The 144,179-nt window shown below is 37.5% G+C and overlaps 6 protein-coding genes and 1 pseudogene across 10 annotated transcripts in view; 2 read left to right on the top strand and 5 right to left on the bottom strand.

The window, feature by feature from the left end:
• The window catches only part of LOC136281873 (uncharacterized), a 16,074-nt gene extending 7,244 nt beyond the window's left edge, over positions 1–8,830 (bottom strand). The window contains exons 1-4 of the mRNA XM_066168912.1: positions 8,495–8,830; positions 5,216–5,470; positions 3,204–3,470; positions 2,127–2,420 (exon numbers count right to left, since the gene is read on the bottom strand). Of these exons, the coding sequence (XP_066025009.1) occupies positions 2,127–2,420; positions 3,204–3,470; positions 5,216–5,470; positions 8,495–8,687 (1,009 nt within the window). The 5' untranslated portion in view covers positions 8,688–8,830. The remainder of the gene's footprint in view (positions 1–2,126; positions 2,421–3,203; positions 3,471–5,215; positions 5,471–8,494) is intronic.
• Positions 8,831–20,026: 11,196 nt separating this feature from the next.
• LOC131787623 (uncharacterized) lies at positions 20,027–44,420 on the bottom strand. Its single transcript, XM_066168911.1, has 21 exons — positions 44,281–44,420; positions 41,293–41,631; positions 37,652–37,906; positions 32,514–32,780; positions 31,042–31,332; positions 29,411–29,722; positions 26,298–26,389; positions 26,048–26,103; positions 25,463–25,722; positions 25,086–25,196; positions 24,957–24,975; positions 24,793–24,823; positions 23,747–24,050; positions 23,463–23,573; positions 22,847–23,037; positions 22,029–22,151; positions 21,721–21,791; positions 21,512–21,552; positions 21,223–21,319; positions 21,038–21,137; positions 20,027–20,706 (listed from the first exon to the last, which is right to left on the bottom strand). Exons 1-21 carry the CDS (start codon positions 44,345–44,347, stop codon positions 20,641–20,643), a joined length of 3,204 nt encoding a protein of 1,067 aa, XP_066025008.1. The 5' UTR covers positions 44,348–44,420; the 3' UTR covers positions 20,027–20,640.
• Positions 44,421–56,919: 12,499 nt separating this feature from the next.
• Positions 56,920–78,632, bottom strand: LOC131779870 (uncharacterized). Its single transcript, XM_066168472.1, has 21 exons — positions 78,323–78,632; positions 74,114–74,455; positions 73,097–73,351; positions 70,372–70,638; positions 68,512–68,805; positions 66,747–67,058; positions 63,075–63,166; positions 62,823–62,878; positions 62,326–62,504; positions 61,868–61,978; positions 61,738–61,756; positions 61,574–61,604; positions 60,654–60,957; positions 60,370–60,480; positions 59,788–59,978; positions 58,994–59,116; positions 58,687–58,757; positions 58,474–58,514; positions 58,185–58,281; positions 58,001–58,100; positions 56,920–57,600 (listed from the first exon to the last, which is right to left on the bottom strand). Exons 1-21 carry the CDS (start codon positions 78,387–78,389, stop codon positions 57,535–57,537), a joined length of 3,129 nt encoding a protein of 1,042 aa, XP_066024569.1. The 5' UTR covers positions 78,390–78,632; the 3' UTR covers positions 56,920–57,534.
• Positions 78,633–85,288: 6,656 nt separating this feature from the next.
• LOC136281872 (uncharacterized) lies at positions 85,289–86,600 on the bottom strand (annotated as a pseudogene).
• A 1,614-nt stretch (positions 86,601–88,214) lies between these two features.
• On the bottom strand, positions 88,215–89,581 carry LOC136276936 (tyrosine-protein kinase receptor Tie-1-like). The gene is made up of 4 exons (XM_066168466.1): positions 89,535–89,581; positions 88,996–89,088; positions 88,793–88,892; positions 88,215–88,309 (listed from the first exon to the last, which is right to left on the bottom strand). The coding sequence occupies exons 1-4, from the start codon at positions 89,579–89,581 to the stop codon at positions 88,244–88,246; spliced, it is 306 nt and encodes a 101-aa protein (XP_066024563.1). The 3' UTR covers positions 88,215–88,243.
• A 4,044-nt stretch (positions 89,582–93,625) lies between these two features.
• LOC131779859 (fibroblast growth factor receptor 3-like) lies at positions 93,626–108,043 on the top strand. Of its 2 annotated transcripts, XM_059096443.2 has the most exons (20): positions 93,626–93,733; positions 93,915–94,277; positions 95,748–96,011; positions 96,389–96,652; positions 97,478–97,599; positions 98,269–98,333; positions 98,448–98,605; positions 99,040–99,066; positions 99,364–99,483; positions 99,763–99,784; positions 100,438–100,474; positions 100,616–100,934; positions 101,220–101,330; positions 101,433–101,623; positions 104,196–104,318; positions 104,495–104,565; positions 105,403–105,443; positions 105,677–105,773; positions 106,358–106,457; positions 107,423–108,043. In XM_059096443.2, exons 1-20 carry the CDS (start codon positions 93,652–93,654, stop codon positions 107,492–107,494), a joined length of 2,649 nt encoding a protein of 882 aa, XP_058952426.2. In that variant the 5' UTR covers positions 93,626–93,651; the 3' UTR covers positions 107,495–108,043. The 2 variants fall into 2 exon arrangements, 1 of the variants encoding a protein (XP_058952426.2); XR_010717892.1 differs by lacking the exons at positions 104,495–104,565; positions 107,423–108,043.
• An 8,905-nt stretch (positions 108,044–116,948) lies between these two features.
• On the top strand, positions 116,949–143,957 carry LOC131779866 (fibroblast growth factor receptor 2-like). 4 transcript variants are annotated; one of them, XM_066168429.1, is made up of 20 exons: positions 116,949–117,132; positions 117,318–117,659; positions 121,473–121,736; positions 127,412–127,530; positions 128,359–128,423; positions 128,698–128,834; positions 130,548–130,577; positions 131,479–131,508; positions 132,400–132,522; positions 133,763–133,784; positions 135,454–135,490; positions 135,636–135,939; positions 136,285–136,395; positions 136,492–136,682; positions 139,277–139,399; positions 139,577–139,647; positions 140,485–140,525; positions 140,744–140,840; positions 141,945–142,044; positions 143,302–143,957. In XM_066168429.1, exons 1-20 carry the CDS (start codon positions 116,991–116,993, stop codon positions 143,371–143,373), a joined length of 2,421 nt encoding a protein of 806 aa, XP_066024526.1. In that variant the 5' UTR covers positions 116,949–116,990; the 3' UTR covers positions 143,374–143,957. The 4 variants fall into 4 exon arrangements, 3 of the variants coding, with proteins under 3 accessions (XP_066024526.1, XP_066024525.1, XP_066024527.1); XM_066168428.1 differs by having other exon boundaries at positions 132,394–132,522; XM_066168430.1 differs by lacking the exon at positions 132,400–132,522.
• The last annotated feature ends 222 nt before the right edge of the window (positions 143,958–144,179 follow it).

Raw genomic sequence — 144,179 nt, 5'->3', positions numbered from 1 at the left:
ACAGAGAAGAAGTTGAAACAATTGCGAGACAAGAATGATGTTGTCTTCAAAAGATGGTACGCATATGCTGTGGAGATCAGTTCAGAGCTGGGAACAGAACCAAGTGCTCCTAGAACGGCGTCAAGACAACAACATAGGGCAAATGCACCCCATGACACAGCTGAGGAATATTACCGTCGCAATCTGTTCATTCCATTCCTTGACTATATCACACAAGAATGTCTTTAAGGTAATCTATACAAATTATCAACCTTTCGGCTGTTTACTTAACCATAAATATTTAGAGAAATAATGCATGATCGAGCAAACAGGTTCATTCATCACAGGAATTTTTTTTCAGATTTGGGTCCACTCAGAAGACTGTTGTGCAATTGCTTCGTCTTATGCCAAGCACCACTGTAGCGTGCACAAATGTAGACCTAGTTGAAGTCTCCGAGATGTAGATGTCAGATATCCCAAGCCCACAGACTCTCGACATTGAATATGATCGTTGGATGAGAAGATAGCAATCCGAGACGGACAAACCAGACGCGCTTCAACCTGCCTTACATGTTGAAGCACGTCTTGCGTCGTGCATCGTTGAAGCGCGAAGTAACTCAGTTTGTTTTTGTTCAAATTTCGCTTAGGTTAACAAATGACAGCTTTATTGATTACACTTTTTGTCGATCTACAGGCTTGTGATCCCAACATCTTTCCGAACATCCACATCTGTTGTTGCGAATAGCATGTACAATTCCAGTAACATCAGCTGATAACGAGCGCTCAAACAGCACTTTGAAACTAGTCAAGGGCTACCTTCGGACCACGATGACAACCGAGAGACTTTCTGGCCTGGCTCTAATGAGTATTCACTATGAAAAGCCTTTCGATTACGATGCTATAGAAATTTGCCGAACAACAACCTCGTAGAATGTGTGACGGTGTGTTAGGATATTAATATACCAAAGGTTCCAAACCTCGATATTTTATTACAATAAATAACGGATGAATGTTATGACAAAATTCATGGATATGGATCGGAGATTCGAAATCCATTGGTTCTAGGTGTCCATAACACTGTCTAGCGATAGAAAATCTTAACAATTATATCTGTTACGTCATCAAATTATAATGCGCAAGAAATTAGAATTTTTCGCAATACAGAATGTTACTCGTTGATCCCATTTTTGAGGAATCTTAAGCGTGACCTTTTAGAACACATTAAATAGCGAAGAAAAATATATTACTGTGATTTTAGTTTCATTTTCTAGGGGTCAGTTGATCTCGATTACTGTCAAGACCAAAACGTAGTCCTTGCTTCATAAAATAGCTGTCATAAGAGATGGTTAAGGTATTTTAAAAACCGTCCACCATCATCCCTCAAAACGCTGGAAATCGCATTTCAAAACTTCCCGGGGGAGCATGCCCCCTGCGCACCCCCCCAGATGGGTCCGCCTTCGGCGACCCATTTGTTCGAAGCCCCCTTTTCGAAATTCTGGATCCACTCCAATACTGCAAAATGGATAGTTGGTTGTTGGGTGTTCTGAATATATAAAGGGGTAAGTTTCTAAAGAAACTGTGGTGCTGCGTCGGTGGGAGAGTATAGCAGGTAATTTAGTGTTAACAACTGAGTTGAAAACGTCAATTAGCCACCGTAAAGGGTAAAAAAGCTGACGTTTCGAGCGTTAGCCCTTCGTCAGAGCGATTGATACCTGTTCTGAATATAGCCGGTAAGCGTTTAGGAAAACTGTATCCAACTAACGTAAAGATCACTATCTAACGTTTTTTGTTGTTATTAGTTTATATCAAAAGATTTTGAGACGTGAACATAAAAAAAACACCACAAGGCAAACAATTCTTGATAAAACAGGTAGCATTTACGAAACGTAACCGCATGGGTTGTCTCTTGTTCTCACCTACGTTTACCTGTGATTTAGTGATACGCTTCTTCATAAGTAGGTACCTCTCAAATAACTATTAGAGAGGGAGAGGAAAATGGCCAATATGGGGGGGACTTAAAATCAAAAATCTTATAATACGGCGAGCAGATAAGATGGTAAAACTGGGACCACTCACAACAAATCTAAGTTGGTAACGAAACGGTTGGTGCTAAGTGCTCAATCACGATATCACCTCTGATTCCTCACCTTCAAGCTTGGTCTTAATCGTCCTTACAGTAGGATCTCCCTCGAATACGAAATTTCTGGAAAACAGTTTCACTGTGTAGTTGGTATTTTTCTCCAAACCACGAAACGAATAAGATGTCGTCCCAGGATTGGTGATAGCATCCTTTTCTAACTCAGTTTCACCCTTTTGTAAGATCAGTTGGTATCCTGTAATCGGACTTCCTCCATCATCAGCTGGTGCAGTCCATCGTATTGTTATAAAAGTTGCTTGAATGACTGATTCTGACGATTTGATGGATGCTTTCCCTGGTTTCTCTATATAGTGCCATAAAAAAGGGATCATTTTGAGCAAAAGGAAAAAAAAAAAACCAAAGGAGAATTTTTTTTCAGTGATTACCCCACAGTAAGTTTTGTTACAATACTTAGGATGAATGCAAGTCCTTGTATTAATAAAGTTTAATGAATAACATGTAGCTACTGGATAAATTCAGCCAAGAGCTTAAGAAAACGAGGAAAAATTAAGTTTCCACGGTTGAGGAAGTTTCCTATGGTTACTCACATTGGAAGATGTCGCCAATCTTCCTGAATTTCAACGCTCTTTTTCAACGTCTTTAATGCTACCAGTAGGCAGGGTGTCGTCAATTTACTGTTAATCGTTTTTACAAATATGGGTGCATTATCCACTATTACGCTGTTATACCTCATTGGCGTAACGAACGTGAAATATATGTGAAGGTCTAATGCTGCTAAAGATGGGAAACGTCATTGGAACGCTCAGATAAGGCCGCAGGATGTATGTCGAAAACTAAGCGGCCAAATTGTTAGCCAATGAAAGAATGATAAGTCCCTTACTCGATGGTGTAACATAAGCTTACATTTTTCCACACAACTATAGGCCTTGCAAAATATCCGCATATATTATTTGTTAAACTATCAAATGTACAAAGTGAATAAGTCACTCTGTCGAGTGCTTTGTAAGAAAATTTGGGTTTTACTTCTAATACACCTGAAACAGTGATAATGAGCAAAGGCAAAAGAAAATGCTGACCTTATATATACTTTTCTTCTTATCAAAATACACTGATCTTTTTTACTTACTTATCGGATTTATCTTTATTAACTCCTCATCAGGTGGAGTAAGTCCATTGGCAGCAATGCACTTGTAATGACCAAAATCTTGATCACCCCTGAGTGGCACCTGTACTTTGTTTTCTCTGGCTGTGACTCTGTTTATTTCACTTCCTTCAGGTTTGTACCAAGAGAGTGTTGGTGTAGGAACACCATCAGAAAGACACTTCAAAGTCACTGTCTGGCCAATCCAAGACTTCTTAGATGACGTGGTGACATTCTGAATTGTGGGCGGGTCTAAGAATAAATACCAATGCAATAAGCAATTGAACGAATAATTGGTAATACCTCATATCAATTAGAACGTTGATGAGCTTTATCATTCCACTTCTGTATCATTCGTGATTAAAGCGAGATATGAAGTACTCCTCGACCAATCAGAGTGCATGCATGTATATAATCACCAAAGCAATTATACTAAAACATATATCAATAGCCAGGAGGGTTACAAGTTTCTCGTTTTAAGAGATAAGAAGTATTTAGGGTGGAATTAAAAGAGGAAAAAGAATGGATTGTTTTTATACCAGATGGTAACAAGTTCCAAAGTTCAGCATTTCTAAGAAATATGATTTCCTATAATGATCCTGATTATGTCCGTAGATTAAGTTATCATTATTAATGTCGAATTTACGATGACATGGCTCAAAGTAAGCAAGTACATGTATTCCCATGTATACAACATGTACATGTATACAACTATAGACATAGGACCATTTCTGGACTTAAAAATAGGAGTAGGTCCGATATTTCTCTACAATAATCAAGAGGCGGTAAGGGAAATCACCGTTTAAACTCAATTTCTCTTGTAAAGAGGCAGATATTGAATATGGCTTGTTAAAAAGGTTGTCACAGAATTTCGGCAAAAATAGATTTGTACTTGCACAAAGTGCAACCCTAATGCCAAAATGTGATCGGTGAGAGCAACAAACTCAAGTGCTGCAATCTTGTTGCGATTAAATTAGGCGAAATGACATTTCTAGACATTTACGTAATTTCGATTGTTTTTTTTTCTTTGCAGGAAATGTTTTATATATGTGGTATACTCCATGAAAGTATGTTCGGTGTAATTTTGATAAGTGACTTCAAATTCTAGAAATCAGTAAACCATTCATGCTTGGTTTTTATCTGCTCCTGACAACAAAGGTCGAGTGCCTGCGCATACGCAAACACCGAACCAATTAAGTATCTCAAAGAGCAGAGCGGCATAGTGATTGCAGGTTACACAGCCTCTCAAACCAGAAAGTCATGGGAATCAATTACCAGCAAAGCATTTGTGTTTCCTTTCCTTGTCTTTAGATGAAAAAAAAGAGTGAAGGTTGTAATCACTCCACAGTACAGTCCGTCACTTTCGTGTTATTTGGCAGTCGAGTATTCAGTATAAGGTGGCAAGGCTTAAGAATAATGAAATATAAAATGGATTCTTGCCCTCAAATAGTATATTTCATCGAACACCACACATACAAATATGCGCAAATCTTAGAATGCATTTCAAGTTTCAGCCCATTTTCACATCAGCTGATCTCAGCTATCAGTAAAAAAAGAAATATGTAATTTCTCAGTTGACCGTTAGAATTTTGACCAATTCTCAGATTTCCACTAAGCCCCGACCAGAGCCCTCACACAGAATCAGAATATGCCTTGTGCGCTAGTCAAACGGAGCGAATTTTGGGTCGTCACAATGACTCGCATATGGCTTTAAGTCATTTTCTGAGTTAAACACAGTCCAACTGAAGCAATGACTTGGTAAAAAAATGTCACGTCCTCCTAAGGAAAATAACGTGAGAAACAATTCCACCTAAATTAAATCGTCCCAACCAATACTCGAAACTGATGCATGAGCCGAAAAGGATTTGAGGTGGAATCCTGTTTCCTTACTCTCTTGAAAAGATTCGTCAGTTTTGTGTAACTGACCCCAATGACAGGAGTTGCACTTTAAATAAAGTAAATTCAGAGATAGAAAATTAAGGTTAAAATATACTTACAGTGAACTACAATTGCTGTGTCAACAATAGTGACTTCCACTGAGTTATTGGCACGACATGTGTATTGTCCTGCATCTGTTCTGTTTATATTATCAAACTTTAAAAACGAAGCTTTCTTCCCTGAACTTTCCAGTACTCCATTTCTAATCCATGCTACATCCGGCAGTGGTTTCCCAGAAGCTTCACAGGCTATGGTGACAGGGGATCCTTCAATGTAATATTTTCCTCCTAAAGAGAGGTTTATAAGTGGTGCCTCTGAAAGTTAAAAGAGATTATATCATTCCTCATATGGCGTAGCAAATCTTACTTGGACTGAGTCTTAGAATTTACCCAATTACAATAAGATAAACAAAAGTATCCAGCGATTGGTCCTCAAAAACCAACTAGTATAAGGAAGCTCAATCATCTTTCAATACAATTTTGCTCGTTCACATGCAAAATTATAAATTTAAAGCAGAACTCTAGCCACGTGTATTAAGAGCTAATTCAGTAAGTAACTTATTGGGCTAAGGATCCTGGCTTCTAAGCTACTCACACGTTTTTGGATAAATTTTTTGCTGTTGCACAAGCAAATAGAAGCAGAGCTAATCAAGCCACACCTCACTTGAAACTTGGCCTGACAAAAGATGAGACATCCTCAACCCAGAGAACTGAGATTTCAATGAAAGAGACACTATCAATTTTTCCGGATGAAAAGAATACACCAGTGGCATGCTGAATGATGCTTGCCCATTACTTAAAGTTAAGAGAAGAACTTACTCATCTCCTTGTATAGTTCTTTTATGAAACATTAAATAATTTGATTGTTCATCATGATTGCTCCGCAAAGGAAGTTTGCAGAAGGGAGAGTTTCCGACATTTCCTCCACATTTTGAAGAATTATACTCACAAATAAAACGTTCTTAAGCCCAAGTCAAGTGCAAAGAAAATGAATTAATTTCCTACATTAAAACTGGACTGTATGGAGACCACTGTTGTGCTAAAAGGTTTGAGTAAGAAATGCAAAAAGACCTTGCAAACCAGAGTAGCTGGGAGAGCATTTGTGAAAGGAAGAAAATCCATTTAATTTTTTTAATGACAGAGGTAAAAACTTTACGTTGAATAGTACTTGGTAACATATTATGTGCCAGTGTTAAAGGTTGAGGAAACTGTATGTAAAAAAATCCTTGACAATGGAGTGGTTTGCTCAAAAAGTTCCTAGATCTAAAGGTGGATAATACTACTTGTGTATCTTAAAATAGTTTCATCTCCCCACTTACCTATAATAGACTATATTAAACTTTGTTTAGATTTTAAGAGCCACCAATTTGATACAGATACATGTTAGTATACAGAAACTTAATGTACGATTACTTAACAGTACCAGAATTTTGGTGGGTCCAGATGTAGCTTGTCATCCAGTTAACAATATTACAAAATCTTGGAAGGAGTTATAGAAGAAACCAGGAACTATTATAGAATTCTATGTACTTTTGTTTCGATTTATATTGACCTTTATTCAAGACTTAGATATGCTACCTCTGAAACATCCCCAAAAATCTGTTGGGTACAAGAGCCATAAGAGAGTTACATAGTAGGACATGTTTCACCATGTGTAGGTGTATGCTAGCTTGATCTATCCCACAATCCAAAACAAACCACTTTCATGCAAAACAAGCTGATGGTAAATGAAACTATCATCAAAGGATAATTAACTGAACTGAATTATCATTCAGTTGGAAGACCGAAAATTCTCCTTTTTTCCATTTGTTTACAATAAATGATGCTGTATATGCCAGGGAGTAGATTTGACCCAATAAAACAAAGTTTCACCTCATTCAGAAATTTGGGTAAACATTAACTCCAATTGCTTTTAAAGATCAATAAGTCGCCTTTCAGACATGGATTGGCTTTGGGCTTACCTTAGCAAATGCGTAATTAAAATATTGTAATGTAAAAAGTCACATGGTTCCAACTGAGTGACAAGGAAAGAAAGAAGATTATGAAATGGCTGTTAAGCACAAACAATTTGTATTCATTATAGTTGTAACGGACCAAAAACAAGTAAATGAATGGGGTAAATAGTGAGTTTGGATTTTTCACAATAAGTGAATAAAATCTTTTAAGTGAACAATCAGGTAAATTGTGCATGAGTATTGAGATATCACAAATGTTTTCAACTATGAATCACAGTCAAATGACGAAGAAGTTTTACATACTAAATATCACACTCATTTTTATGTACTTAATGTTGTTAGCACATCCAATATAATGTATTAAAAAATGAATGGTAAAACACTTGGAAAGAAGATTAAAAAAGTCTATTCATTGAACACTAGGCTTCTGTTTATACATGAGAAGTTTGAAAAGTTTAGGTTACATAAGGTCGCAAAACGTTTCATACTCTAAATTGAAATTTAATACTTTTAGTCTCTTCTAGCTCTTTGTGGAATTCAGCCAGTTCCTCAGTGGAGCAACCAAAGTCAGCAATAAAATTGGAGCTGTTGAACTGACTGCCATGAATAACAGCATCTGCTAAGAACAGCATTCCTACCTGGCCAACCTAATCATCATTAAATTATCTTCTGTTTACATGCTTAGACTTCATTGGTTTATTGCTTTCATAACTTTGATAAAATTTTGCTCCATAATGCACAAATCTTCTAAGTCTTGACTTGTTCCTTAGTGTCAGATATTACTAGAGGAAATCAGCATTCTGTAGACTAGATTTACATCTGCAAACCTTAAAGATCATAATCCTCAGAAAGCAGCAAATGACACTGTGCCAACTTTCATTGCCTTTGGCAAGTCTCGTTAAAAGGCTTGAAAAACAATACCATTTTTTTCACACCAAATTAATTTCACATGCTGCTTATGATTGGTCATGCAAAATTTTTCTTAATTGATTTAGGAAAATTGTACCACCCCACCAAATGGGTCGTTTCTGGTCCTGACTGACCATTTCTAATTGAAAGCTTTGCTGAGAGAAAATCTCTGTACCCATTTTAATAATAGTTATCTATGCATAACAGAGCAACCCAGTAGTTGGTGCCAGAAGAATAAAGCAATAAGTCTTTGATAACTCTTTTCTCTTTTTAGGAGTGTGGTATCACATTCCAAGTAAAAGAAGCACCATTGTTCCCAAAGGCCGGGTTAGCCAGCCACTTTCAGCCCTGCATATAAGGGTTTGCACAAATTTAAGCTAGTTTACTTTCTCCAGATCTCAAGAAATATGAGAGACATGAGTTGAATGCATTTGATTTATGTTTGATGATTAATGTTTATGTCTGTATTACATACCTGCCACAATAAGCTGCACTACACTTCTAAAAGTCCTTAAGCCTCTCTCCAATTCACACTTAAATTTGGTATTGTCTGCAGGGTTAATGTTCTTGATAACAAGGGTAGCTCTTCCTTCAATTTTAACCCTTCCTTTGTAAGATTGAGGAATTGAAGAATGTTCTTGCACACCTTGACTGTCATTAACCAACATTGTGATAAATACATCATGTACCAGAACACTATAGAAAATGCTCTGAATGTTATTATGTGGATCAGTGTAGTCCCACACCAGGTTGGCATCACTACCATTGTTAAAGTAGCTTGGATTATGAGGTTCCTGGGTGAAATGCACATCCAAACCCCCTAAAACAGATAACCATAAACATAATATTCTCAGACCTTTAGTTACATGTACATGTGTAAGGATAATATTTAAGAAGAATGGCTTATAAAGATTTCACCATAGAGGTAAGGAGTAACAAAATATAACTGTAAATATACACTACATTCGTATTCACTTGTATCAATCTGCTCGAAATATACTCTCACTTCTTAAGAAGTAAGGTTCAATAACAGTAATGAACAACTATCTGTGCCTTTTGAAAATCACATTTGACAAGTTCCACTTTCTTTAATTTCCAAAATGTGTACAGTGGTGAATTTCAATTTCAAGGTGGAAAATGGAAAGTTGAAATGTCCACAAATATTACATTTTAAACCATCGAACAAGGGATTTATCATTCCACTCATTTAATTTTTCTTCTTTTAATTAGCTTCTAGTTTTTAAAAAGTTGTATGGTCTTATCTGAGCATCCTACTCAACATGTAAGATGTGTATAAGGGCAATTCCACTACCGCGGATGTTACATTCAGACTTAATTTGGCACAGACAAAGGATAAATAAGGAGTTGTCCAGTTTTCCATTAATGAATATGTTTGTGCCTTCTGACATATTAATTGGGCTGTACAATTTTTCCATCTCACTGATTTCTGTGAAAGAAATAGAGCCAAAAAAACACTGTTGCGGACATTACATAAAAATCAACCACATTATCAAGTGCATTAGCATTAAGTCAAAATTCCTGTGAAGTATCAGGGTTTCTTATATGAACTGTTCCAAATATCTACAGTTAAGTGGTTGTGTGAACCAAAAAGCTCTATTTCATTCAAACTGGCATTCACAGTTTTACCAGGCTACTTGAATTTCAGCATCGCGGACGTTACAACCAATGTTGCGGACGTTACATTGTGTGAATCATTGTTAAGTATAGAAGATAAATCAGCTATTCTGTATTGTTCTTGGTCACAACATGGTTTTTAAATGAAAAAGCAGTGTGAAAGAAACACTTGAAAGACCTTCTGAAAGGCAAAGGTGACCTGTTAAGACAAGATGCAGTTTTCTTTCCCTGCAATGATATTCAGAGTGAACATTGGTTCCTTGGAGTGATGTTTCCCCTGGAAATGTGCATTGTGGTGCTTGACAGCCTACCAGGGAAATTCATAAAGCCAACTGTGTTAAAACAAGTGGAAAAGATGGTGTCACTTCTTGTGAAAGTTGACCAGTCGATCGACATCGACCAGTGGTCTTTCTTTTCACAACAGGACACTACCTATGACTGTGGTATTTTCACTTGTCTGTATGCAAGATGTTTGGCCACCAGATGCCAAATGATCCCTAAAACTGAAGTTCCAACATACAGGCAACTGATGATCCAAGAATTGCACCAGAAAAGGCTATGCCCAATTCCATCACCAACTATTCAACCGAGGGAATACTATGCAGTTGATTACATCAAAAACTATTATTTTGGCAGAGTAATAGACAAAAATGACAGTTTCGTCCAATTCAAGTTCCTGCACAGAAGTGGTGGTGCTACTTATCATTGGCCGAGGCAAGACGATATGGACAGAGTCCACCTTTCAAATATTTTTGCTGGTCCTGATACTGTTCCTCACTTTATTAGTGGACCATTTGAAATTCCAGAGCAACCAGCTGTGGAAAAACTCTTCAGAGTCATTAGGAAACATACAAGGGTTTAAGAGCCGTGAGAAATGACTATGTTCATCAGATTTTGGTAGAACCCCTTCTATTCTTGAAATGTCAAAATAGCAACCTTCTTGAAAGCCGTTGTTTGTTTCAAAATGTTTGTTAGGTGAAACTAGAGCATATCTAGAAGAACCTATGGACTTATGGTGTATTATTTTGGCTTTTTAAAACCATTACAAGTGTTGTAACTTGTGTTCAAGAAGTGTAACGTCCGGAACAAAGTTTTGCTGCCATTATTTTGAAAATGTTGCAGTTTACTAGAGATTTCTTTTTACTAAAGTGCTTCTATTGGATATCTAGCTGTGTGACAAGAATGCCTTTAAAATCTTTCACATAGTTATCTCAGGACAGAAAAAGGAATGTTTAAATGTTGTGGACGTTACGTAACGTCCGTGACAGAACTTGCCTTTGTTATATCTACTTTTAAAAAAAAAGTTCAGGTGAAATTTATATCTCTTATGTATTTATTCCATTAGAGGATTTTTTCTGATACAAGTGTTTGCAGCCCTTCATATTTTTGAAATTTGATGCAGCAGGTTAAAATGTACCCTCTTGCCCATTGCCTTTCATAAAAAAAATAAACACTTCCTTTGGAGACCCCCCCTGAATACATGGTTGTCACAAGGGAGCTGGAATTTATTTTTCTGTCTGCTGTAACTTGTCAGCATCGTAACACAGAGTATAATTTCAAGTCTGTAACAATAGGGTTGTGTTACATCAGGTGACCTTACGCAAGCGACACGTGTGTGAAGTAAAGTCTCGTGTATTGTCGTTTATAGTCTTGCGGCTCGTTACATGGTGTCAGAAGTGAGATTCGTCGAACAAAATGCCAGATAAAACACTTGGAACGCCCAGCACAAGCGCTGCCGCGGAACGATCGATCTCTCAGCTCAAACCGCCCAGCAATTTGGATTTCGGAAATCCCAGTGAGCTCCCACATGCCTGGAAAAGATGGAAAGAAGAAATTACCCTGTACATGGACTTTGCAATGGATGGGAGAGAAGAAAAGACGAAGGTAAAACTCTTTCTTTATACTATCGGCAACCAGGGACGAGAGATATACGACACACTGCCATTCTCCCGCGGCCCAACCGAACGTTCGCTCAAGGATGTGATCGATGCCTTTGAAACACACTGCAACCCCAAGAAAAACGAAACAGTAGAGCGTTATAAGTTTTTCACTAGGGTGCAAGAAGAAGGAGAGCCGCTAGAAAAATTCATAGTTGACCTGAAGATCTTAGCCTCAACCTGTAATTTTACCACCCTGCGGGAGTCACTGGTCCGTGACCGAATTATCTGTGGAATTCGTGACTCAAAGCTTAGAGAGGATCTTTTGAAAGTTGCCGACTTGGATCTTGATTAGTGCGTCAATGCCTGTCGAGCCTCCGAATTATTGAAAGAAAGGAACAGAGCAACTGAGGCAACGTTCTGTCCTTAGATCTTAGCTCAGAGGACAAGCCACTTACCAAAGAATCGCTTATTGCAAAGTTTCCGGATGTCTTCAATGGTACAGGTAAGCTTCATGGCTCGTACCACCTGGAAATTGAAGCAGATGCTATCCCTGTTGTTCACCCTCCAAGAAAAGTTCCCATAGCCATTAAGCCTCAGCTCAAAGAGGAATTGGAACGATTGCACAAGCTCGGAATCCTAGCACCTGTCACAGAACCTACTCCCTGGGTTTCTAGCATGGTTGTAGTAAAGAAGCCTAATGGTACCTTGCGTATTTGCATAGATCCGAAGGACCTAAACAAAGTCCTGAAACGCAGTCATTACCCATTACCCACCATTGAAGATATCCTGCCAGACCTCAGCCGTGCCAAAGTCTTCAGCACATTTGATGTCAAGAACGGTTTCTGGCACATCGAACTCGATGAAGAGAGTTCGAAACTCACCACATTCAATACGCCCTTTGGAAGGTACCGTTGGCTACGGTTACCCTTTGGCCTCTCCTCTGCTCCAGAGGAATTCCAAAGACGTCAACACCAGGTGATCGAAGGTCTTCCTGGGGTGTTGTCGATACATGACGATATTCTGGTCTATGGTGAAGGCGATACCTACGCAGACGCGCACCAAGATCACGATAGAAAGCTGAAAAACCTCATGAAAAGGTGTCAGGAACGCAATGTGAAAATCAATAAAGAGAAGATGAAACTCCGGCGTAACGAAGTTCCTTACATTGGTCACGTTCTCACAGACAAAAGACTCAAACCTGACCCCGGCAAAATCCAGGCGATGTTGGAAATGCCCAAGCCAACGGATGTGGCCGGAGTGCAGAGACTAATTGGGTTTGTCAACTACCTCAGCAAATTCCTTCCCCGCCTCAGTGACGTATGCGAACCTCTCAGGAAATTAATGGCTAAGGATGTGGAGTGGCATTGGACGGACTATCAGGATCAAGCCTTCCAAAGGATCCGTCAGTTAGTCACCGAAGCACCAGTATTGAAATACTACGAGGCAATGGAAGACTCACTCAAAACGGCCAGCCCCTTGCATTTGCCAGTAGAGCCTTGTCAGACACCGAGACCAGATATGCCCAAATAGAGAAGGAGCTCTTGTCAGTGGTTTTTGGGTTAGAGAAATTCCATCAGTACACATATGGCCGAAAAGTTACGGTACAAACTGACCACAAACCGCTTAAAGAAGCCTCTCCACATGGCCCCAAAACGACTCCAGCGCCTGCTACTATGATTGCTAGTATATGATGTTATCCTCACTTATAGATGTGGCAGTCAAATGCAGCCAGCAGATACGCTTAGTAGAGCATACTTGCCGCTCACCAATGCGACACCGTTCGGGATGGAAGTTCAAAGTGTAAACATGGTCCAAGATTTGCCGCTCGCAGCAGCTAGATTCTGTTAATAAAGAAAGCATTGCACATATTTTTGTTACAATTTTGTTGCTTACCTGTATCCCTTTGTTTTGAAGTGTACTGTTAACCTTTTTTAAACATTTGAAAAATGCAAGTCAGCTATTTTCAAATTTAGCGCTCTTGCTATAATCACCCTGCACAGGGTGATTAAAGTGAGATATGATGCAATCCTTCATCAATCAGAGCATGCGCATCTCTATAATCAACTGAACAATTACACTAATGGTATTTCATCGTTTGAAGTCATCTCATAACACAAGTTAAAACAACAACAGCAGTGCAAACAACAATGCAATGATCAATCATGTCATGTGTACATGATTTTCCAGAAACCTCAGCTCATTAAGTTGGCATAAGAGATCAACCACAATTTTCTATTGTCTATAACCCTGGTCATGGAAAGGATGTCAACAATGTTCAAAACTGTTTTGAAATCACTCAGCTGCTCCTCCTTTAGCTTTGAATATCTTTAACCTCATTTCTGTGATCAATTAGGTTTTGTATAATAAGCTTAATTCTACATGCATTTTGATTGGTTCTTTCATGTACTTATGATCTATTGGAGGACAAACACATAGGTGACATCACCATTGACAATTTTTGCTTTGTCATTAATAAAACAAAATAGATTCCATGTTGCCACAGCTCTGCACAGTTATAAATCACAGAGGATGTTAAAACATGCTAAGAACATCAGTGACACACTTACCTGCACCTCACTTGTTCTAGGCATTCAGTGAGTAAAACATAGCACAATAGTGAACAGTGCTATCATCTCCCTCACTTTTTTACTCCTCTGCTACTGTCGCATCTATTTTGCTTCATTTTTATAACTGAATGCCTGGAACAAGCTTTTAGCCACATCTTATGAGCCACTTTTTTGTTCTTACCATATTCTGACATCACATGTGAGCTATTACTGAACAGATGCACAGCAACATGGAATCTATTTTTTAAATAGACAATGGAAAATTATGGTGGATTTCTTTAAGTGCTTTTGTGTAAATTGATTGCCAAGCTTACTGGTGGTTAGCCACCAGCTATTCACCTTGCCTAGAAATATCACACAACAACAAAATGGCTTCCCACTTTGCTGTGCTAGACTAAGAGAAAATAATTTCAATAAACAAAGCAGCTTTCACGAAAAATAAAAAATAGAGTTCCAAAAATGGTTACCGTTAAATATGGTTGGGAAATGTAGGAAATATAGATGATTCATATTTAATGAGTGCATGTGATTTATATTCACAAGATGTGAAGAATAAAATGATGAGCATGGAACAGGCAAGTTTTTGTCTATAAAAATTGTACATGTAAACTTTAAGTAAAGTAAATAATTGCGGGTTGTGTGTGTTTCATATGCAGAAAATGGAGCAACATTTACATTACTTCTGGGAACAAAGTAAAGACAAAAACAAGGAATATATTAGATGATTGAAAAGCATTTGTTACTACCATGGGAATTATAGTGCCAATTTGAAACATAAATTTCTTTCTCATTCACATAAGCTCAAATGAAATGGCAAAGGCGGACCATAATGCTTTCTTATCAGAGTCAGAATTTAGAAATTTAAGTCTTTTGTACCATTTTGGAGGTGATTCCACTTTAGTTCCTCAGATTGTGAATGTCAGGAATTGATCAAAGCAAAGGTTTGACAAAGATTGTGATCAGTTTGCATGAGGTGAAACCAGAGAGATTTTCACCAATTTTCATAAAATCCAGCTTTTTCTGACATTATCTTCATAAATTAATTTAACTTATTTACACCAAAAGCTGACTTCTTGTTTTTAACCTTGAAGTCAGGATTCTACAGTTGTACGCACCCAGTAAACATTTCATTCTCTTTGGCAAGCCCCCACACCACAAAGGCAAGAAAACCCATACTATTGTTTCTACTGGTCAAAAATTTCATCTATGACTTGTGATTGGTCAGATGCTCATTTCTCATTTGTGAGGAAAACCATCTGACCTTTCAGAATTTGTGCAGTTCATTACAAATCAATTTTTTTTTCAGATTTAGCTTGGAGTCAATCTCAGTATGTATATTATAAGCCCACATGTATACACGCACATTTCAAAAACATTGGTCCTTGTAAAACTTTACCTTTTTTTAAATATACAACAAAAGGAACTCTCATGGCTAATGGTGTGGGATACCATAACCATATCTGCATAAAGCTAAAAACTGGTCAAGTCAATAGACAATTCATACATGTAGGTAATTGAGCAAAGAAAAGCTCAATTATCCAACCAAGTGCATTATGTAGTTTCTTTACATGATTGCGGCCTGGAGAAAAAATCACACCCAACTTAGCTAGCAGCAATTAACTAATTATCCTGCAAAATTGTTAACAACTCTTCCCTATGATGAGTGATGGATGCCAAGGAAGAGAGTTTAGTTACAGATGGCAACTCTTTCCTGGGTTTCCATAGCCATCATGTTTGTATTGGAAAGCCAACTGACAGAGCAGTAACTTTTCTCATGGCTAAGAAGACGACTCACACTAATTAAGAATATAGTGCACTAATGCTAATATAATGTTGATGGATTCTGAAAGTATGGTATTGTTACACTTGAAGCATAAAATCCTTTGTTATTGATTTCTATCGCATCATAGTTATTCAGACTTCATTTATCACGTGATTGAAATCCCAACATCACATCTTAAATTTAAAATACATCAATACATTTGACAAACATCACGCTCAGAAATCAAGGGTCAGCGTTTTCGGTTTCTAAGCTTAACTTTGGAATAAAGACACTGTAACATCCTTTGTACGGGAGAATAAATTTCACAATTACCTGACCCGTGAAACTTTACCAGCAGAAGAAAGAGTAAGTAAATTTCATAATCATAGAAAGACACCATCTCATCAGATCTTCGCTGATGCTTCAATGAGGAAGGTTGCGCCTAAATCTTACAGAAGTTCCTTGACGGGATAGAAGAGAAGGCCCCTCTTCCTCTTTCCTTTTTATCAACAGTGGATTCTTTTCTAAGGGCCACTACATATAATCAAGGTCGGGTTTCGGTGATCTATCCCTGTGGGGCCGTATTCCTGGAGCCGGAAACGGAAATCAAACGGATCACAAGCGAAATAATTACGTAATTCAGACGCGCAAACTCAGTCAGTACATAGCAAGAAGTGCGGGAAAATCAAATCGAATCAATTTTTTAGGGGGTAATTTTCCCCAAGATTACCTCTATCTTGGTATCAGCTTCTTCGTGTATCTTCGAACCATGTCATCTCTAAGACTTTCAGTCTTGTGCCCGAAGTAAAATCAGCCGAGAAGCTACTGCACGAACACGAAGTGGAAACGGCAACTAGCTTTGTAATGTAGTACAGCTACGGTGTTGATAAAGGTAAGTCTGAAGTCAGAGGGGCGTCTTACATAAACTCTGCTTGCGAGAGGGAATGTTAAATGGAGGGATGCAGGGGTGTAGGGGTTATAGGGAGACCAAGAGGAAAGGGAGAATCCAAAAATTTGCTATTGTAGCATTTCATAAAAACTGCAAATGAAATCTACTCTTTATTTTGATTTTGAGAGACAGGTGTGTAATTCACTTTGTTATTGTTGTTGTTTTTTTTTTCCTTTTGCAAAAATTGGAAAAAATGGAATAGAATAAAAACATAAAAGCACTACTGAACTTCAATAGCTTCAATGTAGTGGCTAGCCTGAAAAAAGGAGGGTTATATGTGGTTTTCGATATCCTACTTCAGATCTGATCCAAAAGACAATCCCTACAGCACATGCCTCCTGCACAAACTTATTGACCGACTGACTGACCACCAGACCAAATTAATAAATGAATGACTGAATGAATAAATGTCTCTTCAATGCCCTTTTGATTTATCACAGAGGTATTTTTTTAAGATCCCCAGACTGCAATGTCCCAACCAAGGATCACATATGATGGAGTTCCTTTTATTATCACTGAAAAGCGTGTGTATGATTGTCATCAGGGCACTGACAGGCATGCAGCTGATAAAGCACGAAGAAAAAATGCTGAGGTGACAAACACAAGGTTTTTTTTGCAGCAGTTCTAAGAATAGCAGCAAATTATTATTTTTACAGTTCTGACTTTTTGAGAGGTCATGTACACGAATAAGATGGCGGGATTTTACTGGGGCAAATCCCTCTAAGCTGACATCGCTGCTGACATTTGTTTGTGTTCTATGCAAGCTGTACCTCTAGCCAGTAGTACTGGGGCAAATCCCTCTAAGCTGACATGGCCGCTGACATTTGTTTGTACTCTATGCAAGCTGTACCTCTAGCCAGTAGTACCAGCTAGAGGTACAAGACTAAATGAAAAAAAAGTAAATGTAGACCTATTCTTGAAAAAAAGTGATTCAAAAGAGTGTAAGACTAATTTGGAGAGCAGAAAAATAAATTGTGAAGCAAACCATAATAAAAATAGCAGGTAATTTAGTGTTAACAACTGGGTTGAAAACGTAAATTAGCCACCGTAAAGGGTAAAAAAGCTGACGTTTCGAGCGTTAGCCCTTCGTCAGAGCGATTAGAGGAATTGTGGGTTGTGTGTGGATTTATATGTAGAAAGTGGAGCTACGCCATTGGTGGGAATATGGTGACGAGAAAACAGGAATAAATTAGTTGAATGAAAAGCGCTCGTTGATTCCGTGGGGATTAAGGGTGCCGATTTGGAATATAAATTTTTGTTCTAGTGTTTTACGGCTTTCCGAACTGCCTAGATGTAAGGAAAGGCCGCAAACTGCCACATGCTGTTTAGAATGATAAGGAAGATTAAGGTGTCAAGCGACTGGCTTGGATGCGTCCTTGTCATTTCTTTCCACATCGCGAAGGTGTTCTCGGAATCGGTCACCCAGTCGTCTTCCTGTCTCGCCGATGTATAACTTATTGCAATAAGTGCAAGTTATGCAGTAAATAACATTGGCGGAGGTACACGTAAAGTGATCAATGATCTTAATGGATCTTTTGGGTCCCGATATTTTCTCTACGTTATGAATGAAAAGACAAGTTTTGCATCGTGAGCGAGCGCATTTAAAAGTTCCAGATTGGTCATTGGTTTGAAATGAACTCCTGACTAAAAAGTTGCCTACGTTTTTGTCACGTTTGAATGAAATAAGTGGGGGTTGCGAAAAGATAGTGCCAGTCTCTGAATCATTTTGGAGTAATTTAAAATTTTTAAGAATGATAGATTTAACTGCGTGGTTGTGAGGGTGAAATGTAAGAGTGAATGGAATGCGGTCAGTGTTCTCTTTCTCTGCCGTTTGTAGTGCTGCCTGTCGATCGATTTGTTGGGCACGGTGGTAGCCCGCTTGAACGACAGAAACAGGATAGCCGCGTTTATCGAAAAACTGGCACATTGCCTCTGATTTTTCGGAAAAATCGGAGTCGTCACTACATAAACGACGAAGTCTGAGAAACTGTGAAAAAGGTATGGAGTTCTTGACGTGTGATGGATGTGAGGTTTTAATACCACGGCCCAAAACCTCAACTCTACGGCCGCTACATTGACAGATTATGAAATTGTTATTAACTTATGTTCCTTTGAGTTTAGTGAAGAGTATGTACGCGACCTCTCAGTATCAATGAAATTAAGGGTTTGATCCTTTGAGTTTGGCGGGAGGTCCATTAATTCAGTGCGACATCGTTTAGTCGCATCGCTTTTTATGTTGCGATTTTAGAACTAGCTGTCGTTTCAGCGAAGAATGTAGTGGAAGGAAAAATCACCGTGTTTGACGAATGTATGGTATTGATAACCAACAGACTCGGACCTCTGGTCAGAGAAAGCATCTCGCGTTGGAGAAAAAATGAAAATTAAAGGAATATGTAGGAATATTGTATGTATAATGTCCAAGTAAACTTTCTGCACATTTGACAACGTAACACAAGTGAAACAGAGTCATTTAATAAAAGGCTACTACAGACTACAACTAAGCTCACCAATGACATAATCTTTGCATCAAGAATGGCAAATTTGACAAAGTTCGACATTTGCAGAAATGTTATAGGATGAAACTCATTTCCTTCTCAGCAAAAACCTTCAAAAAAATTATATACAAAAATTTCGGTGAATTCATTGAGCAAAGCAACGACCACCCCCCATTCATTTCATCCCCTCTCCTCTGTATGCTGAAGCATCATTTTGCCCCCAGAAACAAAATAACGTCAGGGAATATTTCCAAACAGACGCAAAACTCTCCTTCAGTTAAATGTTAATACTATTCCTCAGGTATCCTCTACTCCAGACTGAAAGAGCGTTGTTTTCATATTAGGTACTGTTTCTAGTGCAATTATTTATATCAGCTGAGGAAAGAAGGGTTTTGACCAAAATGTAACCTAGTTTATAATTATGTAAGATTGAGGGACTCTTAACTTAACCTCTACTGAGAGTGACCGGAGAACATGGTCTCTTGGATGTAAGTCTCCTGAAACACGTACAAGCGATTTTTTGCACTTCGGGAAGCTCTGTTACTTTGGTTTGGTTTTGTCCTTCCTTTAAAAGAGAGATCTAGAGGGATGGGTCTAGATATGTTAGATCAATGTCGTGGAGAGAAATATGTGAACTGGCGTACAGCATCATCATGCAGACAGAGTCAACCCAGAACTTTTCAACACTTTTATTATGTAAAAAAATTAAAGTTATTACATTAGCAACGTATTCAAGAAAAAAAAGACTTCAACACGTACCTACGACCAGTTTCGTTGAGTAATAGTATCTAGTACGCGAAAACTATCGGGCCAAACAACAAAATTTCTTGCAAAAGTAATCTGCCAAGTATAAGTTTGATTAGAATACCGTATAAAAGTATTTCGAGTTGGTATCGCGGGTAAAGGCGGTCTTGGGGAAAGCAATTTATACGCACGATTAGCTTTCCCGCAAACAAACGGGTTTTGCGGCAAATTTTTTTAGCAATTTATTATAATTGTACACAACTATGGCTTTTAGAGCGAGATCTCATCATCACCTCAGAATTGAGCCAGAAAATAAACGGAACTCAAACGCTTGTGTCGAGGCATACATGTAAGTACTGAATATGTTAAAGAGAAAATGAGAGTAACCTTTATCGGTAAACTTATAAAAGCGTTTCAGCGTTTAAGAATATGAAGTCAATTGAATTACAGCGTTACAGCCTAACTGCTAAACGCAACATGGCTATTTCTACCAAGTAAGCGGGTGAGGAAACGATGATGAATCCCTGAAACTTGTCTGGGCGAAGTGTTCAAAATGTTAGCCAGTCATACACCGTGGACGTGTATCTAACTACACTGTTAAATCCTCGACGTTTGCATACAACTGCTTGTCGTACATTCTCATGTCAATTAGCTTCTGCAGAGAAAAATAATATAATAATCAGCAACATTAAAAAAGGTTTTAAGTGGTTATCTTCACAAGTGGTCAGGTTTTCACACCAAAACAAATTCAAGGAGGAAGTATTTTATGGCGTCGTCGTCTGCAACTCTTTGTGCGTCTCATTGCAGTTTTGCAATCATCGTATGATCTTTTAAATAACCATAAAGTGTTAATTGTCATTGAGACATTCAATCGTCATTGAGACGCTATTTAAGCTCAATGCTGTTACGTTTAACCCTAATTAGCTGAACCTAAGCCAGTCGGTCTTACGTGAAAAAAAAACTTTCATATTGATAAAAATTCTGACCTTGTGTAGGGTTTCCATGTCCTTAAGCTGATTTTTCAATTCAGTGAAAGTTGGTCTTGCGTCTGGGTCATTCTTCCAGCATTTCATCATGATCTGATACCTGGTATTATTCAAATAATCTGTTAAAGATTTAAAGAATGTTTCCTTGTACGACGAGGGAGAACAAGTAAATAAAGAAAACTTACAACTTTTCATCGACGTGTTGTGGTTTAGGCATCCTGTATCCATCCTGGAGTAAGTTTGCAATTTTTCTTCCATCCATTCGTGGGTAAGGTGAACCGCCTGGAAGAACCACAAGACCATCGAAATATAAATGTGACAAAAAAACGACCTTCAATGAAACACCACCTTTGTCACTAGATGTAGTTTGAAGCTCATTACGTTTGTCTAACTGAACACGATACATTGTTTAATTAAACATGGTGTAAAGCAAAAAACATCTACAGAGCCTTATAAAATTCCATTCGATGTTACCTATGGTGAAAATCTCGTATAACAGAACTCCATAACTCCATCTGCAGAAAGACAAATCAAACGAATATAAATTTAGTGACTATAGAAATAAACAGTATATACGACAAATAAAATAAATGTATTCTTTGACAAAGCATAGAATTCAAGTCCTGATTAAAATTGATAAAATTTTTGATAAACTGCTACGGGTTATAATCAGGTATACTTACACATCACTTTTGGTGGTATATTTACCATACAATAAGGCCTCATAAGCTGTCCACTTCACGGGAAGACGGCCCTAAAGATTTTAAATATCACTTTGTGAAACTGCTCGAGAATTATAGGAAGCGAGTAGTCAGAAATAGTGATATTTAAAATTGTACTCGTAAACGCATGGCTGATAGTTTCATTGGGGTCCCAAGGAATTCATAATCGAAATCAGGAATATATCAGCTCAACTACAACAGTGATTGTCAAAGATCACTAAACTGAACGAAATGTAATACCGCCCTCACCTCCCCTTTTTCTTGATTACCTTTGTCTTTCGTTCATAAATATTTTCCTGCTGCACATCTCTGGCCATTCCGAAGTCTGTCACTTTACACATTTCCTTTTGTCCAACCAACACATTACGGGCCGCAAGGTCTCGGTGAATGATCTAAGAAAGAATTGATGTAACAGCAAAAATTAGCGATTGTAGAAGAAAAAGAACTGAAATGAAATGGTTCAGAGAGGAAAATAGAAATATCTAGCAACATAATATGGTGTGTGTATTTCTTTTTCTTCCAGATGGCAGAAAATTAAAACTACTACAATAACTGCTCCATATTCCAAAGAGAAGCAAACTACTTTATTTCTGCAATACGTAGTCATTTCAAAGAACGCTTACCTTAACATTTTAATCGAAATAGGATTCTGTAATGAAGCAGTTTAGCGACCAAAGACGATTTTTTTAAGTTGAAGTTTTAATTCCTTTTCTTCCTTGTCATTAAAATGGATATTTGTTGTACACTCAGTTTAGGCTGAATATCTTAAAAGATCCTATTCCTTCACGTCTCTGCCTTTGCTCACACGAGAAAAACCCAGATATTTTATTTCGATGGGGTACACTTGCAACGATGCACAAATATCTCCATTCTCGCATTGAAATAAAACTTATATGGTGACGTCAAAATCGAGAGGGTTCCTGGCCCTAAAGAAATAGCCTCGACAAGACGGTAAGAAAACGTCTGCATCTCCCAGGCGTGATCTTGTGAAGACATAATATTCCATGCCAGACAGAGCTTAACATGACGATAGACCTTACGAGAAGGTGTTAGAATTGTTTGTCTTTTGCGTTTTTAACTAACTTACAGATTTTGCGGACAAGTAACTCATTCCATCAGCAATTTGCCAAGCAAACTTCATCAGCTGCTGTGACGTCAGATTTGTTTGTGGTTTGATATCCGGGTCTTTGTAGTAAGTGTCTTTTAATCCACGGCTCTTTCTCAGGTAACCCAGCAGATCCCCAAAAGGCACATATTCAATCAAAACCAACAGCTGTTCTGAAGAAATTAAACAATTTAATTGATATGTTATTTTCTTTAAAAAAAAAGCAGTAATTGAAATAGATGAATAGCCCAGTCATGGTCAACTGTTTTGAAGAAATCGCATGAAAACAAGAAAAACTATGCGACGGTCCCATAAGAAAGTACAGACCAATTATTCCCTTACAAAAAGCGTTTCTGCTTCTACAACAGAATGACCTGTTCAGTGGCAAATATTCGGTCTTAGTCTATCAGTAAATCCAGGAACGTCTGTGTTGGCTAAAACAAGATAAAATTACCTTATGCGATGGTTGTTTGTTTTGCTCAATTGCGAAGCGGTCACCCTTCCACTGAGGCAAATTATCAATGACGAGAAAGCGTTACAAAGTAAATCATAAGAAAAATGTGTACAGCAAAATTAGACCCGCATAACCAAAGCATACCAGATTCTGTAACACATCCCAGAAGTTTAATGACGTAAGGATGTGGTTTCAGCTGCTTCATTGTGTCAAGTTCTTTCATCAGATCTCTCTTGTCCGATTCAGAAGCGTTTGCTGGAGCATTAAAAACAAGAAATAAAATTTGGTTAACGGGAATAATATGCGAAATTTCGGAATAACAACGTAACTTATGAAATGGCAAATAGCTAAATAATTACAGTAACCCGGTAACATTTCCTGAATGTCTGTAGGCCAAGAATCATTCAATTTACAGTACAAGAGCTCACTTTTAAGCATCTTAATAGCCACTGTGGTCGTTTCAGGACTCCCTCGAAGTCCTACTGCTGTTCCCTTGGCAACCTGACCAAAAGCACCTTTACCAATGATTTTTTCTATGGTCACGTTATGTCTAGGAACTTCCCAGCAGCGTGTTAATGGATGAAGAGGCACGTAATCAGCACCTGGAGGGGTACTTTGTGCTTTTCTATCATCTTTGTTGACTTCTATGAGATCCATGTATTCCGCATGAGGCTGGGTGAGTTTTCTTGAATCAGGTAGACTTGGTTCGATATCTTCTAATAATGTTTCATTCTATTAAACCAACACACTGTTAAGGTATTCATATCCAAATCTGTTATTAATCCCAGTAAAAAGTACCTCATGGTTATAAAAATCAGTTCACCCATTTTTATCAGACAAATGTTTATATTCTTCCATGATAAGAGATTATTGATAAGAGATTATAAATAGTTTATAACTTCTTGTCCATATTATTACTAACATTTTGTTCTCTGCTTTTGAAACTATCATGTCCAATAGAGTGATCGAGGCTCATAGCAAATTCGTCGAAGCTACAAACTGCAACGTGAAGATTGTCGATTGGTAGTCCAATATTTTGACAAATAAACGCACGAAACAACTCTTGCAGTACCAAGCTCCTAAACTCACCTTTAGAAAATAAGGCATCAAGAAAATACGACGGCAAAAATGTACGAAATCTATTATTTAGAAAGCAAATATCAACCGGGTGCAGACCAATTAGCGATCTGCGAAGTGAAACCAAGCGGTTGAACCAGGGACAATCGAAGGAAAATCCATGGAGTGGCTTGTTAAAGGACATGATCACAGGACAAAGACCTTATCGAGCCTAACTTCCTCTTTTATTTCATTGTATCTGCCACTGATGCAATATGCTTTTTTTACGTAGAACTACAAATTTTTTCCTTCTCATTTGCAGCAAGCGTTTATTTTCAAAATAGAAAGTAGAGGTAAAGTAAGATTACATAATTTCTGGTCACACTAACATGACCTCAATGTCTTAGCTGTAACTTACGTGGCAAACACGTCTCTCATCTTCATAAGTCCTACAATTGAGAAAGCATAGAAATAATCATAAAACGCTAAGAATTTCATCAGTTTTTATTGGAGTTTTGTGTTAAGATGAAACCATTTCGGGCACATTATATCGACACAATTCAACTAGCAGAAAATTCTTACCTCTGTTTCCCTACAGCGCCTGAAAAAGAACGAAAGGAAAAAATACAAATGATTTAAACGCGAGTAAAAATTTGCTTTTGCGTGAAAAAGAATCTTGCAGCCAAACATAGATTATGATTTTTTACCTACCTTTCTTATGTAGCCAGATTATGTAAATAATTAGAAGAAGGACTGTGAAGGCAAGAACCCCAATTATGGCCAACAAGACGTTGTTGGATGGGCAGTTACATTCCTCAGGACCTAAAATGATTCATTTTGCAAAGCTTGATGAAATAACATTCAAACAACATTTAAACTGATCCTGGTCGATACACTGCTCTCACTACATAGCTGAGGTTCATGACCGGAAAACGTTAACTCTAATTGGCTTGGTACGAAGTTAGAGTAAGGTGCTACTCTCTCTAAAATAATTTTTAAGAGTAAGACTTTGTTTAATTAAATAAAACAACAACGACAAAAACAAAAACTTGGAAGTGTATCAGTCACAGAATAAGTTGTTTAATTAAATAGATACGGAATACGATTATAAAGAGTCCATCTTCGGAAGAATACGTGTAAACATTGAACAATGTCTTTGTAAAATTTACCTTTTGTTGTGCTTTCCGAGCCATCTGTGGGTATTAAAACTTGTTTAATTGAGTCTGGATTGACTTTAAAACCTCTGAATTTGCCTTGCCTTGCAGCATCCGACAGGACAATCAAAACGTTGCTGACGACTACAGTTTGATTGAACCTCATCATAAAGTCAAGAACAACACTGCCACACCTAGATAAGGGGGGGGGGGGGGGAGAGAGAGAGAGAGAGAGAGAGCAAAGAGTATCATCGCACACGTTCGAACTTTGGCGATTTTTAAGTGTTAAAAATATATTGAGATTTAACCAATGTATTAAACCAAGGTAAATAGAGACAATATTAAAGACAATATACTTCAAACATAAATTAACTTGTATTATATAAGATTTGCTAGAGCAGAAAAAACACTTGTACAGCTAAAATACAACACATTGAAATAAAGCTCCTTTCCCCTACTAGAAGGCAAATTTGAGTTTGCATTTGTTGTTTCAGTGTAGAACAACAAAATGTACCTTACCTGGTGTTCACAGTGTTGGCGGATAAGCAGCCAAACCTGAAGGCAATTTGACAAGCCTAAAAGGACATATCAAGAAAAAACGTATATTCAAATGCTTGTCACATATTGAAGATCGTTCAGAATATCTTATTTTTTAACAGAAATATTAAGATTTCATTCAAGAACAGATTGATTAAGATTCACTTTTCATGATAAATCTCATGGCAGTATTCCTTAAACTCCAGTGTATGGATCAAGTAGATTATCTAACCATTTCTGGAAATTTCGCAGCAACTTCTGAGCGTCTGCTACAGTTCTCCTGTATTGTCGCTGTCAGGTAAACGTCTGTGCTTACTGTTTGAACTGGGGAAAAACAAAATACGACTTAAAATGAACGTTTGTTTGTTTGTTTGCACAAGAATTATCATTTGAACTCATGTATAGAAAACAGCCTTTACTTACAAAGAACACCAAATAAAATGTACGAATGGGAGGCCAATTTGAGAGATAATGTTTTTCTTGTGTTCTACGTCACGATGGTGTTCTCAGAATCGTTCCCCTAGTCGTCTTCCTTTTCGCCGAAGTATAACTCTTTGAAATAACCGCAAGTTATGAAATAGATGACATTGGTAGAGGCAGTCCCAACATTATTTATGAAAGGAAGAGTTTTGTGTCATGCAGGTTAAAGCCTCGGGTTGATCATTTATTTAGAAAGTGTTTCTGACCAAATAGTCGTCTACGTTTTATGCAAAAGTAATATACCAGTATTTGGATCATTTTGAAGTAATTTAAATTTGTTAGAAGGACAGGTCTTACTGCGTGATTGTGCCGCTAAAATGGAATACGATCATTCTCTTCTTTCTGCGCCGTTTGTAGAATGCCGACTTTCGATCCGTTGTTAAAGATTCCCTTGAATGACAAAGGTAGGATGGCCACGGTTTTTTGAAGAACTGGCATATTGCCTCTGATTTCTTGGAAAATCAGAACTGTCAATATATAGGCGATGAAGCCTAAGACACTGAGAATAAGGAATGGTATTCTTGTAGTTTCAACTTTCATTCACATCATTGACTATCAAGTTTGTGTTCAAACGGTTCATGATAGTCGATGATAGTTGACAAAATACCACCCAATGAGATCGCGTAATTGTACACAAGTATGATGCGAGCTGAGCTCAGAAATTTCAGTGGCATTTGAAATTTTAGTCAAGAAGTTAGAAGCTGAAGATACTGAAGCCTACCAGGAAATGATGAGAATTAATTCCAATACCTATTTTAGTCATTATGTTATATGCCATTTCGGTTTGAGCCCGCTTTGGCAAAACTGCTGACCTAACCACTAACATTCACTATCCTCCTCTCGTTCAAACAACAAAAACTATCATTAACTATCATGTCGAATTTAGATATGTCCAAACTACATGACATTTGATGAAATGTAATGATAGAGCATGATAGTTTGTGTTCAAACGCGCTTAATAGTTGAAACTATCGTCAACTATCCGGACCGTTTAAACGGGGCTTCAGTTTTTCTTTTGCGACCATGATGAAAGGCAATCATAGTGCGCACAAGTTCAGGATAAATAATGTTTTCTTTTTCAGATGTCGTGTATGATGTCAGCTTCGGTTAAAATGATATTTCATTGAGCGTTATTGCGAACTTTGGTTTGGGAAAACGAGTCAGAGTTGAAAGAAACGACCGTAAGCGACTTCCAGTTAAGAGATTACCTTTCGATTAATAGGGTATAAGTGAGAACAATGAGTCAGTGAAACAATACGCCAGAAACGTACGGGCTTCTCTTATATCTTCTCTTTATGTCGCCAGGTATGACTGTTCACTCCACAGTTTTCTCCATTGTGTCATCATTGTGTCATACTAAATTAAAAAGAATAGTCACTTTCAAACTGTTATTTTTTCAATTCTTCTCTTTTGATTATTCGTGTTTCATGATTGTCCTCATTAAACCAAATTTCAATGATCATGGCAACTCTAGCCACTGAATACGAAATTTGTCTTGTATCTGTTTCTTGTGCTGCTAAAGTTTGATTTAAACGAAGACAAGCTAGAACTAGAATATCTCATCTCAAACTTGACAACGGAAAGAGACCTAAGATTCGACTTTAAAGATGTTTTTAGAAGCCTAGAAAGGTTTCAGGTTGGTTAGAGGATGTGAAGCAGCGCAAGGAAAGAATTTGCAACCCGTGTTTTGAGCGGGATATCATACTGGTGAGGTTGCAGTTGAAAAGTAATTCTTGGTATTTTGCAATTTCTAATAAAATTGCAAAGCAACGATACTCAGAGCTAAAGCTTTTCCAAACGGAAGAAATTATCATGATTCAAGTTCGTGGAGAAAGGGTCTCGAGTGAAAATAGACTGGAAATAGGGAGAGAGAGAGAGAGAGAGAGAGCGACCAGAGAGAGAAAGAACTTTAAAGGTGTGGAGCGAGTCGAGAAAAACGCGAAATGGGGTTTGATAGGGTGAAGAATAGGCAGAACACAGCGAGGAGAAGACGATAGAGAACAAGAAAAGGGTAAAGTAAAATGACGAATATCTAGCGAAGACCAATGTGAGAAGGCAATACAAAGAGCTACAGAAAACAGACTGAAAAGAGGTCAACAACAAAGAGAAAGCGAACGAAGATCCCCGAAAACTAAGACCGAAGACCTAGGAAAATGAAGACCCCTTCATGACCTTTAGACATGAAGTTTGCGTCACGCTCTGTAGCTTCACCGAATAAAACCTGTGAAAAGATTGACAACCTCTCTGTTCGCAGCGTGAGAAAGCGTGATCATACATTATTCATCAAGCTAAAGCGAAATCGCCGACAATAGGCCACTTCTGAGTTCTCGCGGTTCAGTAATCTGGTGTCGAAATTACGGTGCGCAGAGGAGGCCAAGTGCGAAGTAATTTTCATCGGTAAAAGAATGAATTCCCGTGGTGGTGAAAATGACAAAATAGTTCTCTGAATTCAGTGTGAGAGAGTGAAATTTTTTTGTAGGAGAGATGCATCAACTAAGTGATGGCGGCAAAGGAAAGAAAAACGCAGTGAATTTAAATGTAAGAAGATAAAACGAAAGTGTTGCAGACTTCTCTTACCAGATTCAGATCAGCATGTGTCAGTAAACCACTTAAAATATCTGTGTGTGCCAGCCAATGATTAAAATCTCAGTTTATAGATATGCCATATATTTGCAGTTGGCATACAAATATCAACTGCGACGTAAGTAAAATTTTTCTCGTTGATTCAGGTTCTTGCAAGCGAAGAACTCACCCGTGAACTCACCCGTAAAAACCTCGATGTTGATGACATGGAGAGTGCTTGAAAACAAAGTAAAGAAAAGGATAAACCGTTGAAAGGGGAAAATAAGATTCATTTGAACATACTTTCTTCTGCCTTGACTTGCTGGATATTTTCATCCTCTTGTTTCAGGCTTTCACCAAGCTCATTAGTTGCAGTAATGGCAAACTGATACACCTCTCCTCTCTCCAATGTTATTTTCAATTCTCTCACAGAAACGTTTTTGATTTTCCTTATTACTGTCCAATGTCCCACTTTTCCATCAGTCACTACTCTTTGGTACACTGTATACATGATAATAACTTTTCCATTACTTTCTGGCTCCTTCCACTTTAAGGTAATTGTATCGTCTGTTGTTTCACCTGGCAGTTCGTCTACTTCCACCACATCCGGGGCTCCTAGATTGATGTCAACGACACGAACGGCGTGAAATTTCTAATAATTATACAACTTCTTGTTACAAACCTGGTCACAACCATTATCAGTGATTAAATAATCTGTAAATTGGTCGAGGATTTTTTGGAATATTTGAGACGAAAGTGTATGGCAAGCAAAATTAAGTTAAATATTGAGATGAATTCAAAATAATTTGAAAGGACAAAAAGTGATAATGAGAAGCCTAACATGATGATCGGTTATTGCCTAAAGCAAATACTGCATTTAGAAGGTGAATTTAACGATACACTGACTTCTACTAGCATTTAACTGCTGTTTACACGCGATCAAATGAAGGACCGATCCATATAAGACGTCGCAATTCATCATTCGTTTGTGTCACGTAGTTACAGAAAGGATCTCAGTTCGTGTGCAACTACTTTCTGCTTTTGAAAAGTTTGACATCGCGCATGACTTAGTACAGGCACTCTGCAATGACGCAGCGGAAAAATGAGTGCGCATGCTCCGCTTCTCGAGCCATTTGAGCGTCCAGGCCTACGATTCTTCTTCTGCAAACATAAGCTGGCGCGGGTTTTTCCGCCGAGACAACAAGCTTTTTTCTTCAGGAGGTTTGCCAACCGAGAAGGCTATGAGAAGAAGCGCTAAAGCGAAAACAGATGCAACGAACTTCATTGCCATGTTTCACATGTTCAACTTCAGTTACTAAGTTCACACCTGTTACCACAATAGTTTTTTTGTTGAGTGAGATATGTGCCGTATGTGATTCGAAAGAAATTCTCTTGAAAACGGCAACCTTAATTGTTTTGGTTTGGGCTTATCCCTGCGAAATGAAAATAAGCTATTTTTCATTTTAAAGGAAATATACGGAGGATTCTTTGAGGCCGTCCACACACTGTTTGACGAGATTTCCCCATAATATTTGCATGTTAAAAGCGATTTTCATGAAAGGCCTATTTCTTCAAACTTCAATTCTTAAGTCAAACGATGTGTGGAAATTGTCTCACTGCCTAAAGGGATAGTTGGTTATTGGGCCTTCTGAATATGGCCGGTACGAGTTTAGGAAAAATGTATCCAACTATCCTAAAGGTCACTATGCAGCGGCTGTTGTTGTTGCTGATTCATATTACAGATTTTGAAACATGAACATCAGAAATTAAATATAACTGGCCATTAAGGAGGGGACAAACGCTGAAAATCGAAAATCTTGTAATGCGGCAAGCAGATAACATTGTTAAAACTGGGTTACTCACAACAAATCTAAGTTGGCGAAAAAATGATTAGTGTAAAGTGCTCAGTCACGATATCACTTTTGATTCCTCACCTTCAAACTTAGTCTTAATGTTCCATACAGTAGGATCTCCCTCGAACACAACATTTCTGGAAAACAGTTTCACTGTGTAGTTGGTATCTTTCTCCAAACCACGAAACGAATAACTTGTCGTCCCAGGATCGGTGATATTAACCTTTTTTATCTCAGTTTCATCCTTTTGTAAGATCACTTGGAATCCTGTAATCTGACTTCCTCCATCATCAGCTGGTGCAGTCCATTGTATTATTATAGAAGTTGCTTGAATGACTGATTCTGATTTGATGGATGCTTTCCCTGGTTTTTCTACATAGTGCCATAGGAGAAGAGATTACTTTGAGTTTTGTCACAACACTAAGGATGAATGCAAGTCCACGTCTTCTCACAGCTAATTATTCAACTTTCATACACTGTTCGAATTCCGATTTTCTGATTAGATGATTTGTATCACGTGATACTGGATTGTAACGAAACTACCTCCTTGACATCGTCATCGTGCTGTAATGGCCATGGTGCAAATTCAACACACCGTTGTCATTACACCATGGCTTGGTTTACCTTGTATATAGTGGTTTCACTGCAGTGTTTCTTTGTACAGTGTATTCAGTATGAATAATAAAAATGTTAACGCACTTATGGCTCGTGAGTTATCAGGATTTACCTGTACTCGTTCACAAACAATGAACTCGGAATATTCAATACCGCAAGAGGCTTATTGAAATTTCTCGTACATTGTCAGTGAACTCGTGCAAGTAAATCCCCACAGTTCACTCGCTGAGTGCGTTAACCTGTAATTAATGAATATAAATGTAGCTACCGGATAAGTTCAGCTAAGAGCCTCATATAAAGAGGCACAATTGATAGTCCATGGTTGAGGAAGTTTCCTATGGATACTCACATGTGAAGATGTCATCCATCTTCCTGAAGTTCAAAGCTCTTTTGTAACGTGTTTAATGCAAAGAAAGGGCAAGGTGTCGACAATTTACTTTAAATTTTTTTTTTACAAATATGGGTGCATTTCCATCTAAAAGATCAGGCTAACTATATCCGGTATAATTCCAGTAATATTCTGTTATACCTCATTGGGGCAACGAAGGCGAAAAAATATGTGAAGGTCTAATGCTGCTAAAGAGGGAAAAAATGTGAATGGGAACGCCCAGATAAGGCCGTAGGATGTATGTCGAAAACTAAGCGGACAAATTGTTCGTAAATGAAAGAATAATAAATCCCTTACTCGATGGTTTAACATAAGCATATGTTTTTTCCACACGCCCATGGGCCTTGCAAAATATCCGCACGTATTAAAAGATAAACTATCGAATGAGATGTACGAAGTGAATGAGTTACTCTGTCCAATACTTTGTAAGAACATTTGGGTTTTACCTCTAATTCACCTGAAACAGTGATAATGAGCAAAAAGGCAAAAGAAAATGCTGACCTTATATAGAACTTCTTCTTATCAAAATACAGTGATCTCATTGACTTACTTATCTGAGTTATCTTTATTAATTTCTCATCAGATGGAATAAGTCCATTGGCAGCAATGCACTTGTAATGACCAAAATCTTGATCACCCCTGAGTGGCACTTGTACTTTGTTTTCTCTGGCTGTGACTCTGTTTATTTCACTTCCTTCAGGTTTGTACCAAGAGAGTGTTGGTGTAGGAACACCATCAGAAAGACACTTCAAAGTCACTGTCTTGCCAATCCAAGACTTCTTTGATGACGTGGTGACATTTCGAATTGTGGGCGGGTCTTAGAATAAATGTCAATGCAATAAGCAATTGAATAAATAATCGGTGATACTTCATATCAATCAGAACATTAATGATCTTTATCATTCCACTGCTGTGTCATTTTACCAAACAAAATAACGAAAATGGCAAAATATGCCACAGTATTACACTTTAGAACAAGCCAAAAATACGTAGCAACACATTGGCCGCCCTGAACGATCCGAACTTTCATTTTTTTGTTTAATTTTTTAAATTTGACTGCTAAAGTAGCGAACTTTTAAGCAAGAAAGAACACCTTATACGACCGATACGATACACAGATAAGGCCGTAGGATGTAATTCGCATACTAAAATTAAAACACTGATAACTGAAAATAATAGTGGAATAATAAATCAATTATTCGAGAGTTTAACACATAATACGAGCGGAAATTTTGCTAATTACTCATATTTTCTCTCGCCTCTGAGGGCTCGGAAAAATTACTTCGCAACCAAAATAAGGTGTATTTATTTTTTTCTTAGAGGGCACGCTGACGAATCCTGCAATCTGATGGTTTCTTAGCGCGGTCTGTATTTTCCTATCCCTGCCTAAGGGCATAGCAACACTTATCGCGAGATGCAGAGTCATCCGTACCCTCGTTGCCATTCTTCATAAATAAATTTCGTTTAGCTAGCTGGGCATTATTTTTTAAGCAAAGCCGTGGGTCACGAAATGGGTTGACTTGAGGCCTAAAAACCGTTTGTAGTTAATTTTAATTCTTCACAAAAAGTTAAACGTGAGGTATCTGTTTTAAATTGAATTAATCAATGGGACTTGTACTGATTCAATAGCGGAGCGCGGAGAACACGCAGCGTAGACTATACTTATTAAAAAAATAATAGTTGCAACAGTAACCCATCAAGTCGGAAAAATTTGATCGTACAACCAAAATGAGGGTTGTCTAGTACACCCAAACCGCCACCATTCGTTAAAGACAGTTGGCGAAATCTGATAAACCATCTCTCATTAGATGGAAACGCATACCGGAAGTCAATTTGTAAGACACTTAGAAAATATTCCGCAAGTAACTACTGAGGGTCGTTGAGAATGTTGTCGAATGAATGACTCGTCTCAGTTGATGTCGACTCAAGACACACTAGTTCAGTTGCGATTAATAGCCGTACTTACCACAATTATTGATCGTGATAGAAGATGTCTTGAGGCTATTAATCGGAAGACATGCCATTTGCGATAAATAATCGTAATTTAAGGACTTCAAGACAAGTAATCGTGAAATTTCACTCCAGAACTAAAAAAATCCGGAAATTTATAAACACCTGTTTACACTAGTTGCCAGATTAAGCAACATAGGCTTGAATACTATGGTAAAACAGCTCATAACTTACATTTCTAGGAAGAGCAACCTTTAGTCTCTGTTTTCATAGACATGCAAATTCGTCAAAACTCGGAAATCTTCAGTGCCCCCCTCTTTTGGAACAACTGACTGCAAGTCCACGTGGTCTTTGAGCAATAATGAACGACTTCATAAAAAGAGGTGTGCGTTAGCGAAGGGGAACATCCATCGGCCTCGAAGTGCAAATCAGAGGTCCTGCCTCTCCAGTACCAAAACAATGGGAAAAGTATATTTTCAATCCAAAAAACAAGGTGTGGCTCGAATTATTTAGTTCAGCATGTTTTATTTAACCGTTAAGTTCTAGTTTTGTTTCCGGCAAATTATATAGAGAATAATACATGGGCGCGCGTAGATATGGAAAGCTTCATATCTTTCTTTTGGATAGTGTCACGCCAAGTTTATTAGCATCTTTCCCACTCTAAAGAATTTAATTTTCTCCTTTCCCATTTGTCCCTTGCAGCGTGACATTAACAAAATGTAAGGGAGCCATTTTAAAATTTGGCGCTCCTGCTATAATTACCTCACCCAAGGTGATTACAGCGAGATATGACGCACTCCTCTACCAATGAGAGTGCGTGCATCTCTATAATCACCCAAGCAATTATACTAAAAACATATATATCAATAGCAGACAGGAGGGTCATAAGTTTCTCGTCTTGAAACATAAATGTTGTTTAGGCTGGTCTTAACAGAGGAAAAACAGTGGATTGTTTTTATACTAGATAGTAACAAGTTCCAAAGTTCAGCATTTCTAATGAAATATGATTTCCTGTAATAATCTTGATTATGTCCGTAGATTAAGTTATCATCATTAATGTAAAATTTACGTGTACGATGACATTGCTCAAAGTATGCAAGCAGATGTATTCCCTTACATCGATAGATATAAGACCATTCCTGTAATTGAAAATAGAAGCAGGTCTGATATCTCTCTTTAAAAATCAAGAGGCGGTTGGGGAAATTACTCTCTTAACTCACTTTCCCTTGTAAAGAGGCAGATATTGAATATGGCTTGTTAAAAAGGTTGTCACAGAGCATCAGTAACAATAGACTTGTACTTGCACAAGTGCAACCCTGATGCCAAAATGTGATTGGTGGGAGCAACAAACCCTTATGCTGCGATCTCGTTGCAATTGGCTTGGGCGAAATGGCATTTCTGGATATTTACGTCGTTTTTGTTTGCTTGTTTTTTTTCTTTAAAGGAAATGTTTTATATATGTGGTATAATCCAAGGGTATCCGCCGCTTTCGCCCCCTATCGAGTTCGCCCCTACCTTATACCGTGTGCATGTCTGGTGTCATTTTGATGGGTGAGTTCAAAATCTAAAGATTAGCACAACGTCCATGCTTGCTTTTTACCTGCTCCTAACAACAGAGGTCAAATGCCTGCGCATATGTAAACGCGGAACAATGAATGAGTTGGCAATCATCGGATCCTTGCGTTTGCGCACAGATTTCTGGGATCGTCACGTGGCAGATATTGTAACCCGCTATAAAGGAACGTATGGCGAAAGGTTTGTGTGGACGTCCAAAAAATGCGATTTTGGTAAGAGATTATGGCTTTTTCGCAGCAGTTTTATCATACATGGTGAAAGATAATGTTGTTACCTTGGAAGTTAAGGTTTTTGCTGGAATTAACACGGAATATGTTATAAAAAATACAGAAAACTTCTCTCCTTACGTAAGGTCTATTGTGAAATCGTCATCGTGTAATGGTCTCAAAGTATTACAAAATTACCCAGAAATCGCTACGAAAAAACACTTTTAAAAGTATTTTCAGTTGTATTTATACATGCACGGCCTATTTTTATACTTTCTAACGTATTTGATAGACAAATAACGTTTTAAAATATACTTCCTCAAAGGAGAGAAGTCGTTGTCAGCGGAGATAAAATGAGCGATGAAAAAAACATGAGGAAATCCCCAGTTCAAGCGATAGATTGTTTGAGAAAAATCCAAAGGTCTTTGAGCCGCAATTTTTTCTTCTCGAACTCCCTGAAGGATCTTGTCAGGAAAGCAAGATCACGGGAACTCCGGCAGAAACTGTGGACGTATCATCAGCTGTGCATCGCTCCTTAAGAGACCAATTTGTATCACTCATCGCCACAGAAGAAAGGGTACAGTCTTGAGCCAATCATCAACGCTGATTCGTTCTCATTGATCACAACAAAGAAGTGTAGGTATTTTATCACTTTAATGTACCAGGGTAATATTTAATGCTCACGCACGCCATTTCAATCTCCTGCTGCCTCAAGGTAGCTTTTATAGCGCTCTTTCGTATTACTAAGCCAAGCTAGAAATAGACTTAACTCACGCACAAAAAACTGACACGGCTTAGTTGAGTTATTCCTTGGCGATTCATATGGTTTTTCTAAATTTGGAAACCATTACGCAATGTCAAATTCACAATAAACCTTGCGCGTGGAGACAAGTTAATAGGTAGATTTTACTACACATTACATAGTTTTCCAAACAAAAACTTACTCTTCCCTTGAATCAGCATTACCCTAGTCCACTTCTGATAAAGGAACGGCGAAAAAACGATAATCTCTCTCTAAAATCTTTTTTCAGACGTCAGAAAAACCTTTCGCCATACAATTCCTTCCAGTGAGTTGCAATGTTTGCCCGCGATCCCAGAAATCTATGCGCAAACACAAGGATCCGATTACTGGCAACTCATTCATTAAGTATCTCACAGAGCGGGGCGGCACAGTGCTTGCAGGTTACACAACCTCCTAAACCAGAAAGTCATGGACATCAATTACAAGAGCGCAGCATTTGTCTTTCCTTTCCCTGTCTTTCGATGAAAACAAAGAGTGAAGGTTGTAATCACTCCATAGTAGAGTCCGTCACTTTTGTGTTATTTGACAGTCGAGTATTCAGTATATGGTGGCAAGGCCTACGAATAATGAAATATAAAATGGATTCTCGCCCTCAAATAGTATATCTCTTCGAACGCCACACGAAAATATGAGCGAAAACCTTGGGCATGCAGTTTTAATTTCAGCCCATTTTCACATTTACCAGCTGATCTCAGCTATCAGTTAAAAAAAGTGTAATTTCTCAGCTTACAGTGAGGATCTTGACCAATTCTCAGCTTTCCATTAAGCCCCAACCAGAGCCCTCACACGGGATAGGAATATGCGATAGCCTTGTGCGCTAGGCAAACAGAGTGAATTTTGGGTTGTGATAATGACTTACAAATGGCTTTAAGCCATTTTCTGAGTTAAAAACAGTCCAACTGAAGCAATGACTTGGTGAGAAAATTGTCGCGCCCTCCAGAGCAAAATAAAAAATTGTTTCCACCTATATTTAATTGTCCCAACCAGTACTCGAGACTGATGCACACAAAGCTGAAAAGGATTTGAGGTGGAATTCTGTTTCCTTACACTTTTGAACAGATTCATCAGTTTTGTGTAACTAAACCCCAATAACAGGATTCACACTTTAAATAAAGTAAATTCAGAGATAGAAAATTAAGGTTAAAATGTACTTACAGTGAACTACAATTGTTGTATCAACAGAAGTGATTTCCATTGAGTTATTGGCTTGACATGTATACTGTCCTGCATCTGTTCTGTTTATATTATCGAACTTTAAAAACGCAGCTTTCTTCCCTGAACTTTCCAGTTCTCCATTTCTAATCCATGCTACATCCGGCAGTGGTTTCCCAGAAGCTTCACAGGTTATGATAACAGGGGATCCTTCAATGTAATATTTTCCTCCCAAAGAGATGTTTATAAGTGGTGCCTCTGAAAGGTAAAAGTGATTATATCATTGCTCATATGGCTTAGCAAATTTTACTTGGACTGAGTTTTAAAATTTACCCAATTACAATAAAATAAATAGAGAATAATACATGGGCTCGCATAGATATGGAATTTCTCTTCGAGTGTTTAACTCGATCGCACACGAGTGAGCGCAGCGAACGAATGAGATGTCGAGTTGAAAACGAGAAGAGAAACTCCATATCTACATACAAGGTGCTGGATTCTAGATTCTACCCCTGCAGATTCCGGATTCCATCTCAAATTACCTTTTTTAACTTTCCTTTTAAACAAAGACCAAATTAAGGAAAATTTAAACTGAAATACAATTTTTATAACACCTCGTGTATGTCACAAATAATTGCAGACTATGGCTGAGAAAAGCTTGTTTTCCTCTATGTAACTGGCAATGATATTCGACATTATGAGATAGCGCATAAAACGGTGTTCAACCAACTCAACTGTACTTTAACCTTTGCAAAATCGCAAAAGATCTGCATTTACACGGTAATTTTCCAAGAATAACAGATTCGTCTTTCTATATTTCCTTTTTTCTTTAAAAGGTTAACCAAGTCAAGTCACATTACGTGGCCCGCCGCTACTTTCTTTTCTAGAAAATGTTGTTCGACCCTAAAATCTGGTAATATCTTATTTCATTCGCTCCGAGATAGGATGCTTTATGAAATCTTCAAATTTGTTATTCCGAATGCCAAATATCAAAGAAAGCGGTTTACGTTTAAATGGCGAAAATTCGACTTAGAAATAGACCTCTCCCGGCTCCCTTAGGTATCCATATATAACTTTGTTCAAAGTTTATCGTAATTGGAAACGTGTGGTCCGTCGCCATGTTGGTGTTCCAAGCAAATACTGTGGGATTTTAACGCTTTTGTTATGTAAATAATTACTTTTATCACTCCAAATTTGCATACCTATTGACCACGTGAGTGGACTGCACTCTTTTGGACACCAAATGACGAAATTTTACGAGGTTATTTCGAGCTCTCGTTACCTCGAGCTCACAGGGATTAGCCCGAACTTTATTGGGAAATAAGGTCTTTGAATCGGAGCAGAAGACTCATTAATAGCTAGTAAGGAACTTTAGCTATGTCAGTATCGAAGTCGATTGGGGGATAGGTCATGATGATTTTGTCAGTGTCTCGGGAGCTGTAATAGTCAAAATTCTCCAGCGTACAAAGTGCGTTCTATATGGTCTGCACGGTCTGCAGCATGACCGTGGTTGCATGGATGCGCATGAAAACCGTTGATACGGATGATATGGATTTTCAGCAAATGGATTTCAGCGGGATTCTGGATTCCAATGCCCAGGGTTCCGGATTCCACTAGCAAAAATTTCCTGGATTCGGGAATCCGGATTACAATACCTGGGGCGAATCATTATCACATAACGCTATGCGTGAATAAAAAGTACGAACGAAGCAAAACTGCTCTTTTGAAAGCAGCATTTCCTGAAATGCCGCGCGTAACATTTGTATTCAGTTTCAACCTTATACATCAAAAGCTTCGAATCGCTGACCGTTAAAACCGTTCTCACGACCGATAGACGATGTTCAAATTTCGAGGTGAAGACAGCGATGTGTTCCGTTTCTATAGGACAGGTATCGACGGAATCAAAATTTTGCTCAAGTTACAGGTCACACCACCTCAAATACAAACGGGATTAATTAATGATTCCTAAACACCGCGCGTTATAAAGACATGAAATTCACTTAATTTATCGATGTTATGAGTATCCTCAATGCTGATATAAAAAAAAAAGGCCAATAGAGGATCATGGGGGAGCCCAAAGCAAATCCGTCTTTTGCCACACGACCGTTGTTTACAACATTAAATGTGACCTGTACGATGCAGGTTATGTTGGTTTTACACGCCGCCATGCATCTACATCAACATGTTCAAGAACACAGAAAATCGACTCCATCGATTGGAAGGCATTTTCGCAACAAGCACTCTTTGGCCTTGAGGGATCTTAAAAAGAATTTCAGTGTTTTAAAGAAGAGTACGAACAAATTGGACTGCCTACCTTATGAAATGTTTTTTTATTCAAGAACTGAGACCTGCTCTCAATGTGCAGTCGGACTGAATTCGTGCAAAGGTTTTTAAATAGGCTTTTTTTTAGTATCATGATTGAGATATCACAAATGTTTTCAACTTTGAATCACAGTTAAATGACCAAGAAGTTACATACTTAATATCACACTTGTTTCCATGTACTTATAACGTTGTTAGGACATCCAAGATACTGTGTTCGAAAATGTAAGTTGAAACACTTAGAGAGAAAATTAAAGAGTCTGTTCAAAGAACACTTCGCTTCTGTTTCATACACGAAAATTTCTTGAAAAGTTTAGGTTGCATAAGCTCAAAAAAATGATTCATACTCTAAATTGAAATGGAATACTTTTAGTCCCTTGGAGCTGTTTGCGAAACTCAGCTAGTTTCTCGGTGGGGAAACCAAAATTAGCAATAAAATTAGAGCTGTTGAACTGACCTCCATGAGTAACAGCATCTTCTAGGAACAGCATCCCTACCTTGCCAAGTTGATCATCATTGCATCATTTTCTGTTTGCATGCTCAAAGTATTTCAAAGAGCATAAAGAGCTTGGATTATAGACTTTGTTGATTTGTTGCTTCCATAACTTTTAGGAGAATTTTGCTCCAGCGCATAAATCAAATCTAAGTCTCGGATTGCTCCTTAGTCTCAGAACTTACTTGAGGAAGTCACCGTTCTGTTGACTAAATTTATATCTGTAAACCTTGAAGATCATAATACTCAGAAAGCAGCGAAAGGCTTAATGTCGACTTTCATTCCCTTTGGCAAGTCCCTTTGGCAAGTCCCTTTAAAAGGCTTGAAAAGCAATGCCATTTTTTCCACACCAAATTAATTTCACATGCTGCCTGTGATTGGTCATGCAATATTCTCCTTCACTGATTTAGCAAAATCATAGAACTAGTTGGATTGTTTCTAATGTTGACTGGCCATTTTTAATTGAGAGCTTTGCTAAGAGAAAATCTTATTATTCATATTAATAATAGTTATCTATGCATAACAGAGCAACCCAGTAGTTGGTGCCAGAAGAATGAAGCAATAACTCTTTGAATTCTTTCTCACGAGAATTACAACAAAGTAAACGGTAGAATTTATTTTCTCCTTTTGTTGAGCGTCGCATGCCATATAAAAGTAGCACTATTGTTCCAAAAAGTCGGGTTAGCTGGCCACTTTCAGCCCTGCATAGGGAGGTTTGTGCAAATTTATATGCTATTGTTTACTTTTTCCAGATCTCAGAAATATGAGACGTGAGTTTAATGAATTTGATTTATATTTGATTATTAATGGTTATGTCTCTAATACGTACCTGCCACAATAAGCTGCACTATACTTCGAACATGCCATCCCCATATTTCACATTTAAATTTGGTATTATCTCCAGGGTTGATGTTCTTGATAACCAGGGTAGCTCTTCCTTCAATTTTAACTCTTCCTTTGTAAGATGAAGGGATGGAAGGATGTTCTTGCACACCACGACTGTCCTTAAAAATCATTTTGACAAATGCACTATTTACCAGAACACTGTAGACAATGCCCTGAGTCTTATTATGTGGATCAGTGTAGTCCCACACCAGGTTGGCATTACTACCATTGTTAAAGTAGCTTGGATCAGAAGGTTCCTGGGTGAAACGCACATCCACACCCCCTAAAATAGACAACCATAAACATAATATTCTCAGCCCTTTAGTTACATGTGTAAGGATAATATTAAGGAAAAAGGGCTTAAAATAGAGTTCACCACAAAGGCACTTTTAGAGTAAACAGTAACAACATTAAGAGTGAATATGCACTATATTGGTATTCACTGATATCAATCAGCTCGAAATTTACTTTCTGTTGCTAGGATATAAGGTTCAATAACAGTAGTGTGTAACTATCTGTGCCTTTTGAAAATCATTTTTGACAAGTTGCATTTTCTTTAATTTCCAGACTGTGTTCAGTGGTGAATTCCCAAAATTTAAAAGTCAGTGGAACACTTGAAGAAATTTTTTTAAAAAGAACTTATCAAGGTGAAAAATGGAAAGTAGACATGTCCACACATATTATATGTATCTTAAACCATTGAATGGGGGATTTATTATTCCACTCATTTCATTTTCTAGTCTTTTGGCTTCTTTTTTTGAAAAGTTGTATGGTCTTATCTGAGCATCCTGCCCATCAAATAAGATGTACATGAAAGAAGAAAACAACAGAAATTAAAGAAACCATTTAATGTTCTCAGTGACCGAACAAAATTCTTAATATTGGCTTTACAGTTCACTGCTGAAAAAATCATGTCTAAAAACTGGAAAAAAAATAAAAGATCACATGCTTCACTTCTGTCCCTATTCTTGCCCTGTTCTACAGTGTATAACCAAGGTATATTTAGCATGTTCCATTGCCCCAACAAGGTAAAATAACATAATAATGAATAAGAATTAAGAAATATTTGCTTAAGGTGGAGTGAATATTATTTATTGATCTTCCCTTCACCTTCAACAAATAATTGTTTCAGTATACAGTAATTGCTCAGGTGCTTTCAAATTCTATTATAAATTCTGTAAATAAAGAAAGCATTGTCCAGATTTTGTTACAGTTGTGTTGATTACCTGTATCAAGATTAGCGAGAAGTTTTAAGAGGCTTTTTGCATTAGATCAGCAAAAACTTCATCCTTTTGTTTAATAAAGTGATCATTTAATATCTTTTGTGCTCTTCACAGTTTAATTTTCTACTATTGCTTTTATCCCTTCCTCACAGATTTTTGACAAAATGCGAGGCAGCCATTTTGAAATTTAGTGCTCTTACTATAATCACCCACACATGGTGATTATAGCGAGATATGATGCAATCCTTGACCAATAAGGGATTGCGCATCTCTATAATCACCTGAGCAATTATACTAATGATATTTAATCACTGAAGTCTTCACATAACACAAGTTAAAACAACAACAACAGCAAAAACAATGCAATGATCAATCATGTCATGTGTGGACCATAATGCTTTCTTATCAGAGTCAGAATCTAGAAATTTAAGTCTTTTGTACCATTTTGGAGGAGATTCTACTTTAGTTCCTCAGATTTTGAATGTTAGGAATTGATCAAGCAAAGATTTTGACAAAGATTGCGATCAGTTTGCATGAGGTGAAATCAGAGAGACTTTCACCAATTTTCATGAAATCCAGCTTTCTCTGACGTTATCTTCATAAATTAATTTAACTTGTTTACACCAACAGCTGAATTCTTGTTTTTAACCTTGAAGTCATGATCCTACAGTTGTAAGCACCCAGCAAACATTGCTGCCATTCACTTTCATTCACTTTGGCAAGCCCCCACACCACAAAGGCAAAAAAACCCATACTAATTGTTTTTACTGGTCAAAAATTTCATCTATGACTTGTGATTGGTCAGATGCTCATTTCTCACTTGTGAGGAAAACCATCTGACCTATCAGAATTTGTGCAGCTCATTACAAATCAATTTTTTTTTCCAAATTTAGCTTGGAGTAAATCTCAGTACGTATATTATAAGCCCACATATATACACACATTTCAAAAACTTTAGTCTTAGTAAAACTTTACCTTTTTCTAAATATACAACAAAAATAAGTAGCCCATGATTGAAGGTGTGGGATACCACAACCATATGTGCATAAAGCTTAAAACTGGTCAATTCAATAAACAATTCATACATGTAGGTAATTGAGCAGAGAAAAGCTCAATTATCCAACCAAGTGCATTATGTAGTCTCTTTACATGATTGCTACTTGGAGGAAAAATCACACTCAACTTAACTAGCAGCAAATATTCTTGCTGAGGTCATTCTTTAAACCAATAATGAGTGGAAAATTGTTAATAACTCTTCCCTATGATGAGTAATAGATGGCAATTAAGGAAGAGAGTTTAGGTACAGATGGCAACTCTTTCCTGGGTTTCCACAGCCATCATGTTTGTAATGGAAAGCCACCTGACAAAGCAGGAACTTTTCTCATGGCTAAGAAGACGAATCACACTAATCAAGATTATAGTGCACTTCTTAGTTTCAATGTTGATGTTATATTCTGAACGTATGGTATTGTTACACTTAAAGCATAAAATCCTTTGTTGTTGATTTCTATCGCATCATAGTTATTCAGACTTCATTTATCACGTCATTGAAATTCCAACATCATATCTTAAATTTAAAATACATCAATACATTTGACAAACATCACGTTCAGAAATTAAGGGTCGGCGTTTTCGGTTTCTAAGCTTAAAATAGCACTTGGTAAAAAACACTGTAACATCCTTTGCAGGAGAATAAATTTCACAATTACCTGACCCGTGAAACTTTACCAGCAAAAGAAAGAGTAAGTAAATTTCATGATCACGAACAGACACCATCTTATCAGACCTTCGCTGATGCGTCAATGAGGCAGGTTGCGCCTAAATCTTTCAAAACTCCCCTGAAGGGATAGAAGAAAAGGTCCCTCTTCGCTTTGAGACTGGGACCGAGTGTCACGATCACCCTCGTGAAATTGTCGGCCGTAGTCGGCAAAATTGCCTAAACAACATGGCGGATAGTGCAATTTATGGAAGAAAACTCGATCAAACCTATACACTTGGAACATTTTACATGAATTGTAGAAACTTTCCTTTCAGAGTAACGTTCCATTCAGAGTAAACTATGTGCGAAACTTACGAATGTGTCGAATGAGCGTGACTCAATGGCACCGATATCGATCACGCGCGCGTTATGAAGCTGGATTCTTTTTCAAGGGCCGTATTCCTTGGGCCGGAAACTGAAATCAAGCGGATCACGAGCGAAATAATTACGCAATCCAGACGCGCAAACTCAGTCAGTACATAGCAAGAAGTGCGGGAAAATCAAATCGAATCAATTTTTTAGAGGGTAATTTTCCCCAAGATTACCTCTATCTTGGTATTAGCTCATTCGTGTATCTTCGAACTATGTCATCTCTAAGACTTTCAGTCTTGTGCCGAAGTAAAATCAGCCGAGAAGCCACTGCACGAACACGAAGTGGAAACAACAACTAGCTTTGTTATGTATTACAGCTACGGTATTGGTAAGGGTAAGTCTAAAGTCAGCGGGGCGTCTTACATAAACTCTGCTTACGAGAGGGAATGTTAAATGGAGGGATGCAGGGGTGTAGGGGTTATGGGGAGACCAAGAGGAAAGGGGGATCCAAAAACTTCCAATTGTAGCATTTCATAAAAACCGAAAATGAAATCTACTCTTTATTCTGATTTTTAGAGCCAGGTGTGTAGTGAGGGCGTGAAATTGCGCCTAATACAGGCGCCAATGCGCCTAAATTTTTCACTTTGGCGACCAAATCCTGAAAGTTAGTCGCCAAATTGGCGACTAGAACGTTTCATCATAACCTTACCAAGAGATATAGTGAATTAAAAAGATTTACAGAGATAAATCCGCGGCAAACTTCCTCGTTAAGTTTGTTTCCAAAACGTAGCATCTCGATCGATAACTAGACGCCGATAACTAGATCTCGTCTCGAGCGATAACTAGACGCCATCTTGGATTTAGATGAGCCTGAACGTTGTATATCATCCATCCTAGTGTCCACTTTGTAGCACGTTAATTTTGGAGGGTCTATCTAGAACGCTGACAGCGTAGAGAGATTTTGTTTGTCTTTGAAAATGGCGACCAACTTTTTTTGAATTAGCTACCATTTTGAAGAATTTAGGAGCCAAGTGGCTATCAGAAAAAAAAGTTAATTTCACGCCCTGGAGTTCACTTAATTTGTTGTTGTTGTCGTTGTTTGTTTTTTTTTTGCAAAAATTGGAAAAATGGAATAGAATAAAACATTAAAGCACCATTGAACTTCAATGGCTTAAATTTGGTGGTTAGCCTGAAAAAAGGGGGTTTACATGTGGTTTTCGATATAATTTTTTTAACTGATTTAATAAACATTTAGTGAAGAAACATTTGTACAGAACTAAACTTACATTACATTACTCTACTTACATTACTCGACATCACTCCACTTATTACATTACTGTACTTATTGGATTAGTCACCAATACGTATTTCCTACTTATACTGACGGTCACTTACTAACAGTCACTTACAGCGTAATGTTACTTACATTGATTACTAAACAGAACATGACTTACAATACATTACAATACAAAACTCGCAATTCGTTAATTAAGCTCACATGCCTACTTATAATTACTTGAGTACTTTACAAAACGGTACCTTAGTTACTTTGTACGAACACTACAGAGTAAATTAAGAGACAGTGCTGGTAGAAAAAAAAGATAAGATTTTGGGCTCTGATTTAGTGTGTCTGTTTCAACTGGCTAGTTAAATCAGAAAAAAAAGGCTTCTTGGGGAAATCTTTAATTTAGGGAAGAGCGCATTTCTCTCTTTGCCATTGTAGTATAGCGTGTTTGGTTTCTTTTCTAAACATTTAGAAGTGTAAAAGTATTCTTTTAGAATAATGACGAAAAGATGTAGTCTGCGCCTTGGGTAATCGGTTTGGTGAGTTAAACATGGGATGTCGTTAAATAAGTTATTAGTTTACTTGAAAGTGTAATGTCGGTGTCATTTTCCTGGTTGAACCATGATATAGCTTTCGAGTAAAACGCTGTTGTTACTGTACAGTCTAAAAACGCATGTTCTATAGAGTCTGGTCGGAAACAAAGAGTGCACTCTTCATCCTCAATTAGTCTGAATTTAAAGAACTCCTCTTTGGTCATTATTATTCTGTGCAGTAACCTGAACAAGAACTGTCTTAATTTATTATCCTTTGTGGATTTATATATGAACGAAAAATTTCTCCCCAATCTGTGAAAAATCAGGGAATTTGTTTTTCCAGTTTTTAATACCAGTCAGCTCGGTGATACAGTTTCCACTGATAATTTTATAATAGTTTCTGCAGCGTATTTCTGTTAAATTTAGGGTAGGAATCAATGAAGAAGATATTTAAGTTGTGTTTAACAATTCTTGCGAGGGTACTTCCATTGTGGCAACTTTCTTTTTAAGTCCGATGGAATGGCGGCAATTAATTGAACGTAGTGAAGAAAGTTTGTTTTGATCTCGTAGACGGAAACGTGGAAGAAATATGTGAAACCGTTGCGGAAACACGACAGTTAGCAGGCGTTTCCGCTGTCGGTTTGATGAAGTTTACTCGTGTTTCCATTGCTGCGGTCACAGCGGAACCGTACCACTTTTCTATATGTTTTCGTCATCAGACCTAAACGTTCACGGAAATACAAAGTTACGTTCCGGAAACACGTTTTTCTCTTGTTTCCGTTGAGGTAATCAGACAGAATGTCGACGGAAATACCAGTTTACTTTTCGGAAACAGATTTTTCTCTTGTTTCTGCTGACGTATTCAGACCAAGAGGGGACTGAAACACTAGGTTTTGTTCCAGAAACACTTTTTTTTCTTGTTTCCTCTATATATTGGACTCTTTCAGTACTCGTTATTCTTGATTTTCCTCTTTCATAACAGGACAGGTAAATATGTTGTGATCGTGCGGTTTTATACAACCCATAACAGACTTTTACCGTCCGTTTGCGAAATCTATGCTCCACTCTGTAAAATACAAGAGCTATATTTTTTTCACAGGTTCAATCAATTTATTTTATTATTTTCGTTTTCTTCAATCGATCGACCGGTAACAATTAATTTTTTTTTATTTAAAAAGTACGTATATATTCGCTCGTCGTCCTCGTCATTTGAACATAACATGCATGAAATTACTTTCTTAGCAAATGAACATTAAAAAAAATTTACGGCTGGTATGTATAAAATTTCAAATGTTCTGGAAATTTATTGAATTAGTCGCTGCGTACAGTCCAACGAGGGCCGTTAGTTGGGTGAAGGCGTGGTGATTCATCCTCAGTCCGGTTCACACGTGCACTTGTGAACCGTTGCTTCTCAGTTAGTCCGGCCAAATACGCCTCATCCAGTTTCTCTTCAATATTCCTCAGTTTGCTCTTCTCCCATGAAAGCTTTCTGATCTTTCGTGGTTCTATGCCACTCCTTGGTTCTACTGCTTCGTCTTCGTAGCTTTCCTCCGACGACATATAGTGTAACGCGTCTGGGGAAGACAGAATTTCTCGTGCCCTTTTCTTGTCTCCATCAGACAGCGCTGTCGAGTTTTCCAAACAAGAAAGTCATCGATAGAGTTTCTAAAAATAAATGATCGGGACAGGTGAGAATCTTGTCAGAGCACTACTGAGAAGTCAAATCATTGCTAAAGCTCCCATAACTGCCATTTCAGTAACATGATTTTAAGGAAAAGCTCGATTTTGAGGTTAAGCTAACGCTTGAAATAGACAAACGACACGAAAATCAGCTGCCTCAAGCTCGAGAAGAAAACCATATTGACATTGTAGCAGTTGAACATCAGCGTAGTGGTTTCCTACGCTTATCGAGTGTTCTCCCAACCTCCCGCATGTTTACATCAGGCTATGTAAACACGGAAACCATTTTACATTTCTTCAATATCACACAAGCAATCTCGTCGGGACGTAATTGTACATCATCGTACTCATGGGTGAATTTGACTTGTTATTCAGCATACTTAGATTTGCTGTATGTAGATTATGACGCTAATCTTAATTTTTTACAGGAAAATGTACACCACTAAAATAAATGGCAGCATGGACAACCATGCATCTGAGCACCCTCTCAACTGATCTCACCCTCTAGTATACTCCGAAGTTACAGATAACCAGCTTCTATGGGAATTAATCAAGATGGAGTTATGCACAAAAAATATAGGATATTCAAGTAAATCTTTATTGGCCAAAACGTTAGAATTTGTATTTTTTTTGTTCTATGAGAGCCGTTTTGAAAGTGCTCTGTACAGGCAATCGAGCCTCTCAAGTAGGTCAAAATAGATTGCGAGCAATCTCTTTGCTCTAACATCAGGGGCAAAGAAAATGAAAATATTGAAAGCGTGCGTTACACTTCTTCCGGCGCCAGCTTAACTTTGCTAGTACTTTTAATTATATTCTTGTTTGTCCTCACTGGCTTTACTTATAGCGAAAGAGAGACTGCTTGTGAGCTAAGGTCAAATTTTTTGTAAAGTCTATTTCTTGTAACTCCTTCTGAAGAGCCCCTCCCTTGTTTCTTAATTTACATCTTTTGAATATCCTATATTTTTTGTGCATAACTCCATCTTGATTAATTCCCATAGAAGCTGGTTATCTGTAACTTCGGAGTATTTTCTTAATATTTGTGGATAGTAGAATCAGTTCTTTATGGTTATTGTCTTCCAACAGTGTGTTGTTAAATTTCCATAAACCTGGACCTCTATTGAACTCACTTTTAAAGCAGATACTTAAGAAGATCGCGTTATGGTCTGGCGCTGTCGAAATTCGAATTTCCGCTTGTCTAACATCGCAAAAAAGCGAGCGCGGAATAAGAAAGTAGTCGATCCTCGATTTTAGGTTCAACGATTTTGAAATGTAAGTAAAGGATTTAGACTTTGGATGCAGTTCACCATAAACATCAGTAAGGTTTAGTTCCTCCATGAGAGCTACGAGTGTATTTCTACCGCTTGTAGCCTTCCACGGAAGACCACCAAGTTTGTCAATTCAATCAAGAGTGATGTTCTAGTCACCAGATATGATGACTTTTGATATATCAGTTTTAGACATAAGTTGTTGGCTTAGTGTTTTTATAAAGTCGTCTTGGTCGTGACAGTTATTTGGACTGCAAATGTTTGTGATGAAAAAGTATTCTCCTCTATTGTAAGTTTTGCAATTAAGAAGCTTCCCTCGGCATCCATTTGAATGCTACTTAAATTGAAAGGTGAGCTGGGATTTAAAAGAATGCAAACTCCTTTTGAGTGTGTGGTTCCGTGCGAATAGATTATACTGGCGCCCCATTCTGTAGACCACAATTTTTCATCTTCGGGTGATGAGTAGGTTTCTTGCAAACAAAAGATTATAGCTTTTTGACTTTTTTAAGTAGGAGAAAATTGCTCTTCGCTTGTTACCATTTCGTAATCCTCGCACATTTAGAGAAAGCAGTTTTAACATACGCGACATAGAATAATTAGGCGAGGTTTGTCGATGTAAATTTTGCTAAATAACAGATGGCGAATAAGATTAGCCTTATTACTTGGAAGAGAAAAAAACATGCAATAGTAAGAGTAAAAAATTATGTTGTTACTTAGCCATTTCAACAAAACAAAGTGGTCGATGAACATGTATGAAAATCGGTGCAAAACCAAATAAAATCGAAGGCAAGTTTGGATAGAAACAACAATAGTGAAATTGATAATAATATCATCTACACACACATACCTATACACAACAAACAAACCATAAAGATTTTGAGAGTGTTCCATCCTCATTCTCCTGTTCGGTTTACGTCCCCATTTTCCGTACAGTTTATTATCCCTAGGAATTTCGTGTTTTCTTTGTATGTTTCCTAGATCTTCCAGGTCGTTTATTTTAATCGGCCTACCTTCTGGTGACGTCTTCACGTAAATTTTGCCATTTAGGATCGATATCCTATTTCAGATCTGATCCAAAAGTCAATACCAACAGCACGTGACTCCCGCACAGACTTATTGAGTAACTGATTGACTGACTACTGGACAAAATTAACAAATGAATGACTGAATGAATGAATAAATGTCTCTTCAGTGCCCTTTTGATTTGTCACAGAGGTATTTTTTTAAGTTCCCCAGACTGCAATGTCCCAACCAAGGATCACATATGATGGAGTTCCTTTTATTATCACTCAGAAGCGTGTGTATGATTGCCATCAGGGTACTGACTGGCATGCAGCTGAGAAGCAACGAAGAAAAAATGCTAAGGTGACAAACACATGGTGTTTTTTGCTGCGGTTCTAAGAATAACAGCAAATTATTGTTTTCACAGTTCTAACTTTTTGAGAGGTCATGTACACGTGGGAATAAGATGACGGGATTTTACTGGGGCAAGTCCCTCTAGGCTGACATCGCTGCTGACATTTGTTTGTATCCCACAATACATTTCTTTTAATTTACACCAATTTTCTTTGCACATATTTCGATGTAGGTGGTGCGTAATTTATCTACAGTTTGTATTTATATACTTTAGTTCAACCTCCCTCCCTGGAGGTTCATGGTCAGTGTCTGACTCTGCATTCGGGAAGGTTTAGGTTTCCTCCTCAGATAAAAAGGGGGCTTTCCCTAACCGTCAGCAGGCACACATTTGTAACTTACGCCAGTCATCATAGAACTAATTCAGAGTTTTTTGTCAACATTGTAATTTTTTCTTGTTGCTGCCGTTGCGGTATTTATGTGATTGTATAAAAAAACAGGAACTGATGCTTGCTTTACGCTGGGCCTCTATCCAGTACAGCAGTCAGTTTTCCTATTTTACAATGAGAGATTTACTGTCCCGATTGTCTACCATTTTGAAAATAGGGAATAGGGAAAACATTGTAACGTTTGAAGATATGTTTTCTGTGACCTTTGCCTGCCTTGAGGCAAAAAAAGTAAAAAGTTGAAAAATTAAAAAGAAAATAGGACCACAGCTGGGAAAATATTTATACAGGGTGTGTTTGTTTATACAAAAAGAATGAAATGGAGAGCACAGAAGATTCACATTTCTGCTTTCCAAAGAATAACAATGACCGTGTTTTCTACTTCTGTTTCATAAACTATGATTGCATGGTAGAATTGCGTTCTCTAAAAAAAAGGTCAATATGTTCTTGAAAAAAGTGATTCCAAGGAGTGTTAGACTAATTTGGAGTGCAGAAAAGTCGACTAAATATGCAAGCTGTACCTCTAGCCAGTAGTATTTTTGAAGCCTCTTAAGATCCTACCAGCCAAAGGTACAAGACCAAATGAAAAAAAAAAATAAATGTAGACCCATTTTTAAAAAAAAAATATGATTCAAAAGAGTGTAAGACTAATTTGGAGTGCAGAAAAATAAAATGTGAAGCAAACCATAATAAAAATAGGCAAACACGACTGATCTTGTGTGGTGCCGTCATGGACGAAGTCAAGCGAGAGGTGTGTATTTATTTATTATTATTTATTTATTTATTTATTTATTTAACTTTATTTATACACGGATAAAACATCAGGACTTAAAGTAATCACTAAAATTGCATTGATTACATTGTTAAGATAGTATCTGTTATTAGTATCTTACATTATTAAGATACTAATCTACTACCAATTAAATCTGATAACAACAAAATAAAAACAACTTGAATTGTATTAGCTAATTTCCTCCATTGCCTTTGATGTTTTTGATCAAATAAAATTTAATCAGTAGTGATTCATAAGAGTATAAGACTAATTTGGAGTGCAGAAAAATAAAATGTGAAGCAAACCGTAATAAAAATAGGCAAACACGACTGATCTTGTGTGGTGCCGTCAAACGAGTATCATCCGCATATATTCTGGGATGTGAGTTAACAAGACAGTTCGGTAGATCATTTATATAGAGTATAAAGAGGAGAAGTCCAAGGATTGTGCCTTAAGGGATACTGCAAGTTAAAGGTTGTAATTTCCTCCATTGCCTTTGATGTTTTTGATCAAATAAAATTAAATCAGTTGTAGGGTTTGCCTGCAATGTGTCAAATTACCAGAGTGGACTTGATTCTTCTCAGATGTCAGCTTGTAAAAGATACTAAAATTAGATGTCCACAAGAAAAAGTACACGTCATCAAAAAATCATACTTAACCCTTTACACCCCAACATCAGTATGCGTATTCTCCATACTGTCTCTACATTTCCTAAGCTGCTAACAAGGAGAATTTGTCTAACAATCAAGATCTTTTTAGTTGGTGATCACTTCCTTTAAAATTTGATGTTTTCACATGTAACAAGATGATCAAGCTGAAGATAGCCTCAAAAAGGAGTGAACTCCACTGTAACAATTAGATGACTAATTTGGAAACTTGAGCACTTGGTAAATAACCTTGGCTTGCAGTTCTGACGATTACCGTTTGCTGGAGTAATTGAAACGTCAGTCTCCACACAGGAACTTTCCACATGACCTGTTCAGTCATGTGCAATGAGATAACTTTAGAAAAATGTTATTGTGTTGGTAGAACTATTGTAAGTACAGTACCACCTTGAGACAAAAATTAATGATTTCCTGTAAGCATTAAGGTTAGGGAGAAGTTATGGTGGTAATTGACCCTTTCTTTGCTAGGATGCATAGGGTGTAATGACTGTAATTTATATAGTTCAGCTTTAAAACTTTCAACTTTGTTTAAATTGTAACTGTTTGCCATATCTATTTCTCTGTACGTTAATCCCTCAAAGTTGAAGCAGGTGAGTCAATAACCTGACTTCCTTTGTCTGGAATTGTGTGATTATATAATTTCGCTGTATAAGTTACCACATTGTAAAATGTAATAGTATTATTTAGATTGCATTAAATACTCTTTCTCAAGCTTTCATTAATGCATGGTATTTCTTATCAATGCTTATACCCAAACGAAACTTTGATATACGGAATTGGTTTCAAGATACGGGAGTTTTAAAGGGCTAGAATCTGGAAAGGCAAGGATCCTCCTTTAATTTGGATTGAAATCAATGGGGGCCCTCCTTTTTTAATTCATGTTTTTACTTTGCTGTGCCTCCTCCCCTGTAATGTTTAGATGAAGAGAAAATTGTTTGTATTTTAACGCATGAAAGTTATTAAGGCTCAATTTTCAAAACTGCAATTATAAGTCACGCTCAGTAGAATATAATTGTAACTGATCCTGACATCATACACTTCATCTGAAGAAGAAAACATTCTTTATCTTCGAAAATTTGCTCAAAACATCAGGAACAACAATGAAGATCTCAAGCTGTTTAAAGATACCGCTGACTAGCATGCGTGTTGATCGCCTTGCAAGTTGTGAGAGCATCGTCTCCAGGTTCCAGACTTCGTCAATTGTCTCCCCCCTCCCCAACTTCCGGACTGGGCTGGGTTGTTCAAAGCTGGGTTAAGATAACCAAGGGTTAGTGTGAACTCTGATTTCAGATCTGAAAGCTTTAAAAGAAACTCAGTATAAATATTTTTGATAAGAATTTGATGATTGGATGCTCGATATAGAATAGAGGAAATGATCCCAAAAAGGCTTTCGAACAAAGGAGTAAAGAAATCCAGATTAAAATTTAACCCTGTGTTAGCACTAATCCGCCTCCGAACAACTGGGCCCTGGTCTCTAAATCCCCTTGAGGAAACTCTTCTACAATCAGTGCTGAAGAGTTTTATTACAGTTTTATTCAGTATAATGAAGGGCTGGAAAATAACCTTACTAGAGCTCCGCTTTTAGGCTTGGCTAAATCTATATTATATAGATAGTTAGCAGTTTTCAAGAAGTTTGTGGACTCCTCGACGTGTGCGTGACCAGCGGCGTTCACGACGAAAGGTAAACCTTAAAAGACTTTCAGCTGTTATTCACTTTTAAACCTAAAATATTTAGATTACAGTGCACAGAAGTTTTTGTGTTCAATATTGTTGACTCACTGAGAAGTAGAGGCAAAGTGAGTAGATAAAATCATTGTTCTTGTTTGTTTGTTTTCTGCTTTGTCTTTTTCTTCATTTTCCGCCACTGTGACCCACATACTTCTCGTTATATTTGATTAAGAAAGACGTTTCAAAGATTTCTTTTTAACTTCAGCCGTGTGTAACACCAAAAGCAGCATATCAGAATGAAAAAGAAGAGACTTCTTTGTTACGCGAAATCTGGTCGGAAGTCGGGAGATCTTTTTCTTAGCACTTTCTACGCATCTTTAGTGTGTGCCGTTTAGTTCAAGACACTATGGCAAAACAAAGACTTCTCGCTTGATCGCCTGATGTAAAAGCGAACCAAAAGTGATTTAATTTTTGTTCTAGTCTTTGTTTGAGTTCTCCAGATTAAAAAATCACTTCATTTAGGCGCTTTTAGAAAGGATAAATGGCGGAACGATTGATTCTCCAATAGATGCAAATACCCGATTTCTAGCTCACCTGCAATTTCTATCGTCTTCAAACTAAACTTTTGAAGTCAAATTTCAAGTCAAAACGCTTCAGTAACAGCTTAATTTACCGTCTTAGCAGATTACTCTAAAGACCGAGTTTTCCTTTCTTCCCTCCTCGTTCATCGTTCATCGTTTTTAGTAACATCCCTCCAGAACATCACATTCTGTTCCATTGTTTACGTTAGTATACATGGTCATGCTGATACTGATTTATAAATGACATGTCAAGCATACACATAGCATGTGCTACACTGTTAAGAATGAGGATTCAAGAATGATTTTTCATGATTTGAAAAAAGAAAAATCACCAGCACCCTTTGAGTTTAATGAAGAGCATGTACGCGACCTCTCAGTATCAATGAAATTAAGGGTTTGATCCTTTGAGCTTGGCGGGAGGTCCAATAATTCAGTGCGACATCGTTTAGTCGCATCGCTTTTCATGTTGCGATTTTAGAACTAGCTGTCGTTTCAGCGAAAAATGTGGTGGAAGGAATAACCACCGTGTTTGACGAATGTATGGTATTGATGACCAACAGACTCGAACCGCTGGTCGGAGAAAGCATCTCGCGGTGGAGGAAAATGAAAATTAAAGGAATATGTAGGAATATTGTATGTATAATGTCCAAGTAAACTTTCTGCACACTTGACTACGTAACACAAGTGAACCGCAGAGTCATTTAATAAAAGGCACTGCTGTAGACCTTTTGGGTTTGTAAAACTGATGATAAAAAACGAAATAATGATATTCTTCTCAGAAATCATTGTAGATAATCAGCCACAATTTTATGACGTTCTTTCTCGATAGAAAGCAGAATGAATTGTTAAGCGAAATCAGAGTAGACCTCAAATCAGTTTGGACTAAAAGGCCGTTTGATAGTTTCTGTCTTTATGTAAAGCTGAATGCCAACTATTTTATAGCTGCAAAGGTTACTAATTATTTTGTTAGTTGATTATGTCCTATCTCGAGAGAACCGCAATCTAAGTGACTCAAGACTAGCAGCGTAAACCCCTATCAAAGTGCAAGAAAAGAGGATAGGGTTCTCGTTGTGATTGGATACTTTGTAAGAGAAATATCAATTATTAACTGCTGAACACAGCTGTTAAGGTATGATTGAACCGACAGAAAGAACACTTATGATACTCCTACAAACCCAACTACCTTATCAAGCAATGTGTAATATTCTTACCAAGGAGCGACTCCTAAAAGCATTATAGTAATTATTCTTAGTAAACTTTCCTTATCCCACCACAGACTACAACTTAGCTCACCAAGGACACAATCTTTGCATCAGGGGTGGACTCGTGATGTCGTTTAGAATAGCAAATTTGACATAGTTCGACATTTGCAGAAATGTTAGGATAAAACTCATTTTCTTCTCAGCAAAAGCCTTCAAAAAATTATATATAAAAATTTCGGTGAATTTATTTTGCAAAGCTACGACCACCCCCCCCCCCCTTCCCCCCTCCATTTCACCCCCTCTCCTCTGTATGCTGAAGTATCATTTTGCCCTCAGAAACAAAATAACGTCAGGGAATATTTCCAAACAGACGCTAAACTCTCCTTCATTTGAATGTTAAGACTATTCCTCAGGTATCCTCTACTCCAGACTAAAGGGGTTATTTTCATATTAGGTACTGTTTCTAGTGCAATTATTCATATCAGCAGGAAAGAAGGGTTTTGACCAAAAGGAAACCTAGTTTATAATTATGTAAGATTGATGGACTCTTAACTTAACCTCTACTGAGAGTGACAGGAGAACATGGTCTCTTGGATGTAAGTCTCCTGAAACACGTACAAGCGATTTTTTGCACTTCGGGAAGCTATGTTACTTTGGTTTGGTTTTGTCCTTCCTTCAAAGGAGAGATCTAGAGAGATGGGTCAAGATATATTAGATCAATGTCGTGGAGAGAAAGATGTGAACTCGCGTACGGTATCATCATGCAGACAGAGTCAACTCAGAACTTTTCAACACTTTTATTATGTAAAAAAAAATTAAAGTTATTACATTAGCAACGTATCCAAGAAAAAAAGACTTCAACCCGTACCTACGACCAGTTTCGTTGAGCAATAGTATCTAGTACGCGAAAACTATCGGCCTGTTAGGCCAAACAACAAACATTCTTGCAGAAGTAATGTGCCAAGTATAATTTTGATTAGAATTCCGTATAAAAGTATTTCGAGTTGGTATCGCAAGTAAAGGCGGTCTTGGGGAAAGCAATTTATGCGCACGATTAGCTTTCCTAAAAACAAGCGGGTTTTGCGGCAAAATTTTTTTAAGCAATTTATTAAAATTGTACACAACAGAGCGAGATCTCATCATCACCTCAGAATTGAGCCAGAAAATAGGCTGAACTCAAACGCTTGTGTCGAGGCATATATGTAAGTACTTAATATGTTAAAGAGAAAATGAGATTAAACTTTATCAGTAAACTTATAAAAGCGTTTCAGCTTTTAAGAATATAAAGTCCATTGTATTACAACGTTCCAGCCTAACTGCTAAACGCAACATGGCTATTTCTACCAAGTAAGCGTGTAAGGAAACGATGATTAATCCCTGAAACTTGTCTAGGCGAAGTGTTCAAAATGTTAGCCAGTCATACACCGTGGACGTGTATCTAACTACACTGTTAAATCCTCGACGTTTGCATACAATTGCTTGTCGTACATTTTCATGTCAATTAGCTTCTGCAGAGAAAAATAATATAATAATCAGCATCATTAAAAAAGTTTTAAGTGGTTATCCTCATGAGTGGTCAGGTTTTCACACCAAAACAAATTCAAGGAGGAAGTATTTTATGGCGTCGTCGTCTGCTACTCTTTGTGCGTCTCAATGCAGTTTTGTAATCATCCTATGATCTTTTAAATAACCATCAAGTGTTAATTGTCATTGAGACATTCAAGTTCACTTCTTTGATGTTTTTCGTGGAGTGCTAGCTTCAGTAAAAACTTCGTAAAAAGTACAGAGATGAGTACATATTACTACGCTATTTAGGCTCAATGCTGTTACGTTTAACCCTAATTAGCTAAGCCTAAGCCAGTCGGTCTTACGTGAAAAAAAAACTTTCATATTGATAAAAATTCTGACCTTGTGTAGGGTTTCCATGTCCTTAAGCTGATTTTTCAATTCAGTGAAAGTTGGTCTTGCGTCTGGGTCATTCTTCCAGCATTTCATCATGATCTGATACCTGGTATTATTCAAATAATCCGTTAAAGATTTAAAGAATGTTTCCTTGTACGGCGAGGGAGAACAAGTAAATAAAGAAACTTACAATTTTTCATCGACGTGTTGTGGTTTAGGCATCCTGTATCCATCCTGGAGTAAGTTTGCAATTTTTCTTCCATCCATTCGTGGGTAAGGTGAACCGCCTGGAAGAACCACAAGACCATCGAAATATAAATGTGACAAAAAAACGACCTTCAATGAAACACCACCTTTGTCACTAGATGTAGTTTGAAGCTCATTACGTTTGTCTGACTGAACACGATACATTGTTTAATTAAACATGGTATAAAGCAAAAAACATCTGCAGAGCCTCATAAAATTCCATTCGATGTTACCTATGGTGAAAATCTCGTATAACAGAACTCCATAACTCCATCTGCAGAAAGACAAATCAAACGAATATAAATTAAGTGACTATAGACATAAACAGTATATACGACGAATAAAATAAATGTATTCTTTGACAAAGCATCACTAGAATTCAAGTCCTGATTAAAATTGATAAAATTTTTGTTAAACTGCTACGGGTTATAATCAGGTATACTTACACGTCACTTTTGGTGGTATATTTACCATACAATAAGGCCTCATAAGCTGTCCACTTCACGGGAAGACGGCCCTAAAGATTTTAAATATCACTTTGTGAAACGGCTCGAGAATTATAGGAAGCAAGTAGTCAAAAATAGTGATATTTAAATTGTACTCGTATACGCATGGCTGATAGTTTCATTAGGGTCCCAAGGAATTCATGATCGAAGTCAGGAATATATCAGCTCAACCACAACAATGATTGTCAAAGATCACTAAACTGAACGAAATGTGATACCGCCCTCCCCTCCCCTTTTTCTTGATTACCTTTGTCTTTCGTTCATAAATATTTTCCTGCTGCACATCTCTGGCCATTCCGAAGTCTGTCACTTTACACATTTCCTTTTGTCCAACCAACACATTATGGGCCGCAAGGTCTCGGTGAATGATCTAAGAAAGAATTGATGTAACAGCAAAAATTAGCGATTGTAGAAGAAAAAGAACTGAAATGAAATGGTTCAGAGAGGAAAATAGAAATATCTAGCAACATAATATGGTGTGTGTATTTCTTTTTCTTCCAGATGGCAGAAAGTTAAAACTACTACAATAACTGCTTCCATATTCCATACTTTATTTCTGCAATACGTAGTCATTTCAAAGAACGCTTACCTTAACTTTTTAATCGAAATAGGATTCTGTAATGAAGCAGTTTAGCTTCTATTTTTTAAGTTGAAGTTTTAATTCCTTTTCTTCCTTGTCACTAAAATGGAGATTTGTTGTACACTCAGTTTAAGCTGAATATCTTAAAAGATCCTATTCCTTCACGTCTCTGCCTTTGCTCTCACGAGAAAAACCCAGATATTTTATTTCGATGGGGTACACTTGCAACGATGCACAAATATCGCCATTCTCGCATTGAAATAAAACTTATATGATGATGTCAAAATTGGGAGGGTTCCTGGCCCTAAAGAAATAGCCTCGACAAGACGGTAAGAATACGTCTGCATCTCCCAGGCGTGATCTTGTGAAGACATAATATTCCATGCCAGACAGAGCTTAACATGACGATAGACCTTACGAGAAGGTTTTAGAATTGTTTGTCTATTGTGTTTTTAACTTACAGATTTTGCGGACAAGAAACTCATTCCATCAGCAATTTGGCAAGCAAACTTCATCAGCTGCTGTGACGTCAGATTTGTTTGTGGTTTGATATCCGGGTCTTTGTAGTAAGTGTCTTTTAATCCACGGCTCTTTCTCAGGTAACCCAGCAGATCTCCAAAAGGCACATATTCAATCAAAACCAACAGCTGTTCTGAAGAAATTAAACAATTTAATTGATATGTTACTTTCTTTAAAAAAAAGCAGTAATTGAAATAGATGAATAGCCCAGTCATGGTCAACACGTTTGAAGAAATCGCATGAAAACAAGAAAAACTATGCGACGGTCTCATAAGAAAGTACAGACCAATTATTCCCTTACAAAAAGTGTTTCTGCTTCTACAACAGAATAATCTGTTCAGTGGCAAATATTCGGTCTTAGTCTATCAGTAAATCCAGGAACGTCTGTGTTGGCTAAAATAAGATAAAATTGCGAAGCGGTCACCCTTCCACTGAGGCAAATTATCAATGACGAGAAAGCGTTACAAAGTAAATCATAAGAAAAATGTGTACAGCAAAATTAGACCCGCATAACCAAAGCATACCAGATTCAGTAACACATCCCAGAAGTTTAATGACGTAAGGATGTGGTTTCAGCTGCTTCATTGTGTCAAGTTCTTTCATCAGATCTCTCTTGTCCGATTCAGTAGCGTTTGCTGGAGCATTAAAAACAAGGAGTAAAATTTGGTTAACGGGAATAATATGCGAAATGTCGGAATAACAACGTAACTTATGAAATGGCAAATAGCTAAATAATTACAGTAACCCGGTAACATTTCCTGAATGTCTGTAGGCCAAGACTCATTCAATTAACAGTACAAGAGCTCACTTTTAAGCATCTTAATAGCCACTGTGGTCGTTTCTGGACTCCCTCGAAGTCCTACTGCTGTTCCCTTGGCAACCTGACCAAAAGCACCTTTACCAATGATTTTTTCTATGGTCACGTAATGTCTTGGAACTTCCCAGCAGCGTGTTAATGGATGAAGAGGCACGTAATCAGCACCTGGAGGGGCGCTTTGTGCTTTTCTATCATCTTTGTTGACTTCTATGAGATCCATGTATTCCGCATGAGGCTGGGTGAGTTTTCTTGAATCAGGTAGACTTGGTTCGATATCTTCTAATAATGTTTCATTCTATTAAACCAACACACTGTTAAGGTTATTAATCCCAGTAAAAAGTACCTCATGGTTATAAAAATCAGTTCACCCTTTTTTATCGGACAAATGTTTATATTCTTCCATGATAAGAGATTATAAATAGTTTATAACCTCTTGTCATTGTTATTACTAACATTTTGTTCTCTGCTTTTGAAATTATCATGTCCAATAGAGTGATCGAGACTCATAGCATATTCGTCGAAGCTACAAACTGCAACGGGAAGATTGTCGATTGGTAGTCCAATATTTTGACAAATAAACGCACGAAACAACTCTTGCAGTACCAAGTTCCTAAACTCACGTTTAGAAAATAAGGCATCAAGAAAATACGACGGCCAAAATGCACGAAATCTATTATTTAGAAAGCAAATATCAACCGGGTGCAGACCAACTAGCGATCTGTGAAGTGAAACCAAGCGGTTGAACCAGGGACAATCGAAGGAAAATCCATGGAGTGGCTTGGTAAAGGACATGATCACAGGACAAAGACCTTATTGAGCCTAACTTCCTCTTTTATTTCATTGTATCTGCCACTGATGCAATATGCTTTTTTTATGTAGAACTACAAATTTTTTCCCTCTCATTTACTTACGTCGTAAACACGTCTCTCATCTTCATAAGTCCTACAATTGAGAAAGCATAGAAATAATCATAAAACGCTAAGAATTTCATCAGTTTTTATTGGAGTTTTGTGTTAAGATGAAACCATATCGGGCACATTACATCGACACAATCCAACTAGCAGCAAATTCTTACCTCTGTTTCCCTACAGCGCCTGAAAAAGAACGAAAGGAAAAAATACAAATGATGTAAACGTGAGTAAAAATTTGCTTTTGCGTGAAAAAGAATCTTGCAGCTAAACATAGATTATGATTCTTTTACCTACCTTTCTTATGTAGCCAGATTATGTAAATAATTAGAAGAAGGACTGTGAAGGCAAGAACCCCAATTACGGCCAACAAGACGTTGTTGGATGGGCAGTTACATTCCTCAGGACCTAAAATGATTCATTTTGCAAAGCTTGATGAAATAACATTCAAACAACATTTACACTGATCCTGGTCGATACACTGCTCTCACTACATAGCATAGGTTCGTGACCGGAAAACGTTGACTCTAATTGGCTTGGTACGAAGGAAGAGTTAGGTGTTACTCTCTCTAAAATAATTTTTAAGAGTAAGACTTTGTTTAATTAAATAAAACAACACCGAAAAAAACAAAAACTTGGAAGTGTATCAGTCACAGAATAAGTTGTTTAATTAAATAGATACGGAATACAATTATAAAAAGTCCATCTTCGGAAGAATACGTGTAAACATTGAACAATGTCTTTGTAAAATTTACCTTTTGCTGTGCTTTCCGAGCCATCTGTGGGTAATAAAACTTGTTTAATTGAGTCTGGATTGACTTTAAAACCTCTGAATTTGTCTTGCCTTGCAGCATCCGACAGGACAATCAAAACATTGCTGACGACTACAGTTTGATTGAACCTCATCATAAAGTCAAGAACAACACTGCCACACCTAGATAAGGGGGGGGGGGGGGGGAGGGAGAGAGAGAGCAAAGATTATCATCGCACACGTTCGAACTTTGGTGATTTTTAAGTGTTAAAATATATCGAGATTTAACCAATGTATTACACCAAGGTAGATAAAGACAATATCAAAGACAATATACTTCAAACATAAATTATCTTGTATTAAATAAGATTTGCTAGAGCAAAAAAAACACTTTTACAGATAAAATATAACACATTGAAATAAAGCTCCTTTCCCCCTACTAGAAAGCAAATTTGAGTTTGCATTTGTTGTTTCAGTGTAGAACAACAAACTGTACCTTACCTGGTGTTCACAGTGTTTGCGGATGAGCAGCCAAACCTGAAGGCAATTTGACAGGCCTAAAAAGGACATATGAAGAAAAAACGTATATTCAAATGCTTGTCACATATTGAAGATCGTTCAGAATATCTTATTTTTTTAACAGAAATATTAGGATTTGATTCAAGAACAGATTGATTAAGATTCACTTTTCATGATAAATCTCATGGCAGTATTCCTTAGACTCCAGTATATGGATCAAGTAGATTATCTAACCATTTCTGGAAATTTCGCAGCAACTTCCGAACGTCTGCTACAGTTCTCCTGTATTGTCGCTGTCAGGTAAACTTCTGTGCTTACTGTTTGAACTGGGGAAAAACAAAATACGACTCAAAATGAACTTTTGTTTGTTTGTTTGCACAAGAATTATCATTTGAACTCATGTATAAAGCCTTTACTTAAAAAGAACACTGACATAAAACGTACGAATGGGAGGCCAATTTGAGAGATATTGTTTTTCTTGTATTTTGTGTCACGATGGTGTCTTCAGAATCGTTCCCCTAGTCGTCTTCCTTTTCGCCGAAGTATAACTTTTTGAAATAACCGCAAGTTATGAAATAGATGACATCGGTAGAGCCAGTCTTAACATTATACTGACCAAACAGTTGTCCGTTTTACGCAAAAATAATATACCAGTTTTTGGATCATTTTGAAGTTATTTAAATTTGTTAGAAGGACAGGTCTTATTGCGTGATTGTGCCGCTAATATGGAATACGATCACTCTCTTCCTACTGTGACGTTTGTGGATTGCCGACATTCGATCAGTTGTTAAAGACTCCCTTGAATGACAAAGGTAGGATGGCCACGGGTTTTTGAAGAACTGGCATATTGCCTCTGATTTCTTGAAAAATCAGAACTGTCAATATATAGGCAATGAAGCCTAAGACACTGAGAATAAGGAATGGTATTCTTGACATGTAATGGATTTGAAGATGACAAAACCATGAGACTCCGTGGGTCTGCAGCACACCCACTAATGCATAGACCGTCATCTGTTAACTTTGACTTGTAGAGAAGCCAAAGAGGTGTCAGAAATTTCCCAGATCTATTTTAGAGCTGGATGAAAGTAATTGACAGCAGTTAAAAAATAATCGAGTTCTTCTCTGGTGGATAGTAGCGACCTCAGATTTCAGCCCCCTATTTACGCCTAGTGGGTGACTCTATCTCTTTGTAATACATTTGCATGTCAAGGGTCGATTCCCTGTCATTATAAATAAGTCCCGTCTAGGAATGTAATTTCTGAATTCGGTATTATTCACACAGCCATCGGCTGAGAGTGTAATTGCTGCCGTTCGTGAAGATTCTTAAGCAAGACTGCTGTTTCGATTCTTTCAGAATCTCTTTGGTTTCCTCCTAAGAACGAATTTGTTCGCGGAAGAATGACGGGAGCCCACAGGCCCTTCAATACTTTTTAACTTTCCTTTTTAAAGGAAGAGCGGCAACAGACAGTGAATTCCCATTACATACATTTCTCGCTATTCCCTCTTCCATCAAAGATGTTCACTCGACTGCAACAGGATGCAAATGACTTAAGCCCCGTTCAAACGATCGCGATCGTTGATGATAGACAACTGAATGATAGTTTCAACTTTCATTCACATCATTGACTATCAAGTTTGTGTTCAAACGGTTCATGATAGTCGATGATAGTTGACAAAATACCACCCAATGAGATCGCGTAATTGTACACAAATATGGTGCACGCTGAGGTCAGCAATTTCAGTGACATTTGAAATTTTAGTCAAGAAATTACAAGTTAAAGATACTGAAGCCTACCAGGAAATGATGAGAATTAACTACGAGACATTCTGGGGAATTTTGGCGGCTATTTTAATCATTTTACCATTTACCATTTCGGTTTGAGCCCGTTTTTGGCAAAACTGCTGACCTAACCACTATCATTCACTATCTTCCTCTCGTTCAAACAGCAAAAACTATCATTAACTATCATGTCGAATTTGAACATGTCCAAACTACATGATATTTGATGAAATGCGATGATAGAGCATGATAGTTCGTGTTCAAACGCGCTTGATAGTTGAAACTATCGTCAACTATCCTGACCGTTTAAACGGGGCTTCAGTTTTTCTTTTGCGATCATGATGAAAGGCAATCAGAGTGCGCACAGGTTCAGGATAAATAACGTTTTCTTCTTCAGATGTCGTGTATGATGTAGGCGTCGGTTGAAATGATATTTCATTTAGCGTTATTGTGAACTTTGGTTTGGGAAAATAAGTTAGAGTTTTAAAGAAACGACCGTAAGCAACTTCCAGTTAAGAGATTACCGGTCGATTAATAGGGTATAAGTGAGAACAATGAGTCAGTGAAACAATACAGAAACGTACGGGCTTCTCTTATGTCTTCTCTTTATGTCGCCAAACTCCCCCGATAATTGTATTAAATTAAAAAGAATAGTCACTTCAACCTGTTATTTTCTCAATTCTTCTCTTTTGATTATTCGTGTTTCATGATTGTCCTCATTAAACCAAATTTCAATGATCATGGCAAGTCTGGCCGCTGAAATATGAAATTTGTCTTGTATCTGTTTCATGCGCTGCTAAAGTTTGATTTAAACGAAGACAAGCTAGAGCTAGAATATCTCATCTCAATCTTGATAACGACAAGAGACTTTAGACTCGACTTCAAAGATGTTTGTAGAAAACTAGAAAGGCTTCATGTTGGTTAGAGGGTGTGAAGCAGCGCAAGGAAAGAATTTGCAACCCGTGTTTTGAGCAGGAAATCATACTGGTGAGGTTGTTGTTGAAAAGTGATTCTTGGTATTTTGCAATCTCTAATGAACTTGCAAAGCAACGATACTCAGAGCTAAAGCTTTTCCAAACGGAAGAAATTACGACAGTTCAAGTTCATGGAGAAAGGATCTCGAGTGAAAATAGACTGGAAATAGAGAGAGAGAGAGAGAGCGACCTTAGAGAGAAAGAACTGAAAAGACGTGGAGCGAGTCGAGAAAAACGCAAAATGGGTTTGATAGGGCGAAGAATAGGTAGAACACAGTGAGGGGAAGACGATAGAGAACAAGAAAAGGCTGAAGTAAAATGGCGAATATCATGCGAAGACCAACGTGAGAAGGTTGAAAGAGCTCCAGAAAACAGACTAAAAAGAGGTCAACAACAAAGAGAAAGCGAACTACGCTTGTAGCGAAAACGAAAGTCCCCGAAAACTAGGACCTAAGACCTAAGGAAATGAAGACCCCTTCATGACCTTGAGACAGGAAGTTTGTGTCACGCTCTATAGCTTCACCGAAGAAAATCTCTGAAAAGATTGACAACCTCTCTGCGTGAGGCAGCGTGATCATACATTCTTAATTAAGCTAAAGCGAAATCGCCGACAACAGGCCACTTCTGAGTTCTTGCGGCTCAGTAATCTGGTGTCGAAATTACGGTGCGCAGAGGAAGCTTAGTGCGAAGTCGCTTTCATCGATATGAAGAGTAAAGTGCAGTGGTGGTGAAAATGACAGAAGAGTTCTCGGAATTCAGTGTGGGAGTGTGAATTTTTTTTTTGCGGGAGAGAGGCATCAACTAACTGATGACGGCAAAGAAAAGAAAAAAGCGGTTAATTTAAATGTGAGAAGACAAAACGAAAGTGTTGCAGACTTCTCTTTCCAGATTCAGATCAGCATGTGTCAGTAAACTACTTAAAATATCTGTGTGTGCCAGCCAATGACAGTTAACAGATATGCTATATATTTGCAGTTGGCATACAAATATCACCTGCGACGTAAGTAAAATTGTTCTCGTTGATTCAGGTTCTTGCAAGCGAAGAATTCACCCGTAAAAACCTCAATGTTGATGACACGGAGAGTGCTTGAAAACTAAGTAAAGAAAAGGATAAACCGTTGATAGGGGAAAGTAAGATTCATTTGAACATACCTTCTTTTGCTTTGACTTGCTGGATATTTGCTTTCTCTTGTTTTAGGCTTTCACCAAGCTCATTAGTTGCAGTAATAGCAAACTGATACACCTTTCCTCTCTCCAACGTTATTTTCAATTCTCTCACAGAAACATCTCTGATTTTCTTTATTTCTGTCCACTGTCCAACTTTCCCATCAGTCACTACTCTTTGGTACACTGTATACATGGTAATAACTTTTCCATTACTTTCTGGCTCCTTCCACTTTAGGGTAATTGTATCTTCTGTTGTTTCATCTGGCAGTTCGTCTATTTCGACCACATCTGGGGCTCCTAGATTGATGTCAACAACACGAACAGCGTGAAATTTTCAATAATTATACAACTTCTTGTTACAAACCTGGTCACACCATTATCAATGATTAAATAATCTGTAAATTGGTCGAGGATTTTTTTGGGATATTTTTGAAACGATAGTGTATGGCAAGCAAAATTAAGTTAAGTATTGAGATGAAGCGACAATGAGAAGCCTAAAATGATGGTCGGTTATTGCCTAAAACAAATACTGCATTTACAAGGTGAATTTGATCGATACACTGACTTCTACTGGTATTTAATTGCTATTTACACGAGATCAAATGAAAGACCGATGCATAGATGACGTCGCAATTCGCTATTCGTTTGTGTCACGTAATTACAGAAAGGCTCTCAGTTCGTGTACAACTATATTCTGCTTTTCAAAGTTTGACATCGCGCATGACTTAGTACAAGCACTTTGCAATGTCACAGCGCAAAAATGAGTGCGCATGCTCCGCTTCTCGAGCCATTTGAGCGTCCAGACCTACGATTCTTCTTCTGCAAACATAAGCTGGCGCGGGTTCTTCCGCCGAGACAACAAACTTTTTTTTTCCAGGGGGGTTGCCAGTCGAGGCAATGACAAGAAGCGCTTAAGGGATAACAGGTGTGACGAACTTCATTGCCATGTTACGGCTGCTCAACTTCAGTTACTAAGTTCACACCTGTTCCCACAATACTTTTTTTGTTGAGTGAGATATGTGCCGAATGAGATTCGAAAGAAACTTTCTTGAAAACGGCAACCTTAACTGTTTTGGTTTGGGCTTATCCCTGCGAAATGAAAACAAGCTATTTCTCATCTTAAAGAAAATATATACGGAGGACTCTTCGAGGCCGTCCACACACTGTTTGACGAGATTTCCCCATAATATTTGCATGTTAAAAGCGATTTTCATGAAAGGCCCATTTCTTCCAACTTCAATTCTTTGGTCAAACGATGTGTGGAAATCGTCTCACGGCCTAAAGGGATAGTTGGTTATTGGGCGTTCTGAATATGGCCGGTAAGAGTTTAGGAAAAATGCATCCAACCTAAAGATCACTCTCTAGCGGCTGTTGTTGCTGATTCACATAACAGATTTTGAGACCTGAACATTAGAAAATAAAAAAAAATAAAAAAAAAAAAACGACAAGGCAAACAATACTTGATAAATCAGGTAGCATTTACGGAACGTAACCGCGTAGGTTGTCTATTGTTCTCAGCTAGGTTCATTACTTTTATTATGCTTCTTCAAACGCACGTACCTCTAAAACAATTATCACAAAGGGAAAGAAAACTGGCCACTAAGGAGGGGACAAACGCTGAAAATCCAAAATCTTATAATGCGGCAAGCAGATAACATTGCTAAAACTGGGTTACTCACAACAAATCTAAGTTAGGGAAAAAATGACTGGTGGAAAGTGCTCAGTCACGACATCACTTTTGATTCCTCACCTTCAAACTTGGTCCTAATGTTCCATACAGTAGGATCTCCCTCGAATACAACATTTCTGGAAAAAAGTTTCACTGTGTAGTTGGTATCTTTCTCCAAACCACGAAACGAATAACTTGTCGTCCCAGGATCGGTGATATTAACCTTTTTTATCTCAGTTTCATCCTTCTGTAAGATCATTTGGAATCCTGTAATCTGACTTCCTCCATCATCAGCTGGTGCAGTCCATTGTATTATTATAGAAGTTGCTTGAATGACTGATTCTGATGAGTTGATGGATGCTTTCCCTGGTTTCTCTACATAGTGTCATAAGAAAAGAGATTATTTTGAGTTTTGTCACAACACTAAGGATGAATGCAAGTCCACTTCTTCTCACAGTTTGTTATTCAACTTTCATACAATCTTCGAATTTCGTGGTATAATAGCCGTGGTGTAAATTCAACACACTATTGCCATTGCACCATGTCTTAGTTTACCTTGTAGATAGTGGTTTCAATGCAGTGTTTCTTTGTGCAGTGCATTCAATTTGAATAATAAAAATGTTAACGTACTCATGGCTCGTGATTTATCATTATTTACCTGTACTCGTTCACAAACAATGAAATCGGAGTATTCAAAACCGCACGAGGCTTTGAAAATTTCTCGTTCATTGTCAGTGAACTCGTGCAGGTAAATCCCCATAGTTCACTCGCTGAGTGCGTTAACCTGTAATTAATGAATATAAATGTAGCTACCGGATAAATTCAGCCAAGGGTTAATAAAAAGAAGAACAATTGATAGTCCATGGTTGAGGAAGTTTCCTAAGGATACTCGCATGTGAAGATGTCATCAATCTGCCTGAAGTTTAATGCTCTTTTGTAACGTGTTTAATGCTACCAAAGGGCAAGGTGCTGTCAGTTTACTTTAAATTTTTTTTAAACAAATATGGGTGCATTTTTCACTAAAAGATCGGGCTAACTATATCCAGCATAATTCCAGTAATATTCTGTCCTACCTCATTGGGGTAACGAAGGCGAAAAATATGTTGTAAAGAACTAAACGCCCGTTTATTAGCGTCTTTTGTTTTTGCCCTTTGGGATTTTTGTATGTTAGTTCGTCGTGTGTGCGGAATGTATTTTAGCGTGTTAGTTGAGTAATTTATTGTAATATATTTGTTACTATCTAAAGGACGTGTAAGCCTCTTCGGGTCAGTCTTTTTTCGCTTGCCATTTCCAAGCGGTCACTTTTCGCCCTACGGCAGCCAGATTTCACATTACAGTTCGTGGCCGCTCCAGTGCAGTTTTTTTTTCCCAGCTCCTAACAAATGTAAGTGTTGCTTTCGTCCATCTTTCCGTTGCATTTTAGTTCACTTTGTGACGTTCTTTTCTTTGTTTGTATATTAGTTTTAACCGCTTTGAACAACCGCAACTACAACAGCGTTTCTTAAATGAAGCGCGTTAATACAATGCTGGAGTGTTTAGTCTACTGTTGGAAGTTATATATGTGAAGGTCTAATGCTGCTTAAGATGGAAAAAATGCGAATGGAACGCTCAGATAAGACCGTAAGATGTATGTCGAAAACTAAGCGGACAAATTTTTAGTAAATGAAAGAATGATAAATCCCTTACTAGATGGTTTAACATAAGCTTATATTTTTTTCCTCACGCCTATGGGCCTTGCAAAATATCTGCACACATCAAATGTTAAACTAACGAATGAGATGTACAAAGTGAATGAGTTACTCTGTCCAATACTTTGTAAGAACATTTGGCTTTTACTTCTAATACAACTGAAACAGTGATAATGAGCAAAAAGGCAAAAGAAAATGCTGAATTCATATATAGTTTTCTTTAAATAAAAATACACGAATCTCATTAACTTACTTATCTGACTTATCTTTATCAATTTCTCATCAGATGGAATAAGTCCATTGGCAGCAATGCACTTGTAATGACCAAAATCTTGATCACCCCTGAGTGGCACTTGTACTTTGTTTTCTCTGGCTGTGACATTGTTTATTTCACTTCCTTCAGGTTTGTACCAAGAGACTGTTGGTGTAGGAAAACCATCAGAAAGACACTTCAAAGTCACTGTCTGGCCAATCCAAGACTTCTTAGATGACGTGGTGACATTTTGAATTGTGGGTGGGTCTAAGAATAAATACCAAGGCAATAAGCAATGGAATAAATAATCAGCGATACAGCGATACGATGAGCTTTCTCATTCCAATGCTGTGTCATTTTACCAAATAAAGTAATGAAACCGGCAAAATATGCCACAGTATTACACTTTAAAACAAGCTAAAAATACGTAGTAAAATATTGGCCGCCCTGAACGATTCAAACTTTAATTTTTTTGTTTATTATTATTATTTTTTAATTTGACTGTTTAAGTAGCGAACTTTTAAGCAAGAAAGAACACCTTCTACGACCGATACGATACACAGATAAGGCCGTAGGATGTAATTCGCATACTAAAATTAAAACACTGATAACTGAAAATAATAGTGGAATAATAAATCCATTAATTGAGAGTTTAACATCTAATATGAGCGGAAATTTTGCTGATTGCTCATATTTTCTCTCGCCTCTTCAGGGCTCGGAAAAAAAAATTAATTCGCAACCAGAATAAGGTGTATTTATTTTTTTCTTAGAGGGCACGCCAACAAATCCTACAATCGGATGGTTTCTTAGCGCGTTCCGTATTTTCCTTTCTCTGCCTAAGGGCATAGCAACACTTATCGTGAGATGCAGAGTCATCCGTTACCATTCCTTTTAAAAAATTTCGTTTGGCTAGCTGGGCATTATTTTGAAGCAAAGACGTGGGTGACGACCTAAAGCCGATAAAGAACTTTTTAATCCTCTCTCTCTCTTTCTCTCTCTAATCCCTTTAAATGCCAGCAAAATATTGGTTTAGAGATGAATTTTTGGTAGAAAAATTGCGTCTTTAAATGCGGTCTAAAAACCGTTTGTAATTAATTTTAATCCTTCACAAAAAGTTAAAACGTGAGGTATTTGTTTATTATTGAATTAATCAACGGGACTTGCACTGATTCAATAGCGGAGCGCGGAGAGCACGCAGCGTAGACCATACTTATTGAAAAAATAATAGTTGCAACAGTAACCCATCAAGTCGGAAAAATTTGATCGTACGACCAAAATGAGGGTTTTCCAATACACCCAAACCGCTACGATTCGTCAAAGGCAGTTTGCAAATCGTTTTACTGGAAGTCGATTCGCGGTTAATGCGTCCCGTTATACCGGAAATCTGATAAACCATCTCTCATTAGATGGAAACGCATCCCGAAAGTCAATTTGCAAGACACTGAGAAAATATTTCGCAAGTAACTGTCAAGGATTGTTGAAAACGTTGTCGAATCAAATGACTCGTTTCAGTAAAAGTCGACCTGTCTTACCAGAAGTCGATTTGGAAGACACTTAAAAAATATTCCGCAAGTAACTGCCAAGGGTCGTTGAGACTGTTGTCGAATCAATTCGATTCGACTTGAATCGAACGACTCGTTTCAGTTGATGTCGACTCGTCACACCGGAAGTCGATTTGCAAGACAACTTAGAAAATATTCCGCGAGTAACTACGAAGGGGCACTAAAGATGATGTCGAATCGACTCGATTCGACTCGTATCGAACAACTCGTCACAGTTGATGTCGACCTGTCATACCGGAAGACGATTTGCAAGACACTTTTCCGCAAAGTGGCCGCGAAAGGGGGTTGCAGATTTTGTCCAATCGCCTCGACTCGAACGACTCGTCAGAGTTGACTGGTAACTCACTCATTAATTATCTCACAGAGCTGGACGGCATAGTGCTTGCAGGTTACACAACCTTCCAAACCAAAGAACCATGGACATCAATTGCACGGGCGCAGCACTTGCCTTTCCTTTCACTGTCTTCAGATGAAAAAAAAGAGTGAAGGTTGTGATCACTCCATAGCACAGTCCGTCAATTTTGTGTTATTTGGCTTATTTAGTATAAGGTGACACGGCTTACGAGTAATTAAATTTAAAATAGATTCTCGTCCTCAAATAGTATATCTCTACGAGCGCCACATATGCAAATATGTGCGCAAACCTTGGGCATGTAGTTTTAATTTCAGCCCATTTTGACATCAACCTCCTGATCTCAGCTATCATGCAGTAAAAAAAGTGTAATTTCTCAGCTGACAGTGAGGATCTTGACCAGTCCTCGGATTTCCATGAAGCCCCAACCAGAGCCCTCACACAGAATCAGAATATATGCTAGACTTGTGCACTAGTCAAACGGAGTGAATTTTGGGTTTTCACAATGACTCACAAATGGCTGTAAGCCATTTTCTGAGTTAAACACAGTCCAACTGAAGCAATGACTTGGTGAGAAAATTGTCACGCCCTCCAAAGCAAAATAATGTGAAAAATTATTCCACCTATATTCAATTGTCTCAACCAATACTTGAGACTGATGCACACAAAGCTGAAAAGGATTTGAGGTGGAATTCTGTTTCCTTACACTTTTGTAGAGATTCATCAGTTTTGTGTAACTAACCCCAATACAGGATTCATACTATAAATAAAGTAAATTCAGAAATAAAAATTAAGGTTAAAATATACTTACAGTAAACTACAATTGTTGTGTCAGTGGAAGTGACTTCCGCTGAGTTATTGGCTTGACATGTATATTGTCCTGCATCTGTTCTGTTTATATTATCAAACTTTAAAAGCGCAGCTTTCTTCCCTGAACTTTCCAGTTCTCCATTTCTAATCCATGCTACATCTGGCAGTGGTTTCCCAGAAGCTTTACAAGCCATGGTGACAGGGGATCCTTCAGTGTAATATTTCACTTCTGAAGAGAGGTTTATAAGTGGTGCCTCTGAAAGTTGAAAGAGATTATATCTCACCTCAGGACAAGTAAAATTTGCCATATGCCATATAAGGCTCATATGGCATGTAGCAAATTTTACATGGATTGAGTTTTAAAATGTACCCAATTACAATAAAATACACAAAAGTATCCAGCCATTGGTCCCCCACAACCAACTAGTATAAAGAGCCTCAAACTTTATTCAGAACAATTTAGCTTCCTCACAAGCTAAATCGTACAGCAGGGCCCCATTCCCTTTGACAAGTCCCTTTAAAAGACTTGAAAAGCAATGCCATTTTTTTCACACCAAATTAATTTCACATACTGCCTGTGACTGGTCATGCAATATTCTCCTTCCCTGAATTAGCAAAATCATAGAACCAGCCGGATTGCTTCTAGTTCTGACTAACCATTTTAAATTGACATCTTTGCCATGATAAAATCTCAGTATTCATATTAATAATAGTTCTCTATGCATAACAGAGCAACCCAGTAGTTGGTGCCAGAAGAATAAAGCAATTACTCTTTGAATTCTCACTGATGAGAAACAACATAGTACAGGTAGAATTTACTTTCTCCTTTTGTTTGTAGGAGTGTATCACTATTGTTCCCAAAAGTTGGGTTAGCTAGCCACTTTCAGCCCTGCATATAAAAGTTTTGCACAAATTTATGCTATTATTTACTTTCTCCAGATCTCAGAAATATGACAGACATGAATTAAATGCATTTGATTTTTGTTTGATTATTAATGGCTATGTCTGTAATACAAACCTGCCACAATGAGCTGAACTGTACTTGCAATGTTCCCTTCTTCCCGTATTGAACATTCAAATTCGGTATTGTCTTCAGGGTTGATGTTCTTGATAACCAGTGTAGCTCTTCCTTCAATTTTAACCCTCCCTTTGTAAGATGAAGGAATGTTAGGATGTTCTTGGACACCACGACTGTCATTAACCATCATTCTGACAAATGTACCATCTACCAGAACACTATAGATAATGTACTGAATCTTATTTAGTGGATCAGTGTAGTCCCACACCAGATTGGCATCACTGCCATTGTTGAAGTAGCTTGGATTAGAAGGTATCTTAATGAAATGCACATCTGCAGCCCCTAAAATAGACAACCATAAGCATAATGTTCTCAGCCCTTTAGTCACAAGTGTAAGGATAATTATTATTTAAGAAGAAGGGCTAAACTAGGGTGCACCACAGAGGCACTTTTAGTGGAAGTAGTAACAACATTAAGAGTAAATATGCACTATATTGGTATTCACTGATATCCATCAGCTCAAAATATACTTTCATTTGCACAAAAATAAGGTTCAACAACAGTAGTGTGTAACTATTTGTGCCTTTTGACAATCGTTTTTGACAGTTCCACTTTAATTTCCAAACTGTGTACAGTGGTGAATTTCCAAAATTCAAAAGTCAGTGGTATGCTTGAAGAAATTTTTATATCAAGGCGGAAAATGGAAAGTACAAGTGTCCACACATATTATATGTATGTTAAACCATTGAATGAGGGATTTATTATTCCACTCATTTCATTTTCTAGTCTTTTGACTTCTACTTTTTGAAAAGTTGTATGGTCATATCTGAGCATCCTGCCTAACAAATGAGATGTACATGAAAGAAGAAAACAACAGATATTAAAGAAACCATTTAAGTGTTCTTGATGACCAGGACAAATTATTGGCTTTAAAGTTCAGTGCTGAAAAAATCATGCCTAAAAATTGAGAAAAAAATCAAAGATCACACGCATCTCTTCTGTCCCTATTTGTGCCCTGTTCTACAGCGTATATAACAAAGGTACATTTAGCATGTTCCATTGCCCTAACAAGGTAAAATAACATATAATAATGAATATAAGAATTAAGAAATATTTGCTTAAGGTGGAGTGAATATTATTTATTGATCTTCCCTTCACCTTCAACAAATAATTGTTTAAGTATACAGTAATTGCTCAGGTGCTTTCAAATTCTGTTATAAATTCTGTAAATAAAGAAAGCATTGTCCAGATTTTGTTACAATTGTGTTGATAACCTATATCAAGATGAGCCAGCAGTTTTAAGAGGCTTTTTGAATTCAATCAGCAAAAAATTCATCCCTTTGTTTAATAAAGTGATCTGCTAGTCATTTAATATCTTTTGTGCTCTTCACAGTTTAATTTTCTACTATCGTTTTTATTACTTCCCAACAAACATTTGATGAAATGTGAGGCAGCTATTTTGAAATTTAGTGCTCTTGCTATAATCACCCGCACATGGTGATTATAGCGAGATATGATGCAATCCTTGACCAATAAGAGCATGCATGTGTCTTCAATCACCTGAGTAATTATACTAATGGTATTTAATCATTGAAGTCATCACATATCGCAAGTTAAAACAACAACAACAGCAAAAACAACAATGCAATGATCAACCATGTCAGGTGTGCATGATTATCTGGAAACTTCAGCACACTAGGCTGACATAAAAATTCCAATGTTATTATAAAAAAAGAATCAACCACAATTTTCTATTTTCTAGAACCTTGGTCATAGAAAGGATGTCAACAATAATGTTCAAAACTGTTTTGAAATCACACTGCTGCTCCTCCTATGGCTTTGAATATCTTTGACCTCAATTCTATGATCAATGAGGTTTTATATAATAAGCTAAATTCTACATGCATTTTGATTGGTTCTCTTATGTACTTATGATCTATTGGAGGACAAAGACATAGGCAATGTCACCATCAACAATTTTTGCTTCTTCATTAAATAAAACAAATACATTCCAGGTTACTGTAGCTCTTTACAGTTATTAATCACAGGGGATGTCAGAACATGCTAAAAACATCAGTGACACACTCATCTGTGCCTAGCTTGTTTTAGGCTTTCAGTTAGTATAACATAACACAATAGTGAACAGTGCTCTCATTTCCCTTGCTTTTTCACTCCTCTGCTACTCTTGCATCTAGTTTGCTCCATTTTTATAACTGAATGCCTGGAACAAGCTTAGCTGTATTTTATATGTGCCCCTTTTTTTACTTACCATATTTTTACATTACATGTGATCTATTACTGAACAGATTCAGAACAACATGGAATCTATTTTATAAATAGACAATGGAAAATTATGGTGGATTTGTTTCAGTGCTTTTGTGTAAATTGATTGCCAAGCTCACTGGTGGTTAGCCACCAGCTATTCACCTCAGCTCGAAACATTGCACAACAACAAAATGACTTCCTGCTTTGCTGTGGTAGACTATGAGAAAAAAATTTCCATAAACAAAGCAGCTTTCACGAAAAATAAACAACAGAGTTCCAAAAACGATTATAAATATGGTTGGGAAATGTAGGAAATATAGATGGTTCAACATTTAATGAGTGTGTGTGATTTATATTCACAAGATGTGAAGATTAAAACAATGAGCATGGAACAGGCAAGTTTTTGTCTATAAAAATCATACAGTCATGCAAACTTTAAGTAATGTTAAGAACTGTGGGTTGTATGTGTTTTATATGTAGAAAATGGAGCAACATTCACAGTTACTGTTAAGTAAGGACAAAATGAGGAATAAATTAAATGATAGAAAAGCGTTTGTTAATATCATGGGAGTTCTTAGTAGTACCAATTTGAAACATAAATTTTTGCTCATTCACATAAGCACAAATGAAATGGCAAAGGTGGACCGTGATGCTTTCTTATCAGAGTCAGAACCTAGAAATTTAAGTCTTTTGTACCATTTTGAAGGAGAATACTCTTTAGTTCCTCAGATTGTGAATGTCAGGAATTGATCAAGCAAAGATTTTGACAAAGATTGTGATCAGTTTGCATGAGGTGAATCAGAGAGATTTTCACCAATTTTCATGAAATCCAGCTTTCTCGGACGTTATCTTCATAAATTAATTTAACTTGTTTACACCAACAGCTGACTTCTTGTTTTTAACCTTGAAGTCATGATTCTACAGTTGTACGCACCCAGCAAACATTGTTGAAGTTCACTTTCATTCACTTTGGCAAGCCCCCACACCACAAAGGCAAAAAAACCCATACTATTGTTTTTACTGGTCGAAAATTTCATCTATGACTTGTGATTGGTCAGATGCTTATTTCTCACTTGTGAGGAAAACCATCTGACCTATCAGAATTTGTGCAGTTCATTACAAATCAATTTTTTTTTCAAATTTAGCTTGGAGTAAATCTCAGCACGTATATTAGAAGCCCACATGTATACACACACATTTCGAAAACTTTGGTCTTAGTAAAACTTTACCTTTTTGTAAATATACAACAAAAATAAGAAGCCCATGGTTGATGGTGTGGGATACCACAACCATATGTGCATAAAGCTAAAAACTGGTCAATTTAATAAACAATTCATACATGTTGGTAATTGAGCAAAGAAAAGCTCAATTATCCAACCAAGTCCATTATGTAGTTTCTTTACATGATTGCTCGCTGAAGAAAAAATTACACTCAACTTAGCTAGCATAAATTATTTTTCCTGAGGTCATTCTTTGAACCAATAATGAGTGGAAAATTGTTAACAACTCTTCCCTATGATGAGTGATAGATGGCATGGAAGAGAGTTTAGGTACAGATGGCAACTCTTTCCTGGGTTTCCATAGCCATCATGTTTGTATTGGAAAGCCACCTAACAAAACAGGAACTTTTCTCATGGCTAAGAAGACGACTAACACTAATCAAGATTATAGTGCACTTCTTAGTTTCAATGTTGATGTTACATTCTGAAAGAATGGTATCGTTACACTTGAAGCATAAAATCCTTTGTTCTTGATTTCTATCGCATCAGACTTCATTTATCACATGATTGAAATCCCTATCTTAAATTTAAAATACATCAATACATTTGACAAACATCACGTTCAGAAATTAAGAGTCGGCGTTTTCGGTTTCTAAGCTTAAAATAGCACTTGGTAAAAAACACTGTAACATCCTTTGCACGGGAGAATAAATTTCTCAATTACCTGACCCGTGAAACTTTACCAGCAGAAGAAAGAGTAAGTAAATTTCATGATCACGGAAAGACACCATCTTATAGACCTTTGCTGATGCTTCATTGAGGAAGGTTGCGCCTAAATCTTACGGAAGTCCCTTGAAGGGATAGAAGAAAAGGCCCCTCTTCGTTTTGAGACTGGGACCGAGTGTCACGATCACCCTCGTGAAATTGTCGGCCGTAGTCGGCAAAATTGCCTAAACAACATGACGGATAGTGTAATTCATGGAAGAAAACTCGATCTAACCTATACACTTGGAACATTTGCATGAATGGTAGAAACTTTCCTTTCGGAGAAACGTTCCATTCAGAGTAAAATATGCGTGAAACTTACGAATGTGTCGAATGAGCGTGACTCAATGGCACCGACATTGGCGTACGGGAAAAATTTTTTTGGGGGGGCTGAACATAATTTGCCCAAATGAAACTTGCTGGTCACAGATGCACAAGATTATTCTTTCATGACGTCAAGTTTTCTTCGCCATACCTTGAGAGCACGGGCGTTCAAAATAGTGCAAATATTTTCGGTAAATAGAGATCAACATTTCTAAAATACAAAAACCAAGAAGTGAGAGATAAAGCGTAACCATTTGAGCTCTAAAAGAAGTATGAAGAACGATTACTTCGAGACCCAAATATGTCAAGAATCCTTTGCATGTCATTCTGCATTGTCTTGTTCGCATACTTTCTTTCAATGTTAATAACGGCGATACTGCTAAGTCTGTCTTGTCCCATTGTGGATCTTAAAAATGTCTTGATGCGACGAAGGGCGCTGAAAGACCTTTCAGCAGAGCACGAGGTTGCGGTGTAAAATGTCATAGAGACCATTTTGATGCATGGTCTTTACCATCACGGCTGCGTTTTTTCTCTGGCATGGGTCCACGCAGTCGTAGTTTTCAAAGATTGACTTCTCACTTGATAGCATTTCACTATCCACGCCATAGAAATTTGATACAGTTTGGATGTTGTTGATGCTTGGAGAATGGCTGAATACGATTTCGCCCAATGCACACAAAACCTCCTGGTCATTGCCCTCAAACCTTGATTGAAGTTCACTGACGACTTTGTCAATACTTGTGTAATAAACTGTGATACGAAAGTGGTCTTTTGCCGCATGTTGTGAGCTGTCGTTCGCTGCAGCAGGTGTCTCGCCAGTAAGGCTCTGACGTCGGCGTGATGGTCTGGTTCGAGGCACCTTGGCGTCTCTGAAGTTAAATTTCGTACCCTCGATTCCTATTCTGATTTTTTGCGCTATAACATCAGCATGTGACTACATCTGAGTGAAGCTCTCTTCATTGCGATAATTGCTCAGTGTCTTAACGACAGCATCAGCAGTCTTCTTGGCAGTGATGACATCCATCTGTTCTCCCTGTAGATATCTACTCAAATTATTAGTGTTAGATAAAATGAGCTTCAAAACCATCAAGCCATAAACAAACTCAAAGTCACAAATGGAGTGGAGAAGCAAATTACTTTCGTTGTAGGTCTTGGGATCGCGATCCTTTGATAAAGTGACCAGGGCTTCCATTATCCTCGGCACTTGCTCTAGCACGGCCCTCACCGCCGCCCAGCGACAGGACCATCTAGTGGTACTCAAAGATTTTAATGTAAGCGCAACATCCTCTTCATGAACTTTAATGTCCTTGAAGAACGCATAGCGCTTGGTACTCCCGTGTAAGAAATTGTAAAGACTCTGGATGGTACCGAGGGCATTACGGAGAGTCCCACTCATGTTCGCAGCGCCATCAAAGCATTCGGCAATAATGTTTTCAAACCTTAAATCCAGCTTATTTATGGCTGTTTTTGCGAGCTCGTACAGAACTTCCCCCTCCGTAGAAGTAGTGGCAAAGAAACCAACCAAATTTCTTTTGTCTCACCATTGATAACGTACCTGAGGCACAAGGATACCTCTTCGGTTCTACTGACGTCTGAAGTTTCATCCACGATGATTCCAAAGTAACCACTCTTCCTTACTTCTGTCGTGATTCTCTCAAGCACAAGGTCTGACACTATTGCAAGTAGCTCATTTTGGATGGTGGGTGATGTCCACTGAGCATGCAACTGGAGCTGCGCCTGGAGTTTTGACTGCAGCCATGGCAAGTCTTTGCATCGTAAATGGAGTAATTCGAGAAAGTTTCCTCTGTTTATATCTGACACTTCCCAGATATCGTTTCGACTTTCTTCATGGCCTCTACCAGCAATATTTTGCGTAGCAGTGAAAATCAAGCACTCGATTATCACTTGTAAATATTTCCTGTTAAATTTGACCTGCTCTTTATGCTCATTGCTTAGTTGCTGCAGAACAGATTCTTTCTTTCCATTGCTTTGAACTGCAGCCACTTGGTCATGCAACTTACATGATTCTCACTTTGGCTGTGTTTTGTTAACTTTGATGGCTTCTTCCAATTCTTGAAAACAAAAGATGCATCCTTTCTAAACTCTATGCCGGCAAAACATACACACACGTCTTTTCGACATCGTAACTAAGCCATGGATACTTTTCATACCAGTCAGGCTGGAATCGTCTAGTGAAAGACTCACTGCTGAACTTGGTGCCCGGATATTCGGGTAAAACAGGTTGTTTCGGTACCATTGTCGTCAACGTAGGTGATGTGGAGGACTCTGGCTTTAGTTCAGCAATCCCTCCGAGATCTGATTGAATGCCTTTATCTATCGGGGTACTAGGCTCGCTAGGTTCCTGGACGTCTCTCATTGACGCATCAGACTTAAGTGAATCTTGGTCGATTGATTCAGGATCTGGCTGGATATTTGCAACAGATTCGTACATTGATGAAATAGTACGTTGTTCACTCTCTGGACTGCATCCAACAAGCGGTGCCTCCTGTGTCTGACCTGGAGATTCGACTGCTGCACTGCTTTTAGAGATGAAACCACTTAATTTCAGCTGTGACGATTCTACCACTGGCAGACATTTCACTTTTCGGCCGCTGTGAACAATTCGGGAATGAGCTTCTACATAGTCGGGGTCGAATTCTTTCTCGCATTCTTCACATTTAACACGGTATCGATACGATCTTTTACGAGAATTCGACAAAGACATACTTCAATCCACCAGATTATAGGCACATGCACTCGAGAACTGACATAAATCAACATGGCCGTCAACTCATACGCAGTTCCAGTCGCAGCGCGGTCTTGATTATCACTCCCAGTCCCTCGGCAGAACTCATTGTTCTAACTCCGAATAATAACAGCCATCCCGTGAAGTAGCACAGAGATCAGTTAGAAGATTAGGCGAGTTGCGGGATGAAAAACAAATAAATCAAGATATTAAATAATAAAATATTTTTTTACTGTGTCTTTGCCCGAACGGTACACCAGTTTTGCCCGAATAATACCAATTTTTTTCCGACAGGGGGGGCTGCAACCCACCCAGCCCCCCCGCCCCGTACGCTGATGGGCACCGATATCGATCACGCGCGCGTTATGAAGCTGGATTCTTTTCCAAGGAAGTCAAGCGGATCACAAGAGAAATAATTGCGCAATCCAGACGCGCAAACTCAGTTAGTACATAGCAAGAAGTGCGTTAAAATCAAATCGAATCAATCTTTTAGAGGGTGAGAGAGGATGACCTCTATCTTGGTATCAGCTTCTTTGTGTACCTTCGAACCATGTAATCTCTAAGACTTTCAGTCTTGTGCCCGAAGTAAAATCAGCCGAGAAGCTACGGCACAAACACGAAGTGGAAACGACAACTAGCTCTGTTATGTATTACAGCTACGGTGTTGGTAAAGGTATGTCTAAAGTCAGAGGGGCGCCTTACATGAACTCTACCTACGAGACGGAATGTTAAGTGGAGGGATGCAGGGATGTAGGGTTTATGGGGAGACCAAGAGGGGAGGGGGATCCAAAAATTTCCAATTGTAGCATTTCATAAAAACTGCAAATGAAATCTACTCTTTATTTTGATTTTTAGAGACAGGTGTGTAATTCACTTACTTTGTTGTTGTTGTTGTCGTTTTTTTTTTTTTTTTTACAGAAAAAATTGGGAAATATGGGATAGATTAAAACATAAAAGCACCATTGAACTTTGGTGGTTAGCCTGAAAAAAGGGGTTTATATGCGGTTTTCGATATAATGTTTTTTATTAATTTAATAAACATTTATTGAAGAAACATTTGTACAGAACTAAACTTACATTACATTACTCTACTTACATTACTCGACATCACTCTACTTATTGCATTACTGTACTTATTGGATTAGTCACCAGTACTTATTTCTCTCTTTCTCTCTTATACTAACGGTCACTTACTAACAGTCACTCACAGCGTAATGTTACTTACATTGATTACTAAACAGAACGTGACTTACAATACATTACAATACAAATCTCGCAATTCGTTAATTAAGCTCACTTGCCTACTTATAATTACTTGAGTACTTTATAAAACGGCACCTTAGTTACTTTGTACGAAAACTACAAAGTAAATTTAGAGACAGTGCTGGTAGCAAAAAAAGATAGGATTTTGGGCTCTGATTTAGTGTCTGTTTCAATTGGCTAGTTAAATCGGAAAAAAGGCTTCGCGGGAAAATCTGTGACTTAGGGAAGAGCGCATTTCTCTATTTGCCATTGTAGTATAGCTTTTCCTTTAAATTCCTGCGTGTTTGGTTTCTTGTCTAAACATTTAGAAGTGTAAAAGTATTCTTTTAGAATAATGACGAAAAGATGTAGTCTGCGTCTTGGGTAATCGGTTAGGTGAGTTAAACGTGGGATGTCGTTAAAAGGTATTAGTTTATTTGAAAGTGTAATGTCAGTGTCCTTTTCCTGGTTGAACCATGATATAACTTTCGAGTAAAACGCTGTTGTTACTGTACAGTCTAGAAACGCATGTTCTGTAGAGTCTGGTCGGAGACAAAGAGTGCAGGCTTCATCCTCAACTAGTCTGAATTTGAAGAACTCCTTTTTGGTCATTATTGTTAAATGATAAAAATTACAATTATAGTTAATCTACAAGATCGTAAGGGTTTCCTGTATTGGTGTCGAAAAGAAAAGGAATGGAAATATTATATTATTTTAAGTCATTTAATGCAAATTATAAAAAGAGCAGGTTGATTATTTCTTACTCTTTCTTGGTGGTCTTATCTTAAAGGTTAAGTTTGGTCACGTTCTTCTTGTGAGTTTGGCCACGTTCTCTTAGTGAGTTTAATCACGTTTTCCTCGTTGTGATCGTGAGGCTGACATGGAACTCATGATAAGCCACGTTCTTAAATAAGTTAATTTGTTAGTGCAGGAGGAGTAAATCTCCCTGGTAATAGGTCGCGTTCAACACCTTCTTGTTCCCAGAGGTAATTTAAGGTGTAAACAGGTGATACCCCTCATGTTTCGCAACCAAAAGCAAATTTGGGCGCGGTACTTGTGAGCGCCTTTCTTCTTTAACTCTTGTGACCAAGATGTTGTTATATAACAATCTTTAAAGGTGCTTTCTCTTAAGATACCCTTTCAGGTATAAATAATGCTCGGAACCAAGGTTATTTGTAATTTTTATATTGTCGATCTGGTTTCTGTTCTGGCCAATATCAACCGTAAAGATATGAAAACTAAGGTAGAAATTGATTTTGTAACTGCGTAAACAACCCTAAGGTGCATACTTAGTATGTGGGAACTATAATACGTAGTCAAGTGTGATTTGTTAGTTGAGTTGGTACGATGACGACACAAGAAGATTGACGGCTTAGAAATGTCATCCGTAGGGTTCACTTTTATAAGCGGAGACTCTAGTTTTCCCTGATATATAGGAGTCAGTCGCCGTTGTAACAACTTGAGAAGAATCGAAATTAAAGAAGAATCAACCAAACCAACAACGAATGTTAGAGAATCTACTTCTAACATTATTATTCTGTACAGTAACCTGAACAAGAACTGTCTTAATTTATTATCCTTTGTGGATTTATATATGAACGAAAAACTTTCTCCCCAATCTGTGAAAAAATCAGGGAATTTGTTTTTACAGTTTATAATACCAGTCGGCTCGGTGATACAGTTTCCATTCAGAATTTTATAGTAGTTTTTGCAGCGTATTTCAGTTAAATTTAGGGTGGGAATCATTGAAGAAGATACTTTAGTTGTGTTTAACAATTCATGCAAGGGTACTTCCATTGTTGCAGCTTTCTGTTTTAAGTCCGATGGAATACGGGCAATTAATTGAACGTAATACAAAAACGTTTCTTTTGATTTCGTAAACGGAAACGTGGAACAAATATGTGAAACCGTTGCGGAAACACGACAGTTAACACGCGTTTCCGCTGTCGGTTCGGTGACGTTTATGTTATCATGTGCGGAAACATGAATTTCTTATAATTCCGTCGACGTAATCAGACCTAAACGTTCACGGAAATACAAGGTTACGTTGCGGAAACACGTTTTTCTCTTGTTTCCGTTGAAGTGATCAGACAGAATGTTGACGGAAATACTAGGTTACTTTTCGGAAACAGATTTTTCTCTTGTTTCTGCTGACGTATTCAGACCTAAAGGGGACTGAAACACTAGGTTTTGTTCCAGAAACACTTTTTTTCTTGTTTCTTCTATATATCGGACTCTTTCAGTACTCGTTATTCTTGATCTTCCTTTTCATTACAGGACAGGTAAATATGTTATGATCGTGCGGTTTTATACAACCTATACCAGACTTTTACCGTCCGTTTGCGAAATCTATGCTCCACCCTGTAAAATCACACAAATACAAGAGCTGTATTTTCTTCACAGCTTCAATCAATTTATTTTATTATTTTCTTCAACTGATCGACCGGTGACAATTAATTTTTTTTTATTATTTAAAAAGTACGTACATATTCGCTCGTTGTCCTCGTCATTTGAACATAACATGCCTGAAATTCCTTTCTTAAGAAATGAACATTGAAAAAAAACTTACAGCTGGTATGTATAAAATGTCAAATGTTCTGAAAATGTATTGAATTAGTCGCTGCGGGCAGCCCAACGAGGGCCGTTAGTTGGGTGAGGGCGTGGCGATTCATCCTCAGTCCAGTTCACCCGTGCACTTGTGCGACGTTGCTTCTCAGTTAGTCCGGCCAAATACGCCTCATCCAGTTTCACTTTAATATTCCTAAGTTTGCTCTTCTTCCATGAAAGCTTTCTGATCTTTCGTGGTTCTGGGCCACTCCTTGGTTCTACTTCTTCGTCTTCGTAGCTTTCCTCCGACGACATATAGTGTAACGCGTCTGGGGAAGACAGAATTTCTCGTGCTCTTTTCTTGTCTCCATCAGACAGCACTATCGAGTTGTCCAGACAAGACAGTCGTCGATAAAGTTTCTAAAGAGAATAAATGATCGGGCCAGGTGAGAATCTTGTCAGAGCACTATTGAGAAGTCAAATCATTGCTAAAGCTCCCATAACTGCCATTTCAGTAGCACTATTTTAAGGAAAAGCTCGATTATGAGGCTAAGCTAATGCTTGAAATAGACAAAAGACACGAAAATAAGCTGCCTCAAGCTCGAGAAGAAAGCCATATTGACATTGTAGTAGTTGAACATCAGCGGAGGATGTTATTAAGCAATTTAACACACACGCATAGTTGTTACCAAGAGAAAATAATAATATTATTGATCATATTTTCTCTTGTTATTATGGATTTGAGTGACGCGTCCTGAAACATTAGAGACAAAACAGTGATCAATTTGGTGTGAAATTTGATGTAAAATACGTACCCTCTTTAAACGATTGCTTCGCTTGATTTACCGTCGGTGCTTCTCAAAGCTGTTGTTTGTTTTCCTTGTTTTATCATCTCTTATGGATCTCCAATGCTGACGAACAGCAGCTAATTTAAAATGAATAGAGTATGTTAGTTGATGAGGTATGCTCTCGGTACGAATTGGTAGAAATCACTCCGAGAAAAAGTAGTAGCCGCCCAAATGTTATTTATTTAGCGACAGGAGCTTACAGCATTGGCAGTTTTCCATTCTCCTCACCAGTACTTTGGACAAGATTTTGTAGTCAATATTAAGTAGAGATATAGGGCGCCAGTTCTTCAATTCCGTTAAGTTCTCATGCCTTTTGGGATGAATGTTATTGTTCCTCGTTTCTGGGATATAGATAATGAACCTTTGCGGAAAGCCTCGTTATAAGAATTAAGAAGGTCTTACAAAGAAGATCAAAAAAAGTTTGGTAAAATTCCTTATTCTAGGAAGCTTTGTTCTCTACCGTTGAGTTGAGCAATGGTAAGATCTTCAATAAAGTCGTTAAACTTTTGCTCAGATGCATGGTTGTCCATGTTGCCATTTATTTTAGCAGTGTGCATTTTCCTGTAAGAAACTTCAATTTCCTCGTTGACCTATGCTGGGTTTTCTCTTCATTTTCTTGTTTCACTTCTCTGAGCAATTTTTTCTCCTAGTTTGTTTTTTCGAGATTATGGAAATATATTTGGTTGGCTTTTCTCCTTGTTCTACCCATTCATCTTTGACTTGAACATGGCCTCTTTACCTCTTATTTCATAGAGTCGTTTTAGTTCTTCTTTATCGGTTTCGAATTTTTCAAGAATATCCTGTTCGAAATAATCTCCATTACAAATTTTAAAGTCTATTTCTTGTAACTCTTTCTGAAGAGCCTCTTCCCTGTTTCTTAATTTACATCTTTTTCTTTTGAATATCCTATAGTTCTGCGCGTAACTCCATTTTGATTAATTCCCATAGAACTTCGGAGTATTTTCTTAATATTTGTGGATAGTAGAACGCGATCAGTTCTTTACAGTTATTGTCTTCCAACAGTGTGTTGTTAGATTTCCATAAACCTGGACCTCTATTGAACTCACTTTTAACACCGATACTTAAGAAGATCGCGCTATGGTCTGGCGCTGTCGAAGTACGAATTTCCGCTTGTCTAACATCGCAAATAAGCGAGCGCGGAATAAGAAAGTAGGCGATTTTAGGTTCAATGATTTTGATACTTAAGGAAAGGATTTAGACTTTGGATGCAGTTCACGATAAACATCAGTAAGGTTTAGTTCCTCAATGAGATCTACAAGTGTATTTCTACCGCTTGTAGCCTTCCACGGAAGGCCACCAAGTTTGTCAATTCGATTAAGAGTGATGTTCTAGTCACTGGAACATATGATCATATATGATGGAGTTCCTTTTACTATTACTGAAAAGCGTGCGTATGATTGCCATCAGGGCACTGACTGGCATGCAGATGATAAGTAACGAAGAAAAAATGCTTAGGTGACAAACACATAGTGTTTTTTTTTTTCTGTGGTTCTAAGAATAGCAGCAAATTATTGTTTCACGGTTAGAACTTTTTCAGAAGTCATGGATACGTGGGAATAAGATGGAAGGATTTTACTTGGGCAATCCCTCTAAGCTCACATAACTGCTGACATTTGTTTGTATCCCACGATACATTTCTTTTATTTTACACCAATTTTCTTTCCACGTATTTCAATGTGATTGTAGGTGGTGCGTAATTTATCTTCAGTTTGTATTTATATGTTTTAGTTCAATCTCTCTATCTGGAGGTTCATGTTCAGTGTCTGCATTCGGAAGGGTTCAGGTTTCCTCCACAGATAAAAAGGGGTTCTTCCTGACCGGCAGGAAAAAACACATACAGCTGTAAGACTAGTTTGACTGAATATAAGCTTCAGCAAAGTTCATAACTATTTAGCTTTTTTTTTTCCTTTTTTACCGAAGAAACGGTTGAAGAATATTTGTGAAAATCAAACCGCATAATAACACTTATACTTTGTACACAGCTGACTTTATATGGCATGAAGGTACTCAGCCAATTTTTCCTATTTTCTTATTATTTCAAACAACCGTTGTTCTCCAACCTTGCGAGCTCTCTGAGCAAAGAGATCAATCTCCTGAACGTTTGAGGAAAAGCACTCTAACAACCAATCAAACAATGACGACGCGTGCTTGACTACACTAGTAAATCCTCGACGTTTGCATACAACTGCTTGTCGTACATTTTCATGTTAATCAGCCTCTGTATAAAACAAGAAAATGTGGGGAAAATGTTAAACTGGATGGTTTCCACATTTACTTCATGAGAAGTAATTAACATAAGCTCAATATTAGAAGCAGGTAAAGTATACTATTGACAGCTGTAAAGCATTTGATATGCTGTTTCACTTCAACTTTACTGTGAATTATTTAAAATCATGTAATCCGTTTTTATTCAATCAGCATAAACGGTTGTTATCTGAAATTTTTGATGTGCTTATTTTAAGGGACTCAATGGAGAATAACACCCGAGAGAGAGAATTTTCAACAATTCCTGTCGTTGAACCTCGGTGACACGAAAGAAAAGAAACAGAAACAGGTATTATATCAATAAGTAGAGATCAGTAGGTGCTCTTCGAACATCTGAATTAATCATTGTTAATTTGGAGAGAGCACGCAGCTAAACTTTCATTCTCTCTTGCATGAAAGGAAAGACAAAGGTTGTTATGTTCACCACAAGTCTCACCTTGTGCAGGGTTTCCATGTCTTTCAGCTGATTTCTTAAATCAGTGAATGTTGGTCTCACATCCGGGTCATTTTTCCAGCAGCTGATCATGATCTGGCACCTGAAATTGATATATATCTTTAATAAGACCACCATTTAATGGGGGATAGCTGCCCAGGATTCTTATGGTACGGATCAAGCAGAAAACAGGAAAGAAAGCTTACAACTTATCATCCACGTGTTGTGGTTTGAGCATTCTGTATCCCTGCTGGAGTAAGTTTGCAATTTTACTTCCATCCATTCGTAGATAAGGCAAACTTCCTGAAAAAGAATTACTTGAGAATCATACTGTTCTTGGGAGCAAAATTCGACACTCTGCCTCCTGTTTCATTTGGAAAAGAATAGATTTGCGTAGAAAAGATCAACTCACTTTGTCTATCTAGATAGATTGTATTGATTAATTTCTCAAAATAATTTGAATAATTTAACAAAACAATCTATGATTAAAGCATCATCAAAGAGTCAACAAATTTCACAAGACGTTATCTATGGTGAAAATCTCGTAAAGAACAACTCCATAGCTCCAACTGCGAATAGGCGAAGCAAATGTACGTAAGGTGGATGATTGCAGACATCAAAATTATATGACACAGCTAAGATTTTTTTTGGAAAAATCATGCAACTCCTAGCCTATATTTAATTATTTAGATTTCTTGGAAAAAAATTAAGAGAATTCATCATCAAGGGAAACGATGAGATGTACTTACACGTCACTTTTGGTGGTATATTTACTATACAACAAGGCCTCATAAGCTGTCCACTTCAGTGGAAGACGACCCTAAAGATTTCAGCAGAAGTTGATGTTATAATCTTTGGTATATTGAGAATTTATGACGGAAAACATGAATATGTCAACTTCGCCACCACAAAGACTGTGGAAAAAAGTTATACTGAATATCATGTAACCAAATACCCCCTCATCTTTCTATAACCTTTGTTTTCCTTTCATATATATTTTCCTGCCCCACATCTCTGGCCATCCCAAAATCAAGTTTAATTTTGCCCTACCAATACACTATGGGTTGCAAGGTCTCGGTGGATGATTTAGAAAATAACTAACAATACAGAAGTGAAAATAAGTAAACAGGGGAAAAAGAACTGGGAAAAAGGTTCAGATAGTGGAATGGAAATATCTAGCAAACATAAAGTCATGCATGTTCCTAATTTTCTCGGTGGTAAAAAGTGTTGTCACTACAACGTTTGCAGCAGGGAAACAAACTTCTTTATTGATTCAAAACGTAGACATTTTACTGAACGGTCTCATTACGATGATAAAAGAATTCATGCATATTGTGGGCGGTTTTTGGAACCCATTCCTCTTCCGTTATGGTACTAAATTGGTATCGGTTGCGTTTATAGGGGTTAACATGTTAAAATAAGTTCAATGTCCTTGTTGGTCTACACAGTACAAACCCGGAGAGCTTTCTTTAGATCATCTTTGAAATAGTACATGAAAATCAACAACCGAAATGATGTGAGGGGAAACAAAAACAGTTTAAGTCGAGGATAAGGTAACCTGCCATGATGCACAAGGATTGCCGAACCTAACTTAAGAAAAGAAAAGAAATAGGTGATAACGTAAAAAATAGAGGGCTGCCCTGCAGGCGTTACGCATACATTCGCACCTTTCACGCATAATCGTTTAAAGAGATGAAATATATCAAAAAATAATCTTACCAAGACGCTACGCCTTAAAGGGATATATAATAATGAAATTTGACTGTTATTTTTTTTCTTGTTTCTTTTTTTATTTAACTCACAAATTGTGAAGACAGGTAACTCATTCCATCGGTAATTTGCCAAGCAAATTTCATGAGCTGCTGTGACGTCAGATTTGTTTGTGGTTTGAAATCCGGGTCTTGGTAGTAAGTGTCATTTAGTCCACGGTTCTTTCTCAGGTAACCCAGCAGATCCCCAAAAGGCGCATATTTAATTAAAACCCACAGCGGCTCTGCAGAAATTAAGCAAGCTAAATTAAGAGACACAGTCACAACGCTTTAGGATTAAGAAAAACGGCTGGACCAATATAGACCAATTGCAGCCTATCAGTAAGCGATAGAACTTGTGCAGGAGACTGGTCAGTTCAGTCGTAAACATTGTCTCTACTTGCTCGATTCCTCTTTGTTAACCCAGAGAAAAAAAATTAGTGCGGTCAACTATGCTTACAGATTTTTTTGTACTCGAATGTATTCCCATAATGGCTCAACACCAATAAAAATGTCCCAAAAACTTGAAGCAAAATTATCACTGACTAGATAGTCTTACGGAGTTTATCATAAGGAAAATGCGTATGGCAAAATTAAACAGTCACAACCAAAGCATACCTGACTCAGTAACGCATCCCAGAAGTTTGATCACGTAAGGATGCGGTTTCAACTGTTTCATTATTTCAATTTCTTTCCTCAAACCTCCTCTGCCGGATTAAATTTAGTAGCATTAGCTAGGGAGTTAAAAGTAGAGTGTAACCTGAAAATGACATGCAAAGCGCTTGAGAAACAACAAAAGTTCTGAAAACTTCAGTTCTTCTTCTTTCAGTTCCATTTCCAGAATGACTGTGAGCTGAGGAGATTGAGTGAGTTTTCTTGAACCGGGCTGACTTGGTTCGATATCTTCTACTCCTATTTCATTCTATTAAACGGATATACCAGTTAGGATCTTCACAACTAAACCTGTAATAAATTTCGATAAAAAGTCATGCCTGGTGATAAAAATAGTTAACCTATTTTCGCTCTAGACGGTGGCCTTTACGTTTGCAACCTTTCAAGCTTAGAAGTTGAACTACTTCTAAAGAATAGCTCGGATTCTTGTAAAGAAATCAAAAGACTTTGTGAATTTGAAGACTGGATAGCGTTCACTGATTCAGGAGATCGAAAGGTAAAGTTTTTCTGTCCTTCTGAGAAAAAAGTTTAAACCTTGATGGGCTCTGGTCGAAAGGAACAAGTGATAGAACGGATGAAACGTGTTATTTTACGCAAGTTCATGGCATCTCTTCTACGGAGAAGACTCATTTTCGCTTGGACTTCTAAGGTACGCTTACAGTAGAAGTCTCTAATAACCTAAAGTAGCTAAACAAATGAACATTCTTTTCTGATCATTTCATTGGAACCAATCGCAATGGACGCATTTTAAAACAAAAAATAAAACCAATACATTGTGCTAGAGGACTCTTCACACGTTTGTTGTCTTTTTGACGGTCTTCTTTCCAACCTCTTGACCGGCCAAGTGGTTGAAAAGGAATGTTTCAATTTTGCGCACAGGCAAATAGAATTAGAAGTTTATGTGCAGACGAGTTGTAACTTACTTAAACAACCTGGAAATCACTTAGAAATCACTTATTTCAGAATTGAGAAAAACGAGTTCTTATTGTATTAATCTTCGACTTGATTTTCGAGTTTACACTTTATATGCCTTTTTAGCCAAAACTAGGCTCGAAAAGTAATGATTAACTCACCGAATTAATTATTAACAGTCGTTTAACTAACAACTGACAAATGGCCCAAAATCTTGGTGAGAACTGATAATTGGTCAAAATTTAGCTGAAAACTGACATTTGTACCCCTCGTCATCCAGACCCTCTGTTAGAGCATCCTCAATTAGACTAGACACAGAAATAAAGGTTATGTATGCATAGATGTATGTATTCGAGCTACCGTGAACGGCTTAATTTTCCGTGTTTTATCGCGCTCTAAAGGATGGCGCTTCTTGGGGACCAAATATGCGATCAGTATTTTCTTTTGGCTAGAGAAATCGGATGAACAATACTTTGCGACTCTCAATCTGTTCGAGTTAAGCACACGACGGACCTTACTGCGATGCGAGAATATCGCACGATCCTCTCGGAGTGGTGTAACATCTTTCAGGGCTTCTTTTATGTTTTATAAGCGAAGCTCTTCGAACTCTTCAAACGGCCCAAAATCTGTTGTGTCTAATGGCTCATATTTCCTTAAACGTCCAGATGCCGCGGCGACATTCTTTAGACGAGGATATCATTGAGAACAGTTCGCACTCCTGCCTTCCTGCTTTTTCATGCTAACTGGGTTCTCGAAATCCTCCCAAGATTCTTTCTTTGTTGAGAATCTTCTCTTTTTATCCTTAACTAGCTGTAAACCATTTACACTTAGTTACGTTTACTGGCGTGTAATTAAAATAATTGATTTAAACTTCAAAACACATATTTGTTTGGAAATGAACTGCCTTTTAAAGAGAATACAGGGTAGAAAACGATAAAAACGTCACCAAACTTGAGTAGGATTGACTTTCACAGTAGATTTCCACAGTAGATTCCACAGTAGATTAAGTTGATTTTATTTTGAGGTTTAAAAAAGGTGTGATATCGGAGGGACACCATACGGAAAACACAGCCAGGGATCACGATGAAGACTTTTTAGTTTGCATAAATTGACGGACTTGGCTTTTTTTGACGTCGAATTAAGTGTACTAGAATCCCCGAGCCAATCATATGCTGTCGTTAGCATGCTATATTTTTAATGATGTCCTTGCTTGCGTACATCCTAATATGTTCCGCTTAACTACTATCCAATAGTCAAAACGATTTTACTTACCATTTGAGCATTTAACCAAATCCACAAACTAAATCGCACCTTCTAATTAATTGTATGAGCATCAAACATCATACCCGTAAATATAATCGCAAAAAAATTTATTTCAATTTTAGTCCGATATTGGAATGTTTGTTTGAATTATGTCAATTAGAGCTTAAAATTGTTTTTTTCATCCTGACATGTGGCCACGCATGACCGATTTTTTCAACCTCACAACTGCACGTGTAATTTATTTGCTTTTAACCTTCGCGGCAAAAGATGTTGGAAACTTCAATAATCGCGTTTCGAGGCTGTTTTGGTTTTGCCTTACTCCTAATAGTTCTAAATCCACCACAAACTCGTACGTATCTATTTCATATACCTCAAGTTCCATTTTAATTCCTGGGAAGTTCTCTGTGGTCGTTTATCAATATGTTTTCAAAATAATTAAGGTTGCCGTTAAAGCAAATGGTTTTAATAGTAGTTTAATGCCTTTAGCATTCAGCATGGATGTATTGTTTCTTTACCTGATATCATTTCAGGGTCCGTTACGATTACAACCAAACCGCGCAATCCAACAGACGTTGTGGAAGGATTGAACAGTGGAAGAGTTCTACTTGTTTGGAAATTCACTCTTGATTCTAGCGAAAATTTGCAGAAAATTACCATCGGAAGAAGGAGACCCGATGGAAATCAAGTAACAACAATAGCTACGAGACCGGACGCTAATTCCTCTCTCAGTGTAGATGGTAAATTTAGAGTATTCTACAATGCAAAATCTCCGGCAACCCTAGTCTTAAAAAACGTGAGAAGAACAGATGATTACGTATACTGTCTTGAGATATTTTATTCTGATGGTATTGGCAACGGTCGGACAAAAACAGACGTTCGTGTTCGCGTGTTTGGTGAGTATGAAACCACTTCCCTTATCTTTGTTACTCATGCGGTTGAAATGGCTGTTTTTAAGTCTTCAGAGATAAAATTAGGAACGTATTTCTGTATTTCTAGGTATTCGTACTACATCAATTGCAGGGTTTCGTTAGAGATAATAAAGTGCAGTTGTTACGTTTCTTGATCGAGGGTTAAACCGCAACAAGGGAAAACCGTAGTGTCACAGGAGAAATCAGTGAATATTAACTGTGGATGTTATAGCAACATAATAAATATCTAACTCAGAGGGAATATATATAAGTGATGTTTCCTGATATTGGACATTAAATTTCTTTTGAATGACGTGGATGAGATGGAATGTAAATTTTCCCATTGCGTTGAACTATAAATATACTGCAAAGTAGAACACACGTCAGAGGTTTGCGTCAGTAGTGTGTGTTCTTTTTTTTATTTTGAGAACTTTCTAAGTTCATGTACTAAAATTAACTCAATAATACAATTTTAATTGTTTCCATACTTTACAGAGCTATTTGCTGCTTTAATTTGGAGTTTGTGTGCCGAGTGCCTCGGCGCCTCTATGATTTTTATCAACCAAGAGCACCAAAACATTTTTAGAGAGATTAGTAAGCATATCTTGTTTTGGGTCTGTTTACAACATCAACTTTATATAGAGTTAACACTTTTAGGGTAATGGAAAGGACGTCTTCAGTTATGCCTGTTGCTCAATTCCAGTCAACCAGCTGGAACTTAATTGTTTGCTTGTTTGTTTGTTTTTTTGGAATTTAGTCATGGTTTCCAATTTTAGTATGCTGAAAGAAAAGAAATTAGGATCGGTAGCCAGATTTTATTTCATACCCCCAATGATGTTAAAAAATGATAAAACCTCAAAATAAAAGGCGATTCATAGCGACGTTCGCATGATGACGAATTTCATCTTCAGCCCAACGAAAGCTATTAGCGAAGAAGAAATATCATGATAATACTATAACGGAAGCAGTAAGGTTTCTTCGCATGTTTACTTGTATGCTACATCTGTCTTTTTCCAGATGTGCTTTATGTCTCGACGCTAAGAAAAAAAATTCGAGTGTGGTGAAATCGAACAAATAAAAGCAGGAGCAACTATAACGACCACACCATAATTCCTAATGCCCATAATCAGCTGTAATGAATACCATCTCTGACAATTTGAGACGAAATCGGTTATTCCTTGAAAGCCGGATGAAGGTTGCTTCAATAAAGACAGAAAAGGAAAAAAAAGGAAACGTCTAAACGCCTCTTTCTTGCGATTTTTTGACTGCCCACTAAATTTTGTTTCTTTACTAATTTAATTATGCATCAACCTTTGTCTGCTAAGCGTACTCAAAAGCCCTTTTCTCTGCTAACTCTTGCTGAAGAATATTCTTCCCGTGTCTGATACTCTTGTGTGCATTTACTGAGAGAGTAGATATTTGTGTTCATTTTGCTTTTACTCCCTTCATTATCAGCCCCTCCAAGTATTACCAACGCGCCTATCGAGAGGGTACATGTAGAGGCTGGAAAAGATTTAACGCTAACATGTAATGCCTCCGGTGATCCCCAACCAAATATCACCTGGACCAAAGATGGCGTCCCATTGAGCTTCTCTAGTGACGCCTTTCATCAGTTTCGTCTTACTGACGTACAGAGCGAGGATTCAGGATCGTACAAATGTACAGCCAGTAACGGATACGGCAGTGATGCAACAACTGTTAGCAGAGTCGACGTAAAACGTGAGAACTGATGTAAAACCCAATTCATTGCTCTACCAATTAAGTTGGGATATGTTTCACATCGTTCCTTGGTGTGTTTTTAGCCTTTGCGTTGAGATGGGATTATCATTTTTCTTCTTCTTACAAAATGGTCTTAGCAAAAATCTCCTTTGTATCTTCCCCTCATTTCTTCGTTTCCCCCTTGAATCGGAGGTTCTCATTTCACATACAAAAAAGTGCCTCCTTAGTGGACATGACTGGGGCAGAATTTTTGAAGAATCCTGATATACGTTTTAATAAATCCAAAGCTCACCTTTCCGTCTCCTCTAAATTTATTTAGATGCGGACACGCCACACATTTATTTCATAGACTAAACAGTTTTTGGTGTCATATTTAGTACCGCCGAGAATAATCCTTCCTTCAGTTAGAGAGGCAGAGATCAAAATTGGAGATGATTTCGTCTTGGTATGCTACGCATCTGGTGACCCAACACCCAACATCACTTGGACTAGAGAGGGTTTCTCAGCGATTGAATCTATTGGTACCGGCAACTTTCTGCGACTTGTTAATGTGAGCAGAATGAGTGCAGGATTATACAGGTGTACAGCTGGTAATGGATATGGAAACAATGCTACCAGTCTCACCATAGTCAGCATTATATGTAAGTATCTTATTTCGTTTGTGCTCAGGAGGCTAAAAGTCTTAGTGATGCTAGTTGATGCGACGGAACTTCTGTGTATTTTGGTTTACATTGTTCACGACATACGAACAAATCACATCATGGAATATCTCCTTTTATGATAAGGTTCGGATATAGCACACGCTTTCATTAGTTGAAAGAGCTTGTTATCAGAGTACAAAACACGGAGCTAGGCGAAAGCTATCACGCTATCTGTCAATTTGTGGAGTGTCCGACCATCACTTGGACTTCTCTCCGGCTTTTTTTTCGTTAGCCGGCAAGAAGCAACAGGAGAACCTAAATATGGTTTTTAAACATCCCAAGCGCCGTAATTGGCGTTATTATAACGCGAGTAGGGACGAAAATCATCAAAGAAGAAACGAAATAGACTGTCCAAGTTTTAAAGTTTTTACGCTCAGTGAGATTGTAAGCTTACGTAAAGTGTATATAGTTTCGTGTTTGAAAACAAACAGAACAAAACAGGAATAACGAAAAATATAAGCAAACTGGCGTAACTGTTAAAATTTATACAATTAATGATGGTTTCTGAGCTACTTCGGTCATGTTGTGTTCCATCGCGGCGCGGCAAGAGATCGTCTTATTTAATAGATACATTGCTTTTTTACAATTTTGTGACTTCCTCTCTCGGTAATCAATGTATTATTAATACTTTCGATGAACTCTAAGAAATCTATGAAATGGCTATTGGGGAATTTATGCAATAATGTTTTGAAAAGAAATGGAAACGCTCATACTCTATCTCGACATAGATACAATATGTAAATTTTTGCAATTTTTGTATGACAGGTGGTGAAAAATGTGAGCCTCGCAAAGTTGGACTAACGCTCACAAATGAAACGTGGACGCAGTCTTTATTAAACCGGGATTCTATTGAGTTCAAGACCTTGGAATATAACATTTTGTCCGCAGTGAGTACGAAGTAAACGATAAAGAGGTTAGGCATAACGTCTTTTTAGCGATCCCGTAAACGTTATCATCAAACCCACTAAAGAAAGGTTTGAACGTCATTTCATGGTCATAGCGTTCGATGCGAAGTCTTTCTTAAACCATGAGCTACCTCTCTTTCTCGGATCAGTGGCTGATTGCATGATTCATAGGAAAGAAGTCATTAAGTTACGTCTGTGTCGATTCAGTCATTTCCCTTCTTGCTTTTGACACTTGCGGGATTCCAGCTGGGAAAGTGGGGCTGTTTCTAGTCTAGAGTCTCACCTGAAGAATCTTCTTTGGGGAAATCAGTAGATGACATCCCAATACGCTGCCAAGAAGTAGACCGATCGAGGCTAAGCTAGAGGTGGGGAAACAAAAGTTTTTGGCGGCATTGAAATTTGGGTGTGAACTTATCTCGCTTTGATTAGGTTGGCTGTGAAGACACGATAGATAAACTTGTGCATGTTTATAAAGGTACTCTTGTGCAATTGATGGAATACAGTATTACCTCAGTCACTTTAATAGCTGCTCATTGCAAATAAATCTTCCTTTAATACATTTCTATATCATTCACTCTTCTATTAGACAAGGTTCTCGTTGCTGTATCTGTCAACACACAACTTGAATAATAATCCATTCTGTGTCTTTAGATCTGGAATGTTTACGCGCAACAGTCTAGAAAGGAGCTTTACAAGGTGACAGTTGTGGAATTTAGGTTGGTATATTCTCTTATGTTCTTGGACCGGTTTTCCATAAAGGAACTTTAACGTTATATCGCTCTGTTAGGCATAGAAATCGTATTCTTATTTCCTTTTTAATTCGGTTTTAGGCCTGGTAGTGTCGTTGCCATTGTTAGGCTTATGTTTGGAAAAGGGGCGATTGATCCTTTGAAACCAATCCAAGATGAAATTTCGGGTGGAAAATTGTCTTCTCTCAAAGTCAATGCTGTATTGGATGTGAATCCAAAGGATCCAGCTACAACAACAAGTACACAATAATACTCCCTTAAAACCTTTTTAGTTTTCTAGGTTAGTCGGTTAGTAGAGTTTGCCAGGTGTGCTAGCTGTATCCAAGTGCATTAACTGTGGCGTACTCGTATCCAAAAACAAGCAAAGAGTTGTCATTCTAGACGAGAACGTACGAAGCTTCTACACTTCCTTTTCTAGAAAGCTTTTTAAAATTTGACTGTCAAACAAGATATAAACGAACAGAGCTACAAGTTAAAAAGAAAGACCGAAACGAAACCAAGCAAACTGATATACCTTTTTGAAATAAGGAAGACGCAAAGCTATTTTAAGATAAGTGACAATTTTTTTTCACCACGAATTATCGAGAACCTGTCCTTAGGAAACAAGACTTTCTACAATTACCATCAGAAAAGTTAAAGCTTATAGTTAATGGTTACTGTCTTTGTTCTGTAGAAAATCAGACGGAAACTTCGAAAGCAGGTGAGTGATATTTTGTGTCATTTTTTCGGTTTTTCAGTTTTAAAAGCCGCTGCACTCAAGTAGGCTTTTCATGCCGTGCTACCTGATTAAATGCGCATCAATGCCTATTCTCTTTGGTTAATATTAGGTTGCGTTTTAGAGATTTCATCCCTTAGGCATATATAAACATTTTTCATTGATAAGAGAATACAGATATTTTCCTAGGCTGTAACACCTTAAGTACAATTCCACTGCAATATGTGTGGCATGAACAACCATAAACGTCGCTTTATTTAAAATAGATCGTTACTTTGTTAGGTTTCGATTGGCTCAAGGAGGGAACCATTCTTCATATTGTGTATTCAAGTGTCATTTTTGTCCTTTTGGTGATTTTCTTTGTGGTCGTTATCTTGCTATGGAGGAGGCGTAATAATCCAGGTACTCCTTTATACGCTTTGAAGTGTGCTGTTGTGTGATTTGTTTGGTGAACTCCTTCAGTGTTTGGTTTCTTGTTCTCTGATTTTATTGGTTTTTGTTTACCTCAGTTATATAAGTTAGCATGTGACAAACGTAATACATTACTGATGAAAAAGCCTTTTGAGGTTATTTAAAAATTCAGGTCACAGAGGTATCCGAATAGACTTGAGAGAAATAGTCTGCTACCCGTTTTGCTTCAGTAATGGATAAATTTAGGATACTGATTTTTTTGTTTCGTAGGTCCTTCGACTGAAAATGCGAGGTAGGTACAGACAGTATTCTGTTTGTATCATGGTGTTTTGTAGTTTCTAGATGCAATCATATATTTGCAGACATCTCGCTGAGCATGCTCACTGACGGAGAGAGCTCATTAGATAATCTCAGACAACGCAGACGGTTGGATTGGAGTAAAAAAGTTGGAATTTTTGGGCAGAAATTTGAAATTGAATTGGTTTATTGTTTGTTGTGAGCAAGAAATCAGATTGTACCATAAATTGTCAGGGGGCATGTGTAATATTTTCAGTATTTGAAAATTTACTTTGCTTATGTATTCCTAATTGGAATGAACTAAATAACGTGTAAAGCTTCATTCGAGGATTTGTTCATGTAGTGGAATATCGCTCACTCGACTTCTATCAGTTCGAACTTTCTGGCTAACTCAAATTGAAAGTAATTTACATCGAGGTACCTTTTTCACTCAGTTACTATCTATGGACTTGATCGCCCAGGCATCTCATGTTAGTTTTCATTACGGCTAAAATGAATTTTTTTAAGTTCGTTTTGGTTGTTTGGCCCCTCATTTTGATTAGTGCTGGGTATTGTTATTACTTTTAAGAAAGTAACGACTCCGCGTCAAGTTCTACCACTATGCTGCCCATATTTATATACAACATGTTCATTCTGGATTTTTTTCAGTTGCCGTTATCATCGCAAAAATGCTACGGATAATCAGGTAAATATGAAGAATTTTCGATGGAAAGAGATGAGGTCTCCAAGTGCCTTGTTGTTATCAGACTTCATGATCACTTGTCAGGTGTTTCGTTACAGTCACCGTCGCATTTGGTTTTCGTCATTTTTTTCACTTCGCTTTTAGGATCAAGGGAACCCAGTTCAAGCCTGTGAAGCATACGTGAATATCTCCGAACGTCTGATTTTGAGCGAAGAGGAAACGGTAGTTATTCAATCGTCGCCATCAAGTAACGCAGTACCGAGCAGAAGACATCAAATGGACTCTGAGTATATGTCCATTAAGGGAATAACAACAAAGTTCAAGAAATGGGAAGTAAAACGGGAAAATGTTCAAATCTCGAGAGTTATTGGAAAGGGTGCTTTCTGTCAGGTTGCTAAGGCAACCGTATCAGATATTAATGGAATAAAGGGAGCAACAACTGTGGCAGTTAAAATGCTGAAAGGTATGTTGCGGAGACAAGTAGTCAGTACCTAGTTTTTAAATCGTAATTACAGAACAGATTATCAATAAATCAACAATTTTTACAAGGAAAAAAGCGAACTTTGAAAAACATACATGGCAAAGCGGCTCTTTCCTGTTGGGATAGTTTGTTGCGTACTCTAAGAGTGACATTCCTTATTCGTATGAGAACATTTCGTATGAGCACATTGTATTCTATGCAACTACAAGTCTCAAACCTCCTCACATGCTTATGTGTAATGGCAATGTTTTTCTTTATTTTTGATAGAAAATGCCCCGGATAATGACAAAAAAGATCTACTGTCAGAGCTGGATTTGATGAAGAAACTGAGGCCTCATCCTCATGTCATTAAACTGATGGGATGCGTCACTAAAACTGGTAAAATAGGAAAAAGATATTGATGACACTTTCGTTTGTTCCGTCAAATCTGAATTTTAGTTATTAATAAGTTTCATGTTGAAACAAAGGGTTATTTTGCAGATCCTTTGCTTGTTCTGATTGAATACATACCTTATGGTGATCTGTTGGGTTACCTAAGGAAGAGTCGCGGCCTAAATGACACATACTTTAAAGATCCGGATGTTAAACCTGAGACCAACCTAACCTCAGAGCAACTGATACAATTTGCCCTGCAGATTGCTGATGGAATGAACTTCCTTTCTGCTAACAAGGTATTCACGAAGCGTGTGTCAGTGTAGCACCTTGTTTTCCACTCTGAAAAAGTGTTAGGTCGTAGCAAAACTTTGCTCTGAAGGATGATTTGGAAGGTAAAAGTAACCCCTCGATGCTAATGAACCACAAATTCTCGGATTATGGCGAAATTACCTGGTTTGTCATGTTTATCAAGGCTGAATTGTTGTGCACAATGATAACTCATACGGGCACGTACTTGTTTCACTCCCCTCTTCCCCAGTGCAAAAAAGGGAAAAACAACATGTAAAGAAAATATTATTCCTTTCGTCGCAAGCGTAAGACTGAGAAAGAAATCCAAGTCCTCTATCGCATCTAATGTATGGAGTTAGATCAGAGCTATGTAATTCTCATTTCCTGTCCCCCAAACCTCCTCGTCATGTCGTCAGATGTTTCTGTTTCTCGTGTTATCTTCGTGGCTTGTCTAATTTCGCTTCTTGAGTCACTCCACATTTCGTGGCGTCGAAAGGTAATTTGTGTCGTCGAAAAGTAATTCGTGTCGTAGCAGTCACTGCTTGTGACCAGCGGTAAGCACGTTTTTAATCGTTATGTTGTGTATCGTCTCTTTCTGTGAAAATGTCCTTCAGCACACCGAGTCATCATTCAACTAACTTTAACTCTTTTTTTTAAGAATGCCATTTCTAATGTTACTTGAACGCTCGAAAGTGTACTGTTTCAGTAATGACCGTAACGAAATTGATTATGCTTTGTACTTGATGGATCATTTTCTAACGTTGGGCATTCAACGTTAAATCGTTTGGAAAGGCACTTATATTGCTTGCATTATGTATATTTGCCTTGAATACACTTGCCACTATCCTTGTTTTAAGATGGCTTTGACGACCATCCTCTCAGATCTAAATCAAACATGACACCTGCTCAACTCTGGACGTATGGTGTATTATTTGGACGAGGATGTACCTGATAGAGAAACTTTATCCTATTGAATTGATTTTCACGATCCTCCACCTTATGAAGAATATGTTAGGGAAACATGGAAAGAGGGGACGATTGAAGTTCCAGAAATACCATGACCCTTACCTAGAGAGTCTTTCAATCTTTTTAAATCACAAGTTAACCCACATGATCGATCTGATTGTCATGGACTAGACCTTAACATCAAAGCTGCAGAGATTATTCATGGCTTGTTTTTTACAAAATCGAGTACAAGAATAGAATTTCTGCTCGCTGAAAAGAGTTTGAAATGTAACAATTATTAAGCAAGAAAACAGAACAAATTTTGGAGATGAAATGAGTGAAACAACTAAATAAGCTATGCGTATACACTAGTATGATCAAAGGTGGAATGAGTACGTGAAATGGTAAAATTTGTCGGCAGTCTAGTATCACAACCTAGCCCTAACTTAGAACTTTTGAACATTAGGATTAGGGTTAGGGCTAGGGTTAGAGGTAAAGGCAAAGTTAGGATGGCATAATCCACAAAAATTACGTCATTCCACCCGTCATGCCATTCCGCAAACTCATTCTTCCTTTTATCCTTACCTTGTGTAAACATGATGTTCATCACAAATTCAAATTAACTGCAACAGAACTAAATAAAAGTAATAATGTAACTAGTTTCATTAATAGTTAACAGTTCTAGCATTCTCCACAATGCATGCTTGGCGGGGTCCAAAATCTATATGGCCTCTGAAACTCAAAAAAGGGCTTAAACTCAAGCCAGAAGTTGTCATTAGAATCTATTAGTTGATTCACACAAATATTCAAAGAGGAAAGCAAAAAGAGTTGAATATACGGGCATTCGTACAGTGTAGATATATATGTGTTGATGTCAAAAGCGCAGATAACTATATGCCTCTATCAAGAGGTCAAGAAAGTGATCAAACACAGTGCTTTCCAAACGGTTTAACATTGAATGCACAACGTTAGAAAATGATCCACCTGGTACAAAGCATAGTCAATTTCGATGCGCTCATTCATTAAAAGTGGTATTCTTCAATTAACGTTAGTTGAATGAGAACTCAGTGTGCTAAAGGACATTTTACCAGTAAGAGGCGATACACAACATAACCATTAAAGACGTGCTTACCGCTGGTCACGGGCAATGACTGCTACGACACGAATTACGTTTCGACGCCCGCGATATGTGGAGTGACTTAAGAAGCGACGTCAGACACGCCACGAAGATAACACGTGAAACAGAAAATTCTTCCGACGACATGACGAGGGAGTTTGGAGGACAGGAAATGAGAACTATATAGCTCCACGAAGTATGAATCGACGACACGAACAAAGGATGCCAATTTTGTCCCTCATCTTACTCCATACTAGTAGACGAACTACCGACCCATAGAAAACTCTTTGGTGAGCAAGTTAAGTTCATTTATGACAACGTTCCGCATGCTATTAGGATCAGTCATGTTGAAAGTGTCGTGTGAAAGTAAATTAAAAGAAAGATGGTAAATTTCCAGCTCTGCCGTCGATTAGAGAAAGTTTTTGGTTTTTGACAATTGGATGACCGAACTCAGAACTTACCGATTTTCCTGTTCTGAATGGCTCCATTTTTTAAATTACATTACATCCATGTGTCAGATCATCCACCGTGACTTAGCGGCCAGAAATGTTCTTGTTGGTGAAGGAGAGAAGTGTAAGGTGACAGACTTTGGAATGGCGAGGAATGTTAACCAGGATGATATCTACAACAAAACAAGTCGGGTAGGAAACTGAGTTACTCCCTTTTCTATTTAACTCGCCTCCATTTTAGAAGATTTTTTTCGCTCTTACATCAATTTCTACTTAGGATATCGTACTTTGGAAAATTCACCAATTCTCCTCTGAATGAAGGAAGAAATCAATATGGATTTAATATTTCTGTTGTGTGATTTGAACAGGGCCGTCTGCCAGTAAAGTGGACCGCCTATGAGGGTTTAGTATATGGAAAATACACAACGCAAAGTGATGTGTAAGTATTCCCTCCTTTAAGATACTCTAAACATAGCCATCTGGGTATGACTCGACTCCAGGTCCGGATTTTGGTCATTCTTATTTCTAAAAGTCCTGTAATGCACGCAGATTGTAATATCTTTTTATTTTCACTTCCACTTTCATTTTGTCACAAGAATTTCGCTAAGGTGAAGTTAAGATTAGGAGTTAGGTTTGACTTGAGCAAACGTTCACCACAAACGGGATCACAAAGATTTTATGCTGTATTCTGAAAAGAAATGAGCTCAAAGTTACCGGTATCCCTTTAACCATCGCAAGCATACCTCTTACTAGCTTAGTTCTCCTTCCTGTTTAGCTTCCCAGATAATGCGTTTTTTTGTCGTCATTTGAATCACCATGCTTTCTAAGAAATGATTATGGAGACTGTCTAGCGGCCTTAAAGGATGCTGGCAAATAAGATTGACGAAAATCAGTTGATGTTGAAACTCGTGTCGTTTGAGAACTAATCTTAGCAGGGAGCTTGAATTTTTTGCGTAGTAAAAAAAGCTATACTTTGCAGGAACTCAAGTTAATAGCCAAGCTGGTTGCTCATTCTTGAACCATGTTTAAACATTAATATATAAAGATTTAACCTCTTTCCTGTCTCGATTTATTCATATTTCTTTTTTAAGACTTCAGGCTACGTGCAAAATCCCATAATAGATCTTGGCCGATGACGTCGGGACCACTGATTAAAATAAAATCTGTTTTCTAAGCAGCGAGAAAGTTAAAATCGCGAATTATCATATTTTACTTGACTCAGAGTGCTTCCCTGCCTCATGCATTTCATTGCTTTTTCCTTTTTTGTAATTTGCAGGTGGAGTTTCGGTGTTGTTCTGTACGAAATATTTACTGTAGGTACGTCTGAATTTAGCAAATATATAACAGTTTTATGGTTAAAACAAAGCACTATTTTGTAAGGACCGGGGAAGAGGGGATAGAATTGCCGCAGTTTTTAAGTACGTTTTGACGAGGATGATAAAGTGTGGTTCGTTCTAAGACAATGAGTCCTGGGATATCAAGAAAGTTAAGTATGTTAATATTATTCTTGCCTCATTACTTTTGTTTAAGCGTTCATTTTATGTCCATAGGTGGATCTCCTTACCCTGCGATTAACGCTCGCGAAATTGCAAAGAAACTTCAGCAAGGATACAGAATGCCAAAACCTAAACATGTTGATGAACAGCTGTAAGTGTTCTGCTACTGTTGTTTTTAATCCTTGTTACCACAGATAGCAATGAGAGGTATAAGTGTTTGATGTCCTGTCATTAATTTATGACCATTCAGCTGAATCAACACGTTTTGGTATGACTCATGCCATAATCCGTACTGTTACAGTAAGTTAACCGGAAACGAGACATGCGCGCGCGCAAGTTTGACATTTGGAAGTTTTGGTATTTGATGGTTTGGTATTTAGGTTTGGTACTGTGATTTCTAACACTGCCATTTGATTGAAATTGATAATGTAATTTTTAATGTAACGTGTGAAAACTAAGTAAACGGATACGACACAATGGACTGAAGATGGCACGTGTCACGCCGAAACGTGTCTTTAAAAAAATTTAATCGAAAGTTTGAAATTTGTTTTATTTGACCAAGTAGGCTTTGAAAATGCCAACGAGTTAATACCTTGTGCAGTGTAAAAATCACAGATGTCTGTGTTTATGCGGCAAAATCGCGAAATCTCAAGATGTAACCAAATCCGAAAACTAAATCTCGGAGTTAAGATTCTTAATATTATTGTAGATGTTATATTTATCACTTGTCTTTAGTTACCAGATTATGGTCCAGTGCTGGCAGGAAAATCCAAACGACAGACCGACATTCCCTTCACTTAAAGACATTATCACTCGTATGTCTAAAAACAAAAATGTGAGTAAAAAATTACGTTTTTCTTTAGCCGTAGTAGTAGATTATTAGGTAGAACTATCATTTAAATGTATATGTTTTGAAAGCCTGTGTATGTTTCTACTTAGATATCTTAGGATTTAAACCAAAGAGATACATGTTGTATATGGTAGTCACGAAATCTGGGTGATAATTCAAAAGGAAATTAACGGCTCGCATATTTCCCGCTTGTGACCCTCCCCTAATAATCCCCGTTTGAATTGTACGGGATTAACTTTCTTCTCTAAAACGGATGACTTGTTGCATGTATTATTATAAGTATTATCATTGTTGTTGTTGTTATTATTATTATTATTATTATTGTTATTATTGTAACTGCAATTTTGAATAAACAAGAATGAATTAATTTTTTTGCAAAGACTAACAAATGCTAGTTGGGCTCGTGCAATTTGTGGTCTTTAAAAAATTTACAAGTGCTTATTTATTCAAAATAGCACAAGAAAAATCATGTGATTAAGTAGTAATAATATATGTGAAAAAATACAAAATAGCTTATCATAATTATGCGGAAGCAAAGCACGCGCATCAAGTGCAAAAAATAATTTATTCAAACCCTGCCAGTGACTTTGTGCGTTCGGTCAAAACAACCGCGTACGATCAAAACAATAATATGCAACGATATTTTCACATATTTAATGCGCAAAAAAGCCCAAAGTCCGGCTAAACAGTTCAAGGAATTGTTCAGTCTGGTTTGTTACTTCTTTGCGCTGAATTAACCCTCTTCTGCATTGAATTACCTGAAAACTGCATTTATCTAAACCAATCAGAACTAAGTAATTTTTTTATGTATCCTATTAGTACCATTATCATCATCATCATAATTACCATAACTTTTTATAATTTTACATCCTTCTCTTCCATATGTTAGACTTAGAACCATATTGACACATACTAATGTCGAGGTATTTTTCTTTCCTTTTCGTATTCAGGACACTTATTTCAACATGAGAGAGTATGATACCACCCTTTATGCGAATGTCGATGACCTATCTATGGAATGAACGAAGACAATCAGTTGCAACGTATCATAGAGGGAGGGGATCAGTTTTAAATATTCTTAGCAGTCTGTAGAGTATGGTTACAGTTGCTTTGTCCACCTTGCTTCAGTCTGGTTTTGAAGTTGACTCATCTTTAATTAACGTTCGTTGTGCACTTGTTTTTGTTTGTTTCCTTAAATTTAGTCTCAAAATACCAAATTATTCCTCAATAGGTTTTGGCAGTTTTTAAACAAGACTTCAAACTCTCAAATTAACTTTTGGCTTTGCTTTATCTACTTGTAAATCTATAACGAGTTTGGTGACCTCTATTTCTCATCCTTGAACGGCAGTCAGCATATTAAGATTAATCATTCTACAAATTTTTTAAAAACATTTTAGAGCCTGATCAAGTTTTTTATCATTTAGGGTGGATTTTAACGTTAATTACAAACATTTTTTAACCTAGCACTACAATTGGTAAAAGTCTTTTAATGGTATGAATCATAAATTTCATTTTTTTCAAATATGCAGTCAGTTTTTTTTTCACTGATTCGATACACGACCCTACAAGCAAATAGTATTCAGACTACCAGCTTTAAATAAAGATTATAATGATATTGTTTGTGGTCTGTGATCTGCTAGAGAACAGATGCAACATGGAAACTACTTGTTATCCACTAAAATTAAAATGTTTACACATTAACCTGGAATATAATTTTTTTAGGGGAGATAAATACTTACATTGAGAAACGACCAGGCAAATGAGTAATGGTTTTCGGGCGAGTTAAATGGCTTAAACGGAAGAGATAGGCGAAGTACTATTCACCTCCCAGCAGTCAAAGAGGAACAAAGTAACCGTTTCGAGGAAAGTATTTCATAAAATGAGGTTGTTGTTCATGATTAAGGGTGTGAAATCAAACTTACCGTAAATTATATTTGTTTGCTGTTCTGAAATAACAACTTCCACGCACACACATGACTAATCTTAACTACTCGGCATCACAATAATAGAAACCCTTATCTCATGGGTTCACCTCCCTTACGGGCCTGACTTTTTCAGGATTTAGTATCACTACTGCTTAAGGTAGCGTTCATTACTGCGAAGATCGCTCTCTTCTTTTTTTTTTTTTTTTTAAATAATCCTTTGTTAAACATATTATGTTTAAACACATGTTATTCATATACACGTCACTTCACGGGTTTATCACAAACCATCAAAATCAACAGCTCCCAGTTGGCTTGTTCGCTAAGTTGGAAGAGCACTGCGCCGATAGCGCTGTACGGGTATACGGGTGGGTGATAAACGCAGTGCAAGGATATTGGCTGAATTCATTTTGAGGTCCATAAAATCGTAGAAAAAAAAAAAGGAACGAGGCTAATATCCAGCCATCTTGACCGAGTAACAAATAAAAAGGCCTTGACTATGTTTTGTTCTGTTGTGTTGTAAAGTACTCGGGAAGAGGCTAGAGCACGAAAGAAGTGTAGGGGCAAACACGTGACGTAATCGAATGTTTCTTCCTACTTTTTGAGGGATTCTTTATTTGTTTTATAATAAATAATCCGTCAAATTCCCCTCACATTTCTTTCTGTTTTCAAAACATATAATTTTCAAAGCGAACAAAAGTGTTGTCAGCATATTTTATACTCTCATAAAACCCGCTTAAATAATCCAATTAAAAAGTTTGCTAGAATGGTTCAAATAATCTGATATGTTGAAAAAAACTAAAGCTGTCAAAAATGTTAACGCATTAAAGTTCACAAACTGGAAAAATACACAATCTGAAATAGTTCGGCAGGTCGAATTCAACACATTTTGCTTTTGTTCAAGGCGTTTGTTTTATGAATGAACGACAATCGAATTTACAGGAACATGAAGATTGCTCGGGGTGACAGCAGCGTAACACTAGGCTGCAGTGACTGATGTGGCCTTCCACTCAACGCACTGAAAGGATAACAGAGCAAGTTCTTAGTTCACTTAAAAAAGCGGACGATATAATTTCTGAGGCTTGCTTCACGGCGATGACTCATCACCATGATGAGTTAGCCGCGATGGACCACAACATCAATATAGTCGCCCTGACATCCTTAATAAGTATAAATTTTAAACAGTAACGTTAGTTTGGATATATTTTTTTCTCATTCCTGCTTTATTTTATTTTGTTTTTGAACACGAAACTTATGATATACTATACGAGTGTTAGCTGTGTTTGATTTTTATTGCAGCACGTAAGCTTACAATCAAACTGAGTGCGAAAACCCTCAAAACTCGGACAGTCCATTTTGTTTCCTCTTTGGAAATTTTCTTCTTTCCTCACGTTACGATAACGTCAATTGCGGCACTTGCCGTGTTTGCAAACGTTTGTTTGGTTCTACTGTTGCCACTTGCCGGCTCGCTCGTTCTGAAATTTCTGTACTCTGATAAAACACGCTCTTTTAACTCAATGACAGCATGCACGTTATATCCGAACTTTAGTATAAACAATCTTGATCAATTAAGGATTTCTTACATAGCAACAAGATTTCGCCGAGAGTCGGAACGGAAAGCCAATGCAACTGTGTTTGTAACACAATAAACCCACCAGAGCCGTTTACGTTTTCTTTGTTTTGACTGTCTTCTATCGCGCTTTGCGACTCCATTGCTACATCGTTCACAAATTACGAACTTTGTAAGTCCGCTCTACGCAACGTTTTTCTTGCGCGGGATCAAAGCCTATCTTGCCCGCTCGGGAAACCAATCAGAACACAGAATTCGCTCTATATTGCCTACGGGCGCTGTGGGAGATATAATAATTGTCATTATTGACGAAGATAATGGCTGTTACGGAGTCTTCTCGCTCTCCGACCGTCTATACCTAGTTTACTACAAAGTGCGACAAGTTTTGTAACGAAGTAATATGATGAAAATCTCTCCGTGCGATGCTCCTTCTGACCATTGAGATCGTCAGAAAACGCATTACGAAAAGAGACGCATATAAGAATGAAGTCGCATGAACAGTACTAGGACCCCAACGAGCATCAAAATAGGCCCACAATGAATGCTACCCCCAGTATTATGTCATGAAAGTTTGATGGCACCGATGTACACTCTTCATTCAAGTGCACAATACTTTAGAGCTTAAGCGTGGACCCCTTGATACTGAGTCCAGCGCACTATCCACAAAGACGCATGCGTCTCTCACTGAGCAACCTATGACATGTATTTATGTATTATAAGTGATGACTATGAATGTTACCATTATTATATTTTCATCAGTTGTTATTATATAGCTGATCTTTGTCTCCCCACTATTTCACAACTTTCTCTCAACATTACCTTTGGAGAGGTAATTACAATGCGATAATTGTGATAAAATCGCACAATCATACACATTGACTTTATCTCAAATCGTTATTTCCCAGTGCCTCCAGAAATTACTGAACCGCCACAATCAAAGCCTTTGCTTACTCTTGGAAAAAACCACGCTCTGACCTGTAATGCGTCCGGTGAGCCTCTACCAAATATAACTTGGGCGAAAGATAGTATTCCCGTGGACAAGTTTAATGTGATAGGATATCCCTTTCATTTGATGAACGTGAAGAGGGAGGATGTAGGATCAAACAGATGTACAGCTAGTAATGATGGAGATGATGTTACATTTGTAACACGTGAGTTTGATACAGATACCGGTACCTGTGGGTGGATGTCTTTGTGAATGCGTTTTTGTCGGCGGTGCACTGACCTTCATAAGGTTCAAGTTTGATTTGTTAATGTGAACGCCAAGTATTGCTCAGAAATTTTTGTGTTAAGAAGAGGTTTTGCACGCGATAATTACCTTTCTCTTATCACTCAAGAATAAAGTCTTGAAAATTCTGGGAATATTTTTTCCCGCGCTTTGTTTCAATGGCCGGTTGGAACAGTTTGGTTGCCAAACGAGTCTGATTCAAAACCTTTTGCCTCAGAAGAAAATACAGAAACACAAAGATTGTAAAAACATTTTTTTTTCTTAAAACGTTCTCCAACTCGTGAAACATACTATTTGTAAAAGTGCGTGAAGATAACCATGTCGTTGGGGCAACTGAGTGTATCAGTAAAGGGATCACGCTCTTGGAAGAAAGTATTTTTAAAGTTTTCCACGAAGTTGAATATTCAACGGAACAGTAAAAGATCATGGAATTGCTATTGCTGTAAAGACGTCTCTGTTCTTAGCTTGATATCAGCAATGGTCATTATTGAGTGTTTACTGACAAAAAGGTGGAATGTGTGCTAATTTCTAATTTTTTTTATTTTGTCGCACTGTAGGTAATGATTGTAAAATTAGGATAGTTAAATTAACATTACAGAGTGAAACCTGGAAGTCAGCCTTGAATAACAAAGAGACAGTTGAGTTCAAAAGATTGCAGGCAAAATTGACATCAGATGTAAGTATGCTGCAGCATTTCGCAAGTACATCAGGTGACCACTTTAGGGCAAGAAACCTTTTTATTTAATATGTTCACCATTCTTTGATGTTTGAGCGTAAAATTCCCTGTAAAAAGAATTTGCGTATTTTTAAGATGTCATAATGAACCTGGCAAACCTATGGAAGCTTGTGTACTCGATACTTTTTTTTCGAGGTAAACGAACTTTTAAGTTTAAAAAGTTCGATTTTTTTGGATTTCTTACATTAGGTAGTGAACCAAAAATGCAGAAACGATGTTTTTCATTCAGGATACTCCCAAATAGGTTTAGAGATCATATCTTAATAGCAATGGACAAGTTACACCGATGGCTTGGAGAAGTGGATTAGTTACACATTATAAATGTGTAAATTTAACTCATCAAGTGAGAGAAGTGTTCTGTAAGGTTTAGGGCTGCGAGTAAAAAATTATTGTCTCAGACGATTGGATTAGAGCATGGTTTTTTGCTTTGCGTGAACATTTGAATTCTGAATTTTTAGCGTTTTTAGAGTTAAAGATAACTCTTGCTCTTGTATTTAAGATTTCTTCAGTTTACATCCAAAATCTTGGAAAACAGCTGTACACAGTGAGTCTTGTTGAATTTAGGTAAATGTCAAGCTAAGAACGCTCAGTGTTTACATATTTTAATTGTCTTGGAGCAGTCGCTTTGCATCTTGTAATCCTTTAATATTACAGGATGTAGTAAACTTTAACGGTTTACAGTTTATCGACGTGTTTACAAGTATTTTGAGATATACCGTATATATATATATATATATATATATATATATATATATATATATCATGGTTAATTTTGAAACATCGATCTTCAATAGAATGATGTTCATGGAAAAGATGAAAATGTGCCAACCGTTTGATATTATACAAACAGCTTTTATCGGCGAGTTTTATTTCTTTAAATAGAGCTGGCAGTGTTGTTGCCATAGTAGAGCTGAAGTTTGGAAAATCTGTCAATGACCCTTTGAAACCACTGAAAGATGAAATCAAAGATGGAAAGCTTGGGTCATTTATAGTTGGGCCTGAAATTGCACTCTCTTCAACCACCGGTAAACCAAATGGGTTAAACATATTCGAGTATATAAAGGATACTACACACTGCTAGGAAATGCGAATTTTACCTGGAATGTTGATAAGATCTATCACATGTTCGCTTCACTCACTCGTGAGAGACATTATCCACGGGAGATGATAAATTCGTATCCACAACTGCACATTTAATGTCCCGTTTAATGTCCCGTTTAATGTCCCGTTTAATGTCCCGTTTAATGTCCCGTTTAATGTCCCGTTTTAGTTGGATACATTTATGTCAGATGTAATGGAGAGCTCTCTTGCACGTAAGAATAATAAATAGGCACGCGTAGATATGGAATTTCTCCCTGTGTGTTCAACTCGATATCTGTTGAGTTGAATTAAGCAAGCTTTTTATTGCGAAAAAACCAAAGGTTAAAGGTCTTTCGTTTCTCTTTCATGTAGCTTTGTTGTAATTCTTGTTGTTGTTATACTCAGTATGAGTACAAGTTGTACTTATATATTTATATTAATTATTAATTTTCAGTCGAATCACATCTACACATCTACTCACCTTTACATCTAAATATACTTCTATCTGGCTAATAGTATCAATGTGCATTCATTTTGTGGCGTTAAACGTGTAGTATTTATCAATAATTTGTAAATCATGGTAGAGTCGCGCAAGCGCAACTGTTACTGCACAGTTAGCGAGCCCAGTTCATGCACTATCGGAGAAATATGATCGTACTTTCTGGTGTCAGTCAAAATGCACGCAGCAAAGTTTAAAATTTCTTGCTATTTAAGTATCGTTTCGTTCAATTTAATGCTAGTATTAAACCTATTCTTGAGTTGTGTGGTTTTGTTTGGGGAAGCTGTAATGTAGGTCTACTAGATGGCATCTTTAAAGAAAACCGTTATTACCGTTAATACCGTTATTACCTTGCTGTCTAAGTAATCCTGTCGCCTTCTGCTTGTATATACCAATAATATGAAGCGAATGTTATATTTTGTAATATTGTTAAACGGTGGAACAATGTTTATGATTTAGTCTACTTTTCTACCGTGAATAAATTTAAGGGAAGTCCGCGCCTTACAGCTTAGGAATTTATAGAATATTTAGTTATTTAATCAATTGAAATTTTATTATTTTCATAGTTGTGTGGTTTGTAAATTGTTATTTATAGGGCCATGAAGTAGACTACAGTCCTTAGCTGTAATTATGCACCCTTTCCAAACAAAGTGAGATAGATAAAGGCTACGAAACACACTTCAAGAGCAAACTCTAGTTTCCTCGTAAAATAGGGAAATGTTAAGGCGGGGAAAAGTTCACATCATGAAAATGGTAGAAAGGGTGCTTTCCCCCAGGTTGCAAAGGAAATAGCTTTGAATATCAACAGAAGGACAGACAACTGTTGCAATTAATAATTTAGCACAGGGATATGGACAGTTGATTTTTGTTTCAAGAAATTGCCAAATTGTGTCGGTAAAAATAAATCTGAGGTGTTCGTCTTGCTTGTTCGTGGTGCATGTTAAGGCACGGCCATTTTAACGACTCCTACCTTCTAATATGCTTTTTGACGTTGCCACTCAAGTTGCCACAGGCATTGAACAGCCAATTATCCAAGGAAGTATCCCATGCTGGTGTTAGAATCAAGAATAGGTTTAAAAGTGGAATGATTCATTAGTTTTTCACTGTATAGCTGCAATTGAAGGAATTGAAAAAGAGAATAGATTCGACAGTTTCTTTTTTCCTCTGCATTTAAGGACTCAATACACCTCTATGTCATCTGCAAAGAGTTTGGTTTGTGATGTAATATTTCTTGGAATGTCATTAATGTAAACAAGAAATAAAATGGGACCCAACCCAGTTCGCTGAGGTACGCCAGACTAAACAGAAGTCCAAGATTAATAATCTCTATGCAGAGCAACTTGCTGGTACCGGTCTGTTAAAAAACTTCTAAGCCAAGGCAGAAGTGAACCTTAGATAAGTTAGTAATCTTGTGGTTTCCGTTCCAATTATTCATCGAGACTCAGCGGCCAGAAAAGTGCAATGTCAAAGTGTCTCTCCGTTTATTTTAAGGCGAAATTTGGGGTCACAGGGCAACACAAGGACGGACCATATCAATCAGAAGAAGATGGATCGGGGATTCAATGCGCTTTTAAAAGAGCTCCCGTTCCAGCACACTTCTGTTTTGAATAAGAGCATGTCAATTTGTATAGTTAATGTTTTATTCTATATTACACTTATTGTATTATGTGATTTTTATTTTTACTGTCAGTGGTTGCTATGTGGCCCAGCCGGTCTAATTTAAATGATAAAAGTGAGAAATATGTTGCTCGATAAATTTAATTACACTTTTGACGAATATTGAGTCTCGGGCACCAAATTCGACGTGAGGGAAGACAATCTCCATAATGATGATGATGTGACTCCTCATGGATGAGAGGGAACCAGGAAAGAGGAAATGTTAGTCTGATGACTTCAGCTCTTCGACCAGAAATGATTTTTATCTCACCACAATTACAAATTTTTACTTCAACAATTAGTACCTAATTTTTGGTGTTTTGTGGCGTTTTCATGGAAGCTGTTGAAGAGACAGTTGGAAATTGAGCGGATGTTTGTTAACGCGCGCGAAGACAGAAGGATGTGGCATAGCTTCGGAGCTGAACCTACTTAGTGGAGTTTCCTGTGGAAGAGAAGCGGAAAACGGAGAAGAATGAGCTAGACGAAGATAACTCGAGTATACTTTTTTGAAAGCTTGAAACACTTCCTGGCTCGTACTCGCCGCCATTTTGCTTGCGGACATCTTTAAAGAACTTGCCAAGGAGTTTGTTGAGAGCAGCAGCAGGTATGTTCATCACATTAAAATTTCCATCGACCTACTATTCGTAAAACCCTTCAAACTTTTTCCACTCGTATTTCGTGTTCTTCGTAATGTCTGACGACCTTCGAATTCGGCAGCGATGAAATCATCTGGTTCTCGAATCGAGTGCAGTCTTCGTCGTGCTCGTCTTTCTCCCTTTCGTCGCCTGTCTTCCTCCAAAATCTCTAAGAAACCAACTCGAAAGACTGACATATTTGCTTCTGAGTTTTTGTTCGTTTTCTTCGTCTGCGCACTTTTCCTTAAGAAGTTTTTCAAACTTTACTCCAAGAGACATTTTGATGATCAAAACAAACTTTTGAATTTAGTGGGCCGTACAATGAAATACGGACTAATCCTAGCGCACTTACTAACTGAGAGACATAATAAAGGCATTGATTTAAAAGGTTAAACAAATAATTTGTTAAGAGGCTTTATCGTCAACTGGATACGGAAAATCGTTGCTATTACAGGTTTTGTATCGATCTGTTGTAGAGGATAACGGACGCAGCCTGCACTTCTTCAAGCACGATTTGTAAGTTATTAATCCAACTGTTTCCCCGTTAAACGCCCTAACAGACGACCATAAAGTTTCAAGCTCGAGAAATAATAGGGTATGAACAACGAAGTTAAGGGTTGGAGACGCCTTTTATTAAAAGGTTACGAAGCAATTAGGTGACTTCAAAGACGTTACCAGAACTGTTGTTTACTGAATCGAACCAAAGTAAATCACGAACAAGAGTTTAGAATCTCTTGTATCGAATCACCACTGTAAGAACTAAAATGAAAGGTGCAGAGGAATTTCTAATAAGGTCTAGAAAATACCGAACTACAAATACACTTCGGGTGTTTCAAAAGTCACATAAAATAAACCACACACTTGAAAGAAAATAACGATAAACGATTTGGTGTACAGCCTCCTTCGAAAAATCTTTAATCTTTAGGTGCAGACCGTGTTAGCGAGGAAATTATACAACGAAAATAATGTTACACTAGCGTGATTAAATATGCCGATCAAGCATAAAAAAAATTATTTGTTTTGGTTAATTTCGTTTTACCCTTCGTGTTAGAATTGACAAAAATATTTTACTCACGAGCCCCTTCAATCGAGTCTCCCATATTTTTGGAGACATGTTACCAACCGTAACCGCGGTATTTTCATTGGGAAAGAAAGAGAAGGATTCTGGGAGTCATGTCACATCAGACACTCCATGAATGTTTCTTTGATAGAATGCGGAAAAAAATTATCTCAACCAATTTGGGCTTGTGAAAGGATAATGGATCTTTCTCTTAATTGTGTTTTTCGAATGGTTCTAGTCACACTTTTATTCTGTTCCGGAATTCAGAAGTCAGGTAATGTTCATCGAGTTACGATTATAGAGATTCTAGTTTTGTTCGCAATTAGAGATAAAGCTATTAAAATAATACCACACGTCTAAAAACATCCTTAAATATTCATGCACATGAAATTAGAAGTTATTGAAGTTACGTCTGATGTGTTGATGTTTAATATAATGTTTTCTGTTTTCCTTCTTCAGAGTCCGCATTCAGAATCAGCCAGAAACCTTCCAATCCCACTACTGTGGTGCTTGGAGTAAACAGCAGCCGAGTCACACTTGTGTGGCGGTATTCTGATGCGCCAAGTCAGTATTTCGTTCAGTTTTGGAGACAGAAAACTGGTGAAAAAATTACACAAATATCATCGAGCAGGGATGGGAATGCGTTCAACCCGAGCAACACAAATGAATTCGATGCCTCGCTTGAAGCAACACTAACACTGAAGAACGTGGAGAGAAATGAGGAATACACCTACTCTATCATTTTGCTGGATTCTGGTGCCAGACAGGTAGAGACACACGCAGTTTCTATTAATGTGGTCGGTAAGTGAAGCTGTTTCATGAGTTGCTTTGATACAATTTGTCTTATATCAACAGCCATCTCTCAGTCTGCGTGAAATGCGAGTTTTTTTTATTGGAAACTACAAGGTTTAAATTTTCGGTAGAGAAATGTCATAATGTACACAGAAACTCAAATTATCACTACACCGTACGTCTTTCGATTAAGCACAGTTGCACTTTTAGTGCCTCGAGTTTCTTGTTGCATTTTAGCGGCGATCAATAGAGCCATCCTTTTATGTAGTCCAAGCAATGCTGGAATTCTTATGAATTGGTCGTTAAGTTACCTTTTAGTTTTCTGCTGCTTTAACTTGTTTCTTTGACAAAGATTAATAATTCAGCTTTCGCTTGGGTTATATGTAAATGTGTTCTGTGTTATCAATATCACTCAGGCGCGCAAAAAATGTTCGTAGTGCAGCAATTCAGGCAGATAAAGACTTCTTGATAACCTTTAGCGTGATTTTGAGGCTACAAGCTATTCGCTCTGACAAATAGCTAACCCTTGAAACGTTGCATGTAGAGTCTCTTTACGGTGGCCAATTTATCAGCATAGTTGAAAGAAACCAAATTATCTTGTTCAGATCCCCTTGTACAGATTTCTGCAGCTGTAAAAGTTTGGAATCACCTTGACGAAAGCATTAAACACCTAAAAACATTTAAAAACAAAGTCAAATTAAACATCTTACAGGCTTACTGTTCATGAGTTTTCAACTGGTCTCTTCTTTTTCTTTTTCTTTATCTTATAGTTATTAATTTCTTTTTGTCCCCCTTTTTTTTTTTGACCAATAATTTGCTTTGCTCAAGCTTTAGTGCCAACCTATGTCCTATATTTAAACATTATTTACTTTTACTCAGCTAGATTAGCTTTTCAGTTATTCTGAGTAAATGTTACCTTTTTTTGTATTAATATATAATGTGTGTAAATTAAGTTTAACTTCTCAATTTGGTAATAAAGCTTGTTGTTGTTGTTGCTGATGCAGCAACACAGTTACTCTAGAAACTTACCCCTCTATTCATAAATTATTTTGGTCTCGCTTTTGAGGTAATCAAGATTCAATATGGAGATAATTTATGCTCCGGCCATTCTTGTCATTTTTCAGGGCTCTCTCTCTCTCTTTTGACTAAAGCTTTACCAGGAGGTTGTTATCTGCCTTTCTAGAGCAAAAAGTGGAAAAAAAAAAAAAAACCAAAAAAACTCTCACATGCATTATATGGAAATTGACAGAAGACAGACATAGGGGCATTTTAGGAAGGACAGCTTTTTTTTTCTTACAATATTAAACAAAACATACAGGCTTTTGCAAAAGATCTGTACATGAAGGTCAATTATATCCTTTACAAGAGAGGGACTTCTGGATTCTGTTGCTGTCAAGAAATAGTGTTCTAAGTGCTTTAAAGGTAAAACTAGCTATATATGTCCAGGAAGAAGTCAAAGATGTTGTTAAGAAAATGATCTCTTTTAAACACTTTTATGTCTTGAGAGAACAGCCAAAAAAACGTTCAAGCAATATTTTGATGAAACTGACAGTAAAAAATCAATAACAGTAGTTGATGTGGCTTTGTGTAAGAATAACCATTAATTGCCACCACCTATAAACACCAGCAACCTAAATTGATGTAGTGAGCCGTTCATCATCCATGGGGTCATTGCTATTCCAAGTGAAGGGTCAAGGTTTTTGTCATCCTGAGAGGAGAAAGAGAAAAATTCCATTCATGCTAAGGCTGTTGTATTCATTTGGGCCACGTTTAACTTTTGTAGGTGAGATTTAATGGTCTGCACAGATGAAGATAAAGGAAAAATATATTCTCACTCAGAAATCTTGATAAGAAATTGTATTTACTTTGGAATGATGTAGCAAAAGAAGTGCTTTACTTTATCTAAACTTATACCAGTTCCAGCCTCACAACAGGTTTCCATTGCACTAATAAATGGATCATCTTGGGAGAAACAAGCACAAAAAAATACTAATGAGATGTCTCAGAAACTGGAAGAAACATCTGTATTTGTTACTGGAGAATGATGATTTATTTCAGAATCAAACTTTGTATTTCAGGACGTGAAATTAATTTTTTTTTTCTGATAGCCACTTGGCTCCTAAATTTTTCAAAGTGGTAGCTAATTCAAGAAAAGTTGGTTACCATTTTTAAAGACAAACAAAACCTTTTTTTATGCTGTCAGCATTATAGATAGACCCTCCAAAAAATATTTTTAATGTGCTACAAAGTGGAATCTTGGATGGATGATATACAACGTTCCAGCTAAATCCAAGATGGCATCTAGTTATTGTTGGTTTTAATGTAGCTGCACCCTCCCCCCCCCTCCAAAGGTGAAACAGAGCAGCCACATGTGGGCTAAGTTGTCGATTGAGATGCATGTGCTGCGTTTTGGAAACAAACTTAACAAGGAAGTTTGCTGTGGATTTATCTTTACAAATCTTTTTAATTCACTATATCTCTAGGTAAGATTATGATGAAGCATTCTACTCCCCAATGTGGCAACTAATTTTCAGAATTTCGTCGCCAAAGTGAAACTTTAGTGGCATTGGCACCTGTATTAGTTACAATTTGATGCCCTGTATTTAAATATTAGAGCATTTCATTTCACAATTCAAGAGTGGAAACATGTAGCAGTAACAAGAGTCATGCAACGCATGTACAGTACATGTGTATACACCTGTTAGATTTTGTTTTCCCTGTGATACAATAGTTACCTAGCTAGTTTCTAGTCTTGAACATACCTTTCATGAGTATATTTAGTAAAAGGATGTGTCAAAATCTACCTGGAATAGTCCACTGTTGATAACTGTCAACTTGAGTTAGTGATACAAGTGTAATCACCACCAATCTTATGTGTCAAAATTGTAGAATTTATGAGATTTGACGAAGGTGTCCAATTACAAAACATCTCATAGCATTTTGATAACCGAGCAATAAACAAGTGACTTTATTGATACCATTGCAATATTGAATTTGGCTCATTTAAGACAAGCTAGTCATAAAAATGTGCATAGATTGATGTCGTTAGTAACACTTCAGACATGTGAGAACAGAAATATTTTACAGAGGCTGACTTTTTTTAATATAGACATGAAGTTCTATGATAGGTTTCCACTGAGATTATATGTTCGCCAAAGCAAACTTTTCCTTTTTTCCTTCTCTTACATTACTACTAAGAAACTTTGAACTTAGCTGGAATCATTTGAGAGCTATTGATTTGATGACCCTTGATTAAATCAAACAGTCAAATAACTATCTGTTTGAAAGCCTCTGAGTTGGCCCTCACTTCCATAATTTTTATGATATTCCTTCCCCAGAATGAGTTTACCTTAACAACTGTTTTGCTTTGCAAAATCAATAGCAAGACAACAAAAATAAATCGCAAACTGAATTCAGAATGGTGGTTATAGAGCTTCTGAACTTTTATTCTTTCATGACAAGGACATGGCAGGAAAAGCAATTGATATATGGTGGAGAGGGTGGCAGTCAATATTACAGGATCACCCCTAGTCTTCAGGTTTCTCAGGAGAGTTTACTGGTGCCAATACACTCTTTTTGGTAAAGAGAAACACTGCAAGCTAGAGTAAAGTGTCTCACTCAAGTAACTGATATAGTGATTCATTAGGGCTATCTTAGTTGTTATAATCTTTGCTTCCCTGTTATTTCACAATATTATGTTAATATTTATAATCCCTTTGAGAAGCAATTGTAATTGTAATTAAAATATTATATTATGTAATAACTGTGATGATATCGCAAAATCTAGATACAATGTATTTATCTTTAATTGTTATTTCACAGTTCCTCCAGAAATTACTGACCCACCAGAGGCAAAGCCTTTACTTGCCATCGGAGAAAACCATACTTTGACCTGCAATGCATCTGGAGACCCTCTTCCCAATATTTCTTGGACAAAAGATGGCATTCCTGTGGATAGGTTTTATGTGACAGGTTATCAGCTTTATTTGTTCGACGTGAAGTTGGAGGATGTAGGATCGTACAGATGTACAGCTAGTAATGGATATGGAGATAATGTCACTAGTGTCAGTATTGTTGGCATAAGATGTAAGTAGTCTGTCCTGTTTATCTGATTACAGCAATACATTTTTAAATTGTTTATGGTTTGATTTTAGACAGACACAATGGTGTTATGATTCATGTTTAACTGCAAAATGACACAATGGCACTGAATTAGCAGAATATAGAGAAAAAGTAGTTACTTTCTCTCCTGTTGAGATGTCAATACAGTATTTTTGTTAGATTGTCTTAGTGCCAAGCATAAAGGTGTCTGTCTCTGTGAAATAGTTTTGTTTTTTTCAGTATTTATGCACTTACTTTAACAGAGATCAAAGCTAGCTTTGTTATGTGGGCGGGAATTATTGGTCGACAAGCCTTCTTTTAATGGCTAATTGCATGGAACAATTTGATGGCCAAACAAGTAGGGTTCGAAAAATGTTCACTTCAGAACATTCTTCAACTCATAAAAAAGTCACCAGTTGAAGATATAAGATGGTTATAAAGAGAAAAAAACAAATAATTAAATGAATAAAAGTGGCAACTGGTATTGAAAGTCTTATTGCCAAAAGTCCATTTTCAGTGGCTTTGGCCACCAGCCAGTCACAATTTGAGATGCTACTTTCTTTTTGATTTGTAATATAATGATAAACTGATTTGCATGTTGTAGGTTACTGAGAGAGGCAAGTTTGCTGGGCACAATATTTTTCCTTCCCAGATAAAAATATAAGGTGGGATCCCACCTGGGATTATGGAACATCCCGCATGAGATCCCACATGGGATCCCACCTGGGATTATGGAACATCCCACATGGGATCCCACATGGAATCCCACATGGGATCCCGCCTTGAATTCCTTATAGCATCCCACCTGGGAAAGCACATCCTGGGCGGGATTAAACCTAGAATCCCACCAATCCCTCTTAGGATCCTGCCTCAAATTTCAGATAGTTTCCCACCTGGGAAATCATATCTAGTTTAGACCCTGCATAAAATTTCAGATGGCTTCCCACTTTCAGAAAAATCCTTTGCGGGATCCGGTTTAACACTGGAGACCACAGATTTATGAAATGTACCAGATAGGATATCTTATCAATTCCTTTTGTAACCTAATCCTTCAAATTAAGAGGATAAAATTTTCTAGGTAAGCTATAGACCCCATCAATCCACTGAGGGTCCAAAACTTTCCAACAAGCTATAGAACATACTGACACCTCCAATGGGATCCCATTATCTTACCCAAGCTGTTGATCATAAATGTTTCAAACAGTACATGAATACACAGAATATATGTGATAAATATAGCAACACGTTCCAACACAGCTAGCCATCTCGATTCCTCAGTCGGTCTTTCCACTGAACTATAGCAGTGGTGCCAATAGAGTCAAGTGCGTCTCATAACAGAGAAAACATCAAAATTATGTCGCCCCATCGAAGTAAAGTATTAACTTTAGCTGACTCGCTTGTCGTTCTTTCAAAATGCACCTGTGTACTGCGAAGATGATAAATCTACTTCGAACATTTCGGCTTACTTCAGGATTTTATTTCAATAGTTTGATGTAAAGCATGCTTAAAATGAAGTCATGTAACATTAACTAACCTTTCATTCGTGTTTTTATATCAAAAGGTGCTTTAGTAGAGGAAAGGGCAATCAAAAAACTTCACAAAACAAGCGTAAAGTTGGAGTGTCTCAACCGACCTCGACCGATAGCGATAGGATTATAGTACCCAGTTCCCCGCGCGCTGCTGATAACATTCTTTATTGATTACGTAGGTAATTGTATTCGTTTGTCCTTTATGGCTGACCCGGGAAATTCACACAGAAAAGAACACAACATTTACTTCCAACATCACGTTTATTAGTAACTAAGGACTATTTTCCACTAACAACAGGTATTTATACTTAATGCATTTACTTTTGTTTAAAACTTAAGAATAAAATATCTTAGATCCTAATTTAATTTTCTCTCTTTACGCCTTACTCGTAACAATAGTCAAGTTCTTACAAATAACTACAATTGAAATTTGTTCACTAGCGAATTAAAATCTTTTGTTGAACACCAAGGAATAAGATATCTTTCATCGTAAGGTTTTTTTCTCTCTTTACGCCTTGCTCGCAACAAAAGTCAAATTCTTACAAATAGCTAGACTTAAAATCTGTTCACGAATTAAAATCTTTTGCTTAACACTTAGAATCAAATATCTCAGATCCTAATGTATTGTTTTCTCTTAACGCCTTACTCTCTGCAAAACTCAAATTCTTACAATTAGCTAAATCTTTGATCCTAATCTTAACGCCTTACTTACAAAGCAAAACTCGAACAATGACGTATTCTATCACTTTCTATAACTAACTTAACGCATTGTTTTAAGCGCCTCTCGGCCCAACAAGTAATGAACAAGCCTTGAGAAGTTGTCTCGCCGTCTTGTCGCCCTCTTCATATTGTCCCCACAGTGAAAATACCTTAGCCTGGATTTGACGATATCTGCGCCGCTGAACTCGTCGAAGTTTCTTTTCTGAGACCATACGCACATTCAGGGAAGTTAGTTTGGCTTCTTTGTAGAGCAGGTCGATAAGTAAGTACACGGGTAGCTGTCGAAGTACCTTCCATACTGCACACTCGAAGTCTAGCGTGACTTGTCGTAGCGCTGGGGATGGTAACAGCTCTAGCAGCTCTCGGAAAACAGCTCTGTAATCACGCTTCCGTTTGCCCGACATAAGGACAAACACCAACGGCACCTGCTTGACGTAGTCATCTGCCTTTACGAAGGCGTTGACTGTTAACAGCTGGGTTAACGGCTGACGGCACAGCTTAAAGGTCGCATCCACGTACCAGCTTTTTGCTCTGTTGAGTAGGTCGAGTTGGTGTCGTGTCGCGAAAATCAAATGACGGCGTCCACCAACCTAGTAAGAAAACGAATGCCATAATTAACCTACTGTAAACTGCCGTATAATGATTACAACACTGCTCCAGTCCGTTTAAAAGATTTTGTGTTGTGAAACTGTAAAAACAATAGAAAACGGGTGGTTTTCGAAATAATAACTAGGTTAATCTATTCAGCAAACGCATGCCATAATTAAATTACTGTAAGCTGCTGAATAATGATCACAATACTGTTCCAGTCCGTTTGAAAGATTTGGTGTGGTGATGTTAAGTTAAAATCAATTACTAACTGTTTCTCGAATAACCTTTAAGTTTGTTGAATAACTTATTTAGTTTTGTATGTGCTAATATATAGTGTTAACATTCATTTTACTTGCTCTAACATCATTCCTGAAGAAGTTGTCGGGGACGTGCGCCAGTTCCAACTCGAACTCAAGGTCACGCGGTTCTGTGGGGCGGAGTTTCTGACGAAGGCAGTTCGCGTTTCTGGCCAGATGCGCTGGTTTCGGTAGACCCGGACATGGAACATCGGGAAGCTCTTTCAGTAGGACCTGGTTTACTATGGCGGATGCGGGTTTAAAGTACTCGACCTCTGCCTCCTCACGTACACAATCTTCGCTGCAACCTCAGCGCCAACCTGCCCGTTGTGGTTGTGCTGCTGTCCGCCAGTGATGAACTGGCCACTACGTTCAATAACAGTTGCTCTACAGGGGTTGATCTAATAAAACAAAAAAGAGATATAGAATCAATTAGATGGCAATTCAACAGAAACGTTATTCGTTTTCTGTTCGTTTTAAGGAAAAAAGATATTTACCTTCGGCCGCACTGTGCACTGCCAATGCGTAGCGCCAACACACTGCCTCTTAACGTTGTATGTGTAGCCGTCGTTGTCGACCAGCTTTCGTTTCCTCTTCAACGTGGCATCGTCAACGATTGTGAATGTAAGCTGATGCGGCTGCTGGACAATCTCGGCAGGGTCTGGGTCATCAAGCGATAGCTCTACCGCTACGGAGGACGCTGCAGTCGGTAACGCTGGCAGAGGCGGAGATGTAGGTGAAGGTGCTGTGGGTGACACTGACGTAGGTGATGCTGTTGCTGGTGCTGGTGATGGCGGAGGTGAGTCGGGGACTGCAACTGAGTCGTACTCTGGCTCAGATGTCAACTCGGCGCATGCAGCACACAGCCAGTCGATTTCAACGCCGTTAATCGATCGATGAATATATTACAAACTTACTTCATAAGCGAAGTTACTTTTTACAAGCCGCTCGCTCAAGTTACATCGAGTTACATCGTAATAATCTTGCAAACTTTTCCTTCGATCGATCGATAAATCTTACAGCAGTGTTGTTTATGTTATAAGTCGATCGTTCGCGTGAAGTTACTTTTTACAAGCCGCTCGCTCGAGTTACATCGAGTACATCGACTAACAAACTTTTCCTTCGATCGATCGATAATTCTTACAGCAGTGTTATGTTTATGTTATAAGTCGATCGTTCGCGTAAATCGATCGGAGAATCTTACAAACTTTTACTTGATAAGCGAAGTTACGCGTTTGGGCGACGCAACTTTGATGTTGGGGCGACACAACTCCGATGTTGGGGCGACGTAACTTCAGTTGGGGCGACGTAACCTGGGGCGACAAGGCAATGGGGCGACACAACCTGACACCAACATTTGCACGAGAGACAAAAGCAACTACATGCGATTACAGAGGTGCACTGGAATTCTTGTCTACAAATGGTTATGCACAGTCCGAAGCGTTCCCGAGCTTGGAAAGGGGGTGGAGAGAACGAAGATACAAGGTTGTCATTTTATACTAAAAGTAAAATTTTAACAGGAACAATTTTGTTTATCGCTGACACAGAGAAGAACCACAGAGAAGAACAACAAGTAGACTTTAGAGCTGTAATTATTGAACTGTGACTTACACTTTTCATTTGAAAGTAGGACTTGTATTTTGCACCAAAAATATAAAGTAATATTTTTTAGGAGGTCCAGTCATTGGGACATTTAAGAAATTAAGTTACGAAAAGAAACTCGGTTTGTACTTCTCACTACTAAGAAGTCTTGTTTTAAAAATATTTTCAGATCAGAGTTTCAAATAAAGCAAATTGAAGAAGTCATTTAAAAGGTGTATTTTCACGAAGGGAACAGTGACCACATCTGTCTTGTCCGCATGCCAAATATTTGCGGAGTGTATTGATTATCCATAAGTATTGGAACTCTCACAAAAATGTTTTGTGAGAATAAAAACAGCAAAACAATATTTTCGTAGGTGGGATATGTAAATCCTGACTAGGATCCCAGGTAGAGTGCATAAGTCCCGCCTAAACTCCCGGGTGGGATGCAGAAATCCCACCTAAGATCCCGAGTGGGACGCAGGAATCCCGCATTAAATGCGGGATCCCAGGTGGGATCAAATTTTCATCCCAGGTGGGAAAGGTGGGATCCCACCGCCTAAGGTGGGATCCCGCCATTCCCACCTGGGATCCTGGGTGGGATTGCCGGGATCCCGCCTATATCCCGCATAACATTTTAGCTGGGTTACTCCTGCCTTTGCATGAAGCCAATGTTAATTAAGTTGCAGTTTAAACCCATCTCAAAGGGCGAACTGAAAATCCAATTGTTTTCTATTTATGACTTACCTTGAGGTCAAAGCGTGAAGTTCAATGAAAAACAGCAATTCCACCTGCTTTCAAAACATGCAATAGTTTTTTTTTTGGCATGAAGATACTTTATTGCCAGGGTGACCATGCAATATGTTCAATATCCGCAATGGTCAATAATGTTTGACTAATAATATTGTTTAATGCATGCTAATTTTTGTTCATCACTCTTTAGGTAATGATTGTTTAATTAGGAGCATTGGAATAACATTACAGATTGAAGTTTGGACTTCAGCCTTTAATAACAGAGAGTCAATTGAGTTCAAAACATTGGAGTCAAAGTTTTTATCAGAAGTAAGTATCCTAGTGTGGCATTTATTAAGGACATTTGGTAACCATATCAGGAGGAGAAACCCCCCTATATCTATCTGTTCACAATAGAGTGGTGATTAGCAAATTATTGATGTTTGAGTATAAAAAGGTCTTGTTTTATTCCTCTCTTCCAGTACTGGCTGACTTATTAGCATCCTTTTTATCCATTTAAGATGTCCGCAATAATCTCTGTAGATTCTTTTCATAGTTCTGCTCTTCATTCAGCATTCAGTAAAGAGTTTTCCATGACTATGAGTTACAAGGATGTTTGAGTTACAACTGAGGAAAGCAGACTTTTGTGTTGTAATAAATTAGCCAACAAACCTGTGGGAACTAGTAAACTTGATGCTCTTCTTTTAAGGCAAAGGCAGCTAACTTAAACTAAATTTAGACACTTGGATTTCAATTTTTGGTTTCTTACATTTGATAGTTAAGTAAAATGTGAGAAGAGATACTGTTTTCAACTGCCACAATAGGATACCTGTACACTTTCATTACTTCCAAAGCAGGGTCACATGGAATGAATCTTTGAGTTTTTCGATTTGATTTTTCTCTTGTCCTCTATTCATGTCTGATGACATTCATAGATCAGATCCCAATAGCCTTGAATTTATTATAGATTAAAGGAGTAGGTTTACATTAGAAATTTGTAAATGTTACTCATATAATTGGAGAAGTGCTGTGAGCCTAAAACTATATACTTGTATGAGCAGATGAGATCAAGGCTTTCTCGCTCTGCGTGAACATTTAAATTGTACATTTAAGCATTTTTAGCTTGTAAAATGACTGTCGTTCTTATAATTGTTTAAGATTTCTTCTGTTTACACAAAAAATCCTGGAAAACAACTGTACACAGTGGGTCTTGTTGATTTCAGGTAAGTGTCAAGATTCAAAAGAGTGCCCAGTATAGGCATATGTGAAGTAATATTTTTAGAAAAGGGAAATGGCCCTCAGCTATTATTTCAGGATTTAGTTACAGTATAAAGTTGATCGACATATGTTCAAACATTTTTAGGTTATATCCATCATGTTTAGTTTTTGGAAAATTAATTTTCAGTAGAATGACATTAATGGCCAAGATGAGTTAGTATTAACCATTTGCTATTATGCAAAAAAAACTTTTAATAGTGAGTTTTTTCCTGGTTATAGATCTGGTAGTGTTGTTGCTGAAGTAGAGCTCAAGTTTGAAAAATCTGTTCTTGATCCTTTGAAACCACTGGAAGATGAAATCAAAGATGGAAGTCTTGGGTCATTCACAGTGAGCCGTGAACTTGATTTGAATCCAAGTAAGGCCTGTGCTACATGACAACTAGATTCTATTTTGCCGTTGTGGGAAATTACAAACTTACTTCATAACCCTGTACTGTTTGTAGATGATCTTTTGTCAAAACTAGGGGGTTTTTCAAGCAAAGTGGGTTACACACATTCAAGTGTGTAAAGGATGTTTTATTATATTACTCGCATGGATGCATATATTTTCTTCGAGTGTTGAGAATTTTTTTTCGCATGCTCGGCTTGCTCGCTTGTGAGAGACGTCCTTAATAGTCATCTTCTCTACCAAATAGAGTATGGTGAGATCTAAAACTAGCTACCTTTTCATTGTTCTTCTCCAACAGGCTTCACTTATTTCAAGGATATCTATGTTGTAGTTTTCAGCCTCTTGTCCAACCCTCCTCCGTCCACGCTTGGGACCGGCATAGGCCGAGTTAATGTATAGTAGTTATCAGTGACCCACATTTATGTCCGACTGAAATTCACTTGCATAGTCACTGAGGTTACAGAAGAACTGCTCTGACTTCTGAAACAATAAATTTATCAAGGTGTTGTGCGAACACTATTCTTCCAAAGAAAAATTGAGTTCAATCTTGGTAATTTTCTTAGAAAAAAAAGTGGAAAAGTTATCATGATTATTTCCATTACGAAATTGGTAACCTCTCATGTGACAATATCAATGATACTTTTACTGTATGCGTTGAAGATATCTTGTATTCGCAACAAGAGAAATTCTAAAATTTCATCAATATCTCTAAGATAAATCATTATTTTTCATGTGCGTTGCTTTCTCTCTAAAATGCCGATTCGTGTATATTCAATATTGAAATTCACTTGCATTGGTCCCTTATCTACGCGCGTAAAGAGAGTAGCGTAAAGATGCGAGGCAAAACTTTTTATTCTGTTTTCTAAGCTGCAAGTGCCTTAAGCAACTGTTTTTGCCTCTGCGGAATTTTTTTTTTTATTTCAAGAAAGTATAATTTCGTAGTTCAATATTTTATCGGGTTTCATAAAAATTTGTTTAATCATTGCTTATTCTTTTGCATCTTCGGTTCCCTTTACAAACTTTACAGCCACAGGTGAGAGAGAAAATTCCATCAATTTTCTAATCAATTAACTCAGTGATTATAACCGTCGATCTTCTTTTCTGCAAAAGGGTTTGCAAATAATTTTGTTTTCTATTGTCGAATAATTTTTTGGTGTTATTTTCACGCACTGCGCGTAAATGCAAATTTTATCTTTCATTTGTAATAATATCTATCGATGTTTGGCTTCGCTACTCAAGAGAAACATTATCAATAAATCAAATCCATAACTACGCTTGTGAGGTCCTGCTTACCATGTAGATATTAGTAACTTACATATTTATCAGACTTAATGCAGAGATCACTTGCACGTTCGCTGAGGTTGCAGAAAAGCTACTTCAACTTTCGACATAAAACATATTAAAACAAGTATTCGCCCAAGAGAACTTCTGGTATTTCTATTTATTTAACATGCCAATACTTGTTTAGGTACATGTATATGTATCCTTTATATAGTGTGCTGCAAATGTACATGAAAAACGTTTATTGTTCTCTGTTTTCTAAGTTAAACTACCTTTACTAAAATTGTTTACTTTATTCTGAAGATATAATTATTACAAGAAATACTAATCTCGTAATTTAATAATACTTTATCCTTTGTGCCTTGCAAATATGTTTAGTGATTGCTTAATCTTTTTCCAGCTGGCCCCTTCACAAACGTTACGTCAACAGGTGAGAGAGAAATTTTTTATTTTGAAATTAAATAACTTTTAAACCGTTAGAAATGGCCTGCTTACAACAGAAATTATCGTATTCATCAATATCTTTATTATAAATCGCTATTTCTCATGCTCGTAACCTTGATTTTGACGTACCAATACTTGCCTAAATACATGTATATTCAATAAGTGTTTCCATCTGTACCCTTAACAAAGGGCACTGTGAAAGTGCCAGACAAACTCGTGTCTTTTGTCCTCTTTTCTCAGATGAAGCTACCCTCACCACAGCTGTTTGCTTCTTGCCAAAGCTATGGTCTCTTAAAGAACTTCTTATCTCGTGATTTAACTTGTTGTTTCCTTTGTACTATGCAAATATCTCTGATGATTACTTTCTCTTTTCCATCCCTTTGTAAGCATTACGGGCACAGGGGAGAAGCAATTCAAATCAATTAAAATTTTAATTGTTAAAATCGTCGTTTTTCAATTTTACTTGAAACATTGTCGCACTTTGTGTTTAGCAGATAGCTTCCATAATTGGATCATGCCTCTACCGGTTTCCAACTCAAGATAAAAGAGGCTATTAATATTAAGAAAAAAACAACCACCATTGAATCAACAATTACACCATGTAAATCTAAAACTATCCTTCACGTTTTATCTCTTTCCTTGTTGTCACCATTTATCAAAATTAGCATTGTTCTACTTACTACATAAATTCAACTCCAACGCTTTGTACATTAATTAACTGAAGATGACAGAAGTTTCTGTCGAAACATGTATTATAGACTTAAAAGTTTTGTCGCTTTCTTTAAATACTTGAAGCAACTTTTGACGAAAGCGTTTGTTAATAATCTCATCTTTTTTGTGTTGTTTAATTCATTTTTAATGCCTAAACATTTATTATTCCTTTCCAGCTGTTCCCTTAACAAGCAGTGCGGCATCAGGTGAGAGGGAATTTCCTTTACTTTCAAAGTCTCTAACTTTGCAATTGTACCCGAAACAAGATTTTCCAAAGGACTTGTGATATGAGTTTAGCTCCCTGCTGATTAGTTCAATTGGTCCACCCTACCTTTTACAAAAACCTGCGACACGCTCAGCGAAGTAACGGAAAAGTTGATGATTGTTATTTTTCTCAGTATCAAAGTATGGTATGGTTTGAAGACAACAATCTATGACCAGTGTTTTTGCGAGCGATCTAGGAAAACGGGGTCTGACAAAGGAAAATAAAGGCTAACCAATAAACTTCACAGAAATAATGTGGAACATAAAATATCAGAGCAAACCCTGGAGGGTAATTGTTCTTGTGAAGTTCAACTTTTCAGCTAAATCAGCATTAGAATTAACTCAGGAATGCAAACCTTATGTATTCTTCTTTCTTTCCACGTTTAGGCGAGTTTGTTTAAATGTAAAACGATACTGCCCACACATAGATTAGTCTAGAACTGCTATGTGAATATTTGTTATGTATGACGTTGAATATTTATCCACGAGTGTCATGACAATAAGAGTTTTTCTTCCGCATTAAGAGTGGAAGAAGTGAACAGGAGTGGTCAAGTTTGGCCAAAAAATACTTTTCTGATGATCAAGAGATTCTCTTGGGTGAGATTAAAAAGTTGCTGCGGTCCAAGATAAAGTTGAAATTCACTCAAAAGACCAATCTTTGAGAAAAAAAAAAGATAAATATTATAACAGGAAGATTCAGGGTTACTCCATCACCCTTCTGAATGTACGTAGGATAAGGGCCTCTATAAAGCGTTGTATTATTGTAGCCATGTAATGGTTAGTATGGCTAGCTATGAATGTTTGCACACGTGTTGGTTTTTCTCAAGGTGCAGATCAAAGTGACGATCGGAAAAAGCAAACTATGCTTCACGCCATTTACTCGATAACAATATTTCTACTTTTGGTGATTATCATTGTGTTAGTGTTTGTCATTTGGAGAGGGAAGAATAGGCAAGGTGAGACACCTGATCTAATTTTCTCTTTTACTTCTGCCGTAATCCCTAATTGTCAGTATGAAAGCCAATCGTAAGAAAGTGTTGGAAAATTATTCAAAAATTAAAGTTGACAGGGGAAGTCCACCCTGCTTTCTAGTTTCCGACCAGTGGCAAAATCTGCTCTGAAGATTACGATAAAAAATATTTTGGGTCGCGCTCTCGGCATTTCTGCAAATTGCGTCATTGTAGAAGGAATAAAGACTTTCAATACAGCAGTCAAACACTGTGCATCCGCAAGAGTCTGAAAATGCTATGGTGGACGTCCAAACGCGTGTCTATCGTAAAGTGAGGAAGAAAAGGTTAAATTTGTAACTCAATACGTAAAACAAGTGAAAAAAGTATTTGGAGAAAGTTCTAATCTTGTTATCTTGTTCTTGTTTCATTGTGAAAAATCCCAACTGTTTTGAGCGCGGACGCTTCGTTTTGGGGCGGGAGGCATAGGACAGAACCTCTCTCTACCTTTGCAGTTCTTCCTAGTCTACTGTCCGCGATAAACGTAGGTCGTTTATCGTCGCGAATATCTTGTGTGGTTCTGTTTCTTCCTTTTTTCACTCATTTCCCCGGTGTTTACCAGTACACCGTGAACACGACAAACAACAACTACTGCAGCACGGCCGAGCTTTTGGGCGAATTTATCACTCCACCGTGCTAAGTGTTTAAAAAGTGTGCGAGTGTGAACCAGCTCAAAGTGCTGAAGAAAGTCTGGAAACACAACGCATTTAAGTCTTGGCCCTAGGAACTTCGAAATTTCCTTGTAAACTGCATAAATATACGTCGCACTCGATATAAAAGCCGTGTTGATAGCCACTGTTTGACCGCAGTGATCAGATATTTTCGGTTTCCACCTTGAGAGAAATTTTTTCTTTTCTTTTTTTTTTTTGAGACTTTCAGCCTAGGAGAGTGACGCTGCCGTTGATCAATCATGATTCTTAAAAGCTAGGCTATTTTAAAGTTACCTTTTTTGGTAGAATAAACCTGCAATGTTAGCTACGGAAACCATGTAGAACCACATCAAAGAGCGTCCTCCGAATGGTTCCGACAAATTTCATTGAAGCAATTTTTTATCTTAAGTTTCGTTTCTTTCCACGTTGTTTTGCCTTTTAGATCAATTTCTTCGTTGGCAGTAAAATAATACAGTCAACTCTCCGTTAACGGACACTCGTTTTGGATAAATTTTGAACACTGTACATTTGTTTCGTAGGTCCTTCGACTGAAAATGCGAGGTAGGTACAGTTAGTATTCTGTTTGTATCATGGTGTTTGTATTTTCGAGATACAGTCATATATTTGAAACATTTTACTGAGCATGCTTCCTGACGGAGAGAGCTCATTAGATAATTTTAAACAGCGCGGAAGGTTGGATTTGAGTAAAAAAGTTAACATTTTTGCGCAGAAATTTGAAATTGAATTGGTTTATTGTTTGTTGTGAACAAGAAGTAGAGAACAATACATGGTTGCTTGTAGATATGGAATTTCTTTTCTCGTGTTCAACTCGACATCTCACTCGTTCGCTGCACTCACTCGTGAGTTATCGGGTTAAACACTCGAAGAGAAATTCCATATCTATACGCGCCCATGCCGACTTCATTAATGAATGAAAATAAATGAATCGACAATCCCCGAATAACAATCGTAGAGTGCGTTGGCGCTAACTCTTAAGATGGAAAAATGCGTCGAATTAAGATCACGAAAACAACAATAGTCGTAATTTCCAATTTACAAAATTCTCATTCATTGACTTTGTTCTTACCGACAGAAGAAGTCTTTCATGTAAACGGCCAAAATCGGCCAGTGGCAAATCTTCCATTTGTCGATTTTCATTCTCAGCCGAGAGAAATGCCAACACCAAAGCCACCGAATACGTAATTTTCGGTTTTTCTTTTAGTATATTGGTTTTTTTCTCCCTCTAGAAGTTTGAACCTCATTGTCTGTCAGCGATACGGATTTTTTAATGTTTTAGCCGCCCTAATTCGCTAAAGCTCCGATAAACAACTTGTATTGAGAATCGTGAAGGCTTTGCCTTTCATTCATCAACCTGACCGAGTGACGCCAAAGGCAAGTGACGAGTCAGCAGCTGATTGGCTATATCAACACGTGAAAAAATACGATATTTTTTCACGTGTGTTGTTTCGGCTTTTCTCAGGGCCGGAAATCCCTCTATAACACCGCAGTTTATGTGATAAATCAGATTCTGCCATAAAGTTTTCAGGGAGCATGTGCAATATTTTCAGTATTTGAAAATGTAAACTCTTAAATAAGGTGTGTTTCAATAGCACACCTTGTGAGTTCTCTAACACATCAAGGTGTGATGTGGTAACACATCAAGGTGTGATGTGGTGACACACCTCTTCACTGTTTTATTTCACGGTTCAAGAAAACACACCAATGTGTGTAAAGAAACACAGGCGGTGTGTAACAATTACGCACCTTGAGATCAGTTTTGCAACACACCATAAATTAACGAGATGCAAATGTTCTTCAGTTTGAGAAATCTGCCAGAGCCATCATAACACAAAAAAAGGTGCGTTGCAGTAACATCTTCTGTTTGATGCGAAGCTCTTCTCTAGGATATGTTTTTACAGTGGAAATCGCTCACTCGACTTCTGTCAGTTCGAACTTCCTGGCTAACTCGAATTGAAAGTAATCTACATCGAGGTACATTTTTCACTTAGTTACTATCGATGGACTTGATTGCCTTGTTATCTCGCTTCGCGTTGTTTTCATTACGGCTAAAATTAATTTTTCAAGTTCGTTTGGGTTTTTTGGCCCTTTATTTTGATTTGCGCTGGGTATTATTATTTCTTCTAAGAAAAAAACGACTCCGCATCAAGTTCTACCACTATGCTGCCCATAGTTATATACACTATGTTCAATCTTTTTTTTTTTTTTTCAGTTGCCGTTATCATCATGTAAATGCTACGGATAATCAGGTAAATATGGAGAATACTCGATGGAAAGAGATGAAGTCTTCAAGGGACTTGTTGTTATCAGACTTCGTGATCACTTGTTGTCAAGTGTTTCGTTACAATCACCGCTGCATTTGGTTCTGGTTATTTGTTTTCACTTCGCTTTTAGGATCAAGGAAACCCAGTTCAAGCCAGTGAAGCATACGTGAATATCTCCGGAAACGAGGAAACGTTAGTTATTCAATCGTCGCCATCAAGAAACGCAGTACCAAGCAGAAGACATCAAATGAACTCTGAGTATATGTCCATTAAGAGAATAACAACAAAGTTCAAGAAATGGGAAGTAAAACGGGAAAATGTTCAAATCTCGAGAGTTATTGGAAAGGGTGCTTTCTGTCAAGTTGCTAAGGCAACCGTATCAGATATTAATGGAATAAAGGGAGCAACAACTGTGGCAGTTAAGATGCTGAAAGGTATGTTGCGGAGACAAGTAGTCAGTACCTAGTTTTTAAATCGTGATTACTGGACAGATTATCAATAAATCAATAATTTTACTAGGAAAAAAGCGAACTTGGCCAAACATAAAAGGCAAAGTGGCTCTTTCTTATATTGGAATAGTTTGTTGAGTACTTCAAGAGTGGTATTCCCCGTTCGTATGAGAACATTTTGTTTGAGCACATAGTATTCTATGCAACTACAGCAAGTCTCAAACGTGAAAATGAATCAGTAGAAGAGACGTCATCTGGCTTAACTTTTATACACCACCTCACATGCTTATGTGTGATGGCAATGTTTTTAATTTTCTATATTTTTGGTAGAAAATGCCCCGGATAATGACAGGAAAGATCTGCTGTCAGAGCTGGATTTGATGAAGAAACTAAGGCCTCATCCTCATGTCATTAAACTGATGGGATGCGTCACTAAAACTGGTAAAATAGGAAGGATATTGGTAATACTTCATCGTTTGTTCAGTCAAATCTGAATTTTAATTAAGTTTCATGTTAAAACAAAGGGTTGTTTTGCAGATCCTTTGCTTGTTCTCATTGAATACATACCTTACGGTGATCTGTTGGGTTACCTAAGAAAGAGTCGCGGCCTAAATGACACATACTTTAAAGATCCGGATGTTAAACCTGAGACCAACCTGACTTCAGAACAACTGATGCAATTTTCCCTGCAGATTGCTGATGGAATGAACTTCCTTTCTGCTAACAAGGTATTCACGAAACGTGTGTCAGTGTAGCACCTTGTTTTCCATTCTGATAAAGTGTTAGGTCACAGCAAAAAGTTGCTCGGAAAGGTGGTTGGAAAGGTAGAGAGTGACCTCTCCGATGCTAATGAATCACAATCTCTCGGATTATGGCGAAATTACCTGGTTTATCACGTTTTAGAGCTGATTTATTGTGCACAATAATAACCCAGACGGGCATGTACATATTTCACTCCCCACTCCCCCCTCCCCCAGTCCAAAAAAAGGGAAAAACAACTTTTAAAGAAAATGTTATTCCTTTCGTCGTAAGAGTGAGACTGAGAATGAAATCCAATTCCTCTACACCATTGCATCTAATGTATGGAGTTAGATCGGAGCTTTATAGTTCGGATATCCTTTCCTCTGAACCCCTTCGTCATTTCGTCCGAAGTTTCTGTTTCACGTGCTATCTTCGTGGCGTGTTTAACGTCGCTTCTTGAGTCGCTCTACATTTCGTGGCGTCGAAAAGTAATTCGTATCGTAGCAGTCCCTGCTTGTAACCAGTGGTAAGCACGTTTTTAATCGTCATGTTGTGTATCGTCTCTTTCTGTGAAAATGTCCTTCAGCACGCTGAGTTCTTCAACTAACTTCGATTCTTTATTTAAGAATGCCATTTCTAATGATACTCGAACGCTGGAAAGTGTGCTGTCTCGGTAACGATAGCCATGAAATTGATTATGCTTTGTACCAGGTGGATCATTTTCTAACGTTGTGCATTCAATGTTAAATCGTTTGGAAAGGTACTTACGTTGCTTGTATGATGTATTTTTGCCTTGAATATACTTGCAACTATCCTTGTTTCAAGATGGCTTTGACAACCTTCCTCTCAGATTTGAATCAAAACTTGACACCTGTTGAGAGGGGACAATGAAGTTCCAGAAATCCCATGCCCCTTGTTTAGAGAGTCGTTCAATCTTTTTTTTAATCTCTAGTTAGCCCACTTGATCAATCTGATTTTCATGGAACAGACCTTTACATCAAAGTTGTAGAGATTATCCATGGCTTGGTCAGTTTTACAAGATCGAGTAAAATAACAGAATTTCTGCTCGCTGACAAGAGTTCGAACTGTAAGAGTTATTAAGCAAGAAAACAGAAAACATTTTGGAGATAAAATAATGCAAGCAACTAATTAAGCTATGTGTATTCACTAGTGAGGATAAAAGGTGGAATGAATATGTGAAATTGTAAAATTTATAACTAGTATAGTATCACAACCTAGCTGAACAGAACGAAATAAAAGTAACAATGTAACTAGTTTCATTAATAGTTAACTGTTCTAGAATTCTCCACAATGCATGCTTGGTGGGGTCCAAAATCTACATGGCCTCTGAAACTGGTTTAATTTCAACAATCAGGCCGATGAATATATATATATTTTTTCATCGTATGTGAGGAGAGATCGTTGTGGTGGTCTCTAAATATTAATTTCATTACTTGAAAAATACAGCAGTGATGTGTACCTCCTATTCACAGGTCAAGAACACGCAAAATTTGAACAACAAACAAGGCAGTTTTAAAGCCTTCTGTAACATTAATATGTTGTTTTGAATACCTCCATCTGTTGTATCCAATGAAACAAATCCTAGGCATTACCAAACCAAAACATTCCTTTACCATTAAGATACGAGCCTCGGTCATTGATGCAAGGGAGTTGATATGATGAGGTAAACCCAAATGCAAGTCACAAGTTAAAGCGCTTGGCCGACATCTGCAGTTTTTTGGATATCCAAAAACAAAGTGGAAGCCAAGGGCTGGCTTTTGCTGACAACCGGTGATGAATTTCAAGATATCCTTAATGGAAAGTTAGAAGTTGACATAAAGGAATTTCTGAATATACAGTATGAACTGTACATTAAGATTTTCTTAAGTTGAGTTGCGTTACACTGCAATTGAAAAAAAGCCTTATGCTCAAGCCAGAAGTTGTTTTTAGAATCATTTAGTTGATTCACACAAATACTCAAAAGAGGAAAGCAAAAAGGCATTCTTCAATTAACGTTAGCTGAATGAGAACTCAGAGTGCTGAATGAAATTTTCCCAGAAAGAGACGATATATAACGCACGATTAAAAACGTGCTTACCGTTGACTGTTACGGCACGCACGTTTGACGACACGAAATGTGGAGTGACTTAAGAAGTGACGTTAGACACGCCATGAAGATAGCACGTGAAACAGAAAATTCTTCCGACGATATGACGAGGGGTTTGGAGGACAGAAAATGAGAAATATGTAGCTCCACGTAGTATGACTAGACGATACGAACAAAGGATACCAAATTTTGACCTCGATCTGACTCCACGCTGGCAAACTACCGACCCATAGAGAGCTCTTTGGTGAACAAGTTAAGTTCATTTATGACAGCGTTCCGCATACTATTAGGATCAGTCATGTTAAAAGTGTCGTGTGAAAGTAAATTTAATGGGAAAGATGGTAAATTTCCAGCTCTACCGTCGACTAGAGAAAGTCTTTGGTTTTTGACAATTGGATGACCGAACTCAGAACGTACCGATTTTCCTGTTCTGAGTGGTTCCATTTTTTAAATTACATTACATCCATGTGTCAGATCATCCACCGTGACTTAGCGGCCAGAAATGTTCTTGTTGGTGAAGGAGAGAAGTGTAAGGTGACAGACTTTGGAATGGCGAGGAATGTTAACCAGGATGATATCTACAACAAAACAAGTCGGGTAGGAAACTGAGTTATTCCCTTTTCTCTTTTAACTCGCCTCCATTTTGAAGAGTGTTTTTCGCTCTTACATTAATCTGTACTTAGGATGTCGTACTTTGCAAAGTTCACCAATTCTTGTCTGAATGAAGGAAGAAATCGATGTGAATTTAATATTTCCGTTGCGTAATTTGAACAGGGCCGTCTGCCAGTAAAATGGACCGCTTATGAGGGTTTAGTTTATGGAAAATACACAACACAAAGTGATGTGTAAGTATTCCCCCCTTTAAGATACTCTAAACATAGCCATCTGGGTATGACTCAACTCCAGGTCCGGATTTTGGTCATTCTTATTTCTAAGAAGTCCTACAATGCACGCAGATTGAAATATCTTTTTATTTTCACTTCCACTTTCATTTTGTCACAAAGATTTCGCTAAGGTGAAGTTAAGATTAGCAGTTAGGTTTGACTCGAGCAAACGTCCACCACAAACGGGATCACAAAGATTTTATGCTGTATTCCGAAAGGAAATGAGCTCAAAGTTACCGGTATCCCTTTAACCATCGCAAGCATACCTCTTACTAACTTAGTTCTTCTTCCTGTTTAGCTTCCCAGATAATGCGTTTTTTGGTCGTCATTTGAATCTCCTGCTTTTTAAGAAATGATTATGGAGACTATCTAGCGGCCTTAAAGGATGCTGGCAAATAAGATTGACGAAAATCAGTTGATGTTGAAACTCGTGTCGTTTGAGAACTTATCTCAGCAGGGAGCTTGAATTTTCTGCGTAGTAACAAAAAGCTATACTTTGCTGGAACTCAAGTTGATAGCCAAGCTGGTTGCTCATTCTTGAACCATGTTTAAACAATAATGTATAAAGACTTAACCTCTTTCTTATATTGATTTATTCATATTTATTTTTAAAGACTTCAGGCTACGTGCATAATCCCATCATAGATCTTGGCCGATGATGTCGGGGCCACTGATTAAAATAAATCTATTTTCCAAGCAGCGAGAAAGTTAAAATCGCGAATTATCATGTTTTACTTGACTCAGATCGCTTCGCTGCCTCATGCACTTCATTGGTTTTTCCTTTTCTGTCATTTGCAGGTGGAGTTTCGGTGTTGTTCTGTACGAAATATTTACTGTAGGTACGTCTGAACAGTTTTAATAGTTAAAACAAAGCACTATTTTGTATGGACTGGGGAAGAAGGGACAGAATTGCCGCAGTTTTTAAGTAAGTTTTGACGAGGATGATATAGTGAGGTTTGTGCTAAGACAATGAGTCCTGGAATATCAAGAAAGTTACGTGTGTGAATATTATTCTTGCCTCATTACTTCAGTTTAAGCGTTCATTTTATGTCCATAGGTGGATCTCCTTACCCCGCGATTAACGCTCGCGAAATTGCAGAGAAACTTCAGCAAGGATACAGAATGCCAAAACCTAAACATGTTGATGAACAGCTGTAAGTGTTCTGCTGCTGTTGTTTTTTAATCCTTGTTACCACAAATAGCAATAAGAGGTATAAGTGTTTAAAGTCCTGTTATTAATTTATGACCGCGTTCAGCTGAATCAGCATGTTTTGGTATGACTTATGCCATCATCTGTACCATTAAAGTAGGTTAACCGGAAACGAGACATGCGCGGGCGCAAATATAACATTTGGAAGTTTTGGTGTTTGATGGTTTGGTATTTAGGTTTGGTACTGTAATTTCTAACATTGTCATTTGAATGAAATTGATATCGTAATTTTTAATGTAACTTGTGAAAACTAATTAAACGGATATGACACAATGGACTAATGATGGCACGAGTCACGCCGAAACATTCTTCAAAAATGTTTAATCGAAAGTTTGAAATTTGTTTTATTTGACCAAGTAGGCTTTGAAAATGCCAATGCCTGAAAATGGGTTAGTACCTTGTGCAGCGAAAAGTCATAGATGTCTGTGTTTATACAGCAAAATCGCGAGATCTCAAGATATAACCAAATCCGAAAACTAAGTCCCGGAGCTATGATTCATAATGGTAATTGCACTGAGTGGAGTGCAATTTGGGCTGAAATCATACGCGTGATTTCAAAATCGAACGAGCGCTCAGCGCGAGTTCGATATGAAATCACAAGTATGATTTCAGACCAAAATTGCACGACACGAGGTTCAATTACCACTTTATTACATCCATTTTGAAATCGCCCAAATACAGGACTTGGTCAGTTCAAATGTTTTATTGATGCCGTACTGAGCCGGTCTGAAATTAAATTCATGTCCATTTTTTGGGGGGAAAAAGTAAGAGTTGAGAAACAAAAGTTGCAAAATTTGCCACATGATACTCTTTGTCTTTCATTTTACTGCTATTTGATCGGTTACTTTAAAAATCTGATTGGTTGTTCTGTTTTTAATGTAGCCTCCTCACTGGCTGGAAAAAGATGCGATTTAAAGCAAAAAATGGGGCGATTCGTGAATAAATCGCATCAATTAGAGCCAATCAGATTACAGGGACCACCAGTCATTTCAAAATGGTTGTAATAATTAATATTATTGTGGATGTTATATTTATCACTTGTCTTTAGTTACCAGATTATGGCCCAGTGCTGGCAGGAAAATCCAAACGACAGACCGACATTCCCTTCACTTAAAGACATTATCACTCGTATGTCTAAAAACAAAAATGTAAGTGAAAAATTGCGTTTTTCTATGGCTGAAGTAGTAAATTATTGGGTAGCACTATCATTTAAATGTATATGTTTCGAAAGCCTGTGTATGTTTCTACTTAGATATCTTAGGATTTACACCAAAGAGATACATGTTGCATATGGTAGTCACGAAATCTGGGCGATAATTCAAAAGGAAATTAACAGCTCGCATATTTCCCCCTTGTGACCCTCCCCTTATCTAATAAGCCCCGTCAAGGTGCTCTATTTGAATTGTGCGGAATGAATCTTCTTCTCTAAAACGGGTGACTTGTTACATTTATTATTATAAGTATTATCATTGTTGTTGTTGTTATTATTATTATTTTTATTATTGTTATTATTACTAGTATAGGTAATCACATGACTGCAATTTTGAATAAATAAGCATGGGTGAATTTTTTCAAAGACTAACAAAATTGCACGAGCCCGTAGGGTTCGTGCAATTTGTGGTCTCTGAAAAAATTTACAGGTGTTTATTTATTCAAAATTGCACGAGAAAAATTATGTGATTACATATTCATTCATCATATACGTGAAAAAATACAAGATAGCGTATCATAATTATGCATAAGCAAAGCACGCGCATCAAATGCAAAAATAATTTACACTCGATTGCAAAAACGTTGACGCCTAATAAGCTTGATTCACGAACGACAAGACCCAACACCTTTATGGGAAATGTTCGCACAGATACATAATCAGTGATTTACTTCTCTCATTATTCATGGAAGAATCTTTTCTCATGATAAAACGTTTTCTTATGGTTATCATCTACATTTGACCCCTAAAACTGCTGAGTCTCATCGTTCATTATAAACGCTTGTTGCGTGTCAACGTTTTTGCAATCGAGTGTATTCAAACCTTGCGAGTGAGTGACTTTGTGAGTTCAGTCAAAACAACCGCGTACGATCAAAACAATAATATACAATGATATTTTCACATCTTTCGGGCGCAAAAACGTTCTAAGTCCCGCTAAACAGTTCAAGTAATTGTTCAGTCTGGTTTGTTACTTCTTTGCACTGTATTAACCTTCTTCTGCATTGAAATACCTGAAAACTGCATTTATCTTAACCGATCGGAACTTAGTAATTTCTCGATGCATCGTATTAGTATTAGTATTATCATCATCATTACCATACTTTTTATAATTTTACATCCTCTTCCATATGGCAAACTTAGAACCATATTGACACACACTAATGTCAACGTATTTTTCTTTCTTTTTCGTATTCAGGACACCTATATCAACATGAGAGAGTATGATACCAACCTTTATGCGAATGTCGATGACCTACCTATGGAATGAACGAAGACAATTAATTACAACGTATCATAGGGGCAGGATATTAGTTCGAAATATTCTTAGCAGTCTCTAGAGTATGGTTACAGGTGCTTTGTCAGCCTTGCTTCAGTCTGGTTTTGAAGTTGACTCATCTTTAATGAACGTTCGTTGTGCACTTGTTTTTGTTTGTTTCCTTAGATCTAGTCTCAAAATACCAAATTATTCCTTGATAGGTTTTGGCAGTTTTTTAAACAAGACTTCAAACTCTTAAATAAACTTTTGTCTGCTGGTAAATCTTAAGGAGTTTGTTGACCTCTATTTTTCATCCTTGAATGGCAGTCAGCATATCAAGATAAATCATTCCACAAATTTTTTAAAGACATTTTAGAGCCCGATCAAGTTTTTTATAATTTAGGATGGATTTTAACGTTAATTACAAACATTTTTGAACCTAGAATTATAATTAGGTAAAAGTCTTTTAATGGTATGAATCATAAATTTCATATTTTAGAAATATGCGGTCAGTTTTTTTTCACTGGTTCGATACACGATCCTACAAGCATATAGTATCGAGACTATCAACTTTAAATAAATATTATGATGATATTGTTTGTGGTCTGTGATCTGCTCGAGAACAGATGCAACATGGAAACTATTTGCTATCCACTAAAATTAGAACGTTTACCGCATTAACCTGGAACAGAATTTTTTCAGGAGAAATGTACTTACATTAAGGAACGACCAGGCAAATGATTAATGGTTTTCGGGCGGGTTGAATGGCTTAAACGGAAGAGATAGGCGAAGTACTATTCACCTCCGAGCAGTCAAAG

Source organism: Pocillopora verrucosa, chromosome 6, assembly GCF_036669915.1.
Source record: "Pocillopora verrucosa isolate sample1 chromosome 6, ASM3666991v2, whole genome shotgun sequence".
NCBI classification, from domain to species: domain Eukaryota; kingdom Metazoa; phylum Cnidaria; class Anthozoa; order Scleractinia; family Pocilloporidae; genus Pocillopora; species Pocillopora verrucosa.
This window is presented reverse-complemented; position numbering and strand designations above follow the sequence as displayed.

Coding starts and splice junctions, on each gene's coding strand:
- LOC131787623 (XM_066168911.1), bottom strand. CDS start 44,347: ATGGTGTCTGTTCGTGATCATGAAATTTACTTACTCTTTCTTTTGCTG. Junction 26,390..29,410: donor GCAAGTCAAGGCAGAAGAAA/GTATGTTCAAAT, acceptor GTTTTTCCCCAG/TTCAAACAGTAAGCACAGAC. Junction 26,104..26,297: donor CTGCGAAATTTCCAGAAATG/GTTAGATAATCT, acceptor ATGTCCTTTTAG/GCTTGTCAAATTGCCTTCAG.
- LOC131779870 (XM_066168472.1), bottom strand. CDS start 78,389: ATGGTGTCTTTCCGTGATCATGAAATTTACTTACTCTTTCTTCTGCTG. Junction 70,639..73,096: donor CACAACAATTGTAGTTTACT/GTAAGTATATTT, acceptor ATTTATTCTTAG/ACCCACCCACAATTCAAAAT. Junction 59,979..60,369: donor GGGATGTGTTACTGAATCTG/GTATGCTTTGGT, acceptor TAATTTCTTCAG/AACAGCTGTTGGTTTTGATT.
- LOC136276936 (XM_066168466.1), bottom strand. CDS start 89,581: ATGAGGCCTTGTTGTATAGTAAATATACCACCAAAAGTGACGTGTAA. Junction 88,893..88,995: donor CAACACGTGGATGATAAGTT/GTAAGCTTTCTT, acceptor TATCAATTTCAG/GTGCCAGATCATGATCAGCT. Junction 88,310..88,792: donor ACATGGAAACCCTGCACAAG/GTGAGACTTGTG, acceptor TGTTTTATACAG/AGGCTGATTAACATGAAAAT.
- LOC131779859 (XM_059096443.2), top strand. CDS start 93,652: ATGTTGGAAACTTCAATAATCGCGTTTCGAGGCTGTTTTGGTTTTGCC. Junction 93,734..93,914: donor TCTAAATCCACCACAAACTC/GTACGTATCTAT, acceptor ATATCATTTCAG/GGTCCGTTACGATTACAACC. Junction 104,566..105,402: donor TACACAACGCAAAGTGATGT/GTAAGTATTCCC, acceptor TGTAATTTGCAG/GTGGAGTTTCGGTGTTGTTC.
- LOC131779866 (XM_066168428.1), top strand. CDS start 116,991: ATGAATGTTTCTTTGATAGAATGCGGAAAAAAATTATCTCAACCAATT. Junction 136,683..139,276: donor ACTTCCTTTCTGCTAACAAG/GTATTCACGAAA, acceptor TCCATGTGTCAG/ATCATCCACCGTGACTTAGC. Junction 142,045..143,301: donor GTATGTCTAAAAACAAAAAT/GTAAGTGAAAAA, acceptor TTTCGTATTCAG/GACACCTATATCAACATGAG.